General features: G+C 44.6%; 1 protein-coding gene across 1 annotated transcript; it reads left to right on the forward strand.

Moving 5' to 3' along the window:
* The first annotated feature begins 22,271 nt into the window (after nt 1-22,271).
* On the forward strand, nt 22,272-111,260 carry PDK3 (pyruvate dehydrogenase kinase 3). Its single transcript, XM_066599854.1, has 11 exons — nt 22,272-22,499; nt 78,789-78,930; nt 81,060-81,131; nt 92,906-93,090; nt 93,558-93,647; nt 94,797-94,874; nt 95,861-95,937; nt 104,233-104,334; nt 105,752-105,862; nt 108,008-108,121; nt 108,675-111,260. The coding sequence occupies exons 1-11, from the start codon at nt 22,394-22,396 to the stop codon at nt 108,813-108,815; spliced, it is 1,218 nt and encodes a 405-aa protein (XP_066455951.1). The 5' UTR covers nt 22,272-22,393; the 3' UTR covers nt 108,816-111,260.
* The last annotated feature ends 32,919 nt before the right edge of the window (nt 111,261-144,179 follow it).

A 144,179-nucleotide genomic window follows, 5' to 3' on the forward strand; every position in this document is an offset into this window, starting at 1 on the left:
TAGCAGGAAATAATAACAGTGCCAGAAAATGAGTATCAGTAATGCTGTAACCAGATCAGACGTGCAGAACAAAAATATAAGTCACACAAAGTAACGCACAGTTCATCCATGAAAAGGTTAACACTGGACTTTCTGTGGTCACTACCCCACCTAGTATTTTAGAACAGCTGGTTCCCATATCCAAGCACACTGTCTCTTTAAATATAACAGTCCATAACCCGGATTTGGGTTATAATCCATGTTACTAGGCCTTCCTATAGCAGGGATGCTAATGTATCATTCCTAGCAGTATGTACATTTAGTGGTTTTGCTGAGGCTGGCCTCACTTACAACTTGTTGTCACTGCACTCCTTGATGTTTTACAATGTAATCCTACCCTCTCTTTTGCTAACAGCAGGCAATCTCAATTTCCTGTACATGGTGCTCTCTTACATATACTATATACATAGCCCCGTACATATACTATAATAGAATTGAGAAAGAAGAAGTGAGAAAACTGAGCCTGCCTCTCTTGTACGCCTGGCTGTTGCAGACAATTTCTAATGCTGACAATAATCTTGTAAAGGCAGGGCCTAAGGATGGAGCACCTCAATCCCTTATAAGCTATGTTGTAACTATACGTCATAGGCCATATGTGGGGGGAACGCTCCAAACTTGGCAGGTGACGGCTCTGTTAAAATGCTGATACCCGCCTGCAACAGAATTTAAGTGGTTAAACTAATCCCTTGGTCATAGGCAGAGTTTTATAGGCATCAATACAGGGCAGGTCTAGGATTCTTCACTAGGCCCAATAGCAACTCACCATCAACCCATGATTGCATCATGAAAGCCCTGATAGGTAGACTGAGGGGCCCTTCCCCTGGCTAATGGCTTAAGTGTTTCGGTTAGCATTGATCATGGCATCTAAGTGATTACAGACCTGTGATGGGAGCTAGCTTTAATCACAAGCATTGAGGGGGAGTGTCAGCTGTTTAATACAGCCAGCACCTTCCACGTATGGAGTCGGCCTAGTTCTCGAGTAGAGATGAGCGAGCCTACTCTGCCACGCCCCTTTTTCGCCCGAGTACCGCGATTTTCGAATACTTCCGTACTCGGGCGAAAAGATTCGGGGGGCGCCGTGGGTGAGTGGGGGGTTGCAGCGGGGAGTGGGGGGGAGAGGGAGAAAGAGAGGGTTCCCCCCTGTTCCCCACTGCTACTCCCCGTGCCGCCGCGCCTGCCCCCAGCGCCCCCCGAATCTTTTCACCCGAGTACGGAAGTACTCGAAAATCGTGGTGCTCGATCGAGTAATTACTCCAAACGAGTAGGTTCGCTCATCTCTATTCTCGAGCTAACTCCATACCCAACCCATTATCTATGACATGCATATACATCATAGAAGCTTCAAGGGGTTGTCCAAGCTAAGGAAAACCCCTGTCACTGGGTCTCCCATGGTATAAAATAACAAGTAAGCACTTATTCACCTTTCCTTCCACCCCATTCATCCTCAGCCACCAGTTCCGGTCTCCTTGTGACACCACTCTACATGCTGAGCCTATCTACAAACAAACTGCAGCAACCAATGACAGCGCTCAGCAATTACGGCTCAGTGCTGTCATTGGCTGCTATAGCCGGTCTACAGGATGTCACTGGTGTCTGTAAGCAGAGAGCAGAGACCGGAGCCAGTGGGGGGGAGGAACGGGAGAGGTGAGTAGCTCCTCATTTGTTATTTTATACCATTGGGGACCCAGTGATAGGGGTTTCCCTTAATTTAGACCACCCCTTTAAGTGATTAAATAAGGAGTTGTATCAATGAGACAACCCTTTTAAGGCCTAATGCATATGACAGAGTTCTGTTCGCAGAAGCTATAAAGAAGAGTCCCCGCTCTTTATACGGACGGACTTGTTGGCACTTCCTGTGCCGCTGTATAGTGCTCCGCAAAGTGACCCATTATGGAGATTGTCTCCCCTAGGAACATTGCATGGTGATACAATGTCTGATGGAGCATGCCAATCTGTCAAATTATATAGAATACAACAGCAAGAAAAACTCTGTATACCTCCGTATGAAATTAGAGGCAAATGGAGGTACAGCAGGACCTCAGAAGTCTAACGTATTACAGCTCTGAACAACTTGGAGGAATTGGCACATATATTCAGCTGAGATCTTCACTCTGAAAATCTGCTTCAAAATACCTTCAAGCAAATGTTGCAGAAAATCTCTTTTAGGAAGCAGTGTGGAAATTTACATCTGCAGTCCCTTCAATCACAGATTTTTTTGTTGTTCAGAATGAACTGATTGGGAAAAAAACATAACAGCAATGAATCCTACAAGTAATAGTTTCCTTGTGGTTTTCGCTGGATTGGCTTTACAGTATTTTCAGACTAAGGGCTCATGTCCACGGGGAAAATATGATTTAGGATCCGCAGCGGATTACCTGCACGCGGATCCGCACCCCATAGGGATGCATTGACCACCCGCGGGTACATAAATACCCGCGGATCGTCAATAAAAGTGATTTTAAAAAAAATGGAGCATGAAAAAATCTGGACCATGCTCCATTTTCATGCGGGTCTCCCGCGGGGACGGCTCCCGCGGGCTTCTATTGAAGCCTATGGAAGCCGTCCGGATCCGCGGGAGACCTAAAATAGGAATTTAAAGCATTTACTCACCCGCAGCGGACCGGGAAGCTCTTCTCTTCCTCACGGCCGCATCTCCCTTGCTTCGGCTCGGCGGATGTGCCCGGTGCATGCGCGCGGCACGTCGGCGACGTGCCGGCGACGTGCCGCCGGCGTCAGGAATTCATCCGCCGGCCGAAAATGAAGATCCGGCCGTGAGGAAGAGCAGAGCGTCTCCGCCCGCTACGGATAGGTAAATGCTTTTAAATTGCTATTTTCGGCGCTCATGTCCGCGGGGCAGGAGGGACCCGCTGCAGATTCTCCATTGAGAATCTGCAGCGGATCTGATTTTCCCCGTGGACATGAGGCCTAAGTCTGGAGGTTTAAACTGTATAAATTGTATTCTGGTGACTGGAACAAAACTTTGGAACTGAGCGCTGGGACCAGGATGCAAGAATCGGCGCTGGGAACCGGAAACCGGGGAGCGCTGACAGCAGGAAGCCTTGGGAGGAGGTGAGGGGAAGCACCGAATAGTATGAAATCAGCTGTGGATGCGCGACTTACTTCCAGTCAAAATCCACACCAATGGTGCGGATTTTGACTTTTTTTTGGATGCATAAATGCTGTAGAATTTGCAGCGGAAATCTCTGCTACAGACATTCTGAAGGATTTCTGCCAGCATACCTCAAAGTCAGTTTGAGGTATGCTGCCACGTGCAGAGTGTCCTCAGTAGTAATAGTGACCTCAGTAGTAATAGTGACCCCCCACAGTGACCTCACTAGTAATAATATCCCCTATATCAGTCCCAGTAGTAATAGTGACCCCCTCAGTGACCTCAGTAGTAATAGTGCCCCCTATATCAGCCCCAGTAGCAACAGTGACCCCCACAGTGGCCTCAGCAGTAAGTGTCCCCTATATCAGACGCAGTAGTAATATTGACCCCCCACAGTGGCCTCAGTAGTAATAGTGACCCCCACAGTGGCCTCAGTAGTAATAGTGTCCCACACCATGGCCTCAGCAGTAATAGTGTCCCACAAAGTAGCCTCAGTAGTAATAGTGACACCTATATCAGCTCTAGTAGTAATAGTGACCCACACAGTGGCCTAAGTTGTAATAGTGTCCCCTATATTATCCCAAGTAGTAATAGTGTACCCTATTTTATCCCCAGTAGTAACAGTGTCCCCTATATTAGCCTCAGTAGTAATAGTGTTCCCTATATTGGCCTCAGTAGTAATAGTGTCCCCCAGAGTGACCTCAGTAGTAATAGTGACCCCACAGTGACCTCAGTAGTGATAGTGACCCCTACAGTGACCTCACTAGTAATAATATCCCCTATATCAGCCCCAGTTGTAATAGTGACCCCCATAGTGACCTCAGTAGTAATAGTGCCGCCTATATCAGCCCCAGTAGTAATAGTGACCCCCACAGTGGCCTCAGCAGTAAGTGTCCCCTATATCAGACGCAGTAGTAATATTGACCCCCCACAGTGGCCTCAGTGGTAATAGTGACCCCCACAGTGGCCTCAGTAGTAATAGTGACATCTATATCAGCTCTAGTAGTAATAGTGATCCACACAGTGGCCTAAGTTGTAATAATATCCCCTATATTATCCCAAGTAGTAATAGTGTACCCTATTTTATCCCCAGTAGTAATAGTGTCCCCTATATTAGCCTCAGTAGTAATAGTGTTCCCTATATTGGCCTCAGTAGTAATAGCATCCCCAAAGTGGTCCCATTAGTAATACTGTGACCTATATAGCCCCAGTAGTAATAGTGACCCCCACAGTAACTCCAGTACTAATAGAACCCCTCCCCTGAAACCAATATACTTACCCTTCTCCTGGTCTCCAGAGTGTCGCTGTTCCTCTTCTTAGCGCCTCTGTAGGTGGAGGTGTGCGCCCACAGCAGAGCCTTCCCCTCTCCTCCTGCGGAGCAAAAGAGGAGAGGTCAGGAGTAGAGATGAGCGAGCACCAAAATGCTCGGGTGCTCGTTACTCGAGTCGAACTTTCAGTGATGCTCGAGAGTTCGTTTCGAGTAACGAACCCCATTGAAGTCAATGGGCGACTCGAGCATTTTTGTAAATCGCCGATGCTCGCTAAGGTTTTCATTTGTGAAAACCTGGGAAATTCAAGAAAGTGATGGGAACGACACAGAAACGGATAGGGCAGGCGAGGGGCTACATGTTGGGCTGCATCTCAAGTTCCCAGGTCCCACTATTAAGCCACAATAGTGGCAAGAGTGAGACCCCCCCCCCCCCCGCACTGTCAGCATAAAGATTGTTCTCTGACACAGCTGTAACAGATTGGTCCCTGCGCTGAGCCAATGAGAGGCAGCAGTCACTCACCCATTCATAAATTCATGAATGGGTGTGTGAGTGGAATCTGCCTCTGATTGGTCAGGCTGTGACCAATTAGAGGCAGCTCATTCAGCAGGCGGGGATTTTAAATCCCCGGCTGCTGAATACTACTCACAGCTGTTCAGAGCAGTTCAGGAGGACTGCCGCCGGCCGCACTGAGCTCCATCTGCCGGGACCAGGTGAGTATATATATATTTTTTATTTTTACACATTTCTGGATGAATTGCAGGGAAGGGCTTATATATTTAAGCCCTTCCCGACAATTCATCCCGCGATCGCTGGCAGCCCATTGCTTTCAATGGAGCCGGCTGTATTGCTGGCTCCATTGAATTCAATGGGCTAACATCGTTCTGCCGGGACAAGGTGAGTATATTTTTTTATATTTTTACACATTTCTGGATGAATTGCAGGGAAGGGCTTATATATTTAAGTCCTTCCCGACAATTCATCCCGCGCTCGACGGCAGCCCATTGCTTTCAATGGAGCCGGCTGTATTACAGGCTCCATTGAATTTAATGGTCAGTGCTCATTTAATCGAGTCGAATACCGCGTGGTGCTCGTCTCGAGTAACGAGCATCTCGAGCACCCTAATACTCGAACGAGCATCAAGCTTGGACGAGTATGCTCGCTCATCTCTAGTCAGGAGGTAATCACTTTCATGGTGACCCTGCGTCCCAAAAGCGGGACAAAAGCAGGACAGATGTCCAGAAAGCGGGACAAATGGCTGTCCCGCTTGGGACCCTGGGGAAAGCGGGACTGTCCTGTCTAAAGCGGAACATCTGGTCACCTTTTCTATGGGTTCTATTCTGGGCGTAATGTGCACACCAGTATGTTCGCCTGAAACCCCCCTTAGACTAGCGATGCATACTAGCACAATGTACATCAGGTAGTCATAGAAGCGGTGCGGCCATCTTTCTATGTCCAGGACCGGAGAGTCGCTTTAATGACAGAGTAGAGATAGAGAGGTATATCAGCTCAGCCTAAACTGTAACTTGAGCAGCTCCATCCCCTCTATGTAGATACCAGCCAAGTGAAGGCATAAAGGTAAAAGTCATAAACTTTAGTCTGACTAAGCAGAAAGGTCTGACAGCCTAAGACCGGTGATACAATACATCTTACTGACAGTATAACACCGTTCAAAACCTGAGCTCTCGTTAAATGTTTCTGTATAGTTTATGGTCAAACACATAGCCAAATCTTATACTGAGCGGAGTATTTGCATATTAATGTTGTATTCTGTTTTCCGTTCTTAAAGAGATTATACACCCTGACCAATCTGGCTTCAGGACTGGCAAAAGTACAGACATGAATCTAAGGCGGCTTTTTGACCATCTGACATATGAACACTCTAACTGTGGGAAACGCACCCTGGTATTTATAGACCAGGCAAAGGCCTTCGACTCAGTAGAGTGGAGGTACTTGTGGGCAGTGATGCAACGGTTTGGATTTGGGCCAGCATTTATTAGGTGGGTAAAGATCCTATATGACTCCCCAGTAGCCAGTATCAAAACCAATGTCCATGTTTCTGCCCAGTTCCCCCTCGGTAGAGGCACACGACAGGGTTGCCCCCTGTCCCCTGCCCTGTTTGCCCTTGCTATAGAGCCCCTTGCAATTCGGGTCCGGACCTCACCGGTAATAAAGGGATTTAAACTTCACAATTATGAAGAGCGTATAGCACTATATGCTGATGACACCCTCCTCTTTCTCCAGGATCCAGAGTCCTCTCTTGATTCTGCACTCGCCATTTTTGACACATTTGGCCTACATTCTGGTATTCGGGTCAATTGAGACAAAACCCATTTAATTGCGATAGACTCTGCGGCAGCTGAGCTTCCTTTGCCCACTCCACTAAGCTGGACAGCTCAGACAACCTATTTGGGTATAAGAGTGTCGGTGAGGGTTTCTACCTTCTTTGACCTTAATTTAGCTCCCCTCCTTAAATGGGCTGAGGGAATGGCGACGCGTTGGGCCTCTCTTCCGCTCACTCTAGTGGGCAGAGTCAATTTGTTAAAGATGAAGCTACTACCAAAATTTTTGTACGTCCTGCATAACTCCCCTGTCCTGGTCCCAACCAGATTCTTTGCCACACTTCGTGGGATTGTACTGCATATCCTGTGGAGAGGCTCCACCCCCAGGATTAAATTGGAGACCTTGTGCCTCCCGGTGAGCTGGGGAGGATTAGCCTTACCCCACTTCTACTACTACTATCTGGCCAGCCAGCTGGTGTATGCTGGGTGGTGGCTGACTTCATCGGATTACAATCCGGTGGTGGGAATGAAGCGCAGGGTGGCAGGCATCCGCCCTGGGATTGAGGGGTCTGCTGATGCATGGCCCCTCCTCTCCTATGGCCCCCTTACCTGACCCCATGCTGGTAACACTTAATATATGGCACAAGGCCTTGCAGCTGACCCCTGTAGCGGAAGTCACATGGTCCCCACATACTCCATTGTGGGATAATCCACACTTGCCGCACCTGCAGCGCTTTACAGAGTCTGCATTCTGGAGAGCTCATGGTATTAATGTACTATCGGACATAGTCAGTGAGGGCATCTTCTGCACTTTCCTCCAGCTTCAGATAATCTACAACCTGCCTGAGCACTCCTATTTCAGGTACTACCAGCTACGACATGTGATCAGGGCTCAGTTTCAGGGCCTGTCCATACCGATGTCCCTGACTCAGTTGGAAGGCTTGGCACAGATGTGCAACCTAGTAAGACCACTGTCCAGTTTCTATGCGCACTTGGTGCAGTGTCTTGCCCCGTTGAGGGAGAGGGCGACCCAGAAGTGGGTCATTGACATTCCTGATCTGTTAGCGGAAGAGAGTGAAGACATATTGGCGAGCTCTGGTCCTCCTTTGATTAGTGCTAGAGATAGGCTTATCCAGGTGAAGTTCCTTCACCGTATATACTACACCCCATCCAGGCTACATGTAATGGGTCTGCTCCCCTCAGCGACCTGTCCCCGATGCTTAATTGCTGATGGAACCATCATGCACATGTTTTGGGACTGTGGTGTCATGCGAGACTACTGGGGGGACATTCTTGTATTTATGGAATCTCGCCTGGGGGCCCCGAGGATTATGCACCCTGGGGTGTGCCTCTTTGGGCTTGTTGGAGACCTACCAGTGGCAGCCGCAACCCGTACCTTATATAAGCTACTGTTTTTCTATGCTAAGAAGGTGATTTTGTTAAATTGGAAGCACCCTGGTAGGCCGACCAGAAACGCATGGATCCAGGTGGTGAACTCTGTGCTTCCAATGTATAAACTGACTTATATGGTGAGGGGATGTCCTGAGAAGTTTGACAAGGTTTGGGGGCACTGGATGAACTGTCCGGCAACAGCAGCAGAGATGCCTGTCTAGTGTCTAGATATTGGGAATGGATATGGTGAGGGATACCCGCTTGAACCGATCTACTGTTTAGGCTAATTCTTTTTTTTTTCTTTAAGAGTCGCGCAGGGTTGTTGTTTAAGTGGGAGGGGGGGGGGGTGTTCTATCTATTTTTCTGCCCCTTTTTTGGTTGTTTTGTCTTGTTTTTTCCTTCTTCCTTTTTCTCCTGGTGTCTTGGGGCTCTGGACTAGGAGCCCTCCCTAGTATGGGTTTGTTCCATTATGAGTAGTTGATAAATGTGAAAATGAACAGCCAAGTATTATGTTTTATGAGAAATGCACACAAATATGCGAGACACTCAGTGTTTTCACTTTTGTCTTTTTTTTCAGTTCTCATGTACTGTAATGTATTAGCAAGGTGTGCATTCTTTATGATGTCTGCTGTTACTGTATATTTGTCTTTTGGCTAAATAAACGTTCCTTTAAAAAAAAATGTTGTATTCTGTTAGGAACATACAGTACATGAGTAGGCGAAGCGTAAAAAATAAAATCTGAAAAATCTTTCTTTAGTCAAAAACTATTAAAGGTGATTGTTCTGCTGTTTAACTTATGATTGATTTCATTTGTTCCCATAGTTCATCCGGATCTTTCTCACTTGTGCTAAGTATCTGGAATCTATTTTTAAAGTTGACTGCATATTGCGTTGGGATGTTACTGGTGTCGAAGCTGTTTATTGTGGGTGGTCTTTGAATCGAGTTGAACCATATTTTGACTTTTGCAACAAGTAGTTGATGTTCAGAGCTGCAGTCTGCACCAGGGAGGGCTTTAACTGCTTGTACTGAGCTCTGCCAATGTTGCTGGCATAGCAAATAGTCGATCTGGTTGCGGTGCTTTCGGTTTGGGCTGTCCATGTGAATAAACGGCGCTTCGGTTGCTCAAACCATGTGTTTCTAATCACAGGTCTATTTTCTTGACAGCACTGAATTAGGCGGCTTCCAGCCTCATTACGATTTCCTAGACCAAACTTGCCCACAGCTGGTGATTCTTCTCCGGGCCTACTTTTGCATTGAAGTCCCCAGCAATGAAGACGGTGTTTTTGGCTGGAATTTGGTCAATTATTTCCTGGAGATCTGCGTAGAATATTTCAATGTCCTCTTCCTTTGCATCAGTGGTTGGTGCATATACCTGCAGGATTGTAGCTAAGCAAGGCTTTCCTTGGAGATGGATAGATATAATTCTGTCACTGATAGCATTGAAACATTGAACAGCCTTTGCAGTTTTCTTGTTTGCGATGAAAGCTACTCCATTGCATCTGGTGTTGTCATTTCCAGAGTAATAGACTGTGTAGACATCATTGTAGAAATAGCCATTTCAGGGGTTTTCTGAATTATACTAAAACTGTACAGCTGGCAGACAGTGGTTAAAAACAGGAAACTAAGCCATACTCATTGCTGTGTTCCAGTGCCAACACTCCCAATTTCACAGCCGGTCTGGCTTTACTTTGGCTCCAGTGGTGATGTGCTGTATACACGTTTCCACAGTCCTCAGTGGTATATGGCTCTAGACCGCTGAGGCCAGTATTGGTTGTAGTGTTGGTGTGTGTATACGCATCATCACCACTGCAGCCAAAGTCAGCAATGACCGGCAGTAAGGATAGAAGTGGCGGCGCTAGACCTGAAGTGGGGAGCATAACTTATTTCTAACTATTGCCTGCTTTACAGTTTTAGTATAACTCTGAAAACCCTTTTAGGGTGCGCTCACACGTCGCTGATTTACTGCAGATTTTAAAAGAGAATTTGTCGGCTTCAATGAGTCCTATAAAGTAACGTTATGGGTTTATGGAAGCTGAAGCGCTGAACCTGGGGTTGTGACACTCATACTTACCTTCCTTTCCGCACCCCTGCTGTCTGCATGTGCAACGGCCGAGCGCGCCAAAGTGAGGGAGAACATGGGGTTTGCAGAAGGGTTGTCACGGGTGGCTCTGTGGTCCCTCCCGACAGGGGCGCTAAGGGTGCTCTGCTCGGGGTGTGTGCAGTGGCCCAAAGAACGTAACGCGGTACACTTAAAAGGAAGGCCTGTTTTGTCACAGGTGATGCCAGTACTCCAACTGCGACCCTCGGAATGGAATGCTGATGAAGTAATTGAGACGGGTCCGGTAGCTTGTGGTAGTAATCTGGGAATATGTAGATTTACTAAACTGAAGTTTGTAACAGTTAATGATACAGAATCTCCAATGCAGCACTTGGTAATGGTACAGGTAGATACAGTAGTATGCAGTGAATTGAACACGATGATGAATACAGCAATATAGACTTGAATAGAAACTGACTTCAACGCTCTCTCTTTTCCCTTCTCTGAAACTGATTTGCAGGACAATTTCCCCACTAGTTGCTCTACCTGAAGGGATGAGTGAATTTAACAAAGTGTTGATGAAGCAGAGTGTAAGGTGGTCACTAGACTAATCCTAGCTTTGAATCCACCGGGTAGTTTTTAGACTCACTCTTTTAGTGGAAGACCGACCTCAGAAAGGTTCTCCTCCTCTCTGCTGTGAAACGCCAAGGGAGCAGAATGAGACCTCGCTCAACCTCGGGAAGGACGTATTGATAACTGCATTCTCTCTTGCAGAAGTACCTCCTTCTCCGACAAGACCTGACTCCTCCAACGCCTGACTACAACCCCCCCTAACTGCTCACTGCCTCCTCCTTTTATCTCCTCTTCTCCTTCCCGCACTTTCTTTATTCCTCCCACTCTGCATAGGGATCTGTGTTGCTGTTTTCCCACCCTTGTACTCTGCACCAGTGAATTTGAAGCTGACTATCAGCCAACAGGGCACTAGCTGACATCAGAGTTAAGCTCTAGGCTTAGGGGAGAAACAGCGTCTCTCCTATGGATGGCACCTTCTATGTCCAAGGACGGCACATTGACAGGTGTGACAGCAGAGGTGTTGCTGTTAGTGTTCTGCAGGACCCTGCAGACTACATAGGCATGCGCTCATAATGACTAAGACTTTGACCTCATGCCTCATTTTATCAGCTTCTCATACATGTGTTTTGCAGCACTATCGCATTGCTACAAAATCGCGCAATTCTGTAGCCCATGTGAAAGGCACTTCAATGGGTGAATTTACATTTGCATTGAAAGTGTGAGATCGAAAAGTTGCAGCTTGTCCTATTTTCGTGCGAGTTTCTCATGAGAATAGTACTTGTAATGTAGGGTGTCCCGCACATCGCACAACACAGGGATGGGGTGTCCATGTACTATGCAATGCAAGTTGTGCCCGGGAATCTTGCATGTAACTCACCCTTGGCCATGTATATAACGACTAACACCTAATCATACACTATAGTCTATATAGTCTACCCTATGAAGCTTCCAATAAATAACATTATACTGTACCGCTAACAACAATGGGAGCTGCAGTGCGTCTCGCGCACATCTGTAGTCCTGTCTATGAGGCCGGGCACTTGGATATTCAATGGGATCTTTTCCCTTGCGAGATAGGAGCAGTTTTCTTAGCGTTCTCTTGTTTCCTCTGCCATAATATTTCATTAACATGTTTGCACACAGGAATAATTGTGCCATCGTTTGTAGTGGTGCGCAGTTGACATGATGTGCGTAAGTACCCACATAAATTACTGTGAATGAGAATCTCATGGGCATAAGAAATGAAGCAACACAAACAGCAGAAATAATGTAGAGGCATTGAGTTCTGCATTCAGGCCGGCTTTACAAGGACATATTTATGCATATTTGCACACGCAAGAATAGCACTCGCAATACGCAGTGACTAGAACTCATTCATTTCAATGGGTTAATTCACATGCACGTATTTTTTCTGCGCATTTTAGCCACGCCGAAAAAATGCAGCATGCTTAATTTTCCTGTGCATTTACACACCAAGAGTCCCCATAGAAGTCTATAGGGATGTGCAAATAAAAACACCGCACATACTTAATGTAATTGTGTATGTACAGTGTTTATTACGCACCCATAGAGAACAATAGGCCTCTATCATGCAGAAGAAGACACAGTCATATAGAACATGCTGCGTTATTTACGTGTGTATTATACACAAAGAATATACGTGTATATAAGTGTAAATGGATCAATGAAAATCAACGCACTTTCATCGACTCCAATCACCACGTATTATGCGCACGTATATAGCACGTGTAATACGCAATTAAATTCCATTCGTGTGAGCTAGGCCCAGGGAACTCAAACGTAACTTTTTAATAGTAAGGTTAACTTCACACTGGCGAGCGCGATATGGGACCATGAATCCCGCCCCCATATCGCATCCCCACTATGTGAAATCCCCGAGGGTGCGAGGCATTTTCATGTGAAAAAGCCTCGCATAACTTCAGGAAAGAAACAATCCTCCGCTGTGGCTGTCAGCTGCGACGGTTGTTTGCAGAGTTTCTCCCCTTGCTTTCAAGGGGGACCCCACATCATATTGCGTACACTTTGCTCGTATTGGATGCTGCCGCCGGTCCCATTGTAATCAATCGGGCTGTGAAGCAAGAGCAAACACAAGATAGAAGATGTTGCGATTTGTCTCCCGCATCGCAACGCGGTACCATGCAAGAAAACTTCGCTCATGTGTATGATCCCATTCAAAAGAATGGGGTTCATATTTGTGCGTCTCGCAATGCACAAATCCCACGCAATTCTCTCGCCCGTGTGCAGCCGGCCTGAATGTTTAAAAATGTATTCCATCAGGCGTTAGCAGGAATGAGATAATACAATAGCTTCTGGCTGACCAGCGATGACGCCCTGCGGACAGACTATCTAGATCTGCTGGAGCCCTGGGAGACTTTATATGTTCCTAGCTCCGCCCCCTCATTTCCAGGGATGTAGCCGCATCATAATGCAGATTCCCGCGATACTCTGCAGAGCCCACTGCGCAGAATATCGTGGGACGAGTGGCTTCTATTGACTTCAATGGAAGCTGTTTGTGTGTTTTTCCGCACAAAATAGAACATGCTGCGCTTTCTCCCCGCGAGCAGAAAATCGCAATTGATTTCCGCTCGTGGACACAGCATGCTTATGGACGGTCATTGCTACGGAATTCGCGGCGGGCATCTGGCCGTGAATTCTGCAGCGATAATCCTTTCATGGGCATTAGCCATTAGGGCTCTTACACATGGCCGTAGGTGTTTTTATGTGCGTCTGCCGGCGCCGTAAAAACACGTGAACTGGCGCACAAATCTAACGGTCTGATACATATACACCGATGCCGCAATGCCGTTGAACAGCTCTGCTAAGCTGTTCTCCGCCTTCCCTCCCCCTCGCCGGCTTTCTGCCTCTCTCCTCCCCTCCGTCTGTTTGCAATGGGAGGGGGCAGAGCTAAGCTCCTGCCTCCTCCTTGTCCACAGCCAGCAATGGGAGGGTAGGAGAGAGGAGAAGAGAAGGGGGAGGGAGTTTAGCAGTCATGCTGCTAAACTTCCTCCCATCTCCCTTCTCCAGCCGCTGTCATTGGCTCCTGTAGGAGTCTATGGCAGCGACCGTATTCCGGCCCGGAAAGATAGTTCCAGGACTATCTTTCCTGCCCGGCGTAAAAGCACCCAGCGGTATACTGGCCGGCCGGGCGCTTTTACACCGTGGGAATATGCCTGTGTGATCTGATGCATTGGAATCCAATGTATCAGATGGTAGTGTATATAATCCGGCCATGAAAATGGCGGCCAATATACGCTCATGTGAATAAGCCCTTAGTCTGCACATTTATTGCAATCTGGCTTTCTGCATGCTACTGGGAATTATGATGATTGAGCCTTCCCTGCAGTATCAGGTGATGCATATTTTGCTTCTTTTTCTGTGAGTTATGTCTTTGTACATTTTGTCTCTCACCTCTGTGATTTTATTTAGCTATTAGTGAGATAGCGTAGGTTCTGACGGACGCATATGGCAGTAGTGTGAACAATCCCCTACTGATGTCCATTTGAGTAATGGAAGCCTATGATTCTATCCTGGTTTTGGTCTGGTGCCAATTTCAGCAACCCAGATAAAACCAAGTAACAAAACCTGGGGATGAAGGCCAAAATGAAGTGTGAACAGTCCCTAATAAAGTCTGCCCTTCATGCAATGTCCCATTTTTAATCTTTGTGACCTTCCTCATTTTTCACACATATACCATCTGATTGTGCAGACCGCACCTCACATAGACACTCAGCTATTCACTGGGGATGTGCATACTCCGTACAGCAGGATTGCCACACCTCGGTCAGGGATGCTTAACCCCTTGAGTGGCACGCCCGGAAAACTTCCGGGGACGAGCTCCACTGCTCATAGCAACATAACCCGGAAGATTTCCGGGCTATGTATCACTATGGGAGCTGCAGAGCACAATGCCACAAGCTGTGACAGTGTGCTCTGCCTGCACAGACCCACACAGAGCAGTGCAAGGGCTTTGAAAAACAAGCAGAAGATATTGCCGACATGTCGGCAATGTCCTGCTTTGTTTACAAGTTGCCATAGAGACCATCCGCTTGTCAGAAGCAAGCCGATGGTCTCTGTGGCAGGGAGAGCTGGTACTTGGCTGTCAGAGGACACCTAGGTACCTGCTCTTACAGCAGAGATCAGAGAAAACCTCCGATCTCTGCTGTGTTAACCCTTTACATGCTGCAGTCTATGTGACTGCAGCATGTAAAGGGCTGTCACTGCAGCATGTAAAGGGCTGTCACCATCGGACCCGCGGAATGTGATCAGGGGTCCTAATGGGTCCCTGTGGAAGTCCCCTAAAGGGACAAAAAAAAAAAAATTAAAAAAATTAAAAAAAAAAAAAGTAAAAAAATTATTAAAAAAATTAAAAAAACACTTGTCTCCCTTTACTTTGTAAAAAATCAAAAATACAATCACACATGTGGTATCCGTGTGCGTCCCAGAGAAGGAAGTTAATACATTATTTAACCCCTTAATGACATGGCCCCTTTTTTTCTTTTTTCCTCCCCCCTGTTTAAAAAATCACAACTTGTCCCGCAAAAAACAAGCCCTCATATGGCCATGTCAATGGAAAAATGAAAAAGTTATGGCTCTTGAGACGCAACTGCAAAACTAGTTGAAATTCAATGATTAATTGAAATTCAACCATTTTAAAAAACCTGCCCTGGTGGGCACGACAGGGTGGTAGGAAACCTGCCACTCAAGGGGTTAAAGGGGTTGTCCCGCGCCGAAACGTTTTTTTTTTTTTTTCAATAGCCCCCCGTTCGGCGCGAGACAAACCCGATGCAGGGGTTTTAAAAAAAAACGGGATAGTACTTACCCGAATCCCCGCGCTCCAGTGACTTCTTACTTACCTTGCGAAGATGGCCGTCGGGATCTTCACCCTCGGTGGACCGCAGGTCTTCTGTGCGTTCCATTGCCGATTCCAGCCTCCTGATTGGCTGGAATCGGCACACGTGATGGGGCGGAGCTACGAGGAGCAGCTCTCTGGCACGAGCGGCCCCATTCAGAAGGGAGAAGACCGGACTGCGCAAACGCGTCTAATCGGGCGATTAGACGCTGAAATTAGACGGCACCATGGAGATGGGGACGCCAGCAACGGAACAGGTAAGTGAATAACTTCTGTATGGCTCATAATTAATGCACGATGTACATTACAAAGTACATTAATATGGCCATACAGAAGTGCTGAACCCCACTTGCTTTCGCGGGACAACCCCTTTAAGTACACACATTCATATAGGAAGTACTATATATTTTTTCCAAACATCTTTTTTATTTTAAACTTTTGCAAATATTTTTCATTGCGATTCAACAACAAAAAAAAATTTATAAAATAACAGAGGATTAAAATACAGATTGGGAAAATACAATGATTAGGAAGTACTATTGACCATTTTTAGATTCTTTTAACCCATTTTTCATTTTTGATTTTTCCTCCCCACTTTTAAAAAATCATAACTTTTTTATCCTTCCACGTAGATATCTGAGGGCTTGTTTTGGATGATATCATGTAATGTACCATATAGTATACTAAAAAACATTTTAAAAAATTCTAAGTGGAGTGTAATTCTGCCATCTTGGGACAGGATTTTCTTTCTATGGTGTACATACTACAGCAAAAATGACACGGCGACTTTATTCTATGGGTCAGCCATAACTCTTATATTTTTTCATCAACATAGTTGTGCAAGGGCTTGTTGTTTGCCGGACATCCTGTAGTTCCTACTGGTATTGTTCTGGAGTACATAGACTTGTTTAGACTTTGATAGCTTTTTGTTTAATTTTTTTTTGGCGATAGGGGAAACCAAAAATGTGTAGATCTGATCTGCGAGGTAAATACTGCATTAAATTTTATGGACGCAGCGATACAAAGTAAACTTTGTTTTATTTAATTTTTTTAATATAAATATGTGGAAAGGGTTTTTTTTTAACTTTTTTTTAAAAGAATTAATAAAACTTTTTAAAATTGATTTTTACATTTTTTTTTAGCCCCCGTAGTGGACAAGAACTTTTGATGCTTGGATCGCTCCTGCAGTATGATGTAATACGCAATGGCAGCCATGGGGGTTATCAGAAGGCCCAGGCTGCCATGGCAACCAAACAGCACCCCACTATCTTATCTTGGGGTTGGCGTTCAGGACCATCAAACTCCAATTGGGGCATTTAAATGCTGGTTAGAGTTGACTGCAGCATTTAAAGTGTTAACAGCTGTGATCAGTGTGAATGCTGATGATTGCAGGTGTTGCCAACGAGTGTCATCTGTAAGAAACAGCCGGCAACCGCATTGTATGGAGCGGAAGCAGCTCCCAATTCCCCTCCAAACAAGCCCTGATCCTCCATGAAGTAATTGTACATCATGGAGTATTGAGGGATTAAAGAGGTATTGCAGAGGTCCATGAGACCAGTAGAATGACAGATTTTCTAATCTACGAAACATCCTAAGGCTTCTTTCACACAAGCGTATATTGCCCGCCGTTTTCACGGCCAGTTGATATACACTACAATCTGATGCACTGGATTCCAATGCATCAGATCACATGGCTGTATTCTTGCGGCGTGAAAGCACCCGGCTGGGCCAATATATCGCGAGCGCTTTAGTCCTGGAATTATCTTTCAGGCCGGAATACATTGGCCACTGCATGGGCTCTATGGGAGCCAATGACAGAGGCCGGAGAGGGGGTGTAGTTTAGCAGCGTGACTGCTGAACTCCCATCTTCTCTTCTCCCCTCCGCATGTTTGCAATGGGAGAGGGTGGGACAGGGGCGGGGAACTTAGCTCCACCCACCCCTTCCATTGCACACAGCTGGACAAGAGAAGGGAGGAGGTGAGCCAGCGAGGGGGAAGCCCAGCGGCATTGCGGGTTCGGCGTGTAGGCGCCGGGCCCTTGCCGTCTGAATGGGCACACGAATGATAGATTTGAGCGCAAGTTCATGTGTGTTTACTGCACCAGTGGGTGCACTTGAAACCGCCTAAACCGCCGTTTGAAAGAGCCCTAATATGAAAGATAGTCTGGAAGTGGAATGTTTAACCCTGAATGAAAATCCAGGAATTTCATAACTCAATCATTCAATTTGAAGGGTTCTTTTCCACAAGCGTGATTTCACAGCGTATTACACCCGCAATGCACACCCACATAGTAGGTTGTGAATGGAGTCAATGAAACTACATAGATTTTTATTGATCCATTCACATTAGCCTATATACATTGCATGTAAAAACGTGCGTGAAAAAGATTAAAAAAAAGCTCAAACAGCCCTATTGTTCTCTATAGGTAGCGTATTAAACACTGTCCATGAGCAATACATTGCGTATGGGTGGCGTTGCATACGTAACACCGCTAAGAGAAACAAGTCACACTGCGCATGACAGCGTGCATGAGATACACTGTCATAAGCAATGCACTATAGTTGACATATCTGGCGACAGCCGGCTCCCATGGCGGTAAAACACTGATTGAGCTAGACAGTGTTTTACGCATACGCCGCTGCGCATGAGCCTTTAGTAGTTGTTTGGGCTATAGTAAATAAAGTTTTATAAACAGCAACTATAATCAGCTTTCTAATACACCTTGTATTTTAACCCCTTCCTGCTCCAGGACGTACATTTACACCCTGGAGCGTCGCGGGGCGACCTCTCTTCATACAGCGCGGGCGGCAGCTGTTTATTACAGTGATTTTGTTAGCGAAGCGGAAGGCGCAGACTGGGTGGTGGACTGAGACGAGGGAAGCGATGTAGGACTGGAAGATGAGCCTGGCTGCCGCTTTCTGGATGGATTGTAGGAGGGGAGAGTCGGGCACTGGGGAGGCCGATTAGCAGCGAGTTGCAGTAATCAAGCCGAGAGTGGGTGAGGCCAATAGTGAGGCTGGGTTCACACAGGGTGGATTTGCCGCGGTTTTGCCACGCAGAATTGAGAATTGAAAAAAAAAAGAGTGCACATGGAGCATTGGTTCATGAAAAATATTGCGCATGTGAATACACAAACTGACTTTAATAGGTCCAAGTTATTTTTCAAACTTAGACATTAAAATCAACTGCATGAATAAGCCCTTAGGCCTCCTTTACATTGGCGTAGGCATATACACGCTTGCGAAATCAGGGAGCTGTGCGGGTGTCATGGCAGCCGGGGGCCTTCTGAAAGCTCCCAGGGCTGTCCTGGCAGTATGCCTATTAAGCCATCCCCTTAGGGTGGGTTGATAGGCTGCCTGCCCGATCGCAGTATGATGTAATGCTACATAATACTGCACGTTCGATCAAACTATCGCAAGTTGTTTTCCCCTACGGAGACTTAAAAAAAAAAAAAAGTAAAAACAAGATCAATAAAGTTTTACTAATTGTAAAAAAAAAAGAAGTAATAAACGTTTAACCCCTTAATCACGCGGCCCCTTTTTTCCCCCATTTTCGTTTTTCCTCCCCCCCTTTAAAAAAATCGTAACTCCTTTATTTAGCCATCGACGTCGCTGTATGAGGGCTCGTTTTTTGCGGGACGAGTTGTATTTTTCAATGGTGCTATTTAAAGTACCATATAATGTACTGAAAAACTTTAAAAAAATTCTAAGTGAGGTAAAATAAAAAAAAAAAGACATTCTGCCGTCTTTCAATGCGTCTTGTTTCTACGGCGCACAAACGGCAATGAAAATGACATGCTAACTTTATTCTATAGGTCAGTATGATTACTACGATACCAGACTTGTATAGTTTGTTTTTTACTATACTCCTCTTTTTTTCAAAGACATTTAATTTTTTTAATTTATTTTCTGCCACTATCTTCTGCATGCAATAACAATTTTACTTTTCTGTCGACGTAGTTGTGCAGGTGCTCATTTTTTGCGGGATGTACTGTAGTTTACGTTAGTGCTAATTCGGAATACATACAACTTTTTGATCGCTTTTTATTGCATTTTTTTCTGGGAGACAGGGTGACTGAAAAAGCGCGTTTCTGGCGGTCTTTATTTTTTTTTTCGGACAACGTTCACCGTGTGGGGTAAATAATGCACTACTTTGATAGATCAGACTTTTACGGATGTGGCGATACCAAATATGTATTTCTTTTAGATTTTTTATTATAGATATGGCAAAAGAGGGGTAATTTAAAGGGGTTGTCCCGAGGCAGCAAGTGGGTCTATACACTTCTGTATGGCCATAATAATGCACTTTGTAATGTACATTGTGCATTAATTATGAGCCATACAGAAGTTATAAAAAGTTTTATACTTACCTGCTCCGTTGCTGGCGTCCTCGTCTCCATGGTGCCGACTAATTTTCGCCCTCCGATAGCCAAATTAGCCGCGCTTGCGCAGTCCGGGTCTTCTCCTCTTCTCTATGGGGCTCCGTGTAGCTCCGTGTAGCTCCGCCCCGTCACGTGCCGATTCCAGCCAATCAGGAGGCTGGAATCGGCAATGGACCGCACAGAAGCCCTGCGGTCCATGGAGACAGAGGATCCCGGCGGCCATCTTCAGCAGGTGAGTATGAAGACGCCGGACCGCCGGGATTCAGGTAAGCGCTGTGGGGGTTGTTTTTTTAACCCCTGCATCGGGGTTGTCTCGCGCCGAACGGGGGGGGGGGTTTAAAAAAAAAAAAAAACCGTTTCGGCGCGGGACAACCCCTTTAAACTTTTATTACTTTTATTTTTTTGCAATTAATAAAACTTTATTGTTCTTATTTTCACTATTTTTTAAGCTCCGCTTGGGAGACCACAACTAGCGATGCTTTGATCGCTTCTTCAGTATAACGTAATGCTACACCATTACATCCTACTGCGATTTCACAGGCAAACTACCAAGCCACCTCACGTGGATGTCTTGATAGGCAGTGCCCCTGGCTACACTGACACCTGTACGGCTCCCTGCGATCTCACACGAGGGCAGTACGGGCCTCCTGAACGATGTTCGGGGGATTTAAGTGTCGCTGTCAGAATTGACAGCAGCATTCAAAGGGTTAATAGCCGCGATCGGCCGCGCGGCTGATTGCAGCTATTGCCCGCGGGTGTCAGCTGTAATAAACAGCTGACGCCCGCACTGTATGAAGAGACGTCCCCCCGCGGCCTCTCTTCATACATACCCCAACGCTCCAAGACGTGAATTTGTACATCCTGGAGCGGGAAGGGGTTAAATCACCCTTCTTTTTGCTGTATTTATGAGAAAAGACTCTATATTATAATACAAAAATACATATTTGGTATCCCAGCGTCCAGAAGAGTCTGATCTATCAAAATAATGCATTTTTAACTCCACACGGTGAACGTCGTCAGAAAATAAAATAAAGAACGCCAGAAATGCACTTTTTGGTCACCCTGTCTCCAAGAGAAAATGCAATAAAAAGCGATCAAAAAGTCGTATGTATTCCAATATGGTACCAACGAAACTACAGGACGTCCTTCAAAAAACAAGCCCTCGCACAACTATGTTGGTGAAAAAATAAAAGATACGATTTTTTAAAAGCGGGGGAAAAAAGACAAAAATGGAAGGAAAAAAAAAGCCCCGCGTCATTGAGGGGTTAATGGGGCTGCCCAAATATGTGCGCAATATGCAAGAGGGTACGCGAAACACTGCGCAAATACGCAGGAAAAAAGACTTGCCTGAACCTCACTAGATGAATCAGCTATTTAAATTGGGGCGTTTGCCAGAAGCAGTCCTGTGGTCGCAAAACGTACAGTACGGCGCGCCAACATGCGCACATAAAAACCTCATTCATAGCACGCTGAGGCGTGCGCATTTACATATACGGCCATGTGAAACCACCCTAAGGCTATCTACACGTGGGAAAACATGATATTGGGCTGTGAAACACGATATTGCGCTCTCCAACGTGCCATCTCCCAGCGGATGCGAGGCGTTTTATTTAATAACGACGCCCATAACTTCACGTAAAGTAGGGATCTTCACTCAGTAGCATCTGGAAGCGTTTCCCATCGCTCTCAGTGTGACACCTCCCCTCGCACGCCCTGGGACGTGTTCTCCTATCCCATTAAAAACAGTGGGCGATGTGCTCCAAGGAACACGAAAATATGGGACATGCTGCGATTTTTTTCCTGCATGGAAAGAAAATCACTCCATTCACTATAATGGGGTTCATATTTGTGCGCCTCGAGTCTCAATTTTGTTTTTCCGCTAATCGTCCCGTCTACAAGCACCTGACTGCTCAGACGGATGGCTCCCGTTTAGCCGAAACGATTATCGTGCACTTTCGTTCGCTTGAGCGCATTTTGAGCGACAATGGTCAGATGTGAATGGGCCACATGTCAGCCGCTATAGCGGGCGCCTGCGGACCTGCTCGGTCCTGGCTGTGCACTTATTCACCCGCAGCTCCTCACGTTCCACTCGCCCCGCCCACCGTTCACCTGCTCTACCTGCACAAGCTTCCTGAGTGAAGAGAAAAGCCTTCCTTCCTCTCCACCAATCCAGATAGAGAAAACGCTGGGAGGGGCGGAGGATGCCGGATTGCCCCGCCCCCTCCCCGCTGTGGCCGCGCTTGGTGCCTCGGTGCAAGAGCCCGCTGTGAACGCGCGGTGCAGGGGGCGTGTCCAGGCCTCTGCCGCTGGGTAGGAGGACGGTGTGAGCTCACTGCACTGGTCCCAGTCATCAGCGTTCTCCGTTCACACCTGGTGCGGCACTGTACTCCGTGACTATGTAGATGATTTACCAGCGCCGTCCCCTCCCTGCAGAGCGCCATCATGAGGCTGTGTGTGTACCTGCTGAAGAACAACGTCCCCCATCAGATCGAGTACTACTCCAAGTTCTCCCCCTCCCCGCTCTCCATCAAGCAGTTCCTGGATTTCGGTGAGTTGCTGATGTCACGTACGTAGCATCTGCTGATGTCATACAGTGCAGGGCAGGTGTCTTCCCCCTTCCCCTGAGCATCCCAGCAGGGGTGCTGCTATCCTGGGCGGGCTCGCGGCCATCCTGTGCGTCAGTACCGGCGGGCTCGCGGCCATCCTGTGCGTCAGTACCGGCGGGCTCGCGGCCATCCTGTGCGTCAGTACCGGCGGGCTCGCGGCCATCCTGTGCGTCAGTACCGGCGGGCTCGCGGCCATCCTGTGCGTCAGTACCGGCGGGCTCGCGGCCATCCTGTGCGTCAGTACCGGCGGGCTCGCGGCCATCCTGTGCGTCAGTACCGGCGGGCTCGCGGCCATCCTGTGCGTCAGTACCGGCGGGCTCGCGGCCATCCTGTGCGTCAGTCCCGGCGGGCTCGCGGCCATCCTGTGCGTCAGTCCCGGCGGGCTCGCGGCCATCCTGTGCGTCAGTACCGGCGGGCTCGCGGCCATCCTGTGCGTCAGTACCGGCGGGCTCGCGGCCATCCTGTGCGTCAGTCCCGGCGGGCGCGCGGCCATCCTGTGCGTCAGTGCTGCGGTGGCCTCGTAGCCACCGACATAGCAGTACTGGACCTCCCTTGTCCTTAGAAACTAGTTATGTGACTACTTGTAATTTTCATAGCAGTGGGCGGTGCAATGAGTGCAGTTGTGTGCTCTAGTTCTACCGCAGGTGCAGTGCATGTAGTGATGGGTCAGGGGTCTGCGTTGTTGTGTGTTTTGCACCATAGAAAACAAACACAATAAAGTGTTCCAGCAGGTGAGCGAGCGCTTCCCGATCGGACCGTGTCGGCCTGTGATGTTCCACCATGTAGAAAATCCCTTGTGCATCGTACGCCAGGTCTGAGCTAGTGCTGCGCAATATAATCAGGTTACGTATGTATCGGGTTGATGAACCCACAAATGTCAGAAAAGTGTAAATGAGCCCCATTGTGATCCGAAGATCATTGTAGGTGAAACGATCACATGCAACAGATCTGCAGAACATTCCTGCCCTAGTAAACTGGTACCGAGCGACCAATACTGCGGCTCCTACTGCGCTTCATAGTCCCCACCCCCTGCCCCCCACCGGGCGCTCTGACCAGAAGAACTAAAGTGGGAAATCTCGGCTTTTGCTTTGCTATGTAGTACGGCTACCATTACTACCGTTCTCTTAATCGAATTCTTTATATATATATATATATATATATATACGGGCGGTTTCGCAGCAGCGCTTTTCTTTCTGTCTAACTGATCCGTCGGGGAGGCGGGGTCTTCAATCCCCGTTATCAGAAAGAGATGCTTTGTCGGGGATGACAAGTGCCGGGGAAGCCTGTGCAGAGCCCCAGAGAGCAGCGGGAGGGACCCGACGGCGGCAGCTGCAGTAGGTGAGTATTGATTTTTTTTTTTTTTTTTCTTTTCTCTCAGGTAGTGTAGCTAGGGCGTTTAGCGCCGCCAGAAATGTGGTACCAAGTTGTGTCACGTTTTTGACAGCGCTGAAACCACTGCCCATTCATTTCAATGGGCAAAGCAGAGCCGAAAATTGCCAAAGATAGAGCATGCATCGTTGGAAACGCTGCATATGAAGCTGTGTGAGCAGCCACATTGACATGATCGGGAGCGTGGTACAAAAGCAGCGCTAATCACTGTACAAAAACGCCTGTGTGAGGGAGGCCACGGGAGTCGGCAATATCTATTCAAGAAACTTTAACTGATCTCATATTTGCAAACTAGTGATTTCTGCGCAGGTGATTTCCACACGCTTGAAAATGGCATGTTTCAACAGGAAAAAGTTTAATCCTATCACACTGTAATATATGGTAATAAATGGTTCATACTCTGATTGGGCCACAGTCGCTAGCGGGGTGCCACAGGGTTCAGTATTGGGCCCCATTCTGTTCAATATATTTATCAATGACCTCATAGAGGGGCTGCACAGCAAAATATCAATATTTGCAGATGATACAAAATTATACAAGATAATTAATGCAATGGAGGACAATGTACAGCTACAAATAGACCGAGATAAGCTCGGGGCTTGGGGAGAAAAATGGCAAATGAAGTTAAATATTGATAAATGTAACGTTATGCACATGGGGCAGGAGAAATAGATGTCAGCAATATACACTTCATGGGGTACTGCTAGGGAAAAGTGAGATGGAAAGAGACCTGAAGGGTACTAGTGGACTGTAGACTTAAAGGAGATGTCCCGCGCCGAAACGGTTTTTTTTTTTTTTTTAAACCCCCCCCCCCCGTTCGGCGCGAGACAACCCCGATGCAGGGGTTAAAAAAACAAACAGCACAGCGCTTACCTGAATCCCGGCGGTCCGGCGTCTTCATACTCACCTGCTGAAGATGGCCGCCGGGATCCTCTGTCTTCATGGACCGCAGGGCTTCTGTGCGGTCCATTGCCGATTCCAGCCTCCTGATTGGCTGGAATCGGCACGTGACGGGGCGGAGCTACACGGAGCCCCATAGAGAAGAGGAGAAGACCCGGACTGCGCAAGCGCGGCTAATTTGGCCATCGGAGGGCGAAAATTAGTCGGCACCATGGAGACGAGGACGCCAGCAACGGAGCAGGTAAGTATAAAACTTTTTATAACTTCTGTATGGCTCATAATTAATGCACAATGTACATTACAAAGTGCATTATTATGGCCATACAGAAGTGTATAGACCCACTTGCTGCCTCGGGACATCTCCTTTAACTGGAGCAACCAATGCCAGTCAGCTGCTGCAAAAGATAATAAAGTCTTGGGGTGCATTAAAAGAGGTATAGGGGCGAAGGACGAGAACATTATCCTCCCACTATATAAGGCACTTGTCAGGCCCCACATGGAATACTGCGCACAGTTCTGGTCACCGGTGCTCAGGAAAGATGTCACAGTACTGGAGGGGGTTCAAAGAAGGGCAACTAAACTAATACATGGAATGAAGGGACTGGAATACCCAGAGAGGCTATCCAAATTGGGATTATTTACCCTAGAAAAAAGACGGCTAAGGGCGATCAAATAACTATGTATAAATACATTAGGGGACAATACAAGGATCTCTCCCATGATCTGTTTATACCCAGGATTGCACAGGTAACAAGAGGACATCCGCTACGTCTAGAAGAAAGCAGGTTTCATCACCAACACAGAAGGGGGTTCTTTACTGTAAAAGCAGTGAGACTGTGGAACTCTCTGCCTGAGGATGTGGTGATGGCAAAATCCATCGAGGAGTTTAAGAGGGAACTAGATGTCTTTCTTGAGTGGAAGGATATTACAGGATATAGACATTAGGGGATCAGCGGGTTTGTAGTTCCGGGTCTAAGGCCTCATGTCCACTAGCTAAATGGAATTGCGGATTCTGCAGCGGATTTCCGCTGTGGAATCCGCAGTGGATTTTGCCCATAGGGAATCATTGGCCATCCGCCGTCCATTAAATTGATTTTTGCACCCGCGGATGGCATTTTAAAAGAATTGTGTTTTTCACGCGCGGGAGAAAAAATGCGGCATGCTCCATTCTGCCGCGGATTGGCAGCATTGCTATCACATTGATAGCAATGTGTGCGGATATCTGCATGCCAAAAAAATACTATTTAAAGCGAATCCGATTCTGCGCGGATTGTATTTTTCTAGTGGACATGAGGCCTTACAGTCAGGTATGAACTATCAAAGGTTGATCCAGGGATTAGTCTGATTGCCATTATGGAGTCTGGAAGGAATTTTCCCTAAGTGGGCTAATTGGCTCCTGCCTCTTGGGGTTTTTGCCTTCCTCTGGATCAACTAGGGGTGAGACAGGCTAGATGGACATTGACTTCACCCTAACCTGCTATGTTACTATGTAATTAAAAATCGCATTTGTCTGCGAGTGCAATGCAATTTTATACATTTTTTTGGCACCCATAGAAAATAAAGGACGATATAAAAAATAGGAGATGCTGCGATTTTCCCCCCTCATCTCGCGCTATTGGTGCAAGCGAAAAAGTGCTAATGTACATTAACCCATTGAAAATAGTGAGTTATTACAACATGTTCTGTACATTTCATGATCGCACAAAACTCGCGCTTTATTCTCGGCCTAAGGGCTTCTACCCACTAGCGTTTTGTTTTTTTTAACACTGCGATATCGCTGCATTTTTTTCAATGGGATTTTCTAATGTTAAAATCGCATGGCACAAAAATCGCAAAAGCTTAAACTTGCGATTTTTGTGCAATGCGATTTTAACATTAGAAAGCCCCATTGAAAAAAACGCAGTGATATCGCAGCGTTAAAAAAAAAACAAAAAACGCTAGAGGGTAGAAGCCCTAAGAAAGATGAACGCACTTAGAATGCAGCATTTATTACTTGTAGAAGATGGGCTACACGGGTAATAAACTCTCAGCTGTGGGAAATCTGAGGTCGGTAGCACGTCTCTGGATCTAATGAGAATGTTTTTCATTAATATCAGCATCTTGTAAATAGGGAGGAATTCAACATTGTTTTGTTTCATTATACCGGGAATGTTTTATTTACATTAACCTTGAAAATCCAATACGTCTTTCAGTTGTCCTGTACCAGGAGGAGCAGGGACTCTGCTGTCTGATGACAGCCAAGCTCCAGCAATGACGGCTAGGAGTAGAAAGACTTCCAGCCATTTAACTTTTTACATACTGCCATTAATGTGACTGTGACATGTAGCGGCTAACAGGGGGAAGGGGTATCCTTGATTGTCCATCGGACCGTCAGTGTGATCACAGGGTGCCACTTGGATGCTGTGGCACCGGGAGGCTTGACAATGGCCTCCAGGTTTGTCTTCCTTGCTAGCCTATGAGGCAGAGTCCCATAGGCCAGTGTAATACACTGAAATACTGAAGTATTGCAGTGTATTATAGGAATGATCATTCCAAATTACATTCAAAAAGTAAAAAGTTAACTATGATTATGCTGATACCAAACGTATCTAGTATTTTTCATGTTTTGCTTCTTTGCACTTTTTTAAAAAGAAAAAAAAAGTGTATTTTTGGTATTGTCACATTTAAGGCTCAGTCACACGGGCGTTTTTACACGCGTAAAAACATTCACACTGCGTGCTTTAAAAAAAACCAAAAACATGTGACCACCAAAGCTAAAACAAATGGGTGGCAATGAATGTGGACATGCATCTCTTTTTAACGCACGTAGTGCAAATGTTTTTACGCGTGAAAAAACGCCTGTGTGACTGAGCCCTTAAAGACCTCCAACCATTTTTTTTTCTGTGAATAGTGATTCATATAACTTTTTATCACTTTCTATTCTGTTTTTTTGTGAGGTGAGATATGCAAAATTGGCTAATTTTGGCCAGGTTTATATATACTTTTTATATATACTATATATATATTTTTTTCTTTTCGGGATAAATAATGTGCATTTTGAATGTGGGAATGCTTTTTTTTTTTAACATAGTTAAAAGGGTAAGGTCGACTTTTGACGTTTTAAATCTTCTTTATAATTTTTTCTTAACGTTTTTATTTTTCCCCACTGAGGGCCTTTTTAAAAAAATCTTTTTAAAAAAGTGCAAAGTAATGAAACATACCAAATTTTTCTAGTATTTTTTATCAGCATAATTTAAGTGACCCATTGTAAATGACATTGTAACTTAACATGTCATTTATACCGCACGGTTAGGGATGAGCGAACATACCCGGTAAGGGCTCAGTCAGATGGGCGTTTTTTCGCGCGATTTGCACATGCGCATGCATCCGGCGATTTTATAAAACCATTGCTTTGCAATGGTATCGGACACACGAGCGCTTTTTATGCGCTCGTCCGATAAATTATAGAACAGAAATCGCAGATCGCACCTATCTGCGATTCCTGTTCTCTTCGCTATATGCGCTCAATAAGCCCTCATAGAGCTCCATCAGAGGAAAAATAAAAACGTTATGGCTCTTGAAATGCGACGACACAAAAGCTAATTTTTAAAAGGGTTTTTAGTGTACAAAACATACAAAAAACTGCGTGACGTTGGTATCGCTTTAATTGTGCTGACCCAGAGAATGTTATCTCACGTTATTTATTCTGCATGCTGAACCCCCTAAAATGAAACACAATTGCTAAAACTTCTATAATAAATTATATGTATCCAAAATGATATCCTGCAAAAAAAACAAGTCCTCCGCTATGTTGCTGGAAAAATTAAAGTTATGCTTTTAGGAACGTGTCGAAGAAAAAAATTGGTTGTTTTGGCCCATCATCATGGAGTTAACCCTCTACAACCCAATTTTGGATTCTGGGATTCCTAGGGGGCTTTCTCTTGCTGCCATTTTACAATGGCGCCATCTCCTGGCTAGAGCCAGTACTGCAGTATGTGACATGCCGGAGAGGCTCCCACAACAGAGCAACCAGTAATCAACAGTAAGAATACCCTGCCGGACGTCTTCTGACATTGTTGCTGTACAGCCTTCAGTCAGAATGTCTGAAGACGTCAGACAGTGGATTGGAAAGGGTTATAGAGAATCTTTCAGCCCCTTTTGGATCGCTAAACACTAGCATGCCCTTTTGCATTGAACGTAGAGTTTTAGTAAAGATGCCCATGTGACCATTGTCCGTTTTGGCATTATGTGGAAAACAAGTTTATAACTTGCTGGATGGGAAAATAGTCAATGTTAAATTCAAACTTGGGGCAAAACAAAGAGTAGAAGTTCATGCGCCCCCCCCCCCCCTCCCGGATTCTGCATCAGGGTATTTTCACACATAGCAGACTTGCCTGCAGAAAGTACGCGTTGTATTACAATGCAGATCAGGTGGATGAGATTTCAGTGTAAATTGACCTGTGGATTTTAAATCCATTGCATGTAAAAAAAATTTATAGGATTTTAAATGCGGATTTCATGTCTTCAAATGAAGGGGCTGAAACCTGCATCAAAAGCCACGGCTGATTTTCCATTGCGTGGGGAATTACCTTTGACACTCCCGTTTTACCACATATAGACGGTGGCCCTAGGAACCAAGAAATAAATGACCGTACAGGAAGAAAGGAGAGCACCAAGTAATATACCTAGCCCCCTGGCAAAATCTGTAGTTGTGCTCCCAGGACGGAGGAGGGCGGTGTCACTGTAACTGCAGATCCTCAGTGGATTCCGTCAGGGTTTATCCGTGGAATCCATTCCTGACAGAATCCTGAACGTGTGAACGAGGCCTACATGTTGACATTCTCAAGTTCAAGATTTAGGTCTCCGACACACTAACGTTACGGACTGGACGCAGGCGGCACACCGACCCGTATCACTCACATTTTTTTTCTCACAGACATGAATTGCATGACTGGCCCATTCAAGGCAGTGGGGATAGAAAAATAAAGATAGTACGTCTGTGCCATCCATGTACTGTCCGTTTTTAAAATTTTAAGATTAAGGAAAAAAAGTTTTTTTTTCATAGGGGCGCTGGCCCCTATGAAAGCAGTGGGAGAACTCCGCGATCCTCTGCCACAGCTGTGACAGCCGCCCGGAGGATACTTGTATCCCCAAAGTGATGCAAGGCTGTTTTCACATGAAAATGCCTCACATCCACGGGGCTTTCACATGGATGGCGAGGGCGATATGAAGGTGGGATTCACAGCCCGATATCACCCTCACCCGTGTGAGGTTAGCCTCAGGTGTGAATTCCGTATATAAATCATATACCATATTTTATCATGTAATATTACCCCCAATTATTTATGAAAACCGACTGGAGGAAGATTGATGTCTTCAAGCTTTGATGCTGGAGGAAACTTTCAAGGAACAAATTCCTTGGACCACCAAGATCACGAACAAACCAGTCCAAGACCGTAGCAAACCAAAGTATTCCTTGCAGATCAAAATTACGAAACAGACTCTCATACTTCAGCCACGTAATGTGAACTAATTAATAAGAAACCTCGATAGTGCTTGGAGTGGTCAGCGCCTAAGGCCTCATGTCCACGTGGACAGATCCGCAGCAGATCACCCGCACGCGTGATCTGCACCCCATAGGGATGCATTGGACACCCGCAGGTAATTAAATACCTGCGGATGTCATTTTCCCTTGAGGCATGGATTGCGTGTGCGGGAAAACACTTGCAGCATGCTGCATTTCAGTGCGGGTCTCCCGCGGGCTTCTATTGAAGCCGATAGAAGCCGTCCAGATCCGCGCCACACCTGCAGCTGGATTCCTGCTCTCCGGCGCGAGAGAGCAGGAGTTCAAAACACAAAGGGAGTGCACGGCGCAAGCGCACGGCACGCTGCCGGCGTGCCGAGCACATCTGCTGGGCTGAAGAAAGAAGATCCGGCCGCGACAGAGGGCAGATCCGCAGAGTCCGGACAGGTAAGTAATGCTTATTTTTAGGCCTCATGTCCGCGCGAAAGGAGGGACCCGCTGCGGGATTCTGCATGAAGAATCCGCGGCGTGCCTGATTTTCCCCGTGGACATGAGGCCTTACCAAGACCAGGCTGCCAAAGAACACGTTGGCTGGATACTATTGCAGCCGACACCAACATGCAAATGATCAAACTGAAAGAAGCTGTACAAAACAGAACTGCGTGGAGAGCGCTGATCCATAACGTGTTCAAGAGTTGCCCCGACTAAGGGCTCATGTCCACGGGGAAAATCAGGCCCGCTACGGATTCTCCATGGAGAATCCGTAGCGGGTCCCTCCTGCCCCGCGGACATGAGGCATAAAAATAAGAATTAACTCACCTCTCGCCCGCTCCGGATCTTCCCTTCGCTGCGGCTTCATCTTCTCTCCGTCGCGGCCGCATCTTCTTTCTTCGGGCCGGCGCATGCACAGGGCACGTCGGTTGCGTGCCTCGCGCATGCACCGGCCCGAAGAAAAAAGATCCGGCCGCGACGGAGAGAAGATGAAGCCGCGGCGAAGGGAAGATCCGGAGCAGGTGAGTAAATTCCTATTTTGGTCTCCCGCGGATCCGGACGGCTTCCATAGGCTTCCACAGAAGCCTGCGGGGGGCCTGCACGAAAATGGAGCATGGTCCAGATTTTTTCATGCTCCATTTTTAAAAAAATCCCTTTTATTGACCATCCGCGGGTATTTATCTACCCGCGGGTGGTTAATGCATCCCTATGGGATGCGGATCTGCGGGCAGGAGAAGAGTTAAAATCCGCTGCGGATTTTAATTCTTCTTTTGCCCGTGGACATGAGGCCTAAATGGATAAAGATAGATTTATTAAATGATATGCATAAAGTCTCAGATGGGGTTGCTCCTATAAAATGTGGTTGCACCCCTTAGGAGTTGACCATCTCTGTTCTAAGGTTCCATCTGCTTGTAAGGCGCTGACGTTTCGCTGTTGTGGCAGCACTAATCCCGTCATTTACTATAAGAGCACAGTGTCCTTTTTTTTCTTCTGAGATTTTCCAGCACAGGCTGTAGTGACTTGTAGCATAAATCATGGAGCCTCGGCCTCCGAAACTCCTTCACACGTCACTGAATCCAGGAAAAATAATTAACACAAACTTTGATCTTATTACACAGTTCAAGAACTGTAGGCTCCTTCACCGTGTGTGACAAGAACTGTTCCAAGGAGTTAGATGTGTCGAAACGTATGCCTAACCAGACAAGACGTTTCCGTATAGCCTTCAGAAAGGCGTAGGCCAGCCGCACTAAAGTCCTTGGAAAAAATTACAATTAAGAAATATAGTTGATACTTTTTTCTATGGGCAAAAACAGGAAATGGGCCAATATGATGTTCCTCAAAATCATACCCATTATGCTTGGGTTTTAGCTAGTTTGTTTGATTTTTGCCGAAAGGAGCGTGCACAGAGAGATGATATTAGGGCCTCCTGTCCACAGGCGATAGGGCATTGCATTACTCGCGGCGATAATCCGCCCGCGAGTAACACAGTGCACGCTTTCCATAGCGTTGCTATGGAAAGCACAGCCCTCTGTCCACAAGCTGAGAACCATAGCGATTTTCTGCTTGCGGGACTCAAATCGCGGCATGCTGCGATTGGCCGCAATTCTTTGTGGTGAGCCTATCTGTCAGATAGGCTTACCATAAAGAACTGACAGTTCTCTCTCCTGTTCCCAGGCGGCGGAATATCGCTAGCGATATACTGCCTTGCCCGTGGACAGGGGACCTAACTACCTGGTTAGCAGTATAAAATGGAATTCCTCTCTTATTGCCATATCCAGCATTCTTTTAACCCTTTCAGTGGCTGGTTTCTTACCACCCTGTCAGACCCACCAGGGCAGGATTTTTAAATGGGTCAATCATTTAATTTCAACTAATTTTGCAGTTGCGTTCCAGGAGCCATAACTTTTTCATTTTTCCATTGACACAGCCACATGAGGGCTTGGTTTTTGCGGGACAAGTTGTACTTTTTGATGGCATCATTTTTGGGTCTATATAATGTATTGCATAACGTTTTGTAAAAAGATTTGTAGGGAGATTGGGGGGGAAAAAAGAGATTCTGCCATTTTGTTGTTTGGATTTCATTTTTATGGTGTTCAGCGTGCAGAATAAATATTGTGATAGCGTTATTCTCTGAGTCAACACGATTCCGGTTATACAAAGTTTATACAGTTTTTTTTTTTCTTATGTTTTGCTATTTTTGTACATTTAAAACATTTTTTTTCTTAAAGGTTTGCTTTTGTGTTGCCACATTCCAAAAGCTGTATTAATTTTTTTTTCCATTGCCACAGCCCCAGAAGGCCTTGTTTTTTGCAGGACGAACTCTAGTCTTCATTTATCTAATTTTTGGGAACATGTAAAATTTTGATCACTTTTAATTCCATTTTTTCTATGGGCAAGATTAACAAAATCTGCAATTCTGGCATGTTTTTTATTTTTATTTTTCACTGCATTCTCTGCGCAGTATAAATAATATATTAGGCCTTAGTCACACGGGCGTTTTTTCCCGTGATTTGCAGATCGCATGACGGATGTGCATCTGCAAATCGCGTGACCGGGGCCGAAAAATCGCCCGATAAAACTGCTCCTAGCTGCGTTTCAATAGAAACGGGCTGGAGCTGTCCAGCGCATTGAATTCAATGGAGCCGGCAATACAGCTGGCTCCATTGAAAGCAATGGGCTGCGGGCGATCTCACGATGAATTTTCGGGAAGGGCTTAAAAATATAAGCCTTTCCCAGAAATTCATCCAGAAATGTGTAAAAACATTAAAAAAAAAAAATATTCTCACCTGGTCCCGGCAGACGAAGTTCATAAGCAATGGTTCTATAAAATCGCCGGACGCATGCGCATATCGCGCGAAAAAACGCCCATCTGACTGAGGCCTCAAAGTAATTCTACAGGCCACTACGATTATGCCAATACTAAATTGTAATAGTTTTTTTTCTTTTTCGCTACATTTCCACACTTTAGAAAAAAAGATATATATTTTTTTTAATCCCTGCATTCAATTTAAAATCCCCGCCTGCTGAATGAGCTGCCTCTGATTGGTCACAGCCCTCACCAATCAGAGGCAGCTCTCACTCTCACACCCATTCATGAATGTGAGTGCTGCCTCTGATTGGCTCAGCGCAGGCTGAATGACAGCTGAGAGCTGCCCCTGATTGGTGAGGGCTGTGACCAATCAGAGGCAGCTCATTCAGCAGGCGGGGATTTTAAATCCCCGGCTGCTGAATACTACTCAGAGCAGTTCAGGAGAACTGCCGGCCGTCCGCGGCTGAACTCCGTCTGCCGGGACCAGGTGAGTATATATTTTTTTTATACATTTCTGGATGAATTTCAGGGAAGGGCTTGTATTTTTAAGCCCTTCCCGAAAATTCATCGTGCGATCCCCGGCAGCCCATTGCTTTCAATGGAGCCGGCTGTATTGCCGGCTCCATTAAATTCAATGGGCAAACATCATTCTTCTCTGCCACGGCTGTTACAGCTGTGGCAGAGGAGAATGATTTGTCTACTATATGTTCTCAATGGGGTCGGCGCTGCTGCCGCCGGCCCCATTGAGCGCATATAGAGAAGAGAACAGGAATCGCAGATCGCAGATAGGTGCGATCGGCGATTTCTGTTCTATAATTTATCGGCAGGCGCATAAAAAGCGCTCATGTGTCTGATACCATTGCAAAGCAATGGTTCTATAAAATCGCCGGACGCATGCGCATATCGCGCGAAAAAACGCCCGTCTGACTGAGGCCTCAAAGTAATTCTACAGGCCACTACGATTATGCCAATACTAAATTGTAATAGTTTTTTTTCTTTTTCGCTACATTTCCACACTTTAGAAAAAAAGATATATATTTTTTTTAATCCCTGCATTCAATATCCCCTAGAATTTAAATTTTTTCCTCAACGGAGCTGTGCAAGGGTTTTATTTTGTGGGATGAGTTGTACCTTTTATTAGTCCCATTTGTTGATCTGCGTATTTTGATCACTTTCTAGTCCGTTTTTTGTATGGGGAGATAGGCTAAATTAGCTATTTTTACCATGTTTTACATTTTTGTTTTTCATGTCGTGCACCCTACAGATTAAATAATGTACTAACGTCCTTCCTTGGGTCATTATGAACGCAGGGATACCACATGTGTAATTTTGTTTTTCATTATTTACAAAGCAAAGGGAGAAAGGTGGGGTTTTGGCTTTTTTTTACAAATTTTTTTTAAACACTTAAAAAAAAATTCTTCTAGAACTCTGCTATGCTGAAGCATAGTAGGGTATTAAACAGGCTATGACGCTCAGGCAGAGTATTAGCATCATAGCTAGAGATGAGCGAGTCTACTCGCTAAGGCACATTACTCGAGCGAGTAGTGCCTTAGCCGAGTATCTCCCCGCTCGTCTCTAAAGATTCGGGGGCCCGCGCGGGTGACAGGTGAGTTGCGGCGGGGAGCGGGGTGGAGAGAGGGAGAGAGAGATCTCCCCGCTCTCCCCCCGCTGCTCCCCGCCCCCCGCCGACCCCGGAATCTTTAGAGACGAGCGGGGAGTTACTTGGCTAAGGCACTACTCGCTCGAGTAATGTGCCTTAGCGAGTAGACTCGCTCATCTCTAGTCATAGCCTAATTTAGCTGGCAGACCGGGAGGCTATATTCAAGCCTCCGGTTGCCACAGAGACCCATCAGGACCCCCTGATCACATTGCGGGGGGGGGGGGGGGGGGGTCGGATGGTCACAGAGGGAGGGTATTATTGTATCTTGTCACCACTGGAAGCTAGAGGTTTGGCAGCCCTTATATGAAGGATTGCCCCTGTCATGCCCCTAGCTGTCCTTCCCCGTGCTGTAGCGCTGAGATGCGGCCGCTACTCCACTTCCCATCTGCCTCTGAGCAGTGGAGCTGGGGCCAGCTGCTGAAGGGAGAGGAGGCAGGGGAGCAGAGTAGCTGTCAGCGGCCGCATCCCGATGCTGTAGGCTGGCAATCCTGTCACTCTCCTCCCCGCTCCCTTGCCGCGCTCGCACCTCTGCTCAACACTGTCATTCTCAAGCCCTCCGCGGTCTGTCCCTCTATGATAGAGCCGACAGTGAAGCAGGGAGTGTGGCGACGGCTACACTGACAGCGGCGGTGGAAGCAGAGAGAGCAGGGGTAGCGGCCACACTGACACCGAGGTAGGGAGCAAGCAGAGCAGCAGGGGATCTCCTGCCTTAAGGTCTGTAGATGGGAGGCAATCACTCACTTCTACGCCGGGGAGACGGAGGACCACAACACATCACCGATGGGATAGTAGGGCCGTCACAGACACCCAAATACCACGGCAGGTTCAGGGACAGTGAGCAATTACATCTACATCAACCACTCAGCTACTGGGGGCGTCACCAGCTTGTCAAGCAGCCTAAATCTTGTCTCCAGCCTTACTTCTGGTGTTGACAAGATGCAATAGCACCCAGAGGAAACCCCCTCCCTCTGTCAGCCCTTTACATGCCGTGGTCGCACAGACTGTGATATGTAAAAGGTTAACACAGCAGAGATCGCTGGCAGACCCGGAAGCTGTATTTAAAGGGGTTGTCCCGCGAAACAAAGGTGGGGTATACACTTCTGTATGGCCATATTAATGCACTTTGTAATGTACATTATGCATTAATTATGAGCCATACAGAAGTTATTCACTTACCTGTTCCGTTGCTAGCGTCCTCGTCTCCATGGTGCCGTCTAATTTTCAGCGTCTAATCGCCCGATTAGACGCGCTTGCGCAGTCCGGTCTTCTCCCTTCTGAATGGGACCGCTCGTGCCAGAGAGCTGCTCCTCGTAGCTCCGCCCCATCACGTGTGTCGATTCCAGCCAATCAGGAGGCTGGAATCGGCAATGGACCGCACAGAAGACCTGCGGTCCACCGAGGGTGAAGATCCCGGCGGCCATCTTCACAAGGTAAGTAAGAAGTCACCGGAGCGCGGGGATTCGGGTAAGTTCTATCCGTTTTTTTTTTTTAAACCCCTGCATCGGGTTTGTCTCGTGCCGAACGGGGGGGCTATTGAAAAAAAAAAAACCCGTTTCGGCGCGGGACAACCCCTTTAAGTTCCGCGAATTAGCCCTGCCCCCGCCTCTGCTCATTGCAAATAGTGCAGAGGGGTGGAGAGGAGGCAGAGAGGGAGCTCAGTTCCTGCTCCTGGCTCTTCCATCCCCCCCCCCCCCCCCTGCAGGTGAGGACGACGTATATCGGCTCGGCGTGAAAACCAAGCCGATATACGTTCGTGTGAATGCACCCTTACCGTTAGTTATCTCTGGTCTTGTGAGTTGCCCAAATATTACTCTGGGAACAGGTGCCGGACTGAAGGGACGGTACTGTATGTGCAATGTAGTCTTCAGCTACGCATTCCTTTATATTGCGGGCTTTGGCTGATAAAAGTGCTGATGTCATTAGTACTTGGAGTATCAGCAATGTGGCTGTTTTTTGTCAGGTGACCTTTTCTTCCTATTTTAGTTAATTTTCTCATACCTAAAAAAAAAAGTGTGCTACCTCAGCAGTGGTCTATAATTCTTATTAACCTTCAGCTCGTTATTTTATGATCTCTGGTAGAGTCTTGCTGCGTCTGAGAAGAAAAAAAGGAAGTGTGTTTGCTGAGTCATCTTGAATCAAAAACACCAGTCAAAGCCATTAAAATTTAAACGTTATAAAATGTGCACTTTACCGAGATCACAATAAGCATAGCAAAGCTTGTGTTATACCACATCACTCATTGGCTGCACATCCCAAACAGTTCCATAAACAGAATGTCAGATGTTCGTGGTATGTGGGTAGCAGCATTGTACTTGTAACTTGTCACTAACCTAATAGCTGTGCTGGTGCTTCTTGTCTCCACCAGAGTGATGGCTGGAGACATGGGCTGGGCGGGTGGTGCTACAGAGAATGCCCACAGCTTCCAATTGGCTAGCGCTTAGATATCTGCACCGAGGTGAGCTGCGGCCCCGCTACGATAAGCTGCTGCAACAGTGATTCTCCTGCTGTTCCTGGCCCCGGTGGACTGTCTACTTTGTCACACAGTGCAGCAAGGTGAGCTGCGCCCCCGCTCTGCTAACCTCCTGCAACTGTGATCCTCCTGCTCATCCGGGGCCCGCTGAACTCTCTACATCGGGACGACCACTTTACCCACGCTCTCTGGCACCTATGCTCCTCGGTCCCACGCTGCAGTGTTAAATGTGTGCTGAGCACTTAAAGGGGTTGTCCCGCGCCGAAACGTTTTTTTTTTTTTTTATTCAATAGCCCCCCCGTTCGGCGCGAGACAAACCCGATGCAGGGGTAAAAAAAAAAAAAGGATAGTACTTACCCGAATCCCCGCGCTCCGGTGACTTCTTACTTACCTTGCGAAGATGACCGCCGGGATCTTCACCCACGGTGGACCGCAGGTCTTCTCCCATGGTGCACCGTGGGCTCTGTGCGTTCCATTGCCGATTCCAGCCGCCTGATTGGCTGGAATCGGCACACGTGACGGGGCGGAGCTACGAGGAGCAGCTCTCCAGCACGAGCGGACCCATTCAGAAGGGAGAAGACCGGACTGCGCAAGCGTGTCTAATCGGGAGATTAGACGTTGAAATTAGACGGCACCATGGAGACGGGGACGCCAGCAACGGAGCAGGTAAGTGAATAACTTCTGTATGGCTCATATTTAATGCACGATGTATATTACAAAGTGCATTAATATGGCCATACAGAAATGTATACCACTTGCTTTCGCGGGACAACCCCTTTAAGACCCGCTATTACAGCGCGAGGCTGCTCCCTGTAGTGGCCGAGTTAGCAGAGTTCCTAGCCGCTCGACTATTCCTAACCCCAAGTGTAAAATCACCCTAATCCCTAACTGGCAGCTTCTTCTCCTGCATGCCAAAGTAGGACACCGGTATCTGGCATCCAGTTGGCATGACAACCCACCAACACCTAGGTGAAGGTGTGTATCAGCAAGCCAATCTGGAGCTGTGGGCATTCCCTTTAGCTGCAGCCAGCCTGCCCATGTCTCCACCCATCACTCTGGTGGAGACCAGATACACCAGTACCCCTAATGTCCTTAAAGGATTTGCCCTACTTTTAGCTGTTATGCTGAAGAAAGCAGACAGCTCTGTAAATTGCACAATGGCCCAGGTTAGTACTGCAGGCAGTGTACCATTTACTTCAGTAGGACTGGCCTGCAGTACCAACCTGGGCCACTGTGCCATGTATGTAGCCGTCTGCTTCCTGCAGCTAGACATCTAAAAGTGGTACTACCCGTTAAAGCATAGCTGTTATTTCTGGTTCAGGTGACTTTTCAGAAGGGGCTTCTGCATGTGTACATGAGGAATAACACTATTTCAGCCCATTATGACTTGTATATTAAATTTTCCACCTGTTTTCTCAGCTACAGGATCTATTTCTAATTGTGAGTTTCCACTGAGCTGGTGTGTGGTGACTACTGTATCTGCAATCATGTATCTCTTACACTGCACACACTGAGAAGAGGAGATTATGGTCTCCTATCTAAATGTAGCACACCCTCAGAAGCTGCAGCAGCATTAAGGACTTTATAGTGAGATAGAACACTTACTACAGTCTTCAGCATCATGGTGTGTGCATGTGTGCGCCTCTCTCTATCCATCTGCAGTTGCTTGCAGTTCTCCTCTCCATACACTTCTATGGACAGCATGTAACTTGATCTCTCATTGAGCAGGCAATGCATCTGGCCAGATTTTAGCATAGCAGTTTTTCAAAGTGAATCAGTGCAGGAGGGAATGGGAGGAGAAGAAGTGATTAATAAGTGAAGAAAGAAGCCTTTTTTGTGATAAGATATATTATTGCACAAAGTTTTTTATATTTGCTTGTACTACTGATTTATGCAAAATTTTCTGGAGGGTCCAGTTCCTATCTAAAATAGTGAGGGGTGAGAAGCTTGTGATATAATATGTGACGGTCATGCAGTCCTGACATAGGTCTTACTTTGTAATCCCCTTGGATAGGTCATTTACTGGTTGCCTAGTTGACGGTGCTGACACAACAGCTTTCTGGGCTAATTATTCAATTGCTCTATTAGTAGAGAAGTAGGGTCAAGAGGTGATCAGAGTAGTCATAATGCTGTGAGAGCTCTCAGCTGCTATAGAGAGGATGCAGAGGATACGTTGATGTATATAGATGAACTCTTGTTACTTGTTAAAATACTTCTACCATAGCTTCACTTGAAGAAGGTCACTTGAGAAAATGACCTACTCACCACCAGGATGCGCAAACTTGACCGAAGTGAGTTCCAGAAGACGGCAAGAAAAGGTTCCAGTATCCAGAAAATTACAGCTTTTTAGTACATATTAAATCCCAACAGAAAGTACATACATTGGCACAATAAAGTGATGCGTTTCAGGCTGTCACAGCAGCTTCAGTCATACCCGTGTTTCCTCGAAAATAAGACCCTGTCTTATTTTTTTTGCCACAAAAGAGACACAGGGTTTCGGGGGATGTCTTATTATACTTACCTAGCAGGAGCCGTCAGGGTCCCTCTCGCTGGTCTCCAGTGTTTCGGCAGGCTTGCTTGTAGTCCTCAGCCGTCAACAGAAGATCGCTTCCTGGTAACAGGATTCGTAAACCCCGCGCCCAGGAAGCAATGGCTCTGATTGGCTGAGCTTCGGCGCTCGAGAACCAATCACAGCAATTGCGTTGATTTATCGAGCGATGCATTGATTAGCACAGCCGTGGCAATCGAAGAACCAATCGGAGCCATCGCTTGCTGGAGGTGGGCTCCACGAACCCCATACCAGCACGCGATCTTCTATCGGCGGCTGAGAACTGCAAGTAAGCCTGCCAGAACTCCGGGTACCAGCGGGAAGGACCCAGACAGCGCCTGCTAGGTAATGTATCGCTTTTTTCTTATTTTTGGGATAGGACTTTTATTTTAACACACCCTCCCCCCCAATAAAAATCAGGGCACTGTTTATTTTAGGGGTAGGTCTTATTTTTGGTGAAAGGCGGTAATTCTTTTCTTGCTGTATTTTGTTATAATCAGCCAATGTTGTTACAGCGCAGTTCATGTGAGACCTCATGCACACATTGTACAAAGCCATAATTGGGTTCTCATTTAAGCGCATCGAGTACATCTGTATGAAATCGGAATTTGTTAAAAAATGCATAATCTAGCTTTACGCCTTATGTGGGGTGTTATTTTTCTCCAGAAGCATTGATACTAGGGGAAGAATATTGTTAGGCCAGCTACCCACATCTGCCACCCTCTTGCTTTTTCGTGCAGATACAGGCGTCGCTCTGCTCCTCTTGTATGAATTGGTTCATAGCTGTGTACTTTCCATCAGCACTGGAGGAGTTAATCCTCCCCAGTGCTCTCAGACCATCTGCAGGGTAATAGGCTATTGCTCTCCTATTTAGCTAAGCTGGGGATCCTCCTCCTTGCCTGAGTATTGGTGTGAGTTTGTCTGAGTCACCTAGCAAAAGGTCTTCTGCTTCTGACTCGTGTCTGTCCTGATTATGGGACTTATTACCTGGATTACAATTGTACTCTGCCTACCCTGACATTGAACTGGATTTTGATTGTGGTTGAGACTGTTTTGCGGTGCATTGCATCGGTGTGTCTGCCTCTCAGCTACATCGGAACTGCCCTAGGAGGTAGCAGCCTGCTCAGTTTCCTGCAGCTAAGACCATATCCCTGTACAGGAGTTAAAGGGGGAAAAATGGAGAACTGTTGGGATTAGCTCAAAGCCAAAGCAGTTAATTGGCACAGTGGGTCCACACTCGCTGTCTGTAACAAATATATCTGTTCATACGGCATCTAACTATATCCATTGCGCAGCTCCACACAACCTCCGTACTCTGTGCACTGCGTTCTTCAGTTTCTATGAAACTTTAGGCTAGTTGTAGCTTTGATCTTTATTTAATTTTAACATTTTTCTCAAACCTGAGATTTGTTTGCCTTTACCATAGAATTTTTTTTTTTGTCGTGTGTGTGTGTGTGTGTGTGTAAAATTATAATTTTTTTCGTCACCTACTCCATTTCAGTTCAATGGCTGTAGTGACATCGGATCCATTTACTTATCTATTGTCCATGGACTCAACTCAATATATCTCTAGAACACACAGAAAAGCAGTTCGTGTAAGTTGTCACATGATTCTGACCTTCACTTATAGCTATGAACAGTGCATTTGGCATTTACTAATTGCTCCCTGGCTTCCGGTTCCCAGCGGCCGATAGTGGCCTCACCTGAGCAGGCCGCCGGGAATCGGAAGCCTGGGAGCACTAACTGCAGGAAGTCTTTGGAGGTGCGCCGCACAGTATGAAATCAGCTGCAGATGCCTGTCTGATTTGCAGTCAAAATCCGCAACAATGTTACGGATGTTTGACATTTTTTTTAGATGCGTAATTTGTTGCGGACATTCTGCACCCTTTTCGTCACGTGCAAACTTACCTTAAGTCAGCTTAAGGTATGGTGCCATGTCCCCAGTGGCCCCAGTAGTAATATTGTCCCCTATATCAGCCTCAGTGACTTCAGTAGTAATAGTGGCCCCTATATCAGCCCCCTGTTGCGGCTGGAAGTGTTTGCGCCTGGACGCCTCCTCCCTTCTACTATCCTCCTGTAGAAACAGGCAGTAGAGGTCAGGGGAGGAGGATTCTGGGTGCACACCGTGACGTCAATGTGTGCCTCCTGGAGGAGCGCCACTGAGTTATTGCCGGCCGTGGCTCCCCGGCTCGTAATCGTCTTCATGATGAACAGACGTCCCGAAAGCATTACAAGAGGCTGTCCCGTTTGGGAGCCTGGGAAAAGCGGGACTGTCCTGCCTAAATCGGGATGTCTGGTCACCTAACCTTTACCTATAAGTATTACCATTTCAGCATTCAGGCTACATGGTGTAAACTTGTATCGGATCCTGCATCAGATGGTTGCGACTGTTTGGAAGAAACAGAGGGTCTTCCTGCACCATATCTTTCAGTTGACTAAATCAGCTTCTCTTGGGCCACCAATGCAGCCACTAGAATTACACAGGCTTTCTGGGATTGTATTTTGGAAGGTGCACACCAGCCTGAAATTCCACTTGTGGGCTAGAGCATCCAGTACTGGTGCATTATGTCTCCACCGGAAGCTGGGGGTGGAGACATGGGTGAGCTGGATTGAGATGCAGGTGATGTTCACAGCTGCTGATTGGCTGTCCCCGCTGCCCTGCCATCTCTGGGTTTCCGCTTCCATTTCCCCTCTGGACTCTGCAGATGTAAGTGTGTTGCTGCCGTCTACCCTCCCGAACCCGCTGCTCTCAGTGCCGACCCTGCTGCTGTCACAGTTCTCTGTCCCCGCTGCCCTGCCATCCCTGGGTCTCGGCTCCCATCTCCCCTCTGGGCCCCGCTACTGTCAGTGTCCCGCTGCCATATCCCCTCGCGACCCCACTGCTTTCATTGTCCCACTGCCAATTTTCCTTCCTACCCCGCTGCTGTCACCATTTTGACCTCACTCCCGCTGGCAATTCCCCTTAGGACAGGGGAGCGCGCGGACAACACATCAGCGGCTGAGACCGGTGGGGAGTGCAGTGAGAGGCAAGCAGGAGCACAGAGGGGATGCCAGGCTACATTCATGCAGGCATGGTGACAGCGCCGGCGGCTTCCGCGGCGATGCAGGAGCACAGCGCCGGGGAGACTGTCAGCGCAGGAGGAGGGCTTACAGGACAGCGGCGAGGTGGTGAGTGACGGCAGCAGGGAGGGGAATTTCTACTAGAACGTTACAGTAACCGCCAGGGGGAAGCTTAATCAGCAGACGGAAGGGGTGTTTAGGCTAACGCGGCAGCCCTGGAAACACACCTGCATCAACCAATCCAGTGCTGGGAGCGTCATCTGCCCCTTCCCTGTCACTGAGTAGTCAGCCTAACCCATGTCTCCACCCCTAGTTCTGGTGGAGACCAGATGCCCCAGTACTGGCTCCCACAGTGGAAGAAACCCTTCCACTTTCAAGTACACAGTGCTCATTGAGCACTGTGTACTCGGCAAAGGAAAAGGCAGAAAGGGTTAAAACCCCCTCCTGCCTTCTCCGGGTTATCAGCTGTCACTAACAGCTGATAACCCATCCTACCTCTGATTGCAGAGCAGGAGGCTTAAAGCGTGGCCATCATTTTACTATAGGTGGGGTTTTAAATTTACTGTGCCTAGTCCTTAATGGGTTAAAAGTTCATTCAAGAAAAAAATTGAAATCTATCTATCCAAAATCAAATAGAATATAAAAAAACAAATAGAAATCTTAATAGGTATACATCAGATCTGTGCAATAATTCAAGCCCCTAGGTGCCCGTGTACCAAGGGTTAAGATCCAAAAGGCTTCATGCATCATAAGAGCTTTTGCCCAATCTCCTTCTCTCATGGGTATTTGTACATGCTCTATGCCCTGTAAGTGTAAGGACTGAGTCTCCGTTATGTATATACTAAAAAAATGTATTGAAGCACCTGATATATTTAGTTTGACTGTAGTAGTTGGTTGCATGGCCATAATATGTTCAGATGCCCATGTTTTTTAGTCTTCTTGTGGTACAACCCATATACTTATTATAACAGGTATTGCATGACATAATGTAGACAGCATATGTTGTGTCACAACTAATAAAGGTCTTGCTTGAATAATTCCTACTACTGTCCGTAGATGAAAAGGTCTGTCCTACATGCAAATTTGCATAAGGAACATTTCTTGCCCCACAACAATAAAAACCTTCAACACAATCACGGATTGGATGTTTGTTGGGTTAAAAAAAGACCACGTAACCCACTGTTGTACCTTTCCTAGCCACCATCCTCCCTCCCGAAGAATGTCAGAAAGGGTTTGGTCCCGAAATATGATTGGAAGACATTTTTTAACAATAGACAAAACCTGGCCATAGTCAACGCTGAAAGGAGTTGCGAATATAACTAGCTGACCTACAGGTGGAAGGGGACAGTCGCTTCCCTCTCTACACGGTGCCCCACAATACAATACCTAATATTCTATACACCATTTTAATTTTTCTCCTGAATAAAGCATGGAGTTTTGAAGAAGTACAATTTTTTTGTGTGCTGGAACTGTTTTTGGAATACACATCTACCATGAGCTTTGTAAAAATTCTGGGAGCTGATGATATCGCAAATGGAAGTGTGACAAATTGGAAATGGAGGATTTTTTTATTTAGTTTATCTGAATTGGTAATTTCCGAACTTTTTGTAGTTGAATGAGTAGATGATAATAAACATCCTTTCCATCCAGAGTTGCCTTGAAAGCCTCTTTCATGATTAGAGGCACCATTGTCTTCATAGTGTTCATCTGTTCAGGTACTCCAGATTTATAACTGTTTGGAATGAACCATTTGGTTTTTTGACTAGGAATAAGCATTAATAATGACTTTTCCCACTTCTGAAGATACCTGAACAATGACTTAATTGTCATAGTGATTTTATTTCTTTCATCAATGTTTTTTGTAGAAACATAGATGGTTGCGTAGCCCCTACATATCCTGGGAGGGAGGAGATGCAAATTCTATTTTATAGCCTTCCGGTATGGTTTTTACCAAAACCAAGGATTTGAGGTGATAGTATGCCATTCTGCTGTGAAATGACGAAGCTGACCCCCCCCCCCACACAATATTATGACATCATTGTTTGATTGAAGTCTGATTGGGCTTGAGGAGGAAGTCTCTGACAATACCTCCTTTAGGGTAACTCCATCTCCCAGTAAGCAGTATTAATAATCGAAGGGGTTTGAAAAAAATGAGAAGGCAATGATGGTGTCAGTTCACATGTCAGTATTTTTTTTTTTTTTTCCCTCTTCCATTAAAGGGGTTTTCTGGGACTAGACTATTGCTAGCCTATCCTTAAGATTGTTCATCAATAGTTGATCGAGAGGATCTACCATTTCAGATTTCCACCAATTAGCTGATGTGAAGAGGCCGCAGCACTTGGATGAGTGTCGCCTCTTCTCAGGCCTGTGATGTCCCTTACATCGGTCACATGCACCAATAAAAGGCACTTCCAACAGATAAATGTGAAGGCGCACATAAGCCATGGCTGCGATAAATCCAGTCACAAAAATACGTGCTTCGACACCCATCCACATTTAATATCTGAATAAAACGTCACAACTTGTTTAAACTAATTGTATAAAAAATGCAAGGTTCATAGCGCACATTTTTATGAAAACATGGTCCATCTGCCACGTCCAGGTGAACCTTATTGACACCTCTCTTTGGGCAAAAAGCCTCCAATTGAATGGGAATGCTGGGTACCTGACTCTATACTATCAGTAAAGCACCTGGGACAGATGGGTGAATGGAGTGCGCTACAAAAGTGAAGGCAGCCACTACTGCAGAAAAGCACAGTCAACGAAGAACAAAGTCTGCACATCCAACAAATAAATGAGGGGCCCATCCAATAAGGTTCACCTGGACGGGGCTGATGGACCCACATGTTTTGATCAAAATGTGCCCGAAATATCTTGTATTTTTATGTGGTTAGTATAAACAGTTGTGCAATTTTTTCAGATATTGAATGTGTGTGAGTGCTGAAGCACGTGTTTCTGTACATCAGTCACATGGCCTGAGAGCACATCAGTTCCATTAAAGTAAGTGGGACTTAGCTGCCATACAATGTACAGCACTGTGCCTGGTATAGACTGAAATAGCAGGGCGCGCACACACAAATGCCGTTATCTTTTCTATTAGGTGATCAGCGGCGATCCTGAGCGGTAGATACTGCTGATCAGCTATTGTTAACCTATACTGATAGTTTATTGCTGGAAAACCCCTTTAACTGGGCCCTGGGCCTTTCCAAGTGTTTTCGTCTCCCAGTGTAAACTCGGAAGCAATTGAGAGGATATAAAGTTAGATTTATAGGCAATCTATGACTGGAGTGATTGAAATATGGAAGGCTGAGCTTGATTGTTGCTGTAGGTAACACTTCCGACAATTATAATAATCTTTGCATAGCACCAACTTACTTTTCATCATTTTACTTTTCGGCGGGTACATGCGCAAAGAAATCCCTGGCACTGGTCTTCATCAAAACCAGAGACTGAAAAATCCTCGCCTCCTGGAAGCGCTACCTCTGATTTGCTGACGCTTATCCAATCAGAGCTACCACTCGATGAGCCAATCACAGCCATTCATCGAGTGCTGGCTCTGATTGGCTAAGCGTCAGCCAATCAGAGGTAGCGCTTCCAGGAGCGGGAGAATTTTCAATCGTCGGCTACAAGAGATGATGAAGAGCAGTGTCAGGGACCTTGAGAAAGCTGCAGCAGCTGTGGACAGTGCTTCTACGTGATGTATACTTTTTTTTTTTTGTTCCCTGCAACTAGGGCTTATTTTTAGGGCAGGGCTCGTATTTCAAGTCCCCGCCCTGAACATCTTTGCAAGTCGTGCTGCAAAGTCACGCAACTTTGTACCCCACTTACAACTTTGTAGCGCTACAAAATCGTTGTATCGCCGCGAGAAAACTCATCGTACAACCAGGGTCCCGCACACAGGAGTTTTTAAAACTGTAAGGAAATAAAGGGTGACCCAAAATGTAAATGTGCTTCTCACTGCTCTGTCCTCTAAATGTCTTGTAACTGACTGACTGACTCTGGAGACGATGTAACCAATCTTTAGCAGTAAGGTGCCAAATGTGAAGCACTTTTCTTCCGCTGCTTGCTCGCTGACCACTGTATCGATTTATAGCTACATAGCTTGCACTGTTTTCCATCAGCTCTCTAACAATTACTGCCAAGGGTTCCAGTTGAGAAGCTCTTGAATATTTTAAGTGTCTAAGAAGATTTTGTGGCTTGGATATCCCACTTTCACTTTTTTCCCCAAACTAATCTCCTTACATCTGCTGCTAGGAGTTCCAGTGGAGAAGTAATCTGAAGATTTCAAGTGCCTTAAAAGATTTAATTACTTGTGAATCATGTCCTTGAAATATCATGTTTTTGCATTTGTCGTGACTTGCAGGCTCTTTACATAATAGCTGCTGCAGACTATTCTTTCTTGTAAGTAGCTGCAATGTTGATCCAGGTTTACAGGTCACCTTCAGACAGTTTGTGTATGAACAATGCGTCAAGTTACAGTGAGGAGTTAAAGGAGATGTCTCGAGGAAGCAGTTAATTTTTTTTTTTGCCCAGTCCCCCCATTAAACACACATTACTAAGCCCCCCTGTAAATGACATTTCTAGCTGGTTCGTACTTACCGTTCCAGCGTTTCAGCAAGTTATAAAAGTTTCCTCAAGATGGCCGCCGGCTCTTTCCCCGTCGCTCGCTGCAGCCCGACGTGCGCGCTCCCGAGACGCCGCCAGCTGTGTCTCCATGGCAACCGGACGCATCGCAGCCGCCGACCAGACGCCCCGCAGCCGCCGACCAGACAGCAGGTAACCGGCGCTAGCCCCCGGCTCCCCAGCGCTAGCTCCCCCGGCGCAGCGACAGCCCCCCCCATCGCAGCGACAGCCCCCCCGGCCTAGCGCTAGCTCCCCCGGCCTAGCGCTAGCTCCCCCGGCCTAGCGCTAGCTCCCCCGGCCTAGCGACAGCCCCCCCGGCCTAGCGCTAGCTCCCCCGGCCTAGCGCTAGCCCCCCCGGCCTAGCGACAGCCCCCCCGGCCTAGCGACAGCCCCCCCGGCCTAGCGACAGCCCCCCCGGCCTAGCGACAGCTCCCCCGGCGCAGCGACAGCCCCCCCGGCCTAGCGCTAGCTCCCCCGGCGCAGCGACAGCCCCCCCGGCCTAGCGACAGCCCCCCCCATCGCAGCGACAGCCCCCCCGGCCTAGCGCTAGCTCCCCCGGCGCAGCGGCAGCCCCCCCGGCGCAGCGGTAGCCCCCCCCGACCCATCACTTACCTGGGAGGCTTCTCGGGGCTGCTGGGCTGGGCTGGTCTTCTCCGCTGGGCAGCTCCAGTTTCTGCACCTTCCTCTAACAGAGGATGGTGCAGAATGGCCGCTTCAGCGCGCTCCCGAGCAGTGACAGCTCGTCTGCGCATGCGCAGAAGAGCTGTAGCGGGGAGCACACTGAAGCGGCTCGTGCTGAATGGAGAAGACCGGACTGCGCAAGCGCGTCTAAAAAAGCAAGCTGCCGGCGAATTTAGACGGAACCATGGAGACGAGGACGCTAGCAACGGAGCAGGTAAGTGGAATAACTTCTGTATGGCTCATATTTAATGCACGATGTATATTACAAAGTGCATTAATATGGCCATACGGAAGTGTATAACCCCACTTGGTTTCGCGAGACCACCCCTTTAAATGTGTACTCCAGGGCCTTTATATTGATAACTGGTGGGGAACCACTGTTCGGGTCGCTGCGAATCGTGTGATTGTCGGGGCTGCTGTCACTGTGGTCATTGCAGAAAACGTTGACTATAGTGGAGCGGCCCGGCTTGGTTTTGCTGGTGCAGCTCCCATTAACCCCTTCATGACGTGGCCCTTTTTTTCCCCATTTTCTATATTTTATTTTTTTTTTCCTCCCCCACTTAAAAAAAACTTTATTTATCCATCGACGTTGCTGTCTGAGGGCTTGTTTTTTGCGTGACGAGTTGTATTTTTCAATGGTGCTATTTGATGTACCATATAATGTACTGAAAAACTTTTAAAAAATTCTAAGTGGAGTAAAATGGAAAAAAAAATAACGACATTCCGCCATCTTTCAGTGCGTCTTGTTTGTACGGCGGACAAACTGCAACAAAAACGACATGATAACTTTATTCTATGGGTCTGTACGATTGCTATGATACCAAACTTGTATGGTTTTTTTTACTATACTCCTTTTTTTAATTTTTTTTTTTTTTTTTTTTTTCAAAGACATTTAATTTTTTTTCAATTATTTTCTGCTGTTATCTTCTGCGCGCAATAACTTTTTTATTTTTTTCGTCGACCTAGTTCAGCGATGGCTTGTTTTTTGCGAGATGTCCTGTAGTTTCCGTTAGTACAAATTTGGGATACGTACGATTATTTGATTGCTTTTTATTGCGTTTTTTCTAGTAAACAAGTTGACAGAAAAAGTGCCTTTATGGCGTTCTTTTTTTTTTTTCCGAACGACATTCACCGTGTAGGGTGAATAATGTGCTACTTTGATAGATCGGACTTTTACGGACGTGGCAATACCAAATATGTATTTTTATTTTATTATTTAGCCTTTTTAATTATAGATATGGCAAAAGGGGGGTGATTTAAACTTTTATTCCTTTTTTTTTTACATTTGACATCATTTTTTAATTTTTTTTTAAAACTTTTAAGTCCCCCTGGGGGACTACAATATGCGATACTTTGATCGCTCCTGCAGTATGACGTAATGCTATAGCATTACGTCCTACTGCATTCTGACAGGCAGCCTATCGAGCCACCCCACGGGGATGGCTTGATAGGCAGTCTCTCAAGACAGCCCTGGGGCCTTTCAGAAGGCCCCCGGCAGCCATGACCAGGGGCGTAACTATAGAGGGTGCAGGGGATGCGGTTGCACCCGGGCCCAGGAGCCTTAGGGGGCCCATAAGGCTTCTCTTCTACATATTGGGAGCCCAGTACTATGAAAAAAGCATTATAGTTGGGGGCCCTGTTACAGGTTTTGCATTGGAGCCCAAAAGCTTCAAGTTATGCCTCTGTGTAGCATGGTTTAGGTATGGGTGCGGGTACAGATACAGAGGCAGCCCCAGCTCACCTTTTGCATCAGGGCCCCTGAGCCTTTAGTTACGCCCCTGGCCATGACACCTGCACGGCTACCCCGATCTCACAGCGGGAGGGGCCGTATGGGACCCCCGAACATTTAAATGCCGCTGTCAGAATTGACAGCGGCATTTAAAGGGTTAATAGCTGCGAATGGCCGATCGCGGCTATTGCCAGCGCGTGTCAGCTGTAGTAAACAGCTGGCGCCTTAGCTGTTTGCAGAGAGGTTGCCCCGCGACCTCTCTGCATACATACCCCGATGCTCCAGGACGTAAATGTACGCCCTGGAGCGGGAAGGGATTAAATTCAGTGGGAGCTGTGCCAGTAGTACCAGCCTGGGCCGCTGGGCTATGGTCAGCCCAATCTGCTTTCTGCGCTGACCAGTGACAGCGGCCTTGGAAAATTATTTGATCACAATAGATCCTAGCGTCAGGTCCCTGCCAATCATCTATTGATGACTTCAAAAATCCTGAAATACCCCTTTAGGCTATGTTTACACGTAGCGGAAATGCTGTGGAGTCTGAAAATCTGTGGCAAAATTCATAGCATTTCTGCATCAAAAATCACATCAAAATCTGCCATTGGTGCAGATTTTGACTTGGAATCAGCTGCTACCACAAGGATCTAACTGGTGCAAGCACAGATTCTTACTGCCTGCACCCAGCAACCATTTTTGACCACCAGCACTGCTGGTCAAGTCACAAGGCAGTGGGCAGCCTGTCACCGGTGGAAAGATGGCGGCATTCGACAGCGGTTGCTGGATGCAGGCAGTGAGCAGTGCTCTTGGTGCAGGTAGTGAGCAGTGATTTGTAAGTGGGTTTTCTTGCTTCTGTTCGATCCTAATGGTAGCTGAAAGTCTGAAATCAGTTGTGCAGCCACAACTGAATCCGATTTAAAATCTGCACCAATGCTGCAGACTTTGACACTTTTTTTTTATACAGAAATGTTGTGTATTTTGCAGCGGAAAATTCACAGCATTCCTGCTACTCATGAATGTACCCTTAAAATCAAGCCAGCTAAGAAGATGGTGGTTAGGTCTTATAGCAACCCTAGGAGCCAGTGCACTTAGAAATTTGCTTCTGGTGCCAACCTTTTTAGGGGCCCTTTTCATTCACGTAGCCGGCTGAAGGTTGACTCAGTCTTCTATCCTTTCGAGGTCGGTAAAATGAGTACCCACCTTACTTGGGGGGGGGGGGGGGGGTAAAGGATGACTGGGGAAGGCAATGGCAAACCAACCCACAAAAACAGTTTGCCAAGAGAACGTCACGATATGAGGTTGCCCTAGGAGTCAGTCATTACTCGGCGCTTGTACTAGGGGACTTTACCTCACCTTTCATTGAGGTCTTTGGAAGTTCTTATTTTAAGGCTAATAAATGGACTCCTATACACTTTTCTATACAATATACTTTTTTTTAACATCAGTGCCTCTGATACCTATTTCACTGTATGTCCACATATTGGTATAGTTGGAGCTTTCCATTGGAGATATACATGAGGCAGTACTCTCGATATAGAGTCCACGTCTGCCAAAAGAGTCAGTTGTGTGAACCGATCTTACCTGTAATGAGAGTTACACTTCATAACAGGTGTGGTATGTGTTGAGAGAGAGCCAAGGTGCTGTATAACATGGCTTCTGATATAAGCACTTAGGACAAGTTCTCACCTGCATTCACTTGATTTGTTGTTTGGCTCTGTCCTTACATCCAACATTTTTGCTGTTTGGGTCTAAGCTGTGCTAGATGGACTCCATTGGCTGTGATGGGATTCATCTGGCTTCTAGCATGCTGGGCGAAAGACAGCAGCTTGCTGTGCTACTTCATCTGGGCTTTTTTGCCAAATCTGTGCGGAGCCTCTGACACAGATATGAACGCAGCTGGTATTAGTGTATCTTGACGCCACCAGGAAGTACTAGTGGAGTCAAGATTGACAGGGGGTGACGGTCCCTGAACCTGATTGGCTGGAAGTGTTGGCTGTGTTGCAGGTCCTGGCAGCCCAGTAAGCTGAGGCTGCAGCTGAAAAAGTGGGATCCCTTTTACCTTTTTTCGTTTCCCAGCCACGAATTTAGCAAGCTTACACGCACTGCCCCTCGTGCGGCCAGAAGAAGGGACCCCGCTGCTATACAGGGCAGGTGAAACAGCGTCCCGGCCGGCCAAAAGCCTGCGCCCTGCTGCAATCCATGGAGGTATGCACCGCGCATTGCCATTGCTGAAAACCCCCTTTCCAGCGGCAGCCAAAAACAACGCACTCTGTCATGTGTGACAGCGCTGACCGGGGTGCCGATGAGGGAACCCACAGCTCCGTTAAGCACCTTTGCCAGCGGCGTCGCTGAAGTCGTTCCCCACACCACCTCTACTCTCCCTTTCCTTACCCGCGGTCGCTATCTGGCAGGACACAGCGGCGGCCTGTCCACCACCACAGCAGCACTGTAGCTGAGAGGCAGCAACGGAGGGCCAGAAATTCACACAAGCGCCTCCCGCACACGGTCTCAGACAGCATAAGTACAAGGAGGACAGCTGGGAGGACAGGGAACAGGCGCTTACAGTGCTGCAGGTGAGTGCCGGCTAACAGACACCGAGCACGCACTTCAGCTCATTGCAGGACCTTAGCTTCTTTAGCCAATCAGGAGCTAGGGGTGTAAGAGAGGTGTTCCTCCTGTCAAAGCCCTAGCTTCCGGTGGCGTCAAGATACATTAATACCAACGCAGCCAATGTACATGTTTTATTAATACATTTTTGATCCGACAACTTCTCCAACGTATTTAATCCCGTTTTTGTTTTTTCAGTTGAAATTTCAGTCCATGTTCCTTCCGTTGTCATTGTACCTGCATCCATAGAGAAATGGCAAACACTGTCACCTTTGTCACACCATGAATATAAATGACCTAGAAAACAGGATCCTTCTAACTCATTAGTCAATTTACCTTGATAAATGTGCTAATACAGCACGGCTTCTGAGGACCATTTCTATTATGGTGTTTGGCCTGCTTAGCGGACAAGAACAAATATGCGCTGAGTGCACGGCGTATTTGTAGAACGGTTTTATTGCTGCATTTAGTCAACAGATTTTATTTTCTCATGTTGTGTAAATTTTTAGAGTGAGATTTAGCTCCTAAATTAGCTCATGTACCGTCGTGGTACGTCAGTCCTGGACATCTCAGCATATCCAAGTTCACATTAAACATAAAAATAAATTGGATAACAACTTTAATCACATAACCCCTGCCCCAACCATTCATTTAGAAAAACGCTTACTGGACTGAAAATGCAAATTTTCTGCACTCCAATAAGAGGTCACGTGACCTTACTGCGTCTTCCGGTCCCAATGCCTTGCCGTATACAGGTCACAAGGGCTTATAATTAATCAGCCTAGATCTATATATGGGGCCCAACTGATGATCTTCAGTTTCGGGGTTAGGATGCTCAGTACAGCAGTCAAATGAGTAAACAATCATGCTGTCGCTGCAACCAATGTAAACACAGATCAGCCAGGAGGGCGGGAACAGTGAGCATTGGGTGGGGTGAGTATTTTTTTTTATTTTATTTTTTCTTTCTTTCCCCGCACTGTCAATAATGATGCACTAATTGAACAATGCCTTTTAACGCCTTCTGGCCACTTGATATGTATGTATGCGGTATATCCTGGGTGGGAAGGGGTTCCTGTGAAATTATGTATGTTTACGTCATATGAATGTTGCAGACACCTAGGTGACTGATAGCCGCCGTCCTGATGTTAATGACTTAAATGCCACAATCAATGTTGATCGAGGCATGTACAAGGTTAACAGAGGGAGGGCACTCCCTCTGTGACCTCATTAGCCCTTCATTGTGAAATTGCTTAGGGCCAATGGATTGTTAGTCAATAGCGTCTAGGTCTGCCATGGCTTGTCATAGGCAGCAATAGTGATAATACACTAATATATGGTGTATTATCACTATACAGAGGGTACTGCAGTGTATTATTGTCTGAGCAATCTTGAAATTACAGGCTCAAATCCCCTACATACAAAGAGGTGAAGTAAAAAAAAAATGTTCGCACTTTCCCCTTTTTGCTAAAAAGTTAAATGAAAAAGTGAAACACGTTTAGATTCACCTCCTTGGTAATGACCTGTACAATAAAATGGGCGCACTTTTTATCCTGAACAACAAACACGATTTATAAAAAACTAAGAACCAAAATGCTTTTATTGTTCCTTTCGCCTCCCAAAAAACACAATAAAATTGATTTTAAAAAAAATCGTCACCGTGACAGAAAAATTCCCTTCAAAAAGAAAGGTTGGATCACCGAGGGAACCACTAATAATAAATAAAATATAACCTTTATATAATTACAATTAAAAGATATATACTAAGATAGCGTAATCACTCTTTATAAATAGTGTGCCCATGAAAATTCTCGCTGCCGGATCCGACCCGCTCGTCTGCAGGCGGCCATATTTTATTTATTATTAGTGGTTCCCTCGGTGATCCAACCTGATTTTAAAAAAAGTCATATTTACCTCAAAATTGTATCAATAAAAACTAAAGCTTGTCTCCCAAAAACAAGCCCACATACAGCTCTGTCCATGGAAAAATAAAAAGTTCTAAGTCTATGAATGCAACAATGCAAAAAAAATTCCAAAAAAAAGGTTTTTGAACTAAAAAAACAAATAGATTAAAAACACACTTTGTGTTGCCCCCTTGTCGCAGAAATGCAGAATTGTAAAACTGAGAAAATAATGGACTGTGAGTGCAACCCTTGTAATGTAAAGCGCATAAAAGCAAAGGGGTTAACCCACATTCTTCTTTATGAATTACATTATAGCCAGCACAAATAACGTCTTTGGGGGACGCAGACCCTTCTTTAGAAATGGCCGGAAATAAATACTAATAAAACAAATGTAAAGTAGGAAAAACAAGACAGAAAAATAAAATCAATAATTTAAGTGCAATAATTAATTATTAAATAAATTTAAGACATTCTAGCCATTTCAATAATGCTAGATTAAATTCATAAAATATTATCGGCAAAAATAAAATATATATAGAATATAAAATTCGTGTGTGTGCATGTATGTATGTATGTATGATATATATATATATATTTAAAAAAAAAAATATTTCTTGAGGCCCAATGTCCACTTGCACGCACAGATTCCACTGCTCAATCCTGCAGCGGAATCCATCTGTGCCTGCAGGCATGGACAGAAAAATACATTCTCTCACTTGTCCAGATCCAGCGCAGGTCTCCTCCGTGCCGGACGGATCTTTTGTCTTTAGCATAGCGGATGAGTCCAGACTAGAGATGAGCGAACTTAATCGTTTAGGGTGTTTTTGCACTCAAGCACCGCTTTTTCCAAGTTACTGACTACTCGGACGAAAAGATTCGGGGGGCGGCGTGGTGGAGCGGGGGGTAGCAGTGGGGAACTCCCACTCCCCCTCTGCAACCCCCCCCCCCCCCCCCGCTCACTCCTGGCGCCCCTTGAATCTTTTCGCCCAAGTAGTCGGTTACTCGGAAAAAGCGGTGCTTGAGTGCAAAAACACCCTAAACGAGTAAGTTCGCTCATCTCTAGTCAAGACGCCTCGGCGACGTGCCAGACACATGCGCAGTGCAATTTCTTTTTTTTTTAAATTTCCTGCTTTCCCATAGATCCACAGCACGTCCACAGTGACAGCTGTGCTGTGCCGCGGATCGGAGGGGCTCAACTGACTTTGATAGAGGCCGTCCTTACAGGATGTGCAGAAAAATGGAGCATGCTGCTATTTCTTCCTGCTTGTGTAATCCGCACACTGGGGGGAAAAAGAAATTTGCATCCGCGTGCTTTAAATTGTTTTGCGGATGCTAATATATCCCTATGGTTAACTTGATTAGCGGATCTCCCCCGCGGGTTCCACAAATCAAATCCGCCTGTAGACATTGGGCCTTATAGTAATTAAAATATCATAGTGATAAAAAAAAAATAGCAGGTCTGCTGTTGGGTTATTCGTAAACTTCAGTGCCCAGTTAGGGAATAGTTAATATCTATGTCAAGCATAAATACTAGTGTTAAAACCAAATTATTAGCGACATTTCTGTATAATATAACAATAAATATCTTTCCTACTGTACTAGTCATTGCCATTTGTATTACCTGTATAAAATCCCTTCCCTCCACCCACCCAGCCGGTCACTACCTAGTCAGTTGGCTCAATGTGCCCACTATAAATTCCACTGCCACCTCCCTGTGTAGGCCAGAAGGCCAAGTTCCAAAATTCTTGTGTCCTGCTGTTCTGGTCCAATTGTCCACCATTGAAATAAACCGTTCTGCTTAAAACCCAGCTAATCGTTTCCTTCTGTCACACCACATGCCCGGCTAGATAAACCAATCGGTCACTCTATATGCCAACACAATACATTCCCCTATAATGTCACCGTGAATTTAGCCTAATCGATTGTTTTATATTCACAGAACATCCATAAACCTATCCAAGTGCATCTACTATGCCGAACTTTCTTCTTTTTTACATTCGACTTCATTGAACTTTTGGAGTTTATTAAACCGAGATGAAATATTCCGTCAGGTCTTGTGGGTGATAAGAGGTAAAAGCCAGAAAAACAAATACTCATATCACACAGAAGCGGTAAAAACTCTTAGAAGCTATTATTTAGCGCTATTCATAGGTAAATCTGATATGCCTGGATAAAATAAAATCAGGTACTTTAATGTAAGTCAATTGAAATACATTTGAAAACTTTAGTATAGTAAATAAATAATGTCCCCGGGGCGCCATAAAAGAACAGAATTTGACAAAATGCTCTAATCATAAACTGTATCCATAGATTTAAAGATTGCGTGACAATTGACATCCTAGCCAGCCTAATTGATTCTTATCTGCAGTCAAATTGTGTTCCTGTACAAATCGCGGTCACAGCGTGGAGCGAGGTGGCTGTCGCTCATTGCCAGTCCAGATAAGCTGACAGCATGAAAAGTGTAGCTTGTATACTGCGTGACCTCTGCAGAAGGGCATTATAACATACTAATCGCTCTGCATATGGGCATTGAGGCAAATAAATTAAGCTCTTTAACAGAACAGAAATCAGGTAAAACGATTTGAGCTTCTATTGAACTAGTGATTGGTTAGGTCAAAAACATAGGTTTTTAAGATACTTAAGAGGCCACATAATAAGCTGAAGTAATTGTGCTTCTCCGCAAGTATTTTAAGAAATAAAGTAATCGCAGCAGCTTTTTATCTCTCTATTAAATCCAACACCTTTCGTATTATTAATCCAGGACTTGGACACAACTGGAATTTTTTTTTTCTTTTTTTTAAATATGTTCTTTTATCAATATAACACCTGCGTAAATCAGGCTTTAATCCCTTTGTCAGGGTTGTAATTAAAGAGCTTCACTGAAGAGCTATGGTATTATACAATCCTCAAGTGTTCCAGGCTGGACCTGCGTCATATTTGGGCCTAGCTGCTATCGTGGTGGTTGGTCAAAATTGAAAACGTATCTAGTGTAAGAGGAAACTTTATCGGGCAGCCTCAGGATTAAATATTTATTGCTATTAGAGATGAGCAAGCACCCAAATGCTCGGGTTCGCGTTATTCGAGTCGAGCTTTTCATAAAATTCGAGAGCTCTACTCGAGTAACGAACCCCATTGACTACAATGGGAGACTCAAGCATTTTTGTATGTGGGACGCCGGGTGCCAAGCTTTTTTTTTTTTTTTCCCCTCTCCCCCTCTCCCCCTCTCCCCCTCTCCCCCGCCAGCCAAAAAAATTTGCCAATGATGTGCACTGGGGCGGGGTCGAACACGGCTAGATGCTTGTTCGAGTAATGAGCATCATCGTGTACACTAATGCTCGAACGAGCATCAAGCTCGGCAGAATATGTTCACTCAACTCTAATTGCAATATATTTTATATCTTAAAGGGGCTGTCCAGTTGTAAACTATTGTTGGACTTGGCGCAATAGTTTACAGCTATTGATGCTCAGTATCAAGACAAGGAAAAAAAGGGGTATGAAGCTAAATAATTCTTTTATTAAGAAAACGCATAACCTACATATCACAAACAACACAATAGACTAAAATAGTAACATAGTATGTAAGGTCGAAAAAAGACATATGTCCATCCAGTTAAGACTATTACCCCCCAATGTTGATCCAGAGGAAGGCAAAAAAAAAACCTGATTTAGGTAGAAGATAATTTTCACAATTTAGGGGAATAAAACTAAGAATCCAAAGATTGTGCTTCCGTTGGCAACCACAGCTGGGCGGAGTCCCGGCCACAAGTGTTACATGAAAACGCACCTGTAAAGGGGTTTTCTGACTTTACAGAACCAATATCACTTGCCCATGCTTCCTACTAGCACGGAAATGGTGAGTCATATCAGTGATTTGACCTTTGCGCTCAAGCAACATTTCCTACCCTGTTTACCTGAAAATAAGACCTGCCCCAAAAATAAGCTCTACCTTGATTTTTCAGGGAGGCTTGAAATATAAGCCCTACCCCATAAAAGGCCATAGCTGCATTTAAATTTAAAAAAATGATACGTTGGGCTCAGTTCACGTCCCTCCTGCTGCTCTCCAGACCTCTCCAGCAGGCTACCTGCAGTCCTCGGCTACCCACAGAAGATCGCTTCCTGGTTACAGGATTTATAAATCCTGCCTCCAGGAAGCAATGGCTCTGATTGGCTGAGCAGCACTCGAGAACCAATCAGTGCAGCGCTCGAACCAATAAGATGGCGGTTATTGTTTCATCCAGCGCTCCATTGAATGGTTCTCGAGCACTTTTTTTTTTTTTTTTACAATTAGTATTATTGATCTTGCTTTTACTTTTTTTTTTTTTAGTCCCCCTAGAGGACAACAACTTGCGATGCTTTGATCGCTCCTGCAGTGTTATGTAATGCCACAGCATTACATCATACTGCAATCAGGCAGGTAGTCCATCAAGCCACCCCACGGGGACAGCTTGATAGTCATTCTGCCAGGACAGCCCAGTGGGGCTTTTCAGAAGGCCGGCCCCCAGCTGCCATGACACCCACACTGCTCCCTGCAATCTCGCCACGGGGGTCGTATGGGACCCCCGAACGATGTTCGGGGGATTTAAATGCTGCTGCTAGAACTGACAGTGGCGTTTAAAGGGTTAACAGCTTTGATCAGCCAAGCAGCTGATTGCAGCTGTTGCAGCCAGGTGTGGGCTATAATAAACAGACGGCGCCCATGGTGTGTGATGGGAGATCGCTGCGCGATCTCCCTTCATACATACCCTAATGCTGTAGGACATAAATGTATGCCCTGCAAAAGGATCAGGTTAAACACACACCTGACTCCGCAAACAACTCCTGGGGGTTCTTTTACATGCAAATGAGGATGATAAAGTGTTAATGACTATTGAAGTCATTAGCACTTTATGCAAATACATCGCTAAATCTTTCAATCTTTCTGCCCTTTTAAAAGATTATCTTTGTGTGGAAAGAACCTAAAGTCTCCATGTTTGCTCTTTATATAATTTTATTTTTTTCATTGTAGGTTTTTAGTGCTTTTTCACTGCCTTTTTTATTTTAGTAGTTTAAATGCTTTCTTTTTGTTTATTGCGCCCTTTACATCTTTGTTGAGCCATATTGGTTTTCTCCTATTCCTAACCCTTTCATATCTGTAAGGTAAGAACTGCTCACAGTAAGTATTGATTTCTGAGGAACTTTTCCTGTCGTTAAGGCTAAGGACATCTCTACGCGGTATGAACTTTGCATTCTTGAAGTTTAGTATTTTTGTAGCTCCTCGATAAAACAACCCTTTTGAAAGCCATGTGGAAATGTGTTATATTATGGTCACTATTTCTCAGGTGTCCCCTGGCCTGCACCTTTTGTTATTCTGTCAGATCTGTTGCTTAACATTAAGTTCAAAACGGTAATTATCTTTAGTTATTGAGAGAAACCTTTATGAGGTCAGCAGGTTTAAGCTTCCCAGTTTATATCCGGATAGTTAAAGTCCCCCATAATGATTAACTCATTGTGTTTGCCGCTTCATCCAATTTTTGTTTTTCCCTCCATGTATAACTCATAGAGACTCCATGTTCATCTCCCTCACCTATATCTTCCCGTAGTGTGGGCTTTAACAGGATTTTGCATAAAGACAAATGCCCTTTCCGTTTTCTAAGATCCCTTCTGAGCAAACTATAACCCTGTGAGTTAACCGCCCAGTCACCGCTTTCGTCCAACTAAGTCTTCGTTATTCCCACTATGTCATAGTTTTTCTCAGATATTATTACTTGTAGCTCGTCAGCCTTATTGGTCAGACTTCTAGCATTAGTCACCGTACAGTTTAGAAGGTTTTGGGTAATTTTTTTTATAGTGTGTCCCTAATAACTGTTCTGCCAGTTCTAACCCCTCCCACCTCTCCACCCCCATTTCCATTACTTAATCCCAGGTCACTGTCTACACTGTCTTCCCCCCTATCTCTGAGATTGCCCTCCCCCCAGTCCCGAATTTAAACACTCCTCCAACCTAGCCATCTTTTTCCCCAGCACAGCTGCATCCTCCCCATTGAGATGCAGCCCATCCCCACGGTACAACCTGCAGCTGATAGCCAAGTCGGCCCAGTTCTCCAGGAACCCAAACCCCTCCTTCCTACATCAACTCTTGAGCCACTTGTTTACCTCCCTAATCTCCTGCTGCCTTTCTGGTGTGGGATGTGGTACAGGTAGTATTTAAAAAAATACTACTTTAGAGTTCCTCGCTCTAAGCTGATGGCCTAGTTCCCTGAAATAGCTTTTAAGGACCTTTCAACTACCTCAAACTTTGTCATTGGTACCAATGTGCACCATGACCGCTGGGTCCTCACCAGCCTCCCTGGATCTCTACCCCCTCCTGTCATTCAGCTAGCTGCCTACTCATCCTGCTTTCCCAAACTACCATCCAGCCCCACATCCACCCCAGCGAGTGCCTGCTCAGTGAGCAACAAACTCCTTTCCAGGTTGCCAATAGATCTTGCATAACGATCCATGTTCTGGACTTCCAAATCCGCAACACACTCATATTTTATACAGCTGTATGCACCCTCGAACAGCTGTTCAAGGACTACATACATGGCACGAGATGTACACTGGACTGCATTGTCAATCATGGATCACATTCTAAATGGGGATTGTACAGATAGATTAGATAAAAATAATGAAAATGACCATAGATAGTATAAGTGACTTTTCTAAAGTCTCTAATTTCAGGTCACACGATTAAGAAACAGCACACTTTAGAATACAGCACACTCACCATATAGCTCGCACACTCGCTTTTGTTGGCTTTATGTAGCTCTTATCTGTAATACTCCTGTTCCTCCTCTGTTTGGAGTTTTAAAAACAATTTTAATTATATTCACATTATTCATACACGGCCATGTTTACGTCCATCGACAACTCCTTGTTGGCTTTTCTTTTAGTTACCTAGTTGCAAAACACTCTTCCTCTAGATTTTGTTCCCGAACAAGCAATTAGTGTCAGAGCGCTGATTGTGGATTAATGATTGGCTGAAGTTCATATCGGGCCATTTCCTCTAGCAGAGCATTGCTAAGCCTGCATTGTTTCGGAATATTGTTTTGCTCTGCATGCTAAGAACACTTGGTGTATTAATTATATTGACTATGAGCTCATTAGAGTATCAAGCGGCTGCCCAAACAACTAGTATTTGCCTGTCGTAATCACGATAAGTAATATACACTCATAAATTAGAATAATGGTACGCTCCCCTCGAGTGGTAGTTGTTAATAGAGGGAAAAGAGTGAAAGTACCAGGCAGCCCTCTTTGAGCAGTTTCATTGTAGGGTTTATAGCAGTTTAATTATACACTTTTAAATTTATGTTTAAACATATGCAGTTTAAGGGTATGGTCCCATGATGTACAAACATGCTGCGGAAATCCTGTTCACTCGCAGTGACCAATGCCCGTAGGGTTTGGCCAGTAGAAGGGCAGTATTACCAGCAAAATCTTCTGAACACTGGCCCCCACAAATGGGCGAGGTTTCTAACGCATGGGATTTGTGCATCATGTGCCTATAACCTATGTGGACTTCCTTCCTAATTAGTAAGGTCCGTTTCAGGCACACCCATTTCAAGTGGGTACATGTAATCTCCATTGTCAAACACTGACATTAGTATGGATAGTATTTAAGAGCACAGTGACTTAAGTTCCTTGATGACGTGGCCTGGTTTTCTACTTAAAGGAGTCATCCAGGCAGCACCGGCCAGGATACACTGTGGTTGGTGCGGTAGCACTGCTCCGACCCTTGTATAGTGGCCAGTGCTCGTAATTGCAAGTGCAGCTCCCATTGGAATCATTTTCAGTCTCGTTGCATTCAAAGACCCACATTTTTTTTTACCCATTGATGGAGCTTGGTGAGGGTTTGTTTTTTGCAAGACAAGCTGTAGTTTTAATTGATTTGGAGTATGCTAGGCTTTTGTTTACTTTTTTATTTCGATTTTGCACGTCTTAATAAGCTAAAAAAATTGCAAATCTGGCATTGTTTTTTATTCTTTCTTTTAACATTGTTAACCAGGCAGGAATGTGTTTAATTGTATGGGTCATTACAGATTGAATGATACCAATTGTAAATATTTTTTTTTTTTTTAATATTATTATTTTTTTTAAATCTGAAATTAAAGAACTTTTTACAGAAAAAAGATGGTTTTTGTGTAGAGAAAATCTGTCGCTAAAATTTTAACCTATAAACCAATGTTTTCAAAGGGTGATCGATATGATCACTGGGATCAGTATACCGGTCTTTCTCTTCACAGTCCTAAAATCATTATTTTTTGCAGCATGTTTGCTATGTAAATTTGTTAGAACACCATCCAGTGCTTACGCTTGGAGTGACTGGTCCAGGCTCACTCCCCCTTGTTCTGCCCAAATCAGCCCTTTGCCTAATGATTGATGTCTCTAGCTAAAAACAGCTATTGACATTAATCATTAGGCAAGGGGGTAGAGTTTGGGTAGAATGAGTGGGACTGTCAAGGGCTGAAGTGTGTGGCATGTGAAAATCATCTATCTTCTCCTGCATCACTCCATATAGAGTTCCAAATTGCCCCTGAAAGTGATATCCACACAAGTAATGTACATCTGTGCCCAAAGTGAGGTCTATGAAGACAAGTTTGAAGCTGAAGAACCGCATAGAGCCCTGAACTCAACCCAAGAGAATGCCAGAATTGGAACGCCAATTGCGAGCCAGGCCTTGTCCAACATCAGTGCTTGATCTCGCATATGCTTTTTTGGCTGAATGGAAACAAAATACCACAGACACAATCCAAAATCTTGTTGAAAGCCTTCCAAGAAGAATGGAACTTGTTATAGCTGCAAAATTAGGTTCAACTCCATATTACTGCCCATAGTGTTATAATGTTTCCAACCAAGTCATAGCATTTCGATGGCCAGGTGTCCACATGCCTTTGGCCATGTAATGTTTATATGTTAAAGCCATTGAACAGTTTCTTATACTCAATTGCAGAGGGAAGTAATGCAGTTACAAACTATAAGATACCAAAGGTTGTCACCTATTAAAGGTATACATTGGTATACCTTTAATAAGTGACAAAAGGATAATTTATTGTGGAAAAACTGAGCACTTGAAGGGAGGCTCTAGTACCCTGTTTTGCACCGCCTCTAGCTTGGAGACAAGATGTGATACGGATAGGCATGAAGGCTCTACTACCCTGTTTAGCCACCTCTAGCTTGGATACAGGATGTGATACAGGCAGGCATGGAGGTTCTATTACCCTCTTTGGCCACCTCTAGCTTGGATACAAGATGTAATGCACGTGGGCTTTGAGGCTCCAGTACCCCATTTGGCCACCTCTAGTTTGGATGCAAGACGGGATACGTGTGGGCATGGGGGCATACAGTTCCCGTATGATATCCTGCGGCACATTTCTCCACATTTGCTATAACTGAGCCTCGAGATCGTGCAAACTCGTAGACTGCCAAAGTTGGCACCCCCCAGATGGTCTCATATGTGTTCTATTGGTGATAAATCTGGCAACGGCAGGCCATGGAAATGTGGCAATATTGTGGAGGCATTCCTGTGACATCCTTGCTGTGTGCGACCAAGGATTATCCTGCTGGAAAATGCCTCTTGGAAGTTCTGTAATGAGGCAACAAATGTGGCTGCAGGATGTCCTGAACATATCGCTGAGCTGTCATTATTCTTCTTACAACAACTAGGGGTAACCTACTGCCATATGCAATGGCTTCCTAGACCATCGCACCAACAATGAGGGTAGTGTGCAGCTCCATAGCAAAAGCAGGATTGAAGCGTCCCCGCCTAGGTCTCCGGACACAAACATGGCCGTCATCATTGCTAACCTGGATTAGTCGCTAAAGACAACCCAGTTCCATTCCATAGCAGTCCAGTTTAATTGCTTTTGACACTGCTACAAATGGATGCGAAAGTGGTTATCAAAGGCAGTACATGTTATGGGCGCCATGAGACCAATTGTCCATCAGTCAAGTGCCAGGAAATTGTTCTGACAGACACAGGGACCTGTAACGATCGTGCCACTTATCTTTGGATGGCGAACAATGTAACACTTGTAGCTGTTCTTGCTTGCCCCCTCTCAAACCGTGTTAACTGGGCAAAATCTCATTGATTGCGTCACAGAGGTGTCTAGCGGTTAACAAGCTCTATACAAGCAGAAAAAAAGGTCACTACATACAAGGAGCCTTTGATAGCCTTTTTTAAGTCAAGGCTGGAACCACTTTAGGGCCTCCAGTGGCAAGACCCATTAATCTAATCACACCACAACCCTAATCATTTGGATATCTGCCTGAGATGTATCTGCATGCCCAATTTTGCATCAAAATGACAAATCCTTCTAGGCGCTTGTTTTCTGTTTTTTTTACAAAGAGTGTATATATGTAGTACACTCCACAACAACCACACGTGGCCAGCTCCTGTATGATCTTCTGTTGGATGCCTATCCATGGTTCAACCAGTTTTGATAGACTCTTGATACTGTGGTTCAAAACAGCCAACAAATACAGATGTTTAAGATTTACTAGCACCATAGCTTTGGGCACCAATAAGTCACAAAGTCGCTGAAGTCACCATGTTTACCCACGACTACAAAATGCTGTCCTGTACTGTGCAGAGTAGAAGTCAGCACCTTATCTGAGAGCCGATCACACGGTACCGCTTTGCTGATCACAAGATGTCATAGGCCAGCTGTTCCTAATGCAATGATCTTCTCGTGTACTTTGTCTTGCACCAATTTATTCTGTGAAATCCAAAGAATGTCTCCTGACCTCTCGCTCCCCCTGCTATCTGTTGACCTAGAGATATGGTTAACATTATAAACATGCTGAAACACAAAGTACATGGTTGTATATATGTCCACTTAATCCTATGGATGCTTAGGAAATGCTCATTCCACCTAAATGATGTCACATCTCCTGTCATTTTTCGGATATAGCCGTTCTTGATTGCAGCTCTTTGATTCCTGCAGAGCAGATGATCTAGATTGTGGCGAGCCCCGGCTAATATCATGTGCTGTGATGCCCCTTAGATTATACGCAGAGCTTCCTGCTGTGTAATGTTACAAGTATATTTACAGGAGGCAACCAATAAAGTAGTCTTTGCAAGCCAACTTCTTCACATGTTAGTGGCTATGAATAGCGTGAGGTTTCCATAGACCTAGTGTAAAATGTCAGATCAAGCGACAGGAAGCTTTCTGAGGCCGTAAGGCAGCAGGGAGTTTATTATGCTGGTGCTTGGAAAATGCCTAGAATTTAGTTGCTGTTTGCATTTTCAGTTGCGAAAGAAGAAAAAAAAGGTTTATCCTATTTCTATTAGAGAATGCAATATGACTGCAGGACTATACAACACAGGGTTTGTTTGTAGTCTGTTACCATGGAGATGCATAGATCTGCATAGGAGCTGTGGAGATTTGTTTAAATTATCTCTGCAAAAAAAATTAAAGGGGTTTCGTCATCACAACAAAACCCCGACCCCCTGTTCGGCCCGGCTTAAAGTTAAAAAAGAGGGCATACTTGTCTATGGTGGAGCCCCGAGATGCAGCTGAGAGCCGCCGCCGTTATTGGCGACTTCCAGGCAGATGGCCCGGCGGAAGTCAGGTGTCATCTGTGGCCAACCAGAGGCCGAAGCGTCACTGTACATGTTTACTAGGAGCATGTACGGTGACATATGTACAGTCACTGTGGCCTCTGATTGGCTGCAGATGACACCTGGCGAGTATGCCCTCTTTTTTTTTTTTTTTTTTTTTTTTTTAACTTTAGACTGGGCCGAGCAGGTGGACAGGGTTTTATTGTAATGAAAAACTGTTAAGGCCCCGCTTACATCTGCATCTGATTTTGGAACCTAATCGTGCAACATGCTGCATTTTTTTTTTGTCCAATGCAATGCCAGGCAGCTTTAGGCACCAGTCATGTACATCATGTGTCAGCTCTGCCAGTTCCATTATTTTTGTTGTTTGGCTCTGGCGATGGACACTGCTGTGGAAAATTGCTTTTTCCTTGACACTCGCAGAAACAAATTGCAATTTCGACGAGCGGAGGTAAAATCGCAGCATGTTGTATTTTGCTGCAAGCTTGAAGTCAATAGAAGCCATCAAACCCGCAGCCCATCCGCATTTTACACTGCGGATAGGCCGTGGTTACCTGCATCCTCACCTAGTGATGGTGTGGGAAAATCAGATGCGGGCTCCTGCATGCGGAATCTGGATTGCCCGTGTGCAGCCGGCCTTAACAATAGTCTGATACTCCCAATTCTGTAGAGAAAACTTCTGAATATTCATGACATTCTCATCATAGGCAGATAATAAGACAGTGTCTTTATATAAATTTTTGTTCAAAAAGGTTTAACTTTTTTTTTTACATGTATAGCTTACTGGACACTATTTAAATTGACTTTTTTAATTAACTGTTAGCAGGGCTTAATTTTGGAGTAGGGCTTCTATTTCAAGCATCCTCAAAAAGCCTGAAAAATCATTTTGCATCCTCAAAAATTCTGGAAAATCCAGCTATGTCTTATTTTTAGCGTATGTCTTATTTTCAGGGGAACAGGGTAGCACAGAATCCATCAGTCTCAGTAGGTGATGGTCATACCTCACTTCCTCACCCTCCTTGCACAATGACCACTCTATGGGTTATAGAGCGTGCCGAGAACTGTCTTCCATAGACGTCAATGAGGCTCATCCTGGCCATTGCGTGAATGGCCAATGAGGCTGCTGTAAAGCATATCTCTCAATGCTGTGAACTACAGCTCGGGCAAGATGGCAGCACCCTTAGATATGTACAGATCTTAAAATAAAAAACATCTACTGTCAGAAAATGACTAATTAGAAGCATGGAAAATGTTTCCCCATGTGGTTAGTAGAAAAACACAGCTGATACATTGCCTTTAAGACAATAGTAGTTTAGTGACACAAATGGGTAATTGGGCATGACTGTGCAGAATTTACCCTTTTGCAGTTTTGATTTGCTCCGGTTTGCATGTAGCATGGTTCCCAGGGGGTAACTACAATGGGTGGAGAGGATCCAATCGCACCCTAGCGCTAGAGTCTTAGGGGCCCATAAGGTCTATCCTTCCCATGAAGGAGACCAGTACTATAAAGAAGCACAATAATTGAAGGGCCCTGTTAAAGATTTTGTATTGGGGCCCAGCAGTTTCGGGTTAGGACTCTGGTGGTTCGTTAACCCTTTAATGACCAAGAGTCATTGATCGACTTACGTCCAGGTCACATTCTGCAGTTCTGGTGTCCTGGCTTCCAAAAAAAAAAAATAACTTTTTGATTTTTCAAGTGACCCCCTACATGAGGATCTGTTTTTTGTGGGACGAGTTGTATGTTTCAATGCTACCATTTACAGTAGCACATAATGTATTGTAAGATTTTAAAAAATTTCTATAAGTGGTTTGAAGGTAGAAAAAACTTAAAATCAATTTTTTTAGTTTTTCCTGTATTTATGGTGCAGTAAAAGTGACACGTGTGTTTTATTGTATTAATACATAAAAAGAAAACTTAAAAAAATTTTTTTAATAAAGATTGCTTTCTGTCGCCATCCGTTGAAAGGGCTTTGTGAGGGATTGTTTCTTGCATGGCGATCTGTAGTTTTTATGATTTTTGAGGTTGTAGTTTTTGAGGAACATATGACATTCGGAGTTTTTATTCAAATTTTTTTTTTTTTTTTAAAGATGGTATAACCCAAAAAAGCACAATTCTGCCATTGCATATTTTTTTAATGAAATTAATTGTACGGGGATAATAGTGTGATACATCTTTAAAAAAAGTGTGTGTGATATATATATATATATATATATATATATGTGTGTATGTATATATATATATATAAAATAAATATTTTACATAGGCCTTTGCAGGTGCAGCAATACAAATTTTAAGATAGGTATATGCAATTAGGACCTACATAACGTTATGCGTGCTAAGGTATGGGCCCAACTACCTAAAACAGAATGTACATGTTAGTCTTATATACTGTAGTACCCTTATATTAGACAGTACAGGATGGGTCATGGAAAAGTAGTCTGACACCACACCATTAGTCCGAAAGAGGTCTAAAACAAAATCTGGCTCTGTTGCCCATAGCAACCAATCACAGCGCAGGTTTCATTTTAACTCTGCAGTCTAAGAGATGAAAGCTGCACTGTGATTGGTTGTTATGGGCCACGAAGGCAGATTTTCTTGTGGACATCTCCCATATGTGTGTGGTGTCGGGATATGTTTCTGTGGCCCTCCCATTTCTCTGATAGAGTGGAACGCATCACTTTTCTTTTTCATGGCGGGGATCAAGCTGAGGTTTAGCAGTTCATTTATAAATTGCCCAAGAAGAGTGTTCTGCTTCATAAACCTGTTGGACATTACATTGTAGTTCTCTGAAAGCTAAACATTTGATGAAACCTTTGGAAAAGGTTTGTAGTCACATATAAGAATAACCTTTTCCGGCGTAGTATTTGGACAAAATGGGCAGAAAATAGAAGAGAACTCATTGATTAGAGAGCCTTATGAAATGATTGTAACGGTGCTTTTCAGCTGCCGTTAATTAACTACACATTGTACATAGCAATTTCTGTGGGGTGAGGTAGGTAAAAGTCTGTCCTTACAATTCAATGAACAGAATTGTAAAAGCTTTTAAGAAATTGCAGGTCTTAAGGATCTGTGCTGCAGCGGCGCTGCATTTACTGTTGTAGAGCATCCTTTACTGTTCGGTGGTATTGCTAATACGGTAGATGAGAAATGCTACTTATGGGCCACGTAGGAAGGTGCGAACACCCTGATTCTAAAGGACATTTCCACTATGAATGTTTGCTACGAATATTAGTGTTAAGAAAGCTCTGAATGTCATGCCAGTATGCGGAGATTCGTCTTCGATAGCGATGGACTGGTATGTGCAGGGCTAGTTTATTGGTTAGGAATCCGTTTTCTTGTCCAGACCGTTATTGACGGTATCGGTTTACCGTAAACCAAAAGAGACAATTACAAAATCGAAGAGTTGTCCAACAAAACGAACTTATTGCCTATCCACAGAATAGGTATCTGAATGATTGGGGTTTGACTGCTATGACCCTAAATAACTCGGTGATCAGGTACACTGTTTAGGCTCAGTTAACCATTTCCATTTCTATGTTCCATTTGAGGAGCAGAGAAGCGGATTAAAAACTGAATTAAATATATCAGTTTTATTCTCCATTGATTTCACTGGGTAAACAAGCCCTTAAAGGAGATGTCCCGAGGCAGCAAGTGGGTCTATACACTTCTGTATGGCCATAATAATGCACTTTGTAATGTACATTGTGCATTAATTATGAGCCATACAGAAGTTATAAAAAGTTTTATACTTACCTGCTCCGTTGCTGGCGTCCTCGTCTCCATGGTGCCGACTAATTTTCGCCCTCCGATGGCCAAATTAGCCGCGCTTGCGCAGTCCGGGTCTTCTCCTCTTCTCTATGGGGCTCCGTGTAGCTCCGCCCCGTCACGTGCCGATTCCAGCCAATCAGGAGGCTGGAATCGGCAATGGACCGCACAGAAGCCCTGCGGTCCATGAAGACAGAGGATCCCGGCGGCCATCTTCAGCAGGTGAGTATGAAGACGCCGGACCGCCGGGATTCAGGTAAGCGCTGTGCGGGTGGTTTTTTTAACCCCTGCATCGGGGTTGTCTCGCGCCGAACGGGGGGGGGGGTTTAAAAAAAAAAAAACCCGTTTCGGCGCGGGACATCTCCTTTAATTAAGGTGCCTTCAAATCTGCGTCTGGGGTTCCATTTTCTTGTTACAGGGAGCGGGAAATGGCAATCCCCTGGCCTGAATGCGTCCATCTTACGACAGAACTGAATGGACCCCATTGACTATAATGGGGTCCATTCAATATCCACTCAGCTGCCTAGCTTTTTACCGGTAAAAAAAACTCTGTATGCAGCATATTTTCTTCCGTTTTTTTGTGTTGGATCTGCAATGGAACATCCAAACAGAGGTTCTAGCGCAAATGTGAAACCGGCCTTAGTCATTTTCTTTCTCTTGTATCCTTCGGCAATAGCCTCCTGCTGAAGGGCCCAACAATAGTCTGCGACTGTCTTCGCTTTCCATTTACCACTGTAACATTTTTCCATATGGACAATATCTTGATTGAACCTCTCTCCGTGTTCATCTGAGACCGATCCCATGTCGGGTGGAAAGAAATCCAAATGCGTGTGGCTAAAATGAATTTTGAGAGACATTGTGCAGTCTGTCTGGTATGAAGATAGCAGCTCTTAGGGAAATGCCCATGGCCGGATTTCCGCTGCGTGAAATCCGCAGCGTTTCACCAGAGCTATTAGGTTCTATTGAACCTAATAGCTCAATGTACAGGCTGCGGAATTCGGCAGCGTGAAATTACCCGCGGCATGTCCTATTTGCCACCGGCATACGTGCGGATGTCTTCCATTGTAGTCAAGGGAAGCCACTCGTCACGCTATACTTCCGCTGTAGCACAGCTGAAGTATAGCGTGAATACGCCCCCCCACCGGCCGCGTCACGTGACGCCGCCGGCTCGTCATGCACTGTGCTGTGCATGCGCTCCAGCAGTGTCATGCGGGAGCTACACAGTGGATCCGGAGGCGAGTATGGGGTCTTTGGGGGGGGGGGGGGGGGGGGCGCCGTGACGGACTCAGCTGCGATATTCCGCTTGCGGAGCCCATCACAGCCGTGTGCATGAGGCCTTACGTTATTTCTGGTGATCATAAAGTTGTACTTTTATTTTTTTTACTTTGGTTGGCACAGTCTTAACATTCAATACACCAAATTAAAAGTTAGAACTTCCAATATCTTACAGAAAAAAGGAAAAATTACATTGAGATGTGTTATAGTCCATAACATTGTTTTTACCTAAATATATGGACATTACACTTAAAAACTTTTAAAAATATGATTACAGATAGGACAAATGCTTGTATGGAAGGGGATCATGGGTAGATCCCGCTCAATACAACATCGGGTGCCGTCTGTTTCTTACAGCTGACACCTGGCCACAACAGCTCTGACAAGCCGCGACGCTCATCGCTGCTATTAATGCTTTAACCCTTTCCAATCCACTGTCTGATGTCTTAAGACATTATGATTTAAGGCTGTACAGCTCCGATGTTGGAAGACGTCCGTCGGGGTTCTCTTACTGTATATTGCCAGCCTGTCTGCTGTTAGAGCCTATCCAGTGTGTCACCTCATGCAGTACTTGCTTTATCCAGCATATAGCGCTGTTGTATAACTGCAGAAAAAGAGTAAGCCCCCTAGGAAAACCAGGATGCAAATTGGATTGGAAAGGGTTAAATGCCTCTGTCAGACTTGAGAAGATCGCGGGATGCAGTGCAGTTGCCAATCCAGCCGGGGACCTTTTTGAAAGGCCTCAGGGCTGCCTATGCAGAGTGCCTATCAAGGCGTGCTTATAGCATGGCTTAGAAGCCTGTCCAATCTCTGTACAGTATGATGTAATGCTATAGCATTGCATCATACTGCAGGACAGGCTTGTTCGTATCTAGCAAAGTTTGTAACTTGAACGTTCGCAAGTAGGGGAGTATCTGTATATGATAAGAACCACTTTAATATGCTCTTGAAAGTTTTCTCATAATATATTAAGAGGAAAGCCCACAAATTAATTTTATCTTGCGTGGAAGCAGCGATTTCTGTATGTTTTATTTTTTATATTATTGAAAAATATTATTGCTCAAAAGCTGTGGGTGCTTTGGGACTTTGGAGCTCAGAATGTTATTCAGCAGCTCAAAATGCATAAGGAAATTACATTTTTGTTGACGAGAGCATTTCGATGCGTAATAACTGAAATCCAACATCAGATCATGCTAATTAAGGCTGCTTTTACATCTGCAGTAGGGATTCTGCTTTCCTGCTCTGAGGAATAGGAAAGGGGAACCCCGGCAGCTGAACAGTTTTTTGCCTGTGGATAGAACCAAACCGAGCAGGGCGGACTCCATTGACTATAATGGGGTCCGTCCGCTTTTCGTCCGATTTTGAGACAGAAGAAAAAGCACTGCATGCAGCGCTTCTTCCAGTAGATGCAGTCACATCTGTGACTGAACCGTGGCCGGAGGTTCCGACGTAGATGTGAAACAACCCTGAGTCCTACAAATTTCAGGGTCTTTTCTCAGTTCTTTTCATTATGTTTATTTATGACCTTGTTGTAGTTGGTCAGCTTGTCATGATGGCACTAAACTCTGAATGATTATTATCTATATGATATATTCCAAAAAGACTTCCAGAAGCATACTCTGCCTTTAAAAGGGTTGTTATATTAGAAAAAAAGTGTCTGTTTTGTTTTCCCAGCTGTAATGCCCGACACAACCCATGGCCTGCCTGCTATTCACTCCATTTTATCTCACTGAAGTGAATGGGGCTAAGCTGTAATGTCATCGAATGGTACAGTTGGAAGGGACCACCAGGGTCGTCGGGTCCAACCCCCTGCTCAATGCAGGATTTACTATATCATCCCAGACAGGTATTTGTCCAGCCTTTGTTTGAAGACTTCCATTGAAGGAGAACTCACCACCTCCTGTGGTCACCTGTTCCTTGATCACCCTCACTGTCAGAAAGTTTTTTCTAATATCTAATTTGTGTCTCCTCCCTTTCAGTTTCATACCATTGCTTCTAGTCTTTTTTTGTGCAGATGAGAATAGGGCTGATCCCTCTGCACTGTGATAGCCCTTCAGATATTTGTAGGCAGCTATTGTCTCCTCAGCCTTTTTTTTTTGCAAGCTAAACATTCCCAGATCCTCTAACCGTTCCTCATAGGACATGATTTGCAGACTGCTTACCATTCTAGTAGCTTTTCTCTGAACTTGCTCCAGTTTGACTATGTCTTTTTTTAAACTAGGTTGCCCAGAACTGGACACAGTATTCCAGATGAGGTCTGACTAAGAAAGAGTAGAGGGGGAGAATGACTTCACGTGATCTAGACTCTATGCTTCTCTTAATACATCCCAGAATTGTTTGCCTTTTTTGCTGCTGCATCACATTGTTGACTCATGTTCAGTCTGTGATCTATTAGTATACCCAAGTCTTTTTCCCATGTGCTGCTGCTTAGCCCAATTCCTCCCGTTCTGTATGTGCTTTTTTTCATTTTTCTTGCCCAGATGTAGGACTTTGCATTTCTCCTTCTTAAATACTATTCTGTTACTCGCCACCCACTGTTCAAACTTGTCTTGATCTTTTTGAATCCTCGCTCTCTTTCCTAGTGTTAGCCATCCCTCCTAACTTTGTGTCATCAGCAAATTTGATCTGTTTCCAACAATTCCCTCCTCCAGATCATTTATAAAAATGTTGAACAACACTGGGCCTAGGACAGAGCCTTGTGGTACCCCACTTGATATATTCTTCCACTTGGATGTGCAGCCATTTATGACCATTCTTTGAGTACAAGCACTGGGCCAGTTATGAATCCACCTAAAATTTGCCTTCTCAATCCTATATCAGGCAGAACGGGGGAGCAGTGGAAATCTGTCATGTTGTAAACTCAATCCAATTTGCAGGCAGCAGCTAATAGAATGGGAGCAGCCGAGTAGCTTGAGAAGTAATTCTTTTGGAAAAAAATTCAGCTTAAGGGTGACTACCCACTAAAGTTTTTTTTTCACAGCGAAATTGGCAGCGTTTTTTTTTCTGCAGGGGTCTATGGGACTTGTAATGTTAAAATCGCGATTGCATAAAATCCCGATTTTTGCACGATCGCGATTTTAACATTACATGTTGCATAGACCCCTGCAGAAAAAAACGCTGCGAATTTCGCTGTGAAAAAAAACTGTAGTGGGTAGTCACCCTAACTTGTAATTACATTTTTTTTTTAAATCCCTGCTTTTTCTGCACTTATCAGTGACTGACAGTCTTCCCTGTATAAGTGTACGTACAGGGCTAGCTATCAATCACTGATTAGGACTGCCCACTGGACTCCTAAATATAGAAAGAACAAGGATTTGAAGGGGTAGTTAAGTTGTAAACTGTTGATGGCTTATCCTCAGGAATGGTCATCAATAGTAGATCAGTGGGTTGAGCCAGCAGGAACCCCCGCCGATCTGCTCTTCTCTGGGCTGATATGCTTGTGCACTGAGCTGATTCCTCCGGAAGTAGACAGCTTCATTCTCACTGCAGTGGTCAGGCTTGATATTGCAGACCAGTGTCCCATTGAAATAAATGGGAACTTTGCATGTAATACCTAGTCCGACCAGTGCTGTTTTCCGTAGGAATCCGCTCAGTGCACAAGGACATCAGCCCAGAGAACAGCTGATTGGCACAGATCCTTATTGAAGGACTCCCGCCAATCTACTATTGATGACTTATCCCGGGGACGACAACCCCTTTAAGTGGATAAAATACAAGTTAGGCCAATGCGATGGTGCAACAAAATGCATGTATGTGAAGCCCGTGCTTTCCAATGGGTTCCTTCACATTAGTGATATTTTGTAGGCTGCTACATTGCGAGAGCAAAAAAATAGTGGCATGCTTGATACAGCCTTGATTTGCGATGTTTTGTAGCCCATGTTTCCCTAGGGAGCCTTCCTTTGTGTTGCATCGCATTGCACAAACTCGCGTTTTTTGAGCAGTGCGATGCAACTTTTTAGAATAGGGAGACCTACTGTTTATCCCTATTATAAACCCAAGCTGCATTAAAAAACCTAATACATTACCTAACAGGCGCTGTCCACTCCGCCGCACTTTTCCCCAGCAGTTATGCATTGAATAGCTGTGATTGGTTCACAGAGTACTGCAGTGATTAGCTGAGCCTCGGAGCCATAGCTTCCTGGAGGGGGGTTTTGTGAACCCCCTGACCAGGAATGGATGGCTGAAGACAACAAACAAGTGCCGCAGAACTGCCAGAGGAGAAGTGCGACGGAGTGGGCAGCACCTGCTAGTTAATGTATTGTATCGTATTGTTTTGGGGTTTTTTTAAATGTGGCTAGGGCTTAGTTTTGGAGTAGGGCTTATATTTCAAGCCTCCACCGAAAATCTCAGGCAAAGGAGCGCTAAAAAATCGTGATATCGCCTTGAGAAAATGCAGCAAAATTGTACAAAACACAGCTGTTATATCGCTGTCGCCCCTGTTAAAGAGCCTTTATGCTGAAGAATTTCCCCCTAAAACCATTTATCAGTCTTCTCCGCTCCTGTTGCTTTATTATGACATGTTCCTATTAATAGGCAGCAAATAAAAGTAAAATAAACTGCAATACAGAAGTAATTGCAGTATCTTGTACAAGTGATCAAGCAATCACAACTTCAAGTCCCCCCCTGGAGCTAAGCAAAAGGGTAAAATTCATTTTCATAAAATTTGAAATCCAAAGAAATTTAAAAAATATGTTTTCCATTGTTTTCATAAAAATCAAAGATAGTAACATAGTATATAAGGCAGAAAAAAAGACATTATGTCTATCCAGTTCAGCCTATTAACCCCCAATGTTGAACCAGAGAAAGACTAAAAAAAAAACAATGCGGTAGAAGCCAATTTTTCCTATTTTTAAGAGGCAAAAATTCCTTTCTGATTTCCAATCTGGCATTCTATTTAAAAATAAATGGTATTGCTGAAATCGTACTAATCACGGAATAAAGTAAACATGTCATCTTTACCGCATAATGAACAACATAAAAAAAAACTCCATAAGTAATGGCAGTGTTCTCTTTTAATTCTACTTAATGTATTGAAAAACTTTTTAAAGTTTTTCAATTATTGTACATTAAATTGTGCCAATTAAATAATACAACACTTCCTGCAAAAATAATCCCTCATACAGCTATGTCTCTAGATAAATACATAAATTATGGCTCTTGGAAGGCAGTATGAAAAAGCAAAGCCAAAAAAATAAAAAATAAATGCTTTTAAAGCTTTTTTTTTTTTTATTTAAAGAAACTATAGGAGCAAAAGACTAGGCAGCAGACATAAATAATATACTAGTTCAGAACATTACTCAAAGCCTCCATTTCTGATTTTGGATAACTGTAAACTTCATGTTTCAAGAATTTAATGTCTGAAAGTGGTAGCGCTCAATGATCATATTTTTTACATTCAACTAAAATCTTTTAAATCTTTTCTCCCTTTATGAGAATTCTATAAAAGAAGCCCCCATAACAACAACAATAATAGAAAGCACCCTCAGCTACCCCTCTTCAATGTATATTACATTAGTCAGTAAGTATCGGGAGCTTGTTGTGAAAGAAACCCTTGATTATCGAAAGAAAAGAAGTGGATTTTGCCAGCCTAGTGGAAATCCAGCCAGAAAAAGGCTTGTTTAGTAAATAAGACTGAGTGGTTTCATTCAAAAGACCACTATAATGTCAAGGTAATTGGTCTGGTGTAGGAAGCAATGGGTATTTAATAATGTAAATTCAGTGTGGGTTAGTCAAAGTGTTTATATTCAGGACCAAGCAGCTATTAAAAGAGGACTCATTGTGTAAGTCCGTTTACATTTGTAGGGTAAATTATGGTTATTTTCTTTATTAATGGGCTGTGTATTTTTGTGTGTTTTTCTTTGAAATCAATTTTGTTCAAATTTCTGACTGGTCATTTACACTTAATGTACGGAAAATTGTGTTTCCCCTTCACATTATTATTCTGGGAGTGATTTAGACATATCTTCAGAATATGCCCCTTTTTCATGCTGGAAACTTGCACTTTGTTATACTTTTATATTGCAGCTGCAGTCCTAAAGCTTATTTTGCATTATATGCAGTTGTATGAGCTGCATCTATGACTCAATGGTTAAAAGCAATCGGTAGCGCTACTGAAAGTTGCAGTATCACCGGGTCCGCCTTGGTACTCCGATTCATTCTGGTCTTGATTACTGTAACTAGTTTCTAAATGACTTTCAATTTTCCAAACTCTCTGCTCTCTATTTTATGCATCAGCCAGGCTCATCTTTCTGTCCAGCTGCTATATTGTTGACTTTGCCAGTTAGTCCACTGCGGCCCATTCAATTTATGATGCAATTTAAACATCTCCCTTTCACCCACAAATCTCTCCACGGTGCTGCACCACCCAGAACTCCCTCATCTCTATCTACTGCTCTAACCAGACTCTACATTCTCCAAACTATCTGAAGATACCGACAGACTTCCCAGTGCCTATCAACAGTTCATGTAGTGGGTGCCATGAAACCAAATGTCTTTCAGTCAGGCACCTGAAATGGTTCCGACAGAGACGGGGGCCTGTATTGATGGTGCCACCTATCTATGGATGGGGGACAATGAAACAATTGGAACTGCTTGTGCTAGTCAGACCATCAGACAATCCTCTCTACTAGTGGTCTGTGGAAAGTATTCTGGGCCCAGTAACCTTGTGTGCGTGCTGTCCTACATCCACTGGTCACAACACCTACTAACAGTCTGTCAAAACAGCCCAGTTGATGGGCAATTCGTCGATAAGACCATCCAGCTTATTACATTCCAATAATGTCATATAGGCCTTCATAGCTGTCAACGAGCTCTACACAAGCTTTAAAAGAGGTCCTCTACATACAAGTAGCTTCTGAGAACCTTTTTATAGGCCTAGGGTGGAACCACTTAGAGCCTCAGGTGGAAAGATCGTTCATCTAATCACATCACAACTCTAATCATTTGTATATCTGACTGAGATATAACTGCATGTAGAGTTTTGCAGTAAAACAACAACTCTTAGGTGCTTGATATTTTTTGACAAAGCTTGTATAGCTATATGCCCTTTTTGGGAACTTCTCATCTATGAGCCAAAATGTAGAGTCACAGTGTAAGATTGGTTGTTCTTCTGGCAGTCAAGTGGACCTGTGGTCAGTCCCTGCTTCCCACAGTGTTCTCAGCTGATTATCATGTTAACAGAATTTTACCATCATCTGAATATACCACAAATATTTACCAAATGCATGATGTCTTTGATTCCGTTGCAGGGCGCAACAATGCCTGTGAGAAAACATCTTACCTTTTTTTACGGAAGGAACTACCCGTACGGCTTGCAAACACACTTAAAGAAGTTAACTTGCTGCCTGAAAACTTGCTCCAAAGGCCATCTGTAAAGTTAGTACGGACCTGGTAAGTTACCCCTCATTCTTGTTAAAATAGGTTTAAGGAGTTTATCAGAAATTGCTCTGATCCTTCTTACAGGTTCTCAATGTGTAATTTTTAGGTGCTCTAACCCCTGAGACACCAATCATCAACCGAAAGAGGGAGTGAGTGGAGCATTGTGGTTCCTTCACTGTAGTAACCAGCACAATACCATCCATGTGCGGCTCAAAATCAGAATCAATACTCTCTAATTGGCACCACAAAATATGAGGAAAAGAGGGTGCGAAAAAGGATGTGAACATAACCATCACACAACAATAAGTCACATCCCAAAAAATTATTGCACACCCAAAATAAAATGAACAACCTTTTTTAGAAAGTGAGCATACACTCATTAAAAACACTTAAAAAAGTCAGACACAGCGTTTATGTTCCAGTAAGGCAATCCGTCATAGGCAACGTGCAAGGATAAACCTAAACCTCCTAACGAGTAGCATAGTAGAACAACCAAAGTGCATGTAGAGTCCAATTGAATAGAACAAGAAAGTATAACAAAGTGCAAGTGCATAAGATAACCAAAATTGGAAAGTCCTAAGTGGAATAGAATGATAAGGTATTGGAAAGTAGCAAAGTCCTAAATACCATGCATGCTCCAGAAAGTCAATGTAGAAAAATCCAGGCTAAAATATCCACAAAATATATGCCTGTATTAGCCACCCCAATTCCCATGCATATCACCATGCTACATGCGGCTTCCTCATGGGTACGCACTTTGTTATACTTTCTTGTCCTATTCCATTGGACTGCATATGTGCTTTGGTTGTTATACTTTGCTGCTCTTGTTAGGAGATTTATGTTTATCCTTGTAAGATGCCTGTGATTACAGTTTGCCGTACTGCAGCATAAATGTTTCCGCTGCTTTGTCCTCCATTTCTGTGTAGGAGAAGCCTTTCTCTGCTGCAAACTGCTCCCCTTCACAGTGCCTGTTTCCCGACGGACCCAATGCTCCATCAGGGTTGTGACATTAGGTTATGCCATATAGTAATGTATACCCAAGGCACGGAGACCCTGACAGTGCATTGGGTCCACCAGGGAACGGGCACTGTAAAGGGGAGAGGCCGTCTGCAGCACAGAACGGCTTCTCCTTACACAGCGTCAGGGAACATAGCAGCGGAGACAGCAGACTAATGAATACAGTGCTGTGCCACCAATCGTGGGGGCACAGACCTAGTATGTTTTAAAAATCACTATAATATAAAGCAGACTTTAAAAAATGAACTGTTATATGGAAACAGCTGTGGCTGCACTAGAGAGAACAGTGCAGGCACAGCTGGAGCTCCGTATTCAGCTGTGCTTTTTAACTACGGTAGCTGAAGACAGATTTTTCAGCACCGTTTTCACCTAGCTGCATAGTATTTGCCAATTTGGAATTTTCCTTTTAGATCATCTCTACTGTCCTCTATCAGACTCTTGTTCAAGAGGGTACCTGAGTGCTGAAGCTCATCAATAAGTGAAGAAACGTTCCTCATTAAGTTAGCTCTGACTGAACTAATTTGTTGAGTTTAAAGTATTCTCCTGTTCTGTACCTTTAACCCTTCAAGAGGGTATAGACTTTACTGGTCACATAACCTCTTTGCAGTAGAAAGCCTGGTCAGGTCCAGAAATCACTAGCAGAAGGCACGGTCAGGAGGTCAGGCGAGTTGCTACGTGAAAAGTCAGGTCAAAGCAGAGTCAGACAAATCAGGTCATAAGGGGGAAATAATGAGGAAACCCTCAGGAAACTCTCCACTATGGAATTACTAATGATATCCCTTTAAGGGCGCCTCTAAACAGTGTCTTCATCCTGCAGTGGAAGTCTTGGACAGCACGAAGCAGAGTACCAGGCATCGCCTCGCTGATGGGGCATGGCACCTCTGGGCTGGCTGGCTTGCCGCTTGCTTGGCTAGATGGAGTGCCATGGCAGCTCGTGTCGACCTGCAATGGCTGTAGCATCAACTCTGTGTTCTTGTCTGACAGCTACTACCGTAGTATTTGGTCATTTATAATGAAGATTTTGCAAAGGGAAACAAATGATGTAATATGACTGCACAACAAAGCCTACAGATCTCAAAAATGGAGAAGATGTAGTGAAAGTGACTTTTCTGCTTCTGTTTTAGGTATATGCAGAGTTTTCTTGAACTTTTAGAATATGAGAACAAGAGCCCTGATGACTCTGATGTCCTGTTCGAGTAAGTAAATAGTTCCTCTTATATTAGCTCTTTGGTGTCTTAGGACTGATATTAAACATAGCATTTTTAATTTGTTTAATCTGTTCATTAAATTGTAGAAGTAGAAAACAGAATAAGTAGAAAGAAATACAGTTACATACAGTTTAAGCAGAACTGTGATTGTCACAACAAGGAGCGCACCAAATAGGTCTTATGGTCCATAAGGAAAATAGCAAAGATGTGAACAACCCTTGAATTAGAATTAACAGGTTAAGCCCTATACTAGAGAGCCCTCGGAGAAGTGCCTATGGATACATAGGGATGCAACTCAGAAAAGTGCTGCAGTCGGTCACTCAAGCAAGTTTAAAAAGTCTGGGGAATCTTGGAGGGAGGTCCACGTAATCCATGTTTGTTCCAGGGTTGAGCGAAACCTCAGCCACCAGCTCTTCCATATGCATTACGTAATTCAGTTCTTGAATAAACTCCAGCACTGCTGAAGAATGAGGGCTTTGCCAATGGCGAGGGATTATGGTTCGTGCTGCTGTAACGAAGTATCGTAATTAGCTCTTTTTTTTTAACTTGGCGAAAGAGCCTGGAATAATTTAGAGTAGGGCCAATTGGGATATATATATATATGTATATGTGTAACTCATTCCTATATCTGGAAAACAGAGTTCCAGAAATGTTCAATAGCCGGGCATTCCCACTAAATGTGAAGCATGGTTCCCAGCCCAGACCCACAGCGCCCACAGGGGTCTGTTACTGGTGGATAAATGCAATGAATGAGGTCGGTACCACCTAGTGGGCAGTTTGATAGCTGACATCCACCTACAACAGCTGTGATCAGTGTGAATACTGAAATATTTAGAAATTATTACAAAAAATAAAATGTAGTAAAAAAAAATCCATTTTTGTATATAAAGATTTAATAGTGTATCAAAAACATTTGTAAACACACGTGCATTTTTGAAAACGCACCTAGATTTTGTGTTTTTAATCTGTTAAAATAAAAAAAAACATAGATTTTACACATATACACAGTATATTATTGGTCACAGGACTACATTAAGCAACCATATGCAATAAACATTTTATCACTTCTATGTTTAACATTTAGCTGATGGGAGATGGATGCCTGTGATGAATTCCATACATTGGCATCTGTGACCTGCAGGCTATTTTAGCTTTCTTTTTAACATATATAGTCATGAAAAGCTCATTATATATACGCTAAACAGATGCCACATTTGTGTATGGGTAACGGATGCCATTTTTAGGTAACTGTTAGAGCCTCCATTTTAATGTATCGCCAGCAGGTTTTCCCAGCATTTGCACTAAGGGCTCGGTCAGATGAGCGTGCATTACACACTGGTGCAGCAGCATGTAAACCACGCTTCTATAGGAACCAATAGGTTGATATGGAAGCGCTCACACGGACCCTTTTTAGAAGCGCAGAATCTGCGCTTCTAAAAAAGAATGGACAGCGAGTGCCAACTCGCCTGTTAGCTCCGTGGTGTGCGTTGTCCAGGGTGCTTATGGTAGGCTCCTATGGGAGCTGTGGAAGCAGGCTGCCTGCACCACGGACATGTAAACGGACTGCTCCGCGGAGCTAGGGGCAGCCTGTTTACGTGCATAATACCTGAATGTCAGCAGTGTAGTTTACACATTCCTTAGCAGCGTGTAAACCACGCTCGTCTGACCACGGCCTAAAGGGCAAATGATAAGGTATTAAATAACTGTTTTTTCTATTAGTTTTACAATTCTTATCCTGTTGCAAAAAGAAAATCTGTTCTTCATTTGCTATGTCATTTATAAAGTCACTGGGGAGGAAGGTAGATCTGTGCTTTTAAAGCCTGCTCCCCCCCACCAAGGAAAATAACCATACACAAGACAATGAATAATGAGGTTAACTCCTTAGTGACTGCCGATACGCCTTTCAACGGCCTGTATTGGCGGGCTATGTATGAAGAGAGATTGCGCTTCGATCTCCCTCTGTACATCGCGGGCTGTTTCTTACAGCCGACACCCGAAGGCAACAGCTCCAATCAGCCTCACGGATGATCAGAACTGTTAACCGTTTAAATGCCACCATCAGTTCTGACAGTGGCAATTAAATCTCCTGAACGATGTTCGAGGTCCTATACGGCCTCCTGCGATAAGATTGCAGGGAGCCATGCGGGTGTCATGGCGGCCGGAGGCTTTCTGAAAGGCCACAGGGCTGTCATGGCAGAATTCCCATCAAGGCATGTCTGCCATGGCATTACATCATATTGCAGAAGCGATCAAAGCATCGCAAGTTGTTGTCCCCTGTGGAGACTAAACAAAAAAGTAAAAATAAGAGCATTAAACTTTTACTAAGTATTTTAAAAAAAACAAAAACCTTTTGCCATATTTATAATAGAAGAATCTAAATAAGAAAACAAAATACATATTTGTTATCGCTGCGTCCGTAAAAGTCCAATCTGTCAAAGTAATGTATTATTTATTCTGCACGATGAACATCGGCAAAAAAATAAAAATAAACTACGCCAGGAATACACTTCTTTGGTCACCCTGTCTCCAAGAAAAAATTCAATAAAAAGCAATCAAAAAGTTGTTTTTATGTCAAAATGGTACCAACGCAAACTGCAGAACGTCCCACAAAAAATAAGCCTTCGCACAGCTATGTTGACAGAAAAATAAAAAAGCTATTGCGCACAGAAGTTACTCAGTGTTTTTCAACAATTTTTTAAAAAAGATCTAGAGGAGGGAATTGATGGAAAACTGATCAAATATGCTGATGACACATAGCTAGGAGGGATAGCTAACACTAGGGAAGAGAGAGAGAGTATTCAAAAAGATCTAGAAAAGCTTAAACAGTGGGCAGCAGCTAACAGAATGGTATTTAACAAGGAGAAATGCAAAGTCCTACATCTGGGCAAAAAATGAAAAAAGCACATACAGAATGGGAGGAATTGGGCTAAGCAGCACATCTGAAAAAGACTTGGGTATACTAATAGATCATAGACTGAACATGAGTCAACAATGTGATGCAGCAGCCAAAAAGACACACACAATTCTGGGATGAATTAAGAGAAGCATATAGTCTAGATCACGTGAGTTCATTATCCCCCTCTACTCTTCCTTAGTCAGACCTCATCTGGTATACTGTGTCCAGTTCTGGGCACCCCACTTTAAAAAAAGACATAGACAAACTGGAGCAAGTTCAGAGAAAAGTTACCAAGATGGTGAGCGGTCTGCAAATCATGTACTATGAGGAACAGTTAAAGGATCTGGGAATGTTTAGCTTGCAGAATAGAAGGCTGAGAGGAGACTTAATAGCTGTATACAAATATCTGAAGGGCTGTCACAGTGCAGAGGGATCAGCCCTATTCGCATTTGCACAAGTAAAGACTAGAAGCAATGGGATGAATCTAAAAGGGAGGAGACACAGATTAGATATTAGACAGTGAGGGTGATCAATGAGTGGAACAGGTTACCACGGGAGGCGGGAGTTCTCCTTCAATGGAAGTGTTCAAACAGAGGCTGGACAAATATCTGTCTGGGATGATTTAGTGAATCCTGCACTGAGCAGGGGGTTGGACCCGATGACCCTGGAGATCCCTTCCAACTCTACCATTCTATGATTCTATTATTGTGGCAGAAAATAATTAAAAAAATTAAATATCTTTGAAAAAAAGTTGTACAGCAAAGAAAAAAAAAACTATATAAATTTTTTTATCGTACTGACCCATAGAATAAAGTTATCATGTCATTTTTGCTGCATTTGTTTAGCAAGTTTTTCAGTAAATTATATGGTACAATAAATAGTACCATTGAAAAATACAACTCGTCCCACAACAACAAGCCCTCATACAGCGACGGCTATGGATAAATAAAGGATTTATGATTTTTTGTAAAAGGGGGGTGAAAAAACGAAAATGGAAAAGCAAAAAAACTTGGTCACAAAGGGGTTAAAAATTTGTATGTAGGTTAACACAGCTACCCATTAAGAAAGAGACCTGTGGCCACATATAACACAGTACATATGCAGTAATATAAATGTATACAGGAGGAACAAGATAGAGATTAATTCAAGAATACATAAAGTAGCTAAATGCAAAAACTGATAATGGATGAAGTACGAGGCATAGCTAAAGTCTCCTAGGTCTGGATGCAAAAGTTCAGCATGGGCTCCCCTCCCCACAACTTTCCTATGCATCGAGTCTCTCTTAAGAAGCCCACCAATGCAACATCAGCAGCTGGGGACATTGCTAGAATCTTAAAAGATTAGGCAGAAGCTAAATGTAGGGGGCCCTAATGCTAAATCTGTAATATGGCCCCTCAATCATCCATGAGTCACTTATAACACTGGTGTTTTCTTATATGATAGAGAGGCCTTTGGGTCCATAAGGCTCCAAGGCCCAGATCTGCACCCTCTATGGCTACACCCCTGGATGAAGTGAAAATGGATTAGTGGGGGTACCCAATAAATACCATTGACCAGCATTAAATATGGAAGATAAAAATAATTAACCATCATAGAAAAGCTTCTCCTGAATTTACAAAACTGTGGTAGACATGGCAGTAATAGGCGTGAGTCTCCACCTCAGAACCCAACATGCATTTCGCCTACAGCTTCTTCCAGGAGGTGCTGAAGTAGGGACAAACCAGACCTAATAGTTATAGCACAATCCGCAGTTCTATGTACATTACCACCATGTAGTCTACTCATCTGTGATCAGTCCTCTTGTTTAAGCTCTTGTCCTCCCACCTCTATCCAGGAATGGGAGCAGTCTTCCATAACTGTGTCTGGCTTCATGGTTCTGTCCCAGGTTCTGGGGGAATTACACATGGGGCATGATCGCACAAGCTTACTATGCGGATAGCCTAGCTCACCGGCCAAAGTGAATGTCCATACTACGCAAATAGTGTAGAGATCACTGGTGTGGTTGGCAAATAGTATATTCTGTGACCACAACACTTAGATCTGTTGGGTGATTAGTCTGAAGGAAGTGAGGTCATTTCATGGACAGATGCAGAGATGAGGATATAATTTGGAGCACAAGGCGGATCAGTAACATACATAGTAACATAGTATGTACGGCCGAAAAAAGACATATGTCCATCCAGTTCAGTCTATTACCCCCACAATATTGATCCAGAGGAAGGCAAAAAAAACCCAATAAAGTAGAATCCAGTTTTCTCCATTTAAGGGAAATAATTCCTTCTCGACTCCAATCAGAATCCTCCCCGGACCACCAACATTTTTGAAGTATTTGCTTATTTTATAGGCTGACTTTGCATCTGCACTTGGGAGTTCTATTTTCCTGTTTCTTTATGGGAGCAGGTGAATAGAAAGCCGGTTCCGTCCTATGATTGCAATGAACAGTGTCAGATGGATCCTATTGACTAATGTAGTCTGGCTTCCATCCTGTCCTCCATCATTTTTCCCATACGCGCTTCGCTGTATTGCCTAAGATCTTGGGATGGATCTGCGCCGCAGGCTCTATGCAGATCCCCTAACGCAAATCTAACCAGAGCCGTACAGGAACTAATGGTTCAGCATTAGAGATGAGCGAACGTACTCGTCCGAGCTTGATACTCGTTCGAGTATTAGCGTGTTCGAGATGCTCGTTACTCGAGACGAGTACCACGCGATGTTCGAGTTACTTTCACTTTCATCTCTGAGACGTTAGCGCGCTTTTCTGGCCAATAGAAAGACAGGGAAGGCATTACAACTTCCCCCTGCGACGTTCAAGCCCTATACCACCCCCCTGCAGTGAGTGGCTGGGGCGATCAGGTGTCACCCGAGTATATAAATCGTCCCCTCCCGCGGCTCGCCACAGATGCATTCTGACAGATCAGGGAAAGTGCTGCTGGTGCCGGAGCTGCTGTAGGGAGAGCGTTAGGAGTGATTTTAGGCTTCAAGAACCCCAACGGTCCTTCTTAGGGCCACATCTAACCGTGTGCAGTAGTGTGGAGGCTGCTTTTAGCAGTGTTGCACAATTATTTTTTTTTGTATATCGGCCGTGCAGAGCATTGCGTCCGCAGTCATTGTACAGAGTATAGGGCCAGTACTGGTGAGGCAGGGAAAGAGATATTCAGGCTATATAGGCAGTGGGCTTTTTCCAAAAAATTGATCGCCGTCATCCCGCCAGAGGGAAACAGTATACATAATATTATACGCTGCCTACAGTATCTGCTGGGGGTAGTAGTCGTAATTAATACGCAGCTAAGCGTTACAGCAGGCTTGCGCAAAATTGTTTCCTGGATCTGCTGTCTCTGTTACATCAGCGCCGTCATCCCGCCAGAGGGAAAGAGTATACATAATATTATACGCTGCCTACAGTATCTGTCTGCTGTATCAGCTCAGCATTTAAAAAAAATAGAAGCAAAATACTTAAGGCCTACTACTGGCCTTTGGCCACTTGACTGCTTCTGCGCTGTGAATTCCACTAGCTCGGTCATAAGCACCTACGTCTCACTACAGGCGTGCGCAAAATTGTTTCCTGGCTCTGCTGTGCGTTCCGTAAGGGAAGTCTGCCTCCAACCACAGGCCAATAAGCGGCACATTTAATTACAACGTTCTGTTTCTGCACTATTGGTAATACAGCATGCTGAGGGGTAGGGGTAGGCCTAGAGGACGTGGACGCGGGCGAGGACGCGGAGGCCCAAGTCAGGGTGTGGGCACAGGCCGAGCTCCTGATCCAGGTGTATCGCAGCCGACTGCTGCGGGATTAGGAGACAGGCACGTTTCTGGCGTCCCCACATTCATCTCACAATTAATGGGTCCACGAGGTAGAACTTTATTAGAAAATGAGCAGTGTGAGCAGGTCCTGTCGTGGATGGCAGAAAGTGCATCCAGCAATCTATCGACCACCCAGAGTTCTGCGCCGTCCACTGCTGCAACTCTGAATCCTCTGGCTGCTGCTCCTCCTTCCTCCCAGCCTCCTCACTCCATTACAATGACACATTCTGAGGAGCAGGTAGACTCCCAGGAACTGTTCCCGGGCCCCTGCCCAGAATGGCCAGCAATGGTTCCTCTCCCACCGGAGGAGTTTGTCGTGACCGATGCCCAACCTTTGGAAAGTTCCCGGGATCCGGGGGATGAGGCTGGGGACTTCCGGCAACTGTCTCAAGAGCTTTCAGTGGGTGAGGAGGACGATGACGATGAGACACAGTTGTCTATCACTCAGGTAGTAGTAATTGGAGTAAGTCCGAGGGAGGAGCGCACAGAGGATTCGGAGTAAGAGCAGCAGGACATTGAGGTGACTGACCCCACCTGGTTTGCTACGCCTACTGAGGACAGGTCTTCAGAGGGGGAGGCAAGTGTAGCAGCAGGGCAGGTTGGAAGAGGCAGTGCGGTGGCCAGGGGTAGAGGCAGGGCCAGACCGAATAATCCACCAACTGTTTCCCAAAGCGCCCCCTCGCGCCATGCCACCCTGCAGAGGCCGAGGTGCTCAAAGGTCTGGCAGTTTTTCACTGAGAGTGCAGACGACTGACGAACAGTGGTGTGCAACCTTTGTCGCGCCAAGATCAGCCGGGGAGTCACCACCACCAGCCTCACCACCACCAGCATGCGCAGACATATGATGGCCAAGCACCCCACAAGGTGGGACGAAGGCCGTTCACCGCCTCCGGTTTGCACCGCTGCCTCTCCCCCTGTGCCCCAACCTGCCACTGAGATCCAACCCCCCTCTCAGAACACAGGCACTACCGTCTCCTGGCCTGCACCCACACCCTCACCTCCACTGTGCTCGGCCCCATCCACAAATGTCTCTCAGCGCACCGTCCAGTCGTCGCTAGCGCAAGTGTTGGAGCGCAAGTACGCCGCCACGCATCCGCACGCTCAAGTGTTAAACGTGCACATAGCCAAATTTATCAGCCTGGAGATGCTGCCGTATAGGGTTGTGGAAACGGAGGCTTTCAAAGGTATGATGGTGGCGGCGGCCCCGCGCTACTCAGTTCCCAGTCGCCACTACTTTTCCCGATGTGCCGTCCCAGCCCTGCACGACCACGTCTCCCGCAACATTGTACGCGCCCTCACCAACGCGGTTACTGCCAAGGTCCACTTAACAACGGACACGTGGACAAGCACAGGCGGGCAGGGCCACTACATCTCCCTGACGGCACATTGGGTGAATTTAGTGGAGGCTGGGACAGAGTCAGAGCCTGGGACCGCTCACGTCCTACCCAACCCGCAGAATTGCGGGCCCCAGCTCGGTGGTGGTATCTGCGGCAGTGTATGCTTCCTCCACTAAACCACCCTCCTCCTCCTCCTCCTACGCAACCTCTGTCTCGCAATCAAAATGTGTCAGCAGCAGCACATCGCCAGCAGTCGGTGTCGCGCGGCGTGGCAGCACAGTGGTGGGCAAGCGTCAGCAGGCCATGCTGAAACTACTCAGCTTAGGAGAGAAGAGGCACACGGCCCACAAACTGCTGCAGGGTCTGACACAGCAGACCGACCGCTGACTTGCGCCGCTGAGCCTCCAACCGGGCATGGTCGTGTGTGACAACGGCCGTAACCTGGTGGCAGCTCGGCAGCCTCACGCACGTGCCATGCCTGGCCCACGTCTTTAATTTGGTGGTTCAGCGCTTTCTGAAAAGCTACCCACGCTTGTCAGACCTGCTCGGAATGGTGCGCCGGCTCTGCGCACATTTCCGCAAGTCCCACACGGACGCTGCCACCCTGCGCACTCTGCAACATCGGTTTCATCTGCCAGTGCACTGACTGCTGTGCGACGTGCCCACACGGTGGAACTCTACGCTCCACATGTTGGCCAGGCTCTATGAGCAGCGTAGAGCTATAGTGGAATACCAACTCCAACGTGGGCGGCGCAGTGGGAGTCAGCCCCCTCAATTCTTTACAGAAGAGTGGGCCTGGTTGGCAGACATCTTCCACGTCCTTGGAAACTTTGAGGAGTCTACCCAGATGGTGAGCGGCGATGCTGCAATCAATAGCGTCACCATTCCTCTGCTATGCCTCTTGAGAAGTTCCCTGCAAAGCATAAAGGCAGACGCTTTGCGCTCGGAAACAGAGGCGGGGGAAGACAGTATGTCGCTGGATAGTCAGAGCACCCTCCTGTCTATATCTCAGCGCGTTGAGGAGGGGGAGGAGGAGCATGAGGAGGATGAGGAGGAGGGGGAAGAGACAGCTTGGCCCAATGCTGAGGGTACCCATGCTGCTTGCCTGTCATCCTTTCAGCGTGTATGGCCTGAGGAGGAGGAGGATCCTGAAAGTGATCTTCCTAGTGCGGACAGCCATGTGTTGCGTACAGGTACCCTGGCACACATGGCTGACTTCATGTTAGGATGCCTTTCTCGTGACCCTCGCGTTACACGCATTCTGGCCACTATGGATTACTGGGTGTACACACTGCTCGACCCACGGTATAAGGAGAACCTTTCCACTCTCATACCCGAAAAGGAAAGGGGTTCGAGAGTGATGCTATACCACAGGACCCTGGCGGACAAACTGATGGTAAAATTCCCATCCGACAGCGCTAGTGGCCGAAGGCGCAGTTCCGAGGGCCAGGTAGCAGGGGAGGCGCAGAGATCAGGCAGCATGTACAGCACAGGCAGGGGAACACTCTCTAAGGCCTTAGACAGCTTTCTGGCTCCCCAGCAAGACTGTGTCACCGCTCCCCAGTCAAGGCTGAGTCGGCGGGAGCACTGTAAAAGGATGGTGAGGGAGTACGTAGCCGATCGCACGACCGTCCTCCGTAACGCCTCTGCCCCCTACAACTACTGGGTGTCGAAGCTGGACACGTGGCCTGAACTTGCGCTGTATGCCCTGGAGGTGCTTGCTTGTCCTGCGGCTAGCGTCTTGTCAGAGAGGGTGTTTAGTGCGGCTGGGGGAATCATCACAAATAAGCGTACCCGCCTGTCAACCGACAGTGTCGACAGGCTTACACTCATCAAGATGAACAAAGCCTGGATTTCCCCAGACTTCTCTTCTCCACCAGCGGACAGCAGCGATACCTAAACAATACGTAGGCTGCACCCGTGGATGGAAGCATTGTTCTCTCTCACCATCAAAAACGTGGACCTTTTAGCTTCATCAATCTGTGTATAATATTCCTCCTCCTGCTCCTCCTCCTGAAACTTGACGTAATCACGCCGAACGGGCAATTTTTCTTAGGCCCACAAGGCTCAGTCATATAATTTTTGTAAACAATTTTTATACGTTTCAATGCTCATTAAAGCGTTGAAACTTTCACCTCAACCAATTTTTATTTTAACTGGGCTGCCTCCAGGCCTAGTTACAAATTAAGCCACATTAACCAAAGCGATTAATGGGTTTCACCTGCCCTCTTGGTTGGGCATGGGCAATTTTTCTGACGTACATTAATACTGTTGGTACACCAATTTTTTGGGGCCCTCGCCTACAGTGTAATCTTTTTTTTGCCCACCCAATTAATTTTTTGCCCACCTGCATTAAAGCTGACGTTACATCAGCTGTGCTGGGCACTGCAATGGGATATATTTATGTACTGCCGGTGGCTTCCTGGCATCCACCCATGCTGTCGGTCCACACGGAGTTGTAACTGCATGTGTCCACTTCTAAAGAACCCCAGTCTGACTGGGGCATGCAGTGTGGGCCGAAGCCCACCTGCATTTAATATGACATTACCTCAGCTGTGATGGGCAATGCAATGGGATATATTTATGTACTGCCGGTGGGTTCCAGGGAGCCACCCATGCTGTGGGTGCACACGGAATTCCCATTGCGGAGTTGTACCTGCCTGTGACTATTTATAAAAAAACGCGGTCTGACTGGGGCATGCAGACACCTTGACAGAATGAATAGTGTGTGGCACATAGGTTCCCCATTGCTATGCCCACGTGTGCAGCTCCTGATGGCGGTGGCACAGGTTTATATTTCTCACTGCTTCTGTACAGCATTGTGGGCTATCGTCCTGCCCCTTTTAAAGAGGGTCGCTGCCTAGCCGTGCCAACCGTCTGCAGTGTGTGCCTGCGGTTCCTCATCATGGCAGACGCACTTATAAATAGACATGAGTGTGGTGTGGCATGAGGGCAGCTGAAGGCTGCGCAGGGACAATTTGGTGTGTGCTGTGGACACTGCGTCGTGCGGGGGGGGGGGGGCAGGTTGGGCAGCATGTAACCCAGGAGAAGTGGCAGCGGAGTGTCATGCAGGCAGTGATTGTACTTTGTTGGAGGTAGTGTGGTGCTTAGCTAAGGTATGCATTGCTAATGAGGGCTTTTCAGAAGTAAAAATTGTTGGGAGGGGGGGGCACTCTTGCCGCTATTGTGGCTTAATAGTGGGGCCTGGGAACTTGAGATGCAGCCCAACATGTAGCCCCTCGCCTGCCCTATCCGTTGCTGTGTCGTTCCCATCACTTTCTTGAATTGCCCAGATTTTCACAAATGGAAACCTTAGCGAGCATCGGCGATATACAAAAATGCTCGGGTCGCCCATTGACTTCAATGGGGTTCGTTACTCGAAACGAACCCTCGCGCTTCGCGATAATTTCGTCCCGAGTAATGAGCACCCGAGCATTTTGGTGCTCGCTCATCTCTATTCAGCATGTAAGTGCTTTGCTTAGTCCAGTAGATATGTAGAATCTGTTTATTGCTGTACACGCAGAACACGGTGAATTCACAGTTCTCAAAGGGGCCCAGTGGAAAAATTATACAGTGCAAACATTATGATTTTCAGCTTACACTTCATTAATCTAGCTTTGTATATATAAAGGCTGCTGCTGTGCTGCATTGAGTAAGAATATGCTGCTGGAATTAGAAGAATTAAAGACCTTTTCTTTTCTCCACCTTCTCTTTTTTTTTTTTTTTAGCTTTTTAAATGTTCTTATTGAAGTGAGAAATAGACACAACGATGTGGTTCCCACCATGGCCCAAGGAGTGATCGAATACAAAGAGAAGTACGGATTTGACCCTTTTGTCAGCAGTAATATCCAGTATTTCCTGGACAGGTTCTACACAAATAGAATCTCGTTCCGTATGCTTATTAATCAGCACAGTAAGTATCTTGCTTGTACGAGTCTAAAGCTACTCGTTGGAAATATAAATGTTTCCTATATTGTCTGAAGGAAACTGTACGTTCCCAGTGGTGGTCATTTGTGAGCGGTGCTCTGGGGGCTTTCAGAGGAATAAAAAAGAGGCTATAGACTAAATTGAAGGGGGCATTTATCAAGTGATTCGCACTACCTTTATACGGTGAAAAAGATGCAAATTATGGAGCGCGCCATATTTGTGCTGTAGTTTAGTAACTTTTCTCTCTGGGGTTTAGTAGGCGGGGTGTTACTAACTGCGGTCTGAGGAATTTATAAAGCTTAAACCCAGAAAATGGGGGGGAAAGTAGCATAATTCTACACCATGATGCACGAACTCTCATACTTGAGCCCCATGGTAAACACTGCTATGTTATATTTTATTTTCTGACTTCCCCTGCAGCAGAGATAACTCCTTTATCTGTTTGCCTCTTAGCTCTGTTGTTTGGAGGGGACATAAACCCTGCGCATCCAAAACATATTGGCAGCATTGATCCGTCCTGCAATGTTCCAGAGGTAGTGAAAGGTAAGCATTCTACAGGATATGTATATCTAATATATATTCTGGTAGGAAAACATGGTGGCTCAGTGGTTAGCACTGTTGCCCTGCAGCGCTGGGGTCCTGCATTCAAATCCCACCAAGGACAACATCTGTATGTTCTTCCTGTATTTTTGTGGGTTCCCTCTGGTAACTCAGATTTCTTCACATTTAAAAAACAAAAATTAAAGCATACTAATGGGTGAACTTGGACTGTGAGCCCCAATGGGGATAGAAGTGATGTACTGTCTGCGAAATATGTATGTAATAATGTGTAAAATAGATAGGAAATACTGGTGAAAAGTCACAAACTTATATTGGAAGGTATTATGTCAATCGGCTTCATGCACAGTCCTATATAATCTACTCTAGTGACTTTACAGATGCATTGCTTTTTTACTTTTTTTTACTTTTACTTTGTTGTCTTCGCTTGTATTATAGCTCATTCTCATTCAGAGCTGCATTCACACTTCTGCATGGTGGTTGTTGGAAATAGTTGATAAGCTTATAACGTAGGGGGATAGTTTTATTCAGCTTCAAATTACTGTACAGTGCATGGGGTAAAGTAATCTCCGTAGCAAAAGTGTTTTTTTTTTTAATTTAACTTGGTAGGGGTACTGGTTCATGCCCAACCCTCTTCTTTCTCACCCGGGCTTAGGGCCAGCAATGGCAGCATTTCGGCATCCTCAGTTTAAGCATGGGGTAGAGACAACATTTCCCCATAAGTAAATCTTCAGGGCAGGCTCTATACAGTAGTCGAGTATAGCACATACACTTTATCTGGTTGGGTAAAAGGTTAGAATGAGAATGCAGTTTGGTGTGGTTTGCTTACTTTTGAGTTAAAAATACAGATGAGTGAGCATACTCACTAAGGCAAACTACTTGAGCAAGTAGTGCCTTATGCTAATACCTGCCCGCTCGTGTCAAAAGATTCAGGTGTCGGCGGGGTAGAGCGGTGAGTTGCGGGGGAAGGGGGGGGGGGAGATCTCCCTCCCCCTCATTCCTCCCCGCCCCCTGCAGGTACTCACTTGAGTAGTTTGCCTTAGCGAGTACGCTCGCTCATCTCTAGTTAAAAAGTTTGAATTTTATAGTTTTGCCTGCAGTAAGACATCATTATCCTCGTGTTCTTCGTTACAGATGCCTATGAAACTGCGAAAATGCTGTGTGAGCAATACTACTTGGCAGCACCTGAATTTAAGATTGAAGAATTCAATGGTGAAGTCTCCTCTGTACATAAGATAATGACTTTTTATTACGTGGAATGACTTCATGTAGAATGTGTACAAGTGCCATAAGCTATGATAGCAATGATTCTCTTATATTTTTAGGACATATCATTAAGAGTAACATTTCTGACCTTTCATATCCAATATTTAATATGTACATTAGAATAAAGACTAGCTCAGCTAAAATTTTGTTTTTGTGACAACAGTAGTACCATGTCGGTCTAACAGGAATTTAGCTAATAGACCCTTTAGATCCTCAGAGACAGCTCCATGGGATCTATAATTGATATTAAAGGGATTGTCTGGGACTGCTTGGATTTTTTTTCCTATTAATGACCTATCCTTAGGACAGGTTATCAGATTGGCAGAGGCTGACCACATGATTCCCACTGATTGGCTGATTCACGGTGCCTCTGTCACTATGGACAGAACAGGAAGTCGATCACCTTGAGCACAGCATAGTGGCCCGGGTTGGTATTGCAGGCGCAGTAGATTCTCCTGCAATACAAGGACCAAGCGGCTGCGCTATATGCAGTACAATCTGCTTCCTACACTGTCCATAGTCGCAGTGGCACCGAGAATCTGCTGAATGGTAGGGATTTTGAGCAACATATGCCCAACTAGCAATAAAAAAAAATCCCTGACGACCCCTTTTTAAGACTGATGCACTTGTGTGTTGGCTATAATGTGTCATCATCAGTACTGGTGCATGCTTTTACACTTTGTCAACCACGTGTGTTTGTGTCATTGTCAGAGTCTTTGTAACTGATCGTCAAAATAACTATTAAATGTCCAAAGCATACCATGCCTGGATCTGCCATTGAGAATGTATGTCCAATGGTTCATAATATTGGCGGTCCCAAGTATACCGATTTTATTGGAATTTTACTGTAGTTATAACTTAAATGTAGTATATTTCATATACTTTTATTATTTGTATTAGATTTTTATGTATTTTATTGTTTTATTTTGTAGCTAAAGCTCCTGGTAGGCCACTACAAGTGGTGTATGTCCCCTCTCATTTGTTTCATATGCTGTTTGAATTGTTTAAGGTAGGTTGACAGCAATGCAATCTGATATGTACTTCCTGAAAGTGGCTTTATTGTATTCATCTTATACCGCAAAATTGGAGGCTAACCTCAATATACTGCATGTATTATGAACATAATATATAACTGTTGAGTATCTTTAGATTATACTGGATATTTGTGGAGTATATCTGCTATATTGCGATGGGGACCTGTTTTGTACTCTTTATTAGGGCAACCACCTGTGCATATGCCGCTGTTATTAGACGTAATTAGACGACATAGATTGGGCTACGAACATCCGCTGTGGAGAACTTTATGTGACCAGTTCATTTTATTAATATCCCATTTAGGCTCCCTGCACACGGGCGGAAATTCCGTGGCGGGATTTCCCGCAGAATTTCCGCCAGTGCCCGCCTGCATAGGATTGCATTAGATAACGCAATCCTAGCCAGATGTCCGTGATTCGTCCGCGTAAAAAAAAACAGGGAAAACAAATTGCAGCAAGCTCTATTTCTGTGCGGGTCTCGCAGAGGCCGCACAGAAATGTCAGTAGTGATGGGCTGGCTCTGCTCTTCGCATGCGCCGGCTGACCGGCAGCCAGCGCATTAGCAGAGACGGAAGATGCCGGGAGCGGGTAAGCCGCAGGCCTCTGCAAGGGCACAGGACAGCATCCCGCTGCGGGAGTTCACACAGCGGGATCTGACCCGGCCGTCTGCAGCCGGCCTTACACTGAAAGATGATAACTCAAAAGTTGCTCAAACTATAGTTTGAGTGACAGTTTTGAGCGATCATCTTTGCATAGTGTATAGTAGCTAAGTAGCTACTTAAGAGCTATGCAGGCGGAGCAGGACACCGCCGCTATCACTCAGCGAACAATACAGCTGTTCTGCATAAGCAAACAGCTTTATAGTTCTCCGATTACAGCTCGAGTCTCGCTATCAACTACCAGCGGGACACGGGCTGTAAGAATCTTATCAGCGCTGCTGACTGTGATAACAGCCTTCACCGCTGAGAACAGTTCATCTCTCAATTCAAGAAAACTAGAATTGAACGATGAACGACTCGTGCACGAAAACAGCGCGATGTCCGTGCATTTAGACGCAACGGTTATCGCTCAAAAGACTGCTTTAAGTGAATTTTGAGCGAGAATCGTTGAGTCTAAATGGGCCTCAAGGCTCCTTTCACATTCCTTTTTTTGTGTTCAATGTGTCTGTCGAGGATTTACGATGGAAACTGCAAACAATATACATTTAATGGATGTGACTTAGTGGCAACCAGCACCCATTAGACTAGCGTTGCTGGCTTTTTGTATGAAATACTGCAAACATCTGTACTATTCGATGGCGGGTTTAACAAGCATCAGAAACCACCTGGAGGATAGATTGTCCCCCATTGGGTAAAGAGGGATCTATGGGCCATTTACTGTATGCTGGGAGCTTTCCTAATACATACAGTAAACATAGTCTAGGCATCGTATAATACTACATTTCACCTATAGCAGCCGCTTCCATAGGTAACAGCTGTTCCCCAGGGGTTCAACTACTGGACTAAGATCAGCTGAAGATGGGATCCAGACAGGGTAACCCATTTTATAAAAAAAATTAACAGTCTGGAAAACCTTTTCACCTTTAGCGCTAAAGTCAGGAAGCATTTTATTGACCATTTTTGTATATAAAAGAAGAACACTTTTTATACTTACAAGGTTTTTGTTGTAAATTGCAAATGAAACAAGATAATTCACTGGGTTTCCAAATGCTCTGCCTGCCAGATGGATGCAAGATTAGTGAACTTGTAAACCTCCTCCAGCATTATTTACATCATTTGTATTCCAAATTATTTGGGTCACAAGAGGACAGTTCGGTCCAGTACACCCCATCCCTCCCAATCTGTCCTATTTCCATAGCACACAGCAAAGAAAGGGAAAGCATTTTGGGGAGTTAATTGTGTTTTGCTAGCTTTGAATGGCTTATGTGGTCCTGACTGAGATCATGTCATGCTGTTTTCTACCTGATATTAAAATCCTGGATAGAGATGTGCGAGCACACTCGGTTAAGGCAGTTACTCGAGCGAGCATCGCTCTTCTCGAGTAAATACATACTCGTCCGAGCAGATTCGGGGGGGGGGGGGGTGAGATCTCCCCCCCCCACCCCACGCCGCTAACCCCCGCCGCCCCCCCAAATCTGCTCGGACGAGTATGCAGTTACTCGGGAAGAGCGATGCTTACTCGAGTAGCTGCCTTAACCGAGCGTGCTCGCTCATCTCTAGTCCTGGATAAAAATCAGGGCCCATTTACAGGGAACAATTAATTGCTGGAATGAATCGTTTGCTTTCAAACGATGCCCATTTCCCTTTTTATCTGCATTTTTCATCATAGCTCATTCAGTCCATTGTTTGGTCTGTCAAGGAAGCCTGGAAATGGTTTGTGAATAACTGAAAGATTGCCTTACACACGAAACAACTTTTATGAATTATCGTTGAATCATTGGCCATCTTTATCCTGAATGGCTATTATTAGTTTTCATATGAGTCAACAACTATTTGAATAATTTAATTGTTCAGTGTAAAAGGGCCCTAAGTCCTAAGTTCTGGGAGTCTGCCAGGGTTTTTAATATCCACCTGGATCAGCTTTGCTTTGCGACATATACGTAAGGCGTTAGTTGCACTGTCCTCTCAGACTACATGATGGGGCAGCATACTCCTGAAGCACTCTACCCGATCAGGAACACAACTGTGGGGCTAACAAATGACACTAAAAATAGTGCTCCCTACCCATTGCCCTGCACAGATCTATGACGATTGCGGACTCTAATGGAAGCTTCCATTATTCACTTCTCTAAATATTCCCCACCCTAGAACATCAGAAATGATACCATTAAACTTTTTAAGGGGCCACTGCACCTAAAACACCTTTTTCTATGCCCGCCCTCTCACCTGATTGCGTTTCACACTCTGGAGGTCTTCTCTATGTATTCCAGTCACTTCCCTGCAGTGCAGCCTGTCTGGTTTTTACCATTTTTAAAACAATATTTCTTACTTTCACTCCCATGATGCATTAGCCCACCACTAATTAAGGCTATACCATTTTGGGCTGTAAAGGGGACAGTTTAAATATTACCGTCTATATTCTTCTAAATAAGCTACAGACATTGAGTATGCACTAATGAGAATGAGCTGTGAACTCCTCTATTATAACTGTGTGACAGGAGCTAACCCTACACGATTTTGTAGCATCAGAGATGCTTTTTTCTTGGGAAAAATGTAGCATTGGGTCGCTGCTACCTGCGATTTTTATCGCGCAATTTTGTAGCGAGCCAGTTAATAGGACTTTTAATGTTAAAATCGCTTCGCATAAGCATGAAAATTGCAATTTCGTGCTATGCGATGTGATAAACAAGGAGGTTCCATTGGGAAACTGGCTACAAAAAAAATCGCAAATCGTGGCTGTATAGAGCATGATGCGATTTTGTAATCTCGCTATCTCTCACACTACAAAACATCACTTGTGTGGAAGAACCCATAGGAAAGGCATGGGCTCTACATACATGCGAGTTGTCGCACTCTCGCAGTGCAAGGAAATCGCCCGAGCGATTAAAAGACTAAAATTATGACAACTGCTAAAAATGGCCAAATCCGAATCAACTATGAGGCCGTAGAATGCATGCGAGTCTTCATCTTCCTTGGCTCAAAAATTGACCAGGCTGAAGAATCTATGCCAGAGCTAAAACGCAGGATAGCATTGGGGCGAAGCAAAATGCTAAACATGGACAAAATCTGGAAACATAGGGATATCGGCATAGCAACCAAACGCAGGATTGTACAAACCACCATATTCCCCATAGCCATGTATGGATGTGAAAGCTAGACTGCGAAAAAAAGCTAATGGATGGAGGATTGATGCGTTTGAGCTGTGGTGCTGGCGAAAGTTGTTGCTTATACCCTGGGCGGCGAAAGCAGCAAAGACAGGAGTTCGGAATCCTATAAGACCCGATATATCACTGGAGGGCAAGATGGCCAGACTCCGACCCACAGATTTTGGCCATGTAATGCAAGCAGAGTTGCTAGAAAAATCTTTTGCCACTGATCCGTCCAAACATTATAGAAGACCCGTCAGTCAAAGCACACGATGGCTGATACTGTCCAAGCTGATACTGGAATGGATATCGGACAACAGAAAGAAGCAGTGCAAAACCGAAAAATATGGATCACCAAGGTTGACAATAACAACATTTGCAAGCCTTTTACTGTTTGTCCCTTGGAAATTGGAAGACTGGCTCTATGTGGATCCATTCATGTAACGTTATATTCACCTATAGAGGGTGCTCCACAGATGATAATCCTCATTATGGAGGGAGAGTTGCCTACATTCTTTACACCAGAATATCTACTAAGCTACTACATGAGATGAAATAAAAAGACCTTCCTAGTAAACTGCGTTCCTTGTGTGCCAAGTTTTCATAAAGGCCAACAGGCTGAAACACCTCTCTGTGTGAGTGGGTGTCAGTAGCTATCTACTGTAGATAGCCAAGCTAAAAGAACATTCGTACTTCTGGAGAGATTTTATTTACATTATTGCCCAGATGCAGAATCATCGTGAAACTCTTCATGTCCAATGTTTGTACTTGAGTTATGTGTTGGCATAGAGCAGGGCTTTGGTATCACCAGCCCACTGGACATGTTGAGACCCAATCATGCAATCCTATGGAATAACTGACTCATTGGTTCTCAAGAAAACTGTTGCATAGTTTGCGGTACCCAACTCTTCTTTTCCATGGTATTTTAAATAACGCCGCAGCCTTCTTCAGAATATTATGTACTTTTTTGGTTTAGTCAAACTTTATGTGGTTTAATTCCTGTGCACTTAGGTCACTTCACAGACATGGAAGAAAGGTTAATAAAAAGTTAATCCCGGATTCCAGAGAAAAAAATTGAAAATACAATTTTTTTTAATGCTACAGTAATATAATATATCTTGTTGAAAGAGCAGTAAAGCATTATGGGTCAGCAAAGCATACTCTCTTGAAACATTCATGTAATTCTTTCGGAAACAAAGTAATAACAGTGTATATTGGAATCCGGTTAAGGATAAAATGCCTTGCCATAATTATTCAGAATTAGAGGTATCACTATCCTGATCTTGGCTCCAGTTCAACCTGGTTACAGAGTAATTTACAGCTATAATAAGGGATAACACGACTTGGGTGGTGTGAAGCAGCAAGCATTTCATTTCATAAGAAAAGATTGGCAGTTTCCACAATGATATATTGTGGTGCCTTGTTACACACAGTCCTTGAGCAACAATTTTATTAATAATTGGGCATTTAAATAGCTACTTTATTCCGATGTTAAGCCTATTACCTTGTTATTTTACTTTTATAATTAGTAATCATAGTAGCAGAAAGTAGCAATTTCGACTCAAAGAAGACTTGAGTTCAGTCTTCTTGTTACTTAGAGTTTTAATTATGTTAGTGCCAAAAAAGCACATACTGTAGAAACCATTTTTTTTCCTACTGGTACATAGCAGGCAATGCTTCACACGGACGATACCTATACCATAATCACTTTGTTGGGCCCTCTCCAAAATTTAGGAATAAAACAAAACTAAGCTGCTCTCTATGCAGCAGTCACATTTAAAATCTACTTATGACTAGGGGGTCTGTCATTACTTATATGAGATCTACTCGGTAACACCTGATCAGCCATAAGAATTAAACCACTAATAGGTGACTATACAGGATTATCTGTTGACATCGGCTCTTGTTATGCTGAAGGATAGAATTGGCACAAGTGAATTATCTGTTGACATTGATGTGTTACAGGAAGATATAATGGGCAAATAAAAGGACCAAATTATGATGGCTAGACAGTTGGGTCAGGGCAGCTCCAAAACGGCAGGTCTTGTGGGGTCTTCCTCGTTTGCAGTGGTTGGGATTTGCCAAAAGTGGTCCGAGGAAGGACAACTGATTAACTGGAGAGAGGGTCATGGGTGCCCAAGGCTCTTTGATTCATGTGGGGAGTAAAGACTAGCCTGTATGGTCCTGATCGTTCAGAAGAGCTAGTGTAGCACAAATGGTAGAAAAGGTTATTGCTGGCTATGATAGAAAGGTTTCAGAACACACGGTGCATTATGACTTGCTGTGTATGGGGCTGCATAGCCAAAGGCTGGTCAGAGTGCCCATGCTGACCCCTGTCCACTGCCAAAAGTGCCTACATTGTGCATGTAAATACAGTAAGGCAATTTGCGCCTCCAAATATGGACTGTGCACAGATGGACTCACCTGGTGCAGAGTGGGAGCCTTCAAGGAGAAGGTACCCGCTCGCACCGGAGATCCTGGGCGGCTTTTAATGGGTCCTTTAGGTCCTCCAACGATCCTTGCAGCAAGGAGAGCAGGAGACAGGAATACCCCAAAATGGATAACCAAATGGGAGAAACTGTGCAAGAAAAATAAAAAAGCTTCCTACCGTGGTCGTGTTGTGGGCCTTAACAATCTTTCAGCAGGAAATAATTCCCATAGAATCCAAGTTCCAGCTGATGATTTATTAAATAAAACTCAGTTACCCCCAGTAACAAATGACATGACAGGAATGCATAAAATGCAACGCGTTTCGGCGTCCAAATGACTCCCTTAGCAAGCATAAATAAACAAATACAACAGTGTCCTTATATACACAGCCTACCTCATGGAGTTCTATGAAGCAGGTGGCCGTTTCTATCACGCCAAGCATCATCTAACGTCGTCAGTCTACGGTTTGTTTTGACCCCATATTCACCTAATACATGGTGCGCATGCATCCTCATGGATCATCACTTGTGTGGCGCATGCACAATTCACCCCAAAAGCTTATATTAGGCAAATGGCCACGCGTTTGCGTACTGGAGTCTGGAATGCTATGTGCTCCATTTGCTCCTTCAGACAGCGCATATGTGATCCTAGAAAGATGCGCCCCATCCTGCCAGTGTCTATGCATCTGCCAATGGGAATCTTTGGGCGTTCCCTTCTCCTCAGCCCATCTCCACCCCTCAGGCTGGGATATACATATTCTGGTTACTAGAATAATCTGAAATGCCTAACTACAGCAATCATTGTGGTGTATAAATTGTCAGACTAGTTGGATTCCCAGATCCAATCATTATATGAATTGCAACAAAATATTGTACTGATCAATCACCGACGGACAGAAAACTAGGCTTCCTGGCAGAATATCTGTGTGTAACTACAAAACTTAAACCAACTTTACATTGAAGGAGTTTTCTGGAACTGAAACATCTGAAGACCTATTGTTAGCGGGACCCCCATCCCATCAGCAGAATGAAGGGGCTGCAGTGCTGACTTCACTCATTGTTTAAGCTGGTGAAGTTGCTTGTCTGTTCGGACATCTCTGCCTGGTATAACTCTGGTCCATTCAAGTTCAGTTCAGAGTACAGATGAGCTATAAACGATAATTGACAGAACCCATTCTGCTGATCAACGGTATTCTAGGGGTCGGAGCCCCACAAATCAAACAGCGATAAGGATCAGCTGCCTGCGATTAAATAATTCTTGCAAATAGTAAAGCATTCACATCGTATGCCAATTCTGCTCAAAATTTAAATGTTGTTGTGTGAAAATGTATCTCTTCTTGCGCCTCGTGCAGCTTTATGAAACTGTGATGCAATGCCCATAGAATGCTGTGGGCCCTTGTTGCACCTTCGTGTGCCCCTGATTTTATATGGATACACACAGAGTTGTCATCTTCCATCAGATACCATATTATCGTGGTCTACGAAAGCACTATAAAGCACACAGAGCGCCTATAGATCGATAAAGTGGGTCTGTCACCGCTACTGTACATGTTCAGCTCTACAGGCTCCGGGCGCTTTGCTATATGTATGAGGACTTTAAATTCTAGTCCCCAAGTTTTAGTATTGTGTATTATGCAATTCTATGTTGAAGAAAGACATGAGTGTCCCACAATGTATCAGAATTTCTCCACTACATGTTTTGCAGCATTAGTATGTAATGGTAATTAGATGATTGGTCCACTATTAAGACATGTTTATGTCACTGTTAAAGGAATCTGGAATTGCCTCCATTCAGTAACCTGGAGGATACGTGAGCCACAACACCCATTGTACGTCATTTTTGAGCATTTTGCTTTTTAGCAACATTTTGATGGTTTATGTTAAGACATTTCCCGATGCATGGCACCTATGATAATTGTAATTGCCATGAAACATTTATTTTATTTGTCATTGTATCCGTACATAACTGTGTAGGTCTGTGTATTGGAACCAGTTATGTTATACAAGCTCACATTTTACAATTCTGTGCCTTCAAGAACTCGATGAGAGCCACTGTGGAGCAGCATGAAGGCCGCACGGAGGCCCTGCCACCGATAAAGACATTGGTCACACTTGGAAAAGATGATCTATCTATAAAAGTATGTTCATAATGTAGATTATATCACCTCCTGTATGTATTAAATGGGAATCTTGTAATGGTATAGTGGACAGATAAGCAGAGAGGAATTGAATATACATACATAATGAAAGAGCTGTTAAGTGTAGAACAGTAAGGCCTCATGTCCACGGGCAAAAGAAGAATTAAAATCCGCTGCGGATTTTAAACTCTTCTCCTGCACACAAATCCGCACCCCATAGGGATGCATTGACCACCCGCGGGTAGATAAATACCCACGGATGGTCAATAAAAGTGATTTTAAAAAAAATAGAGCATGAAAAAATCTGGACCATGCTCCATTTTCGTGCTGGTTTCCCGCGGGCTTCTATGGAAGCCGTCCGGATCCGCGGGAGACAAAAATAAGAATTTACTCACCCGCTCCGGTTCTTCCCTTCGCCGCGGCTCCATCTTCTCTCCGTCGCGGTCGGATCCTTTTTCTTCGGGACGGCGCATCCGCCGGGCCGAAGAAAGAAGATCCGGCCGTGACGCAGAGAAGATGACGCCGCGGCGAAGGGAAGATCCGGAGCGTGTGAGAGGTAAGTTTATTCTTATTTATTCTTATTTTCAGCCCTCATGTCCGCGGAGCAGGAGGGACCCGCTACGGATTCTCCATGGAGAATCCGTAGCGGGCCTGATTTTCCCTGTGGACATGAGGCCTAAGTATCAGTAGGCCTGCGCTAAAGGCAGCATGCATACATTGAACTTAAAGGTGTTGGACCAAGTCTTGCTCCCCTATTCACTGGATGAGGGAATAAGTGCCTGATTGATGGGAGTTTGACCCTTGGGATGATCCATGGGGAGGGGATTGAAAGGAAAATGACTGCTGGGACCCCAACGATCACCAGAACAAAGGTCACGTTACTGGGAGTGCTGAAAATAGTGTTGAAGCACTTGGCAATCCCCCTTAGAAACTTGACCCCCTTCTTTCTACGGCATCCGCCACACACCCCCATTGCACTGCTTCCCTTTTTATTCACAATCATGGTTGGTGATCCGCTCACACAGAATTATGTATGCATAGTATATATCCTCATAGTCTGTAAGCTCTTGTGAGCAGTACTCTCCCCTATTGTTCAAGACTCGCATCAGTTTAGTACCATATGTAATGACTCATTCTGCCCTGATTTCCAAAGCACTGCAGAATATGTTGGCGCTATACAAATAAAGATTATCACAGAAACCAGTAAGTCCTGTACAGGATGCCTAAAAACATGAAGGGATCAGGCCTTTATGCAAACTGCATTTATAAGCCAGAAGAACCTGTAAATAGATGATAGCATTTGAAAATCCCAAGTATTGTCATTCTGTGGAGAGTTATTATATTATGGATTCATTGCACGTCGGCTCCTAATTCATTGTGAGATGAGTAACACTTTACCCCTTTTACTCTTCCATAGATCAGTGACCAAGGTGGTGGAGTGCCATTGAGGAAGATAGATCGCCTGTTCAATTACATGTATTCCACAGCACCCAGGCCCAGTTTGGAGCCAAGCAGTGCAGTTCCATTGGTAAGTGAAAAGTTTCTCTTATGTTTCACAGCTGAAAGGCACGGTGGGCATTAGGCAAATAATTCGGCTCCAGATTACAGAAAATAACAATGGCGGGCATTAGGGACAGACAAAGCATTTTACTCGGATCATTTTAATCTTTGGTATCTAATATTCCTTTAAGGTACCTTTTACACCGGGCAATTATAGCCAAAATCACTGGTAACAGCAGTTTTTGTCGATAGTCAGCCTGTGCACAACCGACGGGGCACTGAGCAAGAAATTGTTCACATGTCGGGGTCACTTGATTTTTAGCTAAATTAAGTGACTATCGGCCCGTGTGAACAGGAGTCATTGAATCTTAATGCTAAAACTACCTTTGGTAGCACTCCCTCATGGACGTCCAACGTGGTACAGTGTCCCAAAGTACCAGACTCTATCGGTATCGGAAATAAGCAGTTGGACGGCACACACTGTAGTTTTTGAATACTCATAAAATTTATTTGGGCAGTCCAGATGTTCATATTATAGGCAATGTTTCGGGCTCAACGCCCTTCATCAAGCTGCATAAGAGGGATATACAGAAACATAAATCAGAATCAAAACCTGATGAGAAGAAACATGTAATGAGACACTAGCTACAGTACATATATCAACAGTGTTTCATTTACCATATGAAGAAACTTGAAATATTAGGGGTTATTGACTACAAAATTTGGCATGGATATGGCCAACATCCAAAAGTGAGTCAGACAGTCAAAAAAAAGTCCTGTAGACCCATATGTGCAAAAAGGTAAAATTGGCTCTACAAATGACAAAATGTACAGTCAGTGACACACGGCTCACAAATACTCTATATTTGAGCCATTTGGTTTAAGTGTGTCTAGTCGCTTAATCCACCATAGTTACTTATCACAAAGTATTACTAGTCTATCACCTCCACGTCTGGGGGCGGGACCCAGTTAATCACCTGAAATTTGACTTTGTCAATGGAGTGTTTGCATTGAATAAAGTGGGCTGAGATTGACTCACTTTTGGATGTTTGTTATATCCAGCCCGAATTTTGTGATCAATAACCCCTAATATTTCAAGTTTCTTCATATGGTAAATAAAACACTGTTGATATAGGTACTCTGGCTAGTGTCTCATTACATACGTTTTTTTCTCACCATTATTTAATTATGATTTATGTTTCTGTATTTGAGCCCGAAACATTGCCAAACGTCGACATCCGGACTATCCAAATCTTTGAGCATTCAAAAACGACAGCGTGTGCTGTCCAACTGTTTTTTATTGAATCTAACAGCTGTCTGTTGGCAGTGAATGAAGACGGGTGTGCAGAAGAGATCCCGGTGCACTCCGCCTCCATTCACTGAATGTCTGTCATTCCTGTGTGGAAGCACTGGACCCATGGTCGAGTAGAGTTGAGCGAACATACTCTGCCGAGCTTGATGCTCATTCAAGTATGAGCGTACTCGATGGTGCTAGTTACTCGGACCCCGCCCCAGTTTTTGGCTCCTCCCTGCTGTGACGTGCCTATTTTGGCTCCTCCCCGCTGTGACGCAGCGCGGGTGTTAATGACAAATTGAGAGAGAGAGATCGGAACCCGTCGTCCCACATACAAAAATGCTCAAGTCTCCCATTGTAGTCAATGGGGTTCGTTACTCGAGTAGAGCTCTCGAATAACACGGACCCGAGCATTTGGGTGCTCGCTCATCTCTACTGTTGAGCATTTATGTGCTCAACAGTTGTCCCATATAAATACCCTTACTTAACTCTATAAATGGAGTTAAAGGCTTTATCACTAAAGATAACCCCTTTCACAACGCAGGCATTGCAGTGAGGAGTTGAATCCCATTGGTACAGCTCAAGCCGCCCTTGGCAAACAGCTGGTTTAGTTTGGGGAAGCCTTCTCTGTGCCAGAGAGGAAACCACTTGATCTCCAAGAAACAACTCCTTTTATTTAATGAAAATTGACAATGTCCATGTACAATATATTCATTATACATGTTACTAGGATCCAAAAGGGTCTCCAGTCAAAACTAGATGACCATATTTTATGGAGCAAAATAATTCTACCTTTTTGCTATGAATCCCACTGTAAAATGTAAGTATTGATCTAGAGGAAACTAAAGTTGTCTTAATTATCCTGTTCTTTACTCTTAGGCTGGTTTTGGGTATGGATTACCCATTTCTCGACTCTATGCTCGTTATTTCCAAGGAGACCTTAAGCTTTATTCCATGGAAGGTGTTGGTACAGATGCGGTTATCTACCTTAAGGTATTACTTGCATAGCTTTAGCTGAATATTTATGCATCTTAATTTGGAATATTTAGGGTATGTTTCACATAGTGGATTTTTGACACAGAATTTCATTGAGAAGCCACAACATAATCTGGATTTTTTCCCATGTACAGATTTTATGCATACAGAGAAAAATAGACTTCAACAGAATCCATGTTGGGAATTCAAATGCGGATTGGCCCATTAAAAAGGGCCATGAAGCACAGAGTTTCTCCCATTGTTCTCAATGGGGAAACATCGCATTGCACTGCGTGCACGTAGCATGTGGTGCGATGCTGATGACGGACCCATTTACAACAAGGGGCGATACGAGGGCATGCTCAAAGATAGGATGTGCTGCGATTTGTATATGACTCCATTCAAAAGAATGGTGTTCATATTTGTGTGAGATTTGTGAGTTGCAAGACGCACAAATCTCGCACGATTTTCTCGGTCATGTGAAAATGGCCGTACTCCATCAATTATAATGTATTCCCAGAGTTATTTTTTGGATTTTTCAATAACGCAATTAACCCTTTTTAACATTCAGGCTGTTTCTGGCGAGTCATATGAGAGACTACCGGTGTTCAACAAGTCAGCATGGAGACACTACAAGAATGCCGCAGAAGCGGATGACTGGAGCAACCCAAGCAGAGAGCCACGGGATGCCTCAAAGTACAAGGCTAATTAAGAAGCAGCCTTTAGGATTGGCATATATATTGCTTGTATATTAGGGCAGGGTTACGGTCATGGTAATGGGGAATACTCTTAAAGTTCTAATCTATCAATGGTCTACCTATTACAACAAGAGAGCCAGTACTTTGCTGATCACTTTGCACCTTCTGTAACTTGGTTTGATTGAACCAGAATTAAGGGTTTGCACTGCTGTTTATGGATCTGTATAGCTGAACAGGTCACAAATGTTCTTATTAGATTATATTTATGCACAATTAATTTGTAGCATTAAGTGCTATTTTGTCTTGGTGTTCAACAAGAATTGACGCCAAAGTGTGTTGAGAAGATATTTAAAGTTTCCTGAAGATGCCTATGCAATAATATTTCACAAAACCATGAAGATAGGAAAAAAACAGTAGTGACTAGAACTGAGCTGAATATAGCTATCTGCTGCATGGATATAATAAGAGATATTTGCTATATTTTATTACCTTGTATATAGTAGTTTTGGCCCATTTGGAGTGGTCCTTTGATCACAGACATTGAGTTGGCCTCAGCATCAGTAAAAGGTATGCCACTATAGTGGACAATGCTCTGTTGGAGTCTGAAATGTGGCTATTTTTTATTGCATGTAATTTAAAAAATAACTATACTGCTTCAAGGAACAGCTGCCGTTATCTGTGGTAACGAGGGTTTGTAAGGAATGACTACTAGATATAGTTACATTCTTTATTTTGTGTTTTATGTGTACTGTGTTTCTCCACTGATATGAAAATTCAGTTCTTTGTTTTAATGCCATAGTGCTGCGGGGCAGTATGTAATGGAGGGCCGGTAGAATGATGCATTATATTTATTGGATTTTATCTAGAGTTGCTATCATTTCCTAGTGTTAAAGGGATTCTGTCATCAGGTTCATGCTGCCCCAACCATATGTAGCATGAGCCCAGGACAGTGTTCCCTAAACACGCTGCGGTGTTTCAGAAAAAAAGATAATTTTGAAGTCTGACAGAGGCACAGAGCTCTGAGTCACGGGGCGGGCTGAGCTGGCTTCTCCCCACCCACTGCATGATGACTGACAGCTCTCTCTCCCCTTTTGTGCATAGGGAGCAAGCTGTCAATCTACATGATGCAGGTGGGGAGAAGTCAGCGCAATCCGCATCCATAACTCGGCACTCCTTTCCTGAATCAAACTATGTATTTTCTGAAATGCTTCAGCGTTTCAGAATAAAACATACATGGGTGCAATAGGTATACTTGTCCCGGGCTCATGCTGTTTATGGTTCAGGCAGCATGAACTGGGCGATAGAATCCCCTTAATTATTTAATGGTTATTGTGGGGGAAGTCTGCCATACAACTCATTAGCAGTTTGTCCTGTCTTCTCTTGTATGGTTTTCTTTTAAGCTCTAAAACATTTTATACCAAAGAAAAAATTCCTGATAACCTCAATGTCATCTTTTACACTTTTTTTATGATTGGTTGAAAGTGGATGTAGACCTTTCCACAGTCAAAGGAAGATGCTGCCATTTGGGGCAATGCTCCTAGCCATTCAATACGGATGACAATACCCCAAAATCCTGACATATATAGAATAATTTCAAGAAACACTCTAGGCAGGACAACATATTTAGGGGGAATTAGAGCTTGATATAGAGAATATCTGCTCCATGCACTGCCTCCTTTATTGGGAATAGTACAATGGAGACAATTGAGTGACGAGTCAAATGTCTGAGAACTGTAGTCCAAATTGCACGCATGCCATGCTCCAGATTTATAATACATTTTCTTTGACTCCCTAGACCTTTTTTTTTACTACTTTAAAAAATTAAACTTTTTTTAAAAATTGCTTTCTGTTGTCATAGTCTAAGAATTTAAGCTTTTTAATATTTTGGGCTTTCATAGATGCATTAATGTCAATTGGAATTTTTTTAATGTTATTTTTTATTTTAATATTTAGAAAGGTGGTGTTAAACTTTTTTCTATATTTTTTTTTTGGTCCCACTAGGGGACTTGAACGTGTGATTAATTTAACTTGTGTATTGCAGTACATTGTACTTTTAACATAAGTCTATTAGGGCCTGCCACAGCCATTGTTTAATATGCTTCACTCCATGGCAGGCCTGAGAGCCTTCACTAGGCCTCAGACGGCCATCACAACCATTGGCGCCAAGTAGTCGTTTTATAGAGGAATCAATGGAACGTAGAAAATAAAAACATATGTATTAGTATCTGGTTTAAAGATAATCTAGATCAGGGGTGTCAAACTCATTTTCACAGAGGGCCACATCAGCCGTATGGCTGCCTTCAAAGGGCCGATTCTAATTGTAAGACAGTATAGTAAAAGTGAACCCCATAGAGGCCTGATTGGTAATAAGGTCCCCCATAGTGGCCAGTGGCGCACACTATTATACACATGCACACACACATACGCGCAGGCGCAAACCTTTATTATTTATATATATATATATATATATATATATATATATATATATATATATATATATATATATATATATATATATATATATATATATATATATATATATATATATATATATATATACACAGTCGCACACTATTCTACATATATACACACAGTCGCACACTATTCTACATATATACACACAGATGCACACTATTCTACATATACGCACAGACGCAAACCATTCAACATATATACGCACAGATGCACACTATTCTGCATATATACGCACAGATGCACACTATTCTACATATATACGCACAGATGCACACTATTCTACATCTATACGCACAGAAGCACACTATTCTACATCTATACGCACAGACGCACACTATTCTACATATATACGCACAGACGCACACTATTCTACATATATACGCACAGACGCACACCATTCTGCACATATATACGCACAGACGCACACCATTCTGCACATATATACGCACAGACGCACACCATTCTACATATATACGCACAGACGCACACCATTCTACATATATACGCACAGACGCACACCATTCTGCACATATATACGCACAGACGCACACCATTCTGCACATATATACGCACAGACGCACACCATTCTGCACATATATACGCACAGACGCACACCATTCTGCACATATATACGCACAGACGCACACCATTCTGCACATATATACGCACAGACGCACACCATTCTGCACATATATACGCACAGACGCACACCATTCTGCACATATATACGCACAGACGCACACCATTCTGCACATATGTACGCACAGACGCACACCATTCTGCACATATGTACGCACAGACGCACACCATTCTGCACATATGTACGCACAGACGCACACCATTCTGCACATATGTACGCACAGACGCACACCATTCTGCACATATGTACGCACAGACGCACACCATTCTGCACATATGTACGCACAGACGCACACCATTCTGCACATATGTACGCACAGACGCACACCATTCTGCACATATGTACGCACAGACGCACACCATTCTGCACATATGTACGCACAGACGCACACCATTCTGCACATATGTACGCACAGACGCACACCTTTCTGCACATATGTACGCACAGACGCACACCTTTCTGCACATATGTACGCACAGACGCACACCTTTCTGCACATATGTACGCACAGACGCACACCTTTCTGCACATATGTACGCACAGACGCACACCTTTCTGCACATATGTACGCACAGACGCACACCATTCTGCACATATGTACGCACAGACGCACACCATTCTGTACATATGTACGCACAGACGCACACCATTGTACACATATACGCCCCCCCCCCTTGTACACATATACGCACACCATTGTACACATATATGCGCACTATTCTACACACATAGCACAGACACACGCTATTATGCAAATATATGTACAGACGCACACGCGCATACGCACACGCGCATACGCACGCATGCATACACACACACGCATGCATACACACACACGCATGCATACACACACACGCATGCATACACACACACACACGCATGCATACACACACACGCATGCATACACACACACACACGCATGCATACACACACACGCATGCATACACACACACATACACACACACACACACACACACATACACACACACACACACACACAGGTGCACCTACATATATTACATATACACATACATACATATGTACACAAGGACACTTCTGCATTTCTATACTTACCTGCATTCAATGTGGTCCCACTGGCAGGTATACCGGCTGCTCTCTTCTTGGGGCCCTCCTGCATACTTGGGCCCCTGGTGTCTCCCCAGGCATGCAGCCATGAACAGAGGTAGGGATATTGAGAGGAGGTTAGTGCTGACCGGCTCTCACTCTGCAGCTGCTCCTCCTCAGCATCGCTCTCCTCGCTGCAGAGATCATGTTCTCTGCAGTTTTTTTCCCTCCTCCGCGGCCGTTGTCCGTCTGCTATCGGCACTCCTCTATTACTGTCTGCACTAGACAGAGCAAGCCGACAGAAGATCGCATACTGACAACAGCACGGAGGTGAGGGAACTTTGTGCACAGTCGGTTGGCCACAGAAAATGAGGTGGCAGGCCGCGGGCCTTGTGTTTGACACCTCTGATCTAGATGATACTGTACATATTCTTGAAGAGCTGTTGCCTTTAAAACCAAAAAGTAAATTGAAGAATATTTTTTTTAGTTATATATATTTTGGGGAAAACCTAGTGACTAGCAGTAAAACCGCTATTGTAACCCACACAATGGTTTTCGAAACTTGTGATTGGTCAGTTATGAAAATAATACTTGTGTTTGCATCCACATAAGGCTGCCTTTACACGGGCTAGAAAATTGCATGAGATTTGTGCATTGCGAGACGCACGTTAATGAACTCCATTGTCTTGAAAGTGATTTGAGGCTGTTTTGAAATAAAAACTCCTTGCATTCGTGGGGAATTCACATGTTGATTCACGGCCCCATATCTTGCTCACCCATGTGAAGTTAGCCTATCTAAGAGGATTTGGAATGAAATCCTCTATAGAAACTGAGCAATTGCATCTCTTGGAGCTTTAAATGCTAGACTGAATGAGCCCTTATTTACTGATTTCTAAGCGTGACGACCACTAACAACAACCAATAATCTCTGTTTTGGTTTTCCATTTCTCTAATTCCTTTTTAACTCAGTCTCTCCGCTCCAAAAACGGAATAATCGGATGCATTATTTTCCCCCATTGATTTTAAAGAAGTTTTAACCCCTTAATGACACGGCCTATTTTGGCGTTGAGGACCAAGCGATTTTTTTGGTATTTTTCCATCTCCATTTTTCAAAAGCCATAACTTTTTTATTTTTCTGTGGACGCGGCCGTATAAGGGCTTGTTTTTTGCGTGGCGATCTGTAGTTTTTATCGGTGCCACTTTTGGGTATATAGACAATATCGTAAAATTTTTTATTCTTTTTTAATGATAACAGGGAGAGAAAACGCATCAATTCTGCCATAGATTTTTTTTTTTTTTTTTTTTTTAACAGCGTTAATCATGCAGCATAAATGACACACTAAATTTTTTCTGCGGGTCGGTATGGTAACAACGATACCAAAATTGTTATATTTTTTTTTAGGTTTTTACACTTTTTTGCAATAAAACCCCCTTTTTTTTGGAAATCGTTTTTTTTCTCTATAGCTGCATTCAAAGTCATGTAACTTTTTTTTATTTTTCTATGTACGGAGCTCTTTAAGGGCTTATTTTTTGCGAGACGAGCTGTAGTTTTTATTGGTACCATTTTTGGGAAATGTACGGCTTTTTTGATCACTTTTATTGCATTTTTTGTGAGGCAAAATGCTAAAAATTAGCATTTTGCCTCTGTTTTTTAGCGTTTTTTTTACGCTTTTTGTCGTACAAAATAAAAAGCGTGTTCAACTTTTTGTACACGTCGTTACGGACGCGTCAATATCCAATATGTGGGGTTTTAGGTTTTTTTCCCTTTTTTATGCTAATATTAGAAAAAGCATAAAAAAGGGGTTTTTTTACCTTTTTTTTTTTTACATTTTTCTTTTTTTTACACTTTTCTTTTCTTTTTTTTATACTATTTGAGTCCCTCTGACGGACTTACATCACTGTGCCTATGATCGCTGTCATAAGGCATGGCAGAGCTACTGCTCTGCCATGCCTTATCACTTGTACAGCGATTATAGGCACAGGCAATACAGGACGCCAGTGTCTGGCGTCCTGTTGCCATGGTGACAGGCCGGGCTCTCGCGATAACATCGCGAGTTCCGGCCGGAGACACACAGGGATCGCGATCCCTCTGTGAATTCTTTCCGTGCCGCGATCTACTTAGATCACAGCAGAGAAGGGGTTAACAGCAGCGGGCGCATCTCCGATGTCCCCCCGCTGTTGGAGCGGGACGCCGGCTGTGACTGACAGCCGGCTCCCGCTGCGGGATAGCGCGGGATCTTATGTGATCCCGTGCTATCTCCAGGACGTACCGGTACGTCCTTTTGCGGGAAGTACCAGGCTCCCGGGACGTAACGGTACGTCCTGGAGCGGGAAGGGGTTAAAAAATGGAAATCTTTTCGTTTTGATTTCTCCTTTTTTTCATACACCCCATTGAAATTAATAGGGGGGAAAAAACAGATCTGCTTACTTATGTTTTAATTCAGTCTCTCTGCTTCAAAAAAAAAAAGGAGGGGGGGTGTTGGGTGTGGAACAACCTCTAAGAGGAGACAAGCAGGTTAATTTGTTGGGAAAAAACATTTATGTGCATGTAGATGCATGCACACATGTATAGATATACACACGCATCTACACACGTGTTTTCCCAAGACTATTCAAGGGTACCTCTTAACAGGTGCAGCCAACCCAATCATCATCTCGGCTCAAAGAGGAGATGGGTGTGAGCTATACTTGGCAGTGGGAAAAATGGGTGTAGGCGTGACTTTTTGTGATTAAAAAAGCACAAAACATTAAGATAGTAAGCTTAACTTCTCCATGTTGTTAAACCAGCATGAATAGACGTGTTTCGAGGCTTTGGAGCCCCTTCCTCAGTAGACACATTCTGGCACTACTAAAAAGATGCGTCTCCCAAGATGCTGAAGGAGGGTCTCCAAAGCCCCGAAATGCATCTGTTCATGCTGGTTTAATAAAACTGAGAAGTTAAAGGGGTTGTCCCGCGGCAGCAAGTGGGTCTATACACTTCTGTATGGCCATAATAATGCACTTTGTAATATACATTGTGCATTAATTATGAGCCATACAGAAGTTATAAAAAGTTTTTTACTTACCTGCTCCGTTGCTGGCGTCCTCGTCTCCATGGTGCCGACTAATTTTCGCCCTCCGATGGCCAAATTAGCCGCGCTTGCGCAGTCCAGGTCTTCTCCTGTTCTCTATGGGGCTCCGTGTAGCTCCGCCCCGTCACGTGCCGATTCCAGCCAATCAGGAGGCTGGAATCGGCAATGGACCGCACAGAAGAGCTGCGGTCCACGGAGGCAGAGGATCCCGGCGGCCATCTTCACAGGTAAGTATAGAAGTCACCGGAGCGCGGGGATTAAGGTAAGCGCTCCGGTGAGCTTTCTGTACGTCCCTGCATCGGGGTTGTCTCGCGCCGAACGGGGGGGGGGTTGAAAAAAAAAAAAAAACCCGTTTCGGCGCGGGACAACCCCTTTAAGCTTACTATCTTGATGATTTGTGCCTCTTTATCACAAAAAGGTTGCACCTACACCCATTTTTTTTTCCACTGCCAAATATAACTCTTCCAAAGATGGAATAGAGAGACAAAAACCTGAGGGGACAGAAAATGCTAGTGTGAATGAACTACCTAACATGTAAAATTATTTGTTTTAGCACCTCAATAGATGGAAGAGGTCAACCCAAAGGTTTCATTGAGGTGTAAAGCCATGACTCCATGCCACTAATCCCTGCTACAATTGTAGCTAAAATCATTAAAATGTTGCTCGTTTAACGAACATGCATCTATCTGGTTAAAGGGGTTGTACTATGAGCGACTTATCACCTATCTATATGATGAAAGTCTGATCGCTGGGGGAAGTTTTACTGCAGAGACTACTACCAATCCTAATAATAGGGGTCCCATGCCCCCCCCCCCCTCCTCTTCACTGAAGGCTTACAGTGAGGGGGAAATTGAATGAAGCGGTAGTTGGGCATGCGTGGCGCCACTCCATTCATTTCAATGAGGCTGATAGAAATAGCCGAGTACAAGCACTCGGCTATCTCCGACAGCCCCATTGAAGATGAAGTGGCAGCATTGTGTGCAGTGATCCCACAGTGAGTAGGAACGAGGATTATGGGTCCCCTCTTCTTGAGATTGGTGTGGGTCTCAGCAGTGAACAGACTTTTATTATCTATTTTGTGGATAGGTGATAAGTCAATTGTGGTACAACCCATTGAAGGTAGTTGCAGTTGGGAAAGCTTGTACTTAGGTTTATGCACTACTTTATCCAGGTTTGTACATGTGATTATACATGTATGTATATATACATAATATTAATATAATCTTAAAAGTATATAGACCCAGGATTAAATCGTAGGCAATTGTAACTTAAGACCGTTTCTTGATTCGTTTCACTGATGTCAGTGATGACTAAGTTCACACTGTGTCTGTTCTCTTAGCCAAACGTATACTTGGAGTATACTGCAAACATTGCATAAGTCCCAATTCATGAGTGGCTAGGGGGCCAAAAACTGTGTCCGTGCAGTATACTTTTCTCTTTTTTTTTTTTTTTAATACAATGGATGCCAATGTATGACATCTATCGGAAGCCTCTATTGGATCGATACGTCCTGATTGTACACGCCCAATGATAGGCTCGCAGTATACTTTGATGTGCTTTAATAAGGCGGGCAATAATTCTGAATACACTGGTCTGGCCTACTATCCTACCCCAACAAGTTACAATGATGCTGCTGTCTACTATGTGGCCTGTCCTGGGTACACCAGATCATCTGTGGACAACATCTTCCACACCTATGCAGATTTTAGCGGGTACGCTGCTGGGTCATTCCATGCCAAGTGGACCAGTGGTCCCCACTCGGCCATCTCCGATTTTGCTGAAAATTTATAAGGATGTACATGTATGTTTGAAACGAGGTTCTGTAAAGTTCTAGGGCCAGATATCAAATACCTGGGACACTGTTGCCCTTTCACTGGAGGTCCCAATGAGCGCGCGGCTTCAGCTACGAGGATTTTGCAAACTTAAGCCATACTTTGGTTAAATATATCTCAAAACCAAAAACCATTGGTAATTTGTGCTTTGACCAGTACACCAAACAGCTATATGGCTTTGCACTGCTGCAATATCACGGTCAAAGCATATGTATTTGTGAAGATATTCACACCCACATATGATGAAAAATGTTAAATGATCAAATCTGACCTATTTTTAAGGTCAAATATCTAAAAAAGGGTACCCCTCAAATCTATTTATTTTGATATCAGTCGAAAGAGCAAATTTTTCTCTACAAGGATCATCATTTTATTTTTTGGAGTCTTTCAGTTTAAGAAAAGAAAAATGCCACTGAACATGGCGTTTTTAAACATACGCAATGAATGATAAATGCACTATTCAAACCCTTGCGTTGGTCCATGGTGGTTATACCACTACCAATTCCCTAAGAATTGGTATTATAATCCTATTAAGAATTATAATAATGCCAAATCTTTTGAGAATTGGCAGCCCCATCGCCTAGGGGCCACGCCCGATAGCCGTGCAAGGCCAGCCACGGGCGGTCTCTTTATCACAGGTTCCGAAGCCTGAGGGTGGGTGTCTTAGCCTAGGATCCCAAGCCTAATATTGGGTCTCTTTTGTTGGTTCCCAAGCCATAATGTTCAGTCTAAGTGGTCTGGAACTGTTGCTGAATTTGCAACATAATTGGCTCCAAGAAGCTGTATTGTCGTCCCATTGCTGTTGCAGCTGGTGCTGGCAGTATTGCAATGATTGACTGCTCAGGAATCCAGCAGGTATCATTTCTCACAGGCCAGTGAAAGAAGCTAGCTGGTCCATGAGGATGCATGAAATTTATTAATGCATCATGGTCGTCGACTGAAATTTCAGAAATATTTCCAATCCACCAGTTGTTATCGTAAATGCAGGCAATGTATTGCCCTGGCTGGAGGTTTGCAATTGGCACAAAAGGCATTTCTGATCTGACAGATCGATCTACATGGGCAATGAAAGATGATGTGTCATTTGACACCCTTGAAATGCGAATCTTTTTGTCATCAATTGGCACAAACTGGTGATTTTCTCGTGTTCCAGCAATTGTATGTCCATCTTTGAACCGTTCTTCTTGAACTACCCGTATTTCATCAATTTTTTCTTTTGGAACAAACAAAAACTTGATTCCATGCAGTTGCTCATTGCAAAAGTTGAATAAATCCACCGGGGTCAGTATTTGGTTTTCAGTTGGGCGTTGAAGACTGGCACGAGCTGCCAACCTCTTTGCTGTCCCTCCAATCCCATCACAGGGCGACTTTCCATGACTGGTACCAAAAAAATTCCATTCAGCACTGATATTGAAATCAGCATTATGGTGGCACAAGTTGAGAAAATTTTTGAAATTTTTGTACTGGGCTGCAGATCCATCGCTGAAGTAGTGGATATGACGAATTCCATAGATGAGAGTCTTGAGATACTCCACAATTACTGTTAAGAAAGTGTGGACTGCAACTGTGTCATGTCGTGAGCAATCACTGATTATGCACAAGCTGATGTTCTGCGCAGCTTCATCATTTAACTCCTTGAAGTAAATGACAAATGGGTGTACTGTAGCTTGACTATTTTCCCAGTGGAAACCTTGAACGGCATCTTGAACAATGAATGAGTAATTTTCAGCAAAGTCCATAAGGATCACAAGCTCTCCAGGTCTCAGATTTTCCTTCAATGATTTCAGATAGCAACTTTGATGCTTGGCAATGTAGTGATGGCTGCAAAGGTTAGAAATTTTTGAAACCAATTCTTCAATGAAATCTTCTATAGTCAATTGTCTTGTATCAAGCATGTCTCGATCAGTGTGAATCCATTGTTTGAACTCAATAATATCATCAGGGTCACTGTTGACAAACACATTGACTAGAAATTCTTTTAATCCTTCAGGACCTGGGCATTTTTCACAACGGCCAAGCATACAGTCCTTGGATTCAATTCCACAGACCATTTTGCATATGAGCTCTTTGTAGTCATCATTGATTGGGCTTGCTGCAAGCATTAGTTTGACATTTTGGTGAATGGTACACACACAAACAGAATGTGTTCCAGCGGATCCAACGGTAACGCACCACTTTGGCCGAAGCTCACAAAACTTGGAAAATCCAATTTCAGGCCCATTCTGATTTCGATAGGCAACAAACATTTCCCTCATATTGCTCAGTAATAGTCGCTTTTGCATCTGCTTTTTTTCTCCTGCTATTCGCACTGATACATAGTCTTTTTTACCAGGGCACATTCGACTGAATTCATCATCCTCAAAAAATGCCTGCATCTTTTTCTTCACTTCCTCAGAAAGTTTCTTGCCACTTTGATTCCTGGTAAGGCTAAGATTCCATGTTCACATTTAAGCTTTCGAGCTTGTTTGACCATTCGTTCAGAGACACCAAATTCGTCTGATGTAGCCTTAATGGACCAACTTTCAGGTGCCAATGTCAAGATTTGGACCTTTTCTGCCCGACTGGACACCTGCAGCTTTTGCTTCAAATCTGCCAAAAGGTGATTGTAATCCAGACACATTTTGCACTGTGCTGTTTTTGGTTGCTCAATGTCTTTCTGCTCAAGTCCTCCAATTGAAGCAATCTTGCTAGTAAATGCATTTTGCACCTGGCTTATCTTTCACCTTGCATATCCAAGTGAATCTCGCTGGCTTACCCGTTGAAATTTCAGAGGAGAGATGCCAATGGATGTTAAGCTTGAATTTAGACTTGTAGAGCATTCCATTCCATCTGGATCAGATTCAGAGGAAACTGGATCAGCTGATTTTTTGCTTTTAGCAAATTCTTTTCGACATGATGCACACATCTTCTGGCCAGGCTTCACATCATTCTTTGTAAATTCTTTCAACTGGTCAGCTGCTAACAAATTGATAGCTCGCAAATTCTTTTTTGTGTTATGAGCTTTCTTTCCAAAAGGATTGCAACACGATTTTTGCAAATGCTCATATTTGGTCAAGAATGAAGCTTCATGGTGTAAACAGATTTGTGAATGTTCGTCAAAATTTATTCCCACTCGTCGACGCAGCAATGTCTGTTCATCCAATCCAAAGCTTGTAAACAATTTCAACTCGTCCTTGCTATGGGTGAATGTCTTAAGGTGGCACATCGAATTGTTCGCAAGGCCAATAGAGCACTGGACCGATTCTTCATCAATTTCATTCTCCATCGCTAAGAAATCAATAATATATGCAATAAAAATGCAACAATAGTCAATAAGTTTTCCTAAATAAAAAGGTTTATAGGTTATTGATTATAATAGACATTATTAGCAACAATATGACTCTGTAATCAAGCTAAGAATGTGATAAGAATCTGAAAATCAAATGCAAAAACAATGCATTACGCGCGTAAATAGCACCATGTTTAAAGTCATTTTTCTTACCTTAGCCTAAAAGACTCCAAAAAGAAAAGAAATGATTCCAGTAGAAAAAAATTTGCTCTTTCAACTAATATTAGAATAAACAGATTTCAGGGGTACCCTTTTTTAGATATTTGACCTTAAAAATAGGTCAGATTTGATCATTTAACATTTTTCATCATATGTGGGTGTGAATATCTTCACAAATACATATGCTTTGACCGTGATATTGCAGCAGTGCAAAGCCATGTAGCTGTTTGGTGTACAGAGCAAAGCACCGGTTACAAGTGGTTTTTGGTCTTGAGCTATACTTGGCCAAAGTTTGGTGTAAATGTCATGCGGCGTGATTTTCAAGCTACTTTGACACAAAATTGTGGCCGATATATTCTTTTGTGATAGCCGGTACTAATTTTTTTGTGTTCACCAGCAAAAGTTGAGCTAGTATGTCCAATTTCAGCATCATAGCCAGTATATTTCTATAATGCCTATGTGCCAAAGTTTGCAAAATCCTTGTAGCTGAAGCCGCGAGCTCAGTGGGACCTCCAGTGTAAAGGCGACAGTGCCACAGGTATTTAAGATCTGGAGCTAAAACTTCACAGAACCTCGTTTCAAACATATACATATATCTGAGTAAATTTTCAGCAAAATCGGAGACGGTCGAGTGGGGACGATTTTGAAAATTGGTCCAATTGATGTGGAATGACCCTGCTACCTTTCATGCCAGGACAACCTCAATGAGTGTACCATGAGGTGTCTGTTTTACAGAGTAAGAGAAACACTGATGAGAGCACACTTGGGGCTGAACACAGTTCTGGTAGACTAGTGGCTTGCTCTTCAACTAATACTCAGGAGTAGATTATTCTTTTTCTGGAGGCCAATACTAGATCGTATATTACAAATTGGTCTGTTGCTGCCTTTCACTGTCTCCTCACTGCTCTGCCGTTGGGCAACTTAGTTGTTCAGCAGTAAGTGACACTAGCAAGATAGACAGAAGTGGTGTCGTGTCTCCTTAAGGAGAGCACATAAAAAGTGTGTGGGGACACATAGGGGTGAGTGGATATGGGGATGGTATAGTCTCTCCCCAAGTAGAGCACCCAGAAGGGGTGTGGGGACACCTAAAAGCTAAGTAAGGAGACTTATAAGGCAATGCTCCTCTGGGAAATTTATGCAAATCAGAAAGATGGAAAAATACCTCTACAGCGCCATCTATTGGATGCTGCCATCCAATAGATGGCACTGTAGAGGTATTTTTTCCATCTTTCTGATTTGCACTAGCAAGAGAGAGAAACCCAGCTGACAGACAGGAGATGAGGGGAACATACAGACATACGCATAACAGGAAAATGGAGAGACACAGAAAACAAAGGTGGCAGTTACTTAATGGGGCAGTGATGGGTCCAAATTTGCAAGGGGCAATGTTATGGCCTTACAAAGACCTAAAAACTTAAGCAAATTGCACTGTGTGATTCTGGCCTTATCCTGTATACTTTAACCTAGATAAAATCATGTAGGGAGATTTTTTTTTAAAGGCTGGTGTCCACAATTGTGGCGTAAAAAAGTCGCAAATATGACACTTGCCACAGTTGCGCTGTAAATTGCAATTTTCTGCTTACCAGCTCGAAACATTTATGATAAATCATGCAAGAAACTGTGGCAAATTATGATGCAGAACTACTCCAGTTCATACTGGTATAGGCTTAAGTTTCTGGTGCATGGAGAGCAAAACATATGCCAAACTTATTAAGTAGTACGCTCCTTTTAATGACTTTGGTTCTTCTTTCTCACGTGGACGTATTTTCTGTCCACGTGCCGTTTGCATATTTCACTGACCGCAGATGGACGTATTGAAGCCTGTGAGGTTATACACCAAGCGATCTATCATACAGACCAATGTTCTGTGTGGCAAAAAATGGCTCTATCTGGTATCACTAATGAGAATAGGACATGCAATGTCCACGCAGATCAAACCGCGCACGGATGGGTGCCGGTGTCCAGTACTATGCGAGTCACGCCTAAGAGTTTTTGAATAAAGCCTGATGTATGAAATGCAATAATAAACTCCCTCCCGTTTTATGTTTGTTTTTTTTAAAAAGAATTCTTAACTTTTTATGTTACTTTGTGTTTAGTGGAGGCTTAAAGGATTGAAATGCATCATGCAAGACGATAAAAGGTACATTATTTAAATGCGCAGCTTTGTTAGCATAACATTTATTTTCTTCTTCCTTTTGCCGTAAAATTCATTTTTATCTGATTGTGTATTGTTGTAGTTGTCTAGTATTATGTATTATTTATATTGTTGAGTGTTTCAATGAACCTGCTGCTGTTGCTCCTCTGGATAATTTTGTTTCAATAATGGATTAGTCTATTCTGTCATGTTTGAAAAAAAAAATCCTGGATAATAAAAAAAACTATTTTTTTAAGACTGCTTTAGTTTCATTATTTGATTTTTTTTTCCCCTTGTCTCTTATTCACTGAGGTTTCAAATCATTTGCATTATTATTCATTAATTAACTATTATCCCCTATGTGCTATATGACAAAACAAGAATAAATATGTAATATACCCTGTATATGTCCAGGTACAGAATATACAGAAGGTAAATATTTCCATTACCATCCCCATTGACTTGAGGGGCATTTTAGTTTCCAGAAATGAGGTTTTGGTGCATTATGTTTCTATTGCCTATAGTGGCAGGCTAGGCTAATCTATGCCATTGTTTAAAAAAGTACAACTGGACTGATCCCATTAAAGACAGTAGGATCCATCTCTAAACTGTCAGAAACTGAAGCATTGACTCCAGTGTGATTAGACCATGGAGTCAAGGCTTCAGTTTGATGTAGCAGATACAAGCCTACAGTATCTTGGAGTTTGATGACTTGTGATATGGGAAAGTAATAGGCATGGGAAAAGCACTAATGTGAGGAAATAATAAGGGTAAAATAGAGAAGGTCATTCAGTGCTGAGGTTCTGTTTGGGGATGAGTAATCAGACTGAATATCTGGAGCTACAGGTGCATTAAATGTTCACTATCTTTTCAAGCAACCTAAAATGGCGTTTTTTGCTGAAAAATCACTGTATAAAGTGCTGGCCACCAGGGGTCTCCCTTCTTATTAATTTTCTGTCTACTGCCTGTTGTCAAGTACTGGTAACTCTGTTACAAGAGAAGGCACAACAGCAGAATAGAAAGTGTAGGAGAGAGGTGAATCCTCCTGTTCATGGAAGTCGAGGAGAGGGGAGGATGAGGGACAGAGGCAGGTACACAGAGATGCTTCCAGAGCTAATAGTGAATTATTTGCTGCTATTCATTCTCATCTCAAATAATCAGTACTGCTGTACACTGTCCTACATGATGATACATCTCTGTGTTACAGGTAGAGAGCAGGATCTGTAGTTCGCTGTGCACAGTGTATAGAACACAGCACAGCATCCAGGCTCCTCCCACCAGTTCTGAGAGAACTGAAAATTGGACACGCACCCTGCAGAGGAGGGAAAATGGAGAAAAATGCTGGAAACAAGTCACATAATGGAAAAAAATAGTGTTATTCATCATGTACACACATGGCAGCTCATTCCAAGAAGGTATCTGAGAAGTTCGACAAACTTTAAAATGGATGCGGGGCTCTTGACTAGTTGATATTCTTTTTGTTAGCTCTGTTAAGGTATATAAAGATTTAGCTACCCACTGCTCTATGGAACCTCACCACTGTGCATTTTAAACAGTTTAAAAAATGTTGTTCATTTAAAGCAGATCTGCAAGATATAGGTAGTTTTTAAAACTCGTATTTGCCACAAGAATAATAGTAATGTATTCGCCATGACAACCACGTCAGAACAGGCTGGACCCATTTTGGAACTTTTATTAAATTCAATGTCCTCCTATTAATTTTTTTTAAACTCATTTTATTGAAAAATAGTAACAAATCTATTCAAACAATTGCAGTATCAATATTTGGCTTCAAAAATTAAATAAAATATTTATAGAACAATGGAAATTTGTGTTGTGATTTTAGTACTGTTTAAAGTTGAAGAGTTTCTCCCACACACTGATTGATGACAGGGACGTAAGAATACACAGGAGGGTGATAAGGAAACACAGAGAGCCGTATCGCTATGACAATCACTATTTCTACCTAATGTAACAGTGTAGTTGGTCTGTTAGGAATTGAGCCTTTTTGTGTAAAATCGTACTGGTATAATTACACCATATATCCCAAACCTTCTGAAATTTTCAGGACACGTTTTCTGTTTTTAAAGATAATTTTTTTCATAGGGAATGATCTTGTTAACCATAACTCTCCATTGGGCCGTAGTTGGAGGTTGTCTGTCCATCCGTTTCATCGCTACCACTTTGTGTGCCAAAAAAATGTGGTTCACATAAAATCCATACATGGTGTTGCCATTGTTCAGTGTCCAAAAGTCCCAAAAATCTCTGAGGCTCTTGGTACTGGAATCCCCACAACCTTACTAAACAAAACAGTCACTTCACACCAAAAGGTTCAAATCTCAGTACATCCCCACATCAAATGTATAAAATCAGCATCAGGTGCAAAACATCTATGGCATTGGGAATTGGTTCGACTCCCCATCAGGTAAGTCTTTTCGGAGTAATGCAGCATTCATGCAAAATGTATAATTAATTGAGTTTGTCATTTACCACTTGACATACTGATAAATGAGATTTAAAAGAATTAAACCAATCCTTGTTAGTAAGTAATGGAACAAGGGATCTCCATTTATCTATTTTTAGGGGTGTAGCTGAAGATATAGACTCAATCAGGTAAGTATGTAGAGAGGACATTAACCCATTAGGCCCTTGCCTATGTAGTATACAAATCAAAGGATAGGTGGATATGGTTGGACAAGGCTCAGGATACTGGGCACATACTGTGACATAGCTGAAGAAACCTATAGAAGCTCGATCGAGATATATCATATGTCTGTTGTAGTTGCTCAAAAGATACAATAATCCAATTAATAAGTAGATGTGATAACAATGCAGTATACAATAATTAGAATCGGGTGGTTTATAAAGATGTGAGTCCTCGATCATGCCACAAAGGAGTCCCAGGAGGGAAGTCTGTATACCCTCTCACTATCTTGAGTAGATCCCACATTCGAATGGCTAATATATGAATTGGTAATAAAGATTTAGAATATATCCTATGATTTTACAAAACTATCCACAACAAATTAGAAGAGTAGTACATCAGGTGGTGGTCAGCGTTTCGTAAGGGTCCGTCTGATACCTAGTGTTTTACATATTGCATTTGACCTGCTATATAATATAATTTAAAATCAGGTAGTGCCATTCCCACCATCTTTTTAGGTCGCTGTAGTGTTTCTATTCCTAATTTTATTACTGAATTTCCCCAAATGAAAGATGATAATATTGAATCTACTGTGATAAAGAATTTCTGTGGTGTTATAACATCAATATGCTCTAAATTATAGAGAAGCTTATGGAGAAAAATAGAGAAGCTTCGGGAGGGCTATCATTTTATTAAGGTTATTCTCCAAGTTATGGATGAAGGTTGGGAGCTCCATATTTTAACTTCATCTTTAAGAAAGGGGATCAAACCTTTCCAATCCACTTTCTGACGTCTGAAGACATTCTAATTGAAGGCTGTACAGCTCCGATGTCTGAAGACATCCGGCAGGGTATTCTTACTGTGTATTACTGGCCGCTCTGTTGTCGAGAGACCTCTACAGCATGTTCCTTACCGCGGAAAATTGTGGCAAGGTTTAGAAAGAAATTACGCCATGACAATGCAATCCTCCCCAGGTCCAATTGCAAAGCAATCGTCCAAATCTTGTCTGATAAGTAGAGCCAAGGGCTTAAAGGGGTTGTCCCGCGGCAGCAAGTGGGTCTATACACTTCTGTATGGCCATATTAATGCACTTTGTAATGTACATTGTGCATTAATTATGAGCCATACAGAAGTTATAAGAAGTTTTTCACTTACCTGCTCCGTTGCTAGCGTCCTCGTTCCCATGGAGCCGACTAATTTTCGCCGTCTAATGGCCAAATTAGCCGCGCTTGCGCAGTCCGGGTCTTCTTCTCTTCTCAATGGGGCTCAGTGTAGCTCCGCCCCATCACGTGCCGATTCCAGCCAATCAGGAGGCTGGAATCGGCAATGGACCGCACAGAAGAGCTGCGGTCCACGGAGGTAGAAGATCCCGGCGGCCATCTTCACCGGGTAAGTAAGAAGTCACCGGAGCGCGGGGATTCAGGTAAGCGCTGTCCGGTGTTCTTTTTTAACCCCTGCATCGGGGTTGTCTCGCGCCGAACGGGGGGGGGGGGGGGGTTGAAAAAAAAAACCCCGTTTCGGCGCGGGACAACCCCTTTAATGGCCACTGTGAATAGAAGGGGGGACAGTGGTCACCCTTGCCTTTTCAAATAAAATGAAGAGGAGAGCAGGCCAATCACAAGTCTAGCACTAGGCAATTTGTAAGTAATGGATACCCATTTAATGAAGATTTGTCCAAATTCAAAACATTGTAATACCTCCAGCAAATAGGGCCATTCGACTGAATCAAAAGCCTTGACTGCATTTAAAGATGCCAAAGCCCAATCTTGTTTTACAGCCCACCTGTGATACAACTTGCACCTTTCTGATGTTGTCGAATGTTGATCCCCCAGCTGTAAATCCAGATTGGTCTCAGTGAATAATATTCTAAATAGCCAAATTTTAATTTATTTTACTAGTATTTTTGTAATTATTTTTTATAATCAGTATTAAGAAGAGATACTTGACGATAAAACCCACATTCTTCAGTGTTTTTAACCTGTTTCAATATAACCACTATAGTTGCCTTGTAAAAAATAGTCCAGGAATTGACTATCTGCCGATGCTTTCTTAAAAAAAGAAGTAGCTGTGAAAGCAAAATCTCACTACGTTGTGAATAAACCTCTATTAAGATTCCATCAAGCCCTGGGGATTTACCCTTTTCCATGGAGGATAAATCTTCATCTATCTCCTCCCAGAGTAATAGGCGAATGCAATAGAACTAAATGCTCTGTAGATAATTTAGGAAATCGGTTACCTGAGACGGATATAAATTTCCATAAAACTAAGTAAATCTATGTAGTATAGCAGCATGTGGTTTTCATTGCCTCTTATACTCCGTATAAGGGGAGAACACCTGTTACATTTTTAGATTCACAACCCTGTGCTGATTAAAAAAAAATCCAGCTGCATATAGCCAACACTAGAGGGAGCTAAATTCAAATGCATTCATACAACTAGTACTGAACTCAATGGGAGCTGTAGAAATCTGTTTGCAGTGACCTCCACCAAGTGGTGGAATTAGGGGTATGGTATGACTATTTAGTGGTTGGCTCCCTCTCTCCATGGGTCTTAATGCAGACACATGGCTTGCCTCTGTGGTAGGTACACCTTTGCTTATAGATGAACTGCAAGGTGACCACTTGAAGTTGCAAGTCTGAAACTTGCAGCTGCTGTAATTATATGTACTTTTCTCCCTGAGCTCTGGTCATATTTGGCCTTGTCATAAGGACGCAGCGTGCGCCAAGAGGACCATCTACATTAATAACTACATCCTGTTCTCAATGGTGACATTTTTGAGTTCTATGTGTACATATGGATGAGAATGCAAATTGGAATCCACTGAATGCACATATGAAAGCTTTGAGCAAGATCAGCACACAGGCAGGAGCGATCATTGGGATATGAATTGATTTGCTCCATCTTTAGGCACAGATAACTTGGCACAAAAAACAGCATTTTTATCTACCATCTATCTTGATGTCACCATCCATATGCAAATAATCCCCCCCTTTATAAGCTACTTTTGGAACACTAAGCATGTTACTACTTTTACTATGTAGAAATTGAAGCATTAGCCTGTTTGAAAGAACGGTTTTTGTTTTTCTTTTACCCACAAACAGTATATTTCCATTATCACCTAAATGTGTTAGACTATATCTGCCCTGGAATTTAGTCTGTTCTAGAGGGAAATTAAATTTGAGTCTCTGAAGTCTCCTAAATGAATACTTTATAACGCATTTAGTAAGAAGTGTTCATACGTGTTGGTGGAGAAAGCATGTTTTGTCCAGCAGGTGGCATAGCAGCCGTAGTAGTAGTAGTAGTTTAAAAATCCTGGTTAATGCTTCTTGCATTTAGCAATAATGTGCTACTTCTTTTGATTGTTTTCTTTTCAATTAATAAGCTAAATTAAGCACTTTACAGTTATAAATTGTGCTGCTTTTTGTACAAGATGTCAGAAATGTATGCAAATTAGTTACCGTTGATAAAAGGACCAGTAAACCCAAAAGAAATTCAAATAACCTGTCACATATACGGAGTCAAGTCACATTATTATAACCACCAGCTAACATCTACAGTAACCGCCTTGTGCCGCATGAACGGCAGCTAGATAGGCTGGGAGTGACTCAATAAGGTGTAGGTAGGTTGTCTCAGGTATCTGGAGCCATGCTGACTGCAGTACATCCTACAGTTGCTGGAGGGTGCATGGAGAAGCATCTGTACAACAAACACAGTGATCAAGGTGGTCCCACAAATGCTCAATTGGGTCCAAGTCTGGGCAATTAGGGGGCCACAAAAGTACTTAAGTCTTGGTCATACTCCCAAAGACCTTTTAGCATATAGACATATGATCAAAGAAAGTGTTGTAGTCCCGCCGCGGCCGACGAGTCGTGACAGGTGACCAATGCTAGACGTCTGACCAATAAGGTTGATGAACTGGAAGTAATATCTGAGGAAAACTATGACATAGTAGGAATAATGGAGACCTGGTTGGATGAAATCTTTGGCTGTGTAGTAAATTTACAGGATTATAGTCTGTTTAGAAGAGCTAGGGAAAAAATGGAAAGCACTGTTTAAAACCCACACTTACGAGATATGTGTGAGGAAAATGAACAAGTGGAGTCTCTATGGGTAGAGATAAATGGAGGGAAAAACAATAATAAAATCCTCATTAAGTTTTCTATAGACCACCAAATATAAGAGAAGCCATTAAAAATCTATTACTGAGGCAAAGAGATTAAGCAGCAAATCACAATGAGGTAATTAATATGGGGAACTTTAACTATCCCGATAGAAACTGGGAAGCCGAATCTACGGATCTCATAAAGGTAACAAGTTTCTGTCAATAACTAAAGATAATTTCTTTTCCTGGACTTCTTATTTTGGACTTAATATAAAACATTTCCACTTGTATTTCAATAGTGAGTTTTAATGGGGAGCTACAAAAATATTAAACTTCAGGAAGGCATAGTTTAAACTACTTAGAAATGCCCTTAACCCTACTGACTGGGACAATGTCCTCAGAAATGCAGACAATTAGTGGGAAATTTTTTAAACAATTTTAACTACTGTGAGCAGTTCATACCTTACGGGAATAAAAGGGTTAGGAATAGGAGAAAAACAATGTGGCTAAATAAAGATGTAAAGGGGGAAATAAAGCACAAAAGAAAGCATTTAAAATACTAAAACAAGAAGGCACTGAAAAAGCTATAATGAGAAAAATAACTTACCGTATGTAAAAAACAAAAGCAGCAAAGGTGGATACAGAGAGACTCCTTGCCAAAGAGAGTAATACTAACCCTGAACTGTTCTTCAGCTATATAAATGGCAAAAAGATTAATACTGAAAGTGTTGGCCCTTTTAAAAGTAATGAGGGGAAAGTAAATCTGTTAAATAGTTTTTTCACCAGTGTATTTACTCAGCAAAATGAAATGACAGGTAAAATGCAGACTAATAAAGTAAACTCTCAATTAAATGTCAGCAGTTCAACCCAGAAAGAAGTGCAGAGCCACCTTAAAAAGATTAAAATAGACAAATTGCCTAGTCCCAATGGTATACACCCCTGGGTTCTAAGGGAATTAAGTAAGGTGATAGACCATTGTTTCTTCTATTAAAAGAGTTTTTTGTCATTAAAGGGGTATGTCCTCCTTTTTTATTTTAGGCCGAGCAGGTGGATAGGGTTTTGTTGTAATGACAACTCCTTTAAGGACTCTATAGTGACAGGGTCTGTTCCACTACATTGACGCAAAGCAAATGTGGTGCAAATATTCAAAAAGAGGTTAAAAAATGAACCTGGAGACTATAGGCCAGTAAATCTTAGGGCTCTTTCCCAGGAGCGTATATCGGCCAGCCATTTTCACGGCTGGCTGATATATGCTGTGATCTGTTGCATTGGATTCCAATGCATCAGATGACATGGCCGTATTCCTGAGATGTAAAAGCTCCCGGCTAGGCCAATATAGCGTCGGGCGTTTTTTTTTACGTCTGGCCCAAAAGATAGTCCTGGAACTATCTTTTGGGCTGGAATATGTCTGCCACTGCATGGGCTCCTATGGGAGTCCATGGCAGCGGTCAGAGGTGGGAGGGAGTTTAGCAGCGTGGCTGCTAAACTCCCTACCTCTGCTCTCCTCCCCCCCCATGCAGGCTCACCTCTGCTCTCCTCCCCGCTCGTTCTTTGCAATGGGACGGGGCGAAACTAAGCTCCGACCCGTCCCACCTCCTCCCATTGCTGGCTGTGGATAAGGGACGTGGGTGGAGCTAAGCTCCCGCCCCTTATTTATAGCTATCAATGGGAGGAGGCGGGATAGGATGGCGCTTAGCTCTGTCCCCGCTCCACCCCCTCCCATTGCATAGAACGAGCGGGGAGGAGAGCAGAGGTGAGCCTGCAGTAAGGAAGGAGGGGAAACGGGCACATATGCATCGAGGCCCATGCCATGTGAACGGGTGCATAAATGTTAGATTTGTGCGCCCGTTCATGAGCTTTAACGCCCCAGATGATAGTGTATATCGGCCAGCCGTGAAAATGACGGCCGATATACGCTCGTAGGAAAGAGCTCCCACTTCTATTGTTGGTAAAATGTTTGAAGGATTTCTAAGAGATACTATCCTGGTGTACCAAGGAAAATAGCTATATAACTCCATATTAGCATAGGTCACTCCTGTCAAACGAATCTGATCAGTTTCTACAAGGAGGTAAGTTCTAGACTGAACTCGGGAGAGTCATTGAATTTTGTATATCTTGACTTTTCCACTGTGCCGCATAAAAGTTCCACTGATACTGTGCCGCATAAGGCCTCCTTCACACGGGCAACAAAGTCGCGCTATTTTGTAACATTGCTACAATCCTACAAATCGCATGTATGTGAAGCCCATGGTTTCCTATGGGTTCCTTCACACATGAGATGTTTTGTAGCATGCTACAAAATGACACACAAACTTCGCAGGTCCGGCGATATGCCCGCCACACGCGAGGTTTTGTAGCCCATGTTTCCCTATGGAGCCTTCCTTGCTGTTGCATCGCATCGCTCGAAATGCGGTTTGCATGTGATGCGATGCAACTTTGACAGTAGCAAATGCTACTGTCAAAGCTATAATCTAAGCCCTAACTGCCGGGGAAAAAAAACACACATACATCACCTATGACGGGCTGTCAGCCCGGCCGCAGCTTCTCCCCAGGTCCCGGCACTGATCTTCTTCTCTTTGGCAGGAAATTCAAAAATCCCCGCATCCTGGAAGCGATGGCTGTGATTGGCTGACACTTAGCCAATCACAGCAAGTGTTCGATAAATGACAGTGATTGAACCAATGATTGGCTAAGTGTCAGTGTGAACGAGGCCTAAAAGTTTGGTATATAAAATGAAAATGTTTGGTCTAGGTGAGAATGTGTGTAAGTGGGTAAGTAACTGGCTCAGTGTAAGAAAGCAGAGGGTAGTTATTAATGGTACATACTCTGATTGGGTCTCTGTTACTAGTGGGGTACCACAGGGGTCGGTATTGGGCTCTGTTCTTTTTTTATATATTTATTAAAAACATGGTAGATAGATTGTATAGTAAAATATCAATATTTGCAGATGATACAAAACTATGTAAAGTAATTAACACAAAAAAGTACAGAATGCGGTTGCAAATGGATAAGTTGGTGGTTTGGGCAGAAAAGTGGAAATGAGGTTTAACACTGATAAATATAAGGTTATGCACATGGGCAGGGAAATACATGTAGGGACATGTAGAAGGACTTGGGGATTTTAACTAACTGTAAACAGGCAGCTGCTGCCAAGGCAAATGGGATCATGGGGTGCATCAAAAGAGGTCTAGGGGCGCATGATAAAAACATTGTTCTTTCTTTTTATAAGTCACTCGTCAGACCAGATATGAAATATTCTGTATAGTTTTGGGCACCGATACTCAAAAAGGACATATCAGAGCTTGAGCTGGTACAAAGATAGGCAACGAAGATAATAAATGGAATGAGTGGACTACAATACCCAGAGAGGTTGTCAAAATTGGGGTTATTTATTATAGAAAAAAGATGGCTGAAGGAGACCTAATAACTAAATATAAATATATCAGGGGTCAGTACAGGGATCTCTTCCATATTCTACAGTAATTGTACCAAGGACTGTAACTGTAACAAGGGGGCATCTTCTACGTCTGGAAGAAAGAAAGGTTTCCACTAGAGATGAGCGAACGCGTTCGTCCGAGCTTGATATTCGTGCGAATATTAGGGTGTTCGGGATGTTCGTTATTCGTAACGAACACCATGCGGTGTTCTGGTTACTTTCACTTCCTTCCCTGAGACGTTAGCGCGCTTTTCTGGCCAATTGAAAGACAGGGAAGGCATTACAACTTCCCCCTGCAACGTTTAAGCCCTATACCACCCCCCTGCTGTGAGTGGCTGGCGAGATCAGGTGTTCGCCTAATATAAAAGTCGGCCCCTCCCGCGGCTCGCCTCAGATGCGGTGTGAGTTAGATGAGGGACAGTGCTGTTTATACCGGAGCTGCTGTAGGGAAAGAATTGGTAGTTAGTGTAGGCTTCAAGACCCCCCAAAGGTCCTTATTAGGGCCACTGATAGCTGTGTGTTGGCTGCTGTTAGCAGTGGGATTTTTTTTTTTCTCAAAATCGCCTCTGCAGACCGTTGCACCTGGCATTAGGGACAGAAGTGCTGCATAGGCAGGGAGAGTGTTAGGAGTGAGTGTAGCCTTCAAGAACCTCAACGGTCCTTTCTAGGGCCATATTTATCCGTGTGCAGTACTGTCCAGGCTGCTGTTAGCTGTGCTGCATTTTTTTTGGGCTTCTCAAAATCGCCTCTGCAGAGCATTCCACCCTCCATTGATACTGCAGGGAAAGAATTGTATAGGCAGGGCCACAACACAGTTATTATTCATAGAATATACGCAGTGCTGCCTGTTGGTGGGAAAAAACTGAAAACAAATCTATTTGTCCAGCCTCTGTCCGTCCTTACGGGCGGTGGAGACGTGTGAGCTGCGTGAAAAACAGTGCTAAATCATACGCACCCAGCTACGCTTTACTGCTGGCTTCGCCATTTGCTTTCCTTAATTGGGAAAAAAATACCTGCTCTGCCAGAGTTATAATAACTCTGCTACCCTCACGTTCTGTGACACATAAGCAGGGACACAGCACAGTTATTAAACTTCTCATGTTCATTGAATATACGCAGTGCTGCCTGTTGGTGGGAAAAAACTGAAAACAAATCTATTTGTCCAGCCTCTGTCCGTCCTTACGCCTGTGGAGACGTGTGAGCTGCGTGAAAAACATTGCTAAATCATACGCACCCAGCTACGCTTTACTGCTGGCTTCGCCATTTGCTTTCCTTAATTGGGAAAAAAAATACCTGCTCTGCCAGAGTTATAATAACTCTGCTACCCTCACGTTCTGTGACACATAAGCAGGGACACAGCACAGTTATTAAACTTCTCATGTTCATTGAATATACGCAGTGCTGCCTGTTGGTGGGAAAAAACTGAAAACAAATCTATTTGTCCAGCCTCTGTCCGTCCTTACGCCTGTGGAGACGTGTGAGCTGCGTGAAAAACATTGCTAAATCATACGCACCCAGCTACGCTTTACTGCTGGCTTCGCCATTTGCTTTCCTTAATTGGGAAAAAAATACCTGCTCTGCCAGAGTTATAATAACTCTGCTACCCTCACGTTCTGTGACACATAAGCAGGGACACAGCACAGTTATTAAACTTCTCATGTTCATTGAATATACGCAGTGCTGCCTGTTGGTGGGAAAAAACTGAAAACAAATCTATTTGTCCAGCCTCTGTCCGTCCTTACGCCTGTGGAGACGTGTGAGCTGCGTGAAAAACATTGCTAAATCATACGCACCCAGCTACGCTTTACTGCTGGCTTCGCCATTTGCTTTCCTTAATTGGGAAAAAAATACCTGCTCTGCCAGAGTTATAATAACTCTGCTACCCTCACGTTCTGTGACACATAAGCAGGGACACAGCACAGTTATTAAACTTCTCATGTTCATTGAATATACGCAGTGCTGCCTGTTGGTGGGAAAAAACTGAAAACAAATCTATTTGTCCAGCCTCTGTCCGTCCTTACGGGCGGTGGAGACGTGTGAGCTGCGTGAAGAACAGTGCTAAATCATACGCACCCAGCTACGCTTTACTGCTGGCTTCGCCATTTGCTTTCCTTAATTGGGAAAAAAAATACCTGCTCTGCCAGAGTTATAATAACTCTGCTACCCTCACGTTCTGTGACACATAAGCAGGGACACAGCACAGTTATTAAACTTCTCATGTTCATTGAATATACGCAGTGCTGCCTGTTGGTGGGAAAAAACTGAAAACAAATCTATTTGTCCAGCCTCTGTCCGTCCTTACGGGCGGTGGAGACGTGTGAGCTGCGTGAAGAACAGTGCTAAATCATACGCACCCAGCTACGCTTTACTGCTGGCTTCGCCATTTGCTTTCCTTAATTGGGAAAAAAAATACCTGCTCTGCCAGAGTTATAATAACTCTGCTACCCTCACGTTCTGTGACACATAAGCAGGGACACAGCACAGTTATTAAACTTCTCATGTTCATTGAATATACGCAGTGCTGCCTGTTGGTGGGAAAAAACTGAAAACAAATCTATTTGTCCAGCCTCTGTCCGTCCTTACGGGCGGTGGAGACGTGTGAGCTGCGTGAAGAACAGTGCTAAATCATACGCACCCAGCTACGCTTTACTGCTGGCTTCGCCATTTGCGTTCCTTAATTGGGAAAAAAATACCTGCTCTGCCAGAGTTATAATAACTCTGCTACCCTCACGTTCTGTGACACATAAGCAGGGACACAGCACAGTTATTAAACTTAGATAATTCATTCACTAGAGGCAGTGGGGCCTTTCGTTTTCCAAAAAGGGCAAAAATTATATTTGGCCTGCAGTCTTGCGCCAATTTATTTCCTGCCTGTGAAATCAAATCACTGGTAATACAGCATGCTGAGGGGTAGGGGTAGGCCTAGAGGACGTGGACGCGGCCGAGGACGCGGAGGGCCAAGTCAGGGTGTGGGCACAGGCCAAGCTCCTGATCCAGGTGTGTCGCAGCCGACTACTGCGCGATTAGGAGAGAGGCACGTTTCTGGCGTCCCCACATTCATCGCCCAATTAATGGGTCCACGCGGGAGACGGTTATTAGAAAATGAGCAGTGTGAGCAGGTCCTGTCCTGGATGGCAGAAAGTGCTTCGAGCAACCTATCGTCTACCCGCAGTTCTGCGCCGTCCACTGCTGCCAATCCGAATCCTCTGTCTGCTGCTCCTCCTTCCTCCCAGCCTCCTCACTCCACTACAATAACACCTGCTCAGGAGCGGGAGCACTCCCAGGAACTGTTCTCGGGCCCCTGCTTAGATTGGGCAGCAGCGGTTCCTCTCCCACCAGAGGAGTTTATCGTCACTGATGCCCAACCATTCGAAAGTTCCCGGGGTCCGGGGGAAGAGGCTGGGGACTTCCGCCAACTGTCTCAACAACTTTCTGTGGGTCAGGAGGACGATGACGATCAGACACAGTTGTCTTGCAGTGAGGTAGTAGTAAGGGCAGTAAGTCCCAGGGAGCAGCGCACAGAGGATTCGGAGGAAGAGCAGCAGGACGATGAGGTGACTGACCCCACCTGGTGTGCAACGCTTACTCAGGAGGACAGGTCTTCAGAGGGGGAGTCAAGGGCATCAGCAGGGCAGGTTGCAAGAGGCAGTGCAGTGGCCAGGGGTAGAGGCAGGGCCAGACCGAATAATCCACCAAGTGTTTCCCAAAGCGCCCCCTCGCGCCATGCCACCCTGCGGAGGCCGAGGTGCTCTAAGGTCTGGCAGTTTTTCACAGAGACGCCTGACGACCGACGAACAGTGGTGTGCAACCTTTGTCGCGCAAAGCTCAGCCGGGGAGCCAACACCAACAGCCTCACCACCACCACCATGCGCAGACATATGATGGCCAAGCACCCCGCAAGGTGGGACAAAGGCCGTTCACCGCCTCCGGTTTGCACCCCTGCCTCTCCCCCTGTGCCCCAACCTGCCACTGAGATGCAACCCCCCTCTCAGGACACAGGCACTACCGCCTCATGGCCTGCACCCACACCCTCATCTCCGCTGTCCTCGGCCCCATCCAGCAGTGTAGTTCAGCGCACCGTTCAGCCGTCGCTTGCGCAAGTGTTCGAGCGCAAGCGCAAGTACGCCGCCACGCACCCGCACGCTCAAACGTTAACCGTCCGCATCGCAAAATTCATCAGCCTTGAGATGCTGCCGTATAGGGTTGTGGAAACGGAGTCCTTCAAAAGTATCATGGAGGCGGCGGCCCCGCGCTACTCAGTTCCCAGTCGCCACTACTTTTCCCGATGTGCCGTCCCAGCCCTGCACGACCACGTCTCCCGCAACATTGTGCGCGCCCTCACCAACGCGGTTACTGCCACGGTCCACTTAACTACGGACACGTGGACAAGCACAGGCGGGCAGGGCCACTACATCTCCCTGACGGCACATTGGGTGAATTTAGTGGAGGCTGGGACAGAGTCAGAGCCTGGGACCGCTCACGTCCTACCCACCCCCAGAATTGCGGGCCCCAGCTCGGTGCTGGTATCTGCGGAGGTGTATGCTTCCTCCACTAAAGCACCCTCCTCCTCCTCCTCCTCCTCTGTCTCACAATCAAGATGTGTTAGCAGCAGCATGTCGCCAGCAGTCGGTGTCGCGCGGTGTGGCAGCACAGCGGTGGGCAAGCGTCAGCAGGCCGTGCTGAAACTACTCAGCTTAGGCGATAAGAGGCACACGGCCCACGAACTGCTGCAGGGTCTGACACAGCAGACCGACCGCTGGCTTGCGCCGCTGAGCCTCCAACCGGGCATGGTCGTGTGTGACAACGGCCGTAACCTGGTGGCGGCTCTGCAGCTCGGCAGCCTCACGCACGTGCCATGCCTGGCCCACGTCTTTAATTTGGTGGTTCAGCGCTTTCTGAAAAGCTACCCACGCTTGTCAGACCTGCTCGTAAAGGCGCGCCGGCTCTGCGCACATTTCCGCAAGTCCCACACGGACGCTGCCACCCTGCGCACCCTGCAACATCACTTTAAGCTGCCAGTGCACCGACTGCTGTGCGACGTGCCCACACGGTGGAACTCTACGCTCCACATGTTGGCCAGGCTCTATGAACAGCGTAGAGCTATAGTCGAATACCAACTCCAACATGGGCGGCGCAGTGGGAGTCAGCCTCCTCAATTCCTTTCAGAAGAGTGGGCCTGGTTGGCAGACATCTGCCATGTCCTTGGTAATTTTGAGGAGTCTACCCAGGTGGTGAGCGGCGATGCTACAATCATTAGCGTCACCATTCCTCTGCTATGCATCTTGAGAAATTCCCTGCAAACCATAAAGGCAGCTGCTTTGCGCTCGGAAACGGGGGCGGGGGAAGACAGTATGCCGCTGGATAGTCAGGGCACCCTCCTGTCTATTTCTCAGCGCGTACAGGAGGAGGAGGAGGAGCATGAGGAGGATGAGGAGGAGGGGGAAGAGACAGCTTGGGCCGCTGCTGACGGTACACCGGCTGATTGCCTGTCATCCTTTCAGCGTGTATGGCCTGAGGAGGAGGAGGAGGAGGAGGAGGAGGAGGAGGATCCTGAAAGTGATCTTCCTAGTGAAGACAGCCATGTGTTGCGTACAGGTACCCTGGCACACATGGCTGACTTCATGTTAGGATGCCTTTCTCGTGACCCTCGCGTTGCACGCATTCTGGCCACTACGGATTACTGGGTGTACACACTGCTCGATCCACGGTATAAGGAGAACCTGCCCACTCTGATTCCCGAAGAGGAAAGGGGTTCGAGAGTGTTGCTATACCACAGGACCCTTGCGGACAAGCTGATGGTAAAATTCCCAGCCGACAGCGCTAGTGGCAGAAGGCGCAGTTCCGGGGGCCATGTTGCAGGGGATGTGCGTAGATCGAGCAGCATGTACATCCCAGGCAGTGCAACAGTCTTTAAGGGCCTGGCCAGCTTTATGGCTCCCCACCAAGACTGTGTCACCGCTCCCCAGTCACGGCTGAGTCGGCGGGAGCACTGCAAAAGGATGGTGAGGGAGTACGTAGCGGATTGCACGACCATCCTTGGTGACGCCTCTGCCCCCTACAACTACTGGGTGTCGAAGCTGGACACGTGGCCTGAACTAGCCCTGTATGCCCTTGAGGTGCTTGCTTGTCCTGCGGCTAGCGTGTTGTCGGAGAGGGTGTTTAGTGCGGCTGGGGGAATCATCACAGATAAGCGTAGCCGCTTGTCAACCGACAGTGCCGACAGGCTAACACTCATCAAGATGAACAAAGGCTGGATTTCCCCAGACTTCTGTTCTCCACCAGCGGACAGCAGCGATACGTAAGCAATACGTAGGCTGCACCCGCGGATGGAAGCTACGTTCTCTCTCACCATCCAAAACGGGGACATTTCTGCTTCATCAATCTGTGTCTAATATTCCTCCTCCTCCTCCTCCTGCTCCTCCTCCTGAAACCTCACGTAATCACGCTGAACGGGCAATTTTTCTTAGGGCCACAAGGCTCACTCAAATAATTTTTCAGAACAATTTTTATAAGTTTCAATGCGCTTAAAAGCATTGGAACTTTAACTTGAACCAATTTTTCGTTACACTGGGCTGCCTCCAGGCCTAGTTACCACTTAAGCCACATTAACCAAAGCGATTAATGGGTTTCACCTGCCCTCTTGGCTGGCCATGGCCAATTTTTGGGATGTACATTAGTACTGTTGATACAGCAATTTTTGTGGGCCCTCGCCTACAGTGTAATCAAATTAATTTTTAGCCCACCTGCATTACAGCTGACGTTACCTCAGCTGTGTTGGGCAATGCAATGGGATATTTCTATGTACCGCCGGTGGCTTCCTGGCACCCACCCAGGCAGTGGGTCCACAGGGAGTTAAACCTACATGTGTCCACTTGTAAAGAACCCCAGTCTGACTGGGGCATGCAGTGTGGGCCGAAGCCCACCTGTATTACGCACGACATTACTACCTCAGCTGTGTTGGGCAATGCAATGGGATATTTTTGTGTACCGCCGGTGGGTTCCAGGGAGCCACCCATGCTGTAGGTGCACACTGAGTTTTTAATACATCTGTACACTTCTAAAGAACCCGTCTGACTGGGGCATGCAGTGTGGGCCGAAGCCCACCTGTATTACGCACGACATTACTACCTCAGCTGTGTTGGGCAATGCAATGGGATATTTCTATGTACCGCCGGTGGCTTCCTGGCACCCACCCAGGCAGTGGGTCCACAGGGAGTTAAACCTACATGTGTCCACTTGTAAAGAACCCCAGTCTGACTGGGGCATGCAGTGTGGGCCGAAACCCACCTGCATTAACCCTTTCCAGTCCACTGTGTGACCTGTGAAGACATTAGGGTTTAAGGCTGTACAGCTCCGTTGTTGGTAGACGTCCGTCGGGGTTCTCTTACTGTATATTGCCAGCCTCTCTGCTGTCGGAGCCTATCCTACGTGTCAGCTCATGCAGTACTGGCTTTAGCCAGCATATAGCGCCGTTGTATAACAGCAGAAAAAGAGTAAGCCCCCTAGGAAAACCATATACAAATTGGATTGGAAAGGGTTAAGCACAACATTACTACCTCAGCTGTGTTGGGCAATGCAATGGGATATTTCTATGTACCGCCGGTGGCTTCCTGGCACCCACCCATGCTGTAGGTGCACACGGAGTTTTTACTACATCTGTACACTTATAAAGAACCCCAGTCAGACTGGGGCATGCAGTGTGGGCCGAAGCCCACCTGCATTAAGCACGACATTACTACCTCAGCTGTGTTGGGCAATGCAATGGGATATTTCTGTGTACCGCCGGTGGGTTCCAGGGAGCCACCCATGCTGTGGGTCGACAGGGACTTCACAATAGGGAGTTGTACCTGCCTGTGTCTATGAATTAAAAAGCCCGGTCTGACTGGGGCATGCAGACACCTTGACAGAATGAATAGTGTGTGGCACATAGGTTCCCCATTGCTATGCCCACGTGTGCAGCTCCTGATGGCGGTGGCACAGGATTCTATTTCTCATTGCTTCTGTACAGCATTGTGGGCTATCGCTCCGCCACTTTTAAAGAGGGTCGCTGCCTAGCCGTGCCAACCTCTGCAGTGTGTGCCTGCGGTCCCTCGTCATGGCAGACGCAATTCTAAATAGACATGAGCGTGGTGTGGCATGAGGGCAGCTGAAGGCTGCGCAGGGACACTTTGGTGTGCGCTGTGGGGGGGAGGGGGGGCGGTTGGGCAGCATGTAACCCAGGAGAAGTGTCAGTGGAGTGTCATGCAGGCAGTGATTGTGCTTTGTTGGAGGTAGTGTGGTGCTTAGCAAAGGTATGCCATGCTAATGAGGGCTTTTCAGAAGTAAAGGTTGTTGGGAGGGGGGGGGGCCCACTCTTGCCGGTATTGTGGCTTAATAGTGGGACCTGGGAACTTGAGATGCAGCCCAACATGTAGCCCCTCGCCTGCCCTATCCGTCACTGTGTCATTCCCATCACTTTCCTGAATTGCCCAGATTTTCACACATGAAAACCTTAGCGAGCATCGGCGAAATACAAAAATGTTCTGGTCGCCCATTGACTTCAATGGGGTTCGTTGTTCGAAACGAACCCTCGAGCATCACGGGAAGTTCGTTACGAATAACGAACACCCGAACATTTTGGTGTTCGCTCATCTCTAGTTTCCACACCAACATGAAAGTGGGTTCTTGACTGTAAGAGCCGTGAAACAATGGAACTTTCTGCTCAAGGACGTAATGATAGCACACTCTCTAAAAGAGTTTAAGAGGGGCCTGGATGCCTTTCTTGAGTGTAACAATATTGCGTTATAGTCACTGATTACTTCAGAAGGATTGTTGATTGAGGGATCTATTCTGATTGCCAGATTCAAGTAGAGAAGGAATTATTTTTCCCTAAAATGAGGAAAATTGGCTTCTATTTCATTGGGGTTGTTTGCCTTCCTTTTGGATGAACATATGGGAGTAATAGGCTGAGCTGCATGGACATAGGTCTGTCTTTTTTTTTTAGCCTTACACACTTACTATGTTATGTGATCTGTACAGATGGATTCATAAGAAAATTGGTTCAGAGTGTCGTCCACATGGATAAGTGGGCCCAGAGAATGACACGAAAAAATTCCTTAGACCATAACACTGCCGCAACAACCTTCCGGTGTTTGTTCCTGATGTTTCTCACCTGACGTGCTAATGTCCATCTGTTCAATAAATTACAAATATTGACTCGTTGGTGAAGGCAACCCTTTGACAATCAATGGTGGTCATATTCCAATACGGCCGTGCAAATTGAAGCCTTTTCTTCCGCTGCATTTTTGTTAGCATAGACCTATGCAGTAGGGTTCACGTCTGGTAGCCCCTGGTTAATTTTCATGGTAAGCTGCTCTACTGTAGCCTATCGGTTGGCCCTCGCACACCTTCGTTCACCTCTCACATCAATGGCCCATGGTACTTCACAGTTCCCACGTCGGTCATTCCCAACATTTGGCCATTCACAATAGACATTCACCACAACAGTATGTGAGCAGTTTACCAACTGCGCTATTTGAGAAATACTGCTACCCTTGGCCTGAAAGCTAATAATCACCCCTTTTAGTAACTCTGATAAATTGCCCCATTTACACATGGCAAAGTGTGATATGTGAACAGTCATCCTGTCGCACACCTTATATACCAACCAACCCATTCCACTACACGTAACTTCCTTCATGGGTTACGCACTGTTGACGACGAAAGTAGGAGGTGGTCATAAATAATATGACTCGACTGTGTAAATCTAGGGTTACACTTCATCAGTATTGTGGTAATAGGATCATTTTGTTGTAGGCCATGTTACATGCCACATTAATAAATATATATACTATAACCTCCAGAACTGCCTGGATTCAGATCATGAGCACAGATCTCGGGAATTCTATCCCATGCAGTACACTACAGCAGAAAGTTTGGTGGAAATTTGAAGATGGTCTATATATGAAGATTATGTAGTTTACTGAAAGGTAATATAGGTTTGGAGTAAGAAATGAAAAAATGTAATCCCCTTTAGGTGCCAATGCACATTAGATGAATTGTTGTGACTGTCTTCCAATAAAAGATATCGGGAAAAGAAGGACTGGGCATGTTGGATTGAGCACCCCCAGTCCTTGGTTCTTACAGAAGATAAGCCGCTACCAGAGGTGTCTGGAAGTAACATATTCTGTACTGCCTATTAAGAACACTTGCACTCTCAGCCAAGTGTGCAGTTATATTGGGGGAGTAGCTGTCTGCTGAATGAGTGCATGGCTAGCTTTCAATGGTAATGTGGGTTTTAATTAGCAAGAAATTAATGGACAACCAATATGATAGTTTAGGAAAACAAGCATTTTTATCTTTCTTCCAAAACAATCACTCGTGTTGATTGTCTTCACCTTCATATCCATTCTGAGCTTGTAAAGTTTTCACTGAAGGCCTCATCGAACCATATTATTCTACTTCTATCTCAAAATGTGAGCGACAGACCATCTTCTTCCACAAGTGTAACCCT

The sequence above is a fragment of the Eleutherodactylus coqui genome, chromosome 4 (assembly GCF_035609145.1).
Source record: "Eleutherodactylus coqui strain aEleCoq1 chromosome 4, aEleCoq1.hap1, whole genome shotgun sequence".
In the NCBI taxonomy this organism is placed as follows: Eukaryota; Metazoa; Chordata; class Amphibia; order Anura; family Eleutherodactylidae; genus Eleutherodactylus; species Eleutherodactylus coqui.

Excerpts from the sequence above, each read along its gene's own strand:
- PDK3 (XM_066599854.1), top strand. The coding sequence starts at position 22,394 with ATGAGGCTGTGTGTGTACCTGCTGAAGAACAACGTCCCCCATCAGATC. Across the intron at positions 93,091-93,557 it reads TATGCTTATTAATCAGCACA|CTCTGTTGTTTGGAGGGGAC; the intron begins GTAAGTATCTTG and ends TTTGCCTCTTAG. Across the intron at positions 94,875-95,860 it reads TAAGATTGAAGAATTCAATG|CTAAAGCTCCTGGTAGGCCA; the intron begins GTGAAGTCTCCT and ends TTTATTTTGTAG.